Source organism: Cricetulus griseus, chromosome 7 (genome assembly GCF_003668045.3).
Source record: "Cricetulus griseus strain 17A/GY chromosome 7, alternate assembly CriGri-PICRH-1.0, whole genome shotgun sequence".
NCBI lineage: Eukaryota > Metazoa > Chordata > Mammalia > Rodentia > Cricetidae > Cricetulus > Cricetulus griseus.
This window is the reverse complement of record NC_048600.1, coordinates 85,042,842-85,186,511: the sequence shown is the minus strand read 5'-3', so window position 1 is coordinate 85,186,511 and position 143,670 is coordinate 85,042,842. Positions and strand designations below refer to the sequence as shown.

Here is a 143,670-nt window from a genome sequence, read left to right as displayed (position 1 = left end):
TTTGTGCATGGTGATAGATATGGATCTGTCTGCAATCTTCTACATGTCCGAATCCAGTTATGCCAACACCATTTGTTGAAGATGTTTTCATTTTTCCATTGTATAATTTAGCATCTTCATCAAATTCATGTGTTACTAGGTGTGTGGGTTAATATCAGGGTTTTCAATTCAATTCCATTGGTCAACCTGTCTATTTTTGTGCCAATACCAAGCTTTTTCAGGACTATGGCTCTATAATAGAGTTTGAAGTCCAGGATGGTGATGCCTCTGGAAATTCGTTTATTATACAGAGATATTTTGGTTATCCTGGGTTTTTTGTTTTTCCATATCAAGTTGAGTACTGTTCTTTCAAAGTCTGTGGAGAATTGTGTTGGGATTTTGATGGGAATTGCATTGAATCTGTAGATTGCTTTTGGCAAGATTGCCATTTTTACTATGTTGATCCTACCTATCCAAGAGCATGGGAGATCTTTCCATTTTCTGGTATCTTCTTTAATTTCTTTCTTTAAAAAGACTCAAAGTTATTACTAAACAGGTCTTCCACATTTTTAGTTAGCATTACCCTAAGGTATTTTATGTTGTTAGTTGCTATTGTAAAGGTTGATGTTTTTCTGAATTCTTTCTCAGAGCATTTATCATCTGTATATAGCAGGACTACTGTTTTTTTTTGTTGTTGTTGTTAATCTTATATCCTGCCACTTTGCTGAAGGTGTTTATCAGCTATAGGAGTTCCCTGGTCGAGTTTTTTGGGTCACTTATGTAAACTATCATATCATCTGCAAATAGTGGAAGTTTGACTTCTTCCTTTCCAATTTGTATCCCCTTGATCTCATTTAGTTGTCTTATTGCTCTAGCTAGAATTTAAGTACGATATTGAAGAGGTATGGAGAAAGTGGGCAACCTTGTCTTGTTCCTGATTTTAGAGGAATCGCAGTGAGTTTCTCTCCATTTAGTTTGATGTTGGCTGTTGGTTTGTTGTATATTGTTTTTATCATGTTTATGTATGTTCCTGTTATTCCTGATCTTTCCAAGATATTTATCATGAAGGGATGTTGGATTTTGACAAAGGCTTTCTCAGCATTTAGTGAGAAATCATGTGGTTTTTCTTTTACAGTTTGTTTATATGGTGGATTACATTGATGGGTTTTCATATGTTGAACCATCCCTGCATTCCTGGAATGAAGCCAAATTGATCATGGTGGATGATTTCTCTGATTTGTATTTGGATTCGATTTGCCAGTATTTTGTTGAATATTTTTGATGTTCATGAGGGATAATGGTCTATAATTCTCTTTTTTAGTTGTGTCTTTGTGTGGCTAGGGTACCAAGGTAATTATAGCCTAATAAAAAGAGCTTGGCAATGTCCCTTCTGCTGCTACTGGGTGGAACAATTTGAGGAGTACTGGTATTAGCTGTTCTTTGAATTTCTGGTAGAATTCTGCCCTGAAACCATCTGGCCCTGGGCTTTTTTGTGGGGGGGGGGTTGGGAGGCTTTTGATGACTGCTTCTATTTCATTACGGTTTATTGGTCTGTTTCAATTGCTTATCTGTTCTTGATTTAATTTTGGTCAGTTATATCTATCCAGAAAATTGTCCATTTCCTTTAGATTTTCAAACTTTGTGGAGTACAGGTTTTCAAATTATGATCTGATGATTCTCTGGACTTCCTCAGTGTCTATTGTTATGTCCCCCTGTTCATTTCTGATTTTGTTAATTAGCTTGCTCTCTCTCTGCCTTTTGGTTAGTTTGGATAATGGTTTGTCTGTCTTGTTGATTTTCTCAAAGAACCAACTGTTTGTTTCATTGATTCTTTGTAATGTTTTCCTAGTTTCTACTTTATTGATTTCAGTCCTCAGTTTGATTATTTCCTGGTGTCTACTCCTCCAGGGAGAGTTTGCTCCCTTTTGTTCTAGAGCTTTCAGTTGTGTTGTTAATTCTTTAGTGTGACTATTCTCCAGTTTCTTCATGTGGGCACTTAGTGCTATGAACTTTCCTCTTAGCACTGCTTTCAAAGTATCCCATAAGTTGGGGTATGCTGTGTCTTCGTTCTCATTAAATTCTAAGAAGTCTTTAATTTCTTTTTTTATTTCTTCCTTGATCCAGGAATGGTGCATTTGGGCATTATTCAATTTCCGTGAATACGTAGGGTTTCTGCAACTTGTGTTATTTTGAATTCTAACTTTAAAGCATGGTGGTCTGATAAGATTCCAATTTTTTGTATCTGTATAGGTCTGCTACATTGCCAAGTATGTGGCCAATTTTAGAGAAGGTTCCATGTGGTGCTGAGAAGAAGGTATATTCTTTTGTGTTCAGATGGAATGTTCTATAGATGTCTGTTAAGCACAATTGGGTCATAACTTCTATTAGTTCTTTTGTTTCTTTGTTAAGTTTCTGTCTGTTAGTCCTATCTAATGGTGAGAGCAGGATGTTGAAGTCTCCTACTATAAGTGTGTGAGGTTTTATGTGTGATTTGAGCTTTAGTAATGTTTCTCTTACAAAAGTGGGTGCCTTTGTATTTGGGGCATAGATGTTCAGGATTGAGACTTCATCTTGAAGGACTTTTCCTGTGATGAGTATGAAATGCCCTTCATCTCTTTTGATTGATTTTAGTTTGAAGTCTAATTTGTTACATAGTAGGATTGCTACACCAGCTTGTTTCTTGGGCCATTTTATTGGAAAGTCTTTTCCCAACCCTTTACTCTGAGGGAACGTTGGTATTTGACATTGAGATGTGTTTCTTGTATGCAGCAGAAAGATGGATTCTGTCTTTGTATCCATTCTGTTAGCCTGTGTCTTTTTTATAGGCAAGTTAAGACCATTGACATTGAAGGATATTAATGACCATTGATTATTGATTCTTGTTTGTTTTGGATTTGTTGGTGGTAGTGTTTTTCTGTGTGGATTTCCCTCCTTTTTTCTTTAGGTGTTCGGTAAAGTGGGATTGTCTATTGCCTGTGGTTTTTTTAGTGTGGTTATTTTCATTAGGTTGGAGTTTTCCTTCCAGGAATTTCTGTAGGGCTGGATTTGTGGATATGTATTGCTTAAATCTGCATTTGTCATGGAATATTAAGTTTTCTCCATCTATAGTGATTGAAAGCTTTGCTGGATACAGTAGTCTGGGCTGGCATCCACATTCCCTTAGCATTTGTAGAACATCTATCCAGGATCTTCTGGCTTTCAGATAAATCTATTTCCTCTTTCATATCTTCAACACCTGAGATTCTCTCTTCCATCTCTTGTATTCTGCTGGAGATGCTTACATCTGTGGTTCCTGTTTGCTTACCCAGATTTTCCATTTCCAGAATTCTCTTGAGCATCCTGATGGGCCACGGAAGGGTTGCCTATAATGCATCATCCCATCTCTCAGCTTCAGGAGCTTGTTCTGCCTCACTCCGACATCTATGGCATGGGTCCAGCTCTGCATCAGGGTCCCATTCCTCCTTCTGGGCTTCTAAAACCTGGAAATTACCTTTTCATCTCCAAGGTAGGTTCCTCTCTCAATATGACCACAGTGGAAATTCTGGGGAGTGTACACTTTGGGACCAGTAGAGAAAGAGAGATGGGTAGAAATTGAGACAAGGAACAAGCACTTGTCTTCAGAAAGCAGATGGGCAGCTCCTGGAGTAGAAATGGAGACTGCAGACACGCCCTTGCCAGGACTCAAGAAGACCAGTATCCAGAAGGGCCTAGCCACAGTCTAGCAGTAGAAGGCTGGTAAGACCAACCTAGATAATAGAGACTAACCAGTGCTCTGCCTCTTTCAGGAGAAAGATCCCTACAAGTGTCACAGGTGGAACCTTTGGGTCTGTCTTCTCCTGACTCTCTAGAAGACATGTCTATGGAAACTCTAGCGACAGAAGAAGACTTTCATAGCCCTAAAGGGCCTGTGTTTACTGAGGTTATAGGCAAAGATAGGAACCTATACCGGTAAGTGGGGGCCTTCCCATTCCACTCCCTGAAGTGTTACATGCTATCCGGTGCCCACTTTTTATTCTTCTCTTGCTAATCAAGAAGGCAGGAACAAAACTGAGCCACTGGACATGTGTGTTTTCTAATGAAGAGGTTTCTATTGGGACATTCAAGAACTTCTTATCCACCTTCAGCACCATTTTTCCAAGCTCCTTTTAATCACTGTCATTCTTCCTTTTTCATTACTGTTATGAGCAATCTTAACCTTAAATATTTCACCAAATTAAGATAAGACCTAGCCTCCATCAACAGTATACTGTTACCATGTGTAACAAAGCTTATGAGAGTTCTATATACCGCATAGACAAACTCAGTCTGCTTTCAACTTTGCTCAGTCATTTGAAATGTGATTTTGCTGGTGATTCTTTTTTAAATTTTATTTATTATGTATACAACATTCTGCTTCCATGTATATCTGCACACCAGAAGAGGGCACCAGATAACATAAGGGATGGTTGTGAGCCACCATGTGGTTGCTGGGAATTGAACTCAGGACCTCTGGAAGAGCAGTCGGTGCTCTTAACCTCTGAGCCATCTCTCCAGCCCTTGCTGGTGATTATTATAGTTATGATACAAACATGATTTGCTCATTTACTAGATTTGCCCTGTCTTATAAATTTCATTTACACTCTTACAGTTTATATGTTCCTGCTGTACTAATAGGCCTTATGTGCAAAATACCCTATTAATGGCTGGGAAACCTATTATAAATAGTGTGGCCTTGCTCTCCAGGGGTTATAATTATAAAATTAATGTCTAAAATAATAAGAAGAATTTCTTACATGATACTTGGTAATTTATTAAACATTGTCATAGAGATTGTCTCAGTTGGGCAATGATATCATTCATAATTTACACACATGAGCTAACATCTTAGGGTCTTAGTACTTACTATGTAGGGAGTTTTGGGGGAGTCACTTAAGACTCCATGAAGCACTGATTTTGGTTCCAAGGGACTATAATTGGTGATATTGGTATATAGGTGTTATTAGGTTAATGATAACTGAATCATTTAAAATCACAAAATGTGACTAGTTTACCATCATCATGGAAATAGCTAACTACTCCCAAGGAGTTATTAAGCTGTGGCTTTTTATTACATCACTTATTATCACAACTCTGTGAGACAGGTGCTTTATTTGCACATGAGGAAAATAACTCGCTCAAGGATCCACATACAATGCAGAACACCCAACAGTCAAAGCCAAAGCCTTCTTATTGAAGTTGGTGGTGTCCTCTTTTACCATGTCCAGACCCCATATCTCAATGAGTTTGTATATCGTGGTTCCTGCTTCTCTTTCTTTTTTTCCAGAGTTCACTTCCCAGTAGCTGGATATTATCACCATCCTAACATAGGTCTCCACTTTGTGGTGAAAAGGGCATTGACCATTGAGATTGAATTTTGTGCCTGGGGAAAGTTCTGGGGCAGACATGTTCTGGAGCATGGTTGGATGGTGGCAGGACCTCTTTTTGACATCAAAGCTGAGAAAGGATCTGTGGCTGCTGTGTACCTTCCCCACTTTGTGGACCTCCAAGGTAACCAAAGGAAGGATAGAGAGGAGGGTGGTGATGATGAAAAACCCAAGTAGTCATAAAGGATGGTGGGTGATAGGGGTAAGGTTTCACTAGTAAGACAGAGAAGGTCACAGAGGTAGAAACTAAGAAGTTTCCTTTACCCAGTCTTGTCTGACATATTGTTTGTGAAACACGTATCTCCTAGCCTTATAATATTTCTGAGTTTAAGTAAAAGTGACAAAACACTATGACCAAAAGCAAGCTGGGAAGAAAGGGGTTTGTTTGTTTGTTTGTTTGTTTGTTTTTGCCTACGCTTCCACAGCACCGTTCATCATTGAAGGAAATCAGAACAGCAACTCAAACAGGGCAGGATCCTGGAGGTAGGAATTGATACAGAGGCCATGGACGGGTGCAGATTACTGGCTTCTTCCTCATGGCTTGCTCAGCCTACTGCTTATAGAACTCAGGACCACCAGCACAGGGATGAAAACAACCACAGTGAGCTGGGCCCTCCTCCATCAATCACTAATTAAGAAAATGCCTTATAACAGAGTCTTATGGAGGCATTTTCTCAAGGTTTCCTCCATTCACATAACTTTAGCTTGTGTCAAGTTGACACAAGACTAGCCAGCACAACTGACCCCTTGTCACCTTGACACACAAACACATCATTATTAAGTCACACCTTTACTTTCTTATTCATCCCCAAGTTCTCACATTAAAAACATAAATGACTTTAAAATTCCCACAGTCTTTACAAATTCAAACACACTAAAATTTGTCTCCTTAAGGCATCCAATCTCCCGAAAAATCCAAAATCTCTTTTAAAAGTTCAAAGTTTTTTTAGCTGTAGCCTCCTGTAAAAATCAAAATTAAATTAAATACTTTCTCACTTCAAGAGGGAAGAACCAGGGCACAGTCACAATCAGAACAAAGCAAAAAAAAAAAAAAACTACAATAGTGTAAATAATCCAACATCCAGTGTCTGGGATCTTCTCACAATCTTCTGGTCTTCTCCAAAGGGCTTGGTCACTTCTCTGGCTCTGCCCTCTGCAGCACACACAGCTGCACAGCTCATCTTCTAAGGTCAGGCAGGCTCCACTCTACTGCTACTGCTGTTCTTGGTGGTCATCCAATGGTACTAGCACCTCTAAAATACTGGGATCTTCTATTACAACTGGGCTGCACTTTCACCAGTAGCCCCTCCTGGGCTTTCTTCATGGTCCAAAAGCCGCAACTTTTCTTCATGATTCCATCAATCCTGGGGCTTCCACTGCTACCCTGGCTACACCTTCACCAATGGCTTCTCCTGGCCTCTCACAGTGCCAAATCTCAGCTGCTCTCCATGACCTGCAAAATCAGTACCACCTGAGTGACTCTTGCACTATCAAGCATGGCTGCCAACACAAAGCACAACCTTGGCCATATCTGAAACACAGCTTCTGTGCGTTGATTCTCGGGAAACGCTTCCCAGAAGATTTTACCTTAACAGCTAAAGTCCCATCCCCAGCCAACCAGCATTGAGTATTCCAGCAAAGCAAGGTTTCACTTCAGTAGTTTTGATATCTTATTAATCATAGCTGGTTCTTCACTCCCAGATATCCAGGAACACAGATTCTTCACACAAAAGACCAGGAGAATCTTAGCTTCCCTCTGAAAAGTCACGAGCCTGGCCTCCATCATCTGCACTGCTCTCAACACTCTTATTGTCCAAGCTCTTACAAAACAGCCCACTGAGCTCTCAACACTCAATAGTTTTTCTAGGCCAAAGTTCCACAGTCCTTCCATAAAACTCTCCTCCAAACAACATAGGTCTTTCACAGACAGAGAAACAATTTTGGTTTCTATTTGCTAGCAAAATCTAGCCTTAATGGAGATCACCTAGTGAAATCCAGCTCAGATGGGCATTGAGTCTTTGCTATTACCACTTCCATTTTGTGCCCTGCTTTCCCCTATGCAAGGGCATGGCCAATAGAGTACATGTGTTAAGTTCCACTATAGTTCTGTGTGCCTAGCAGTAAATGAACTTGATCTGCCCTCACTGTCCATGAGGATATATTCATGACTAGTAGTAGCTATTTCAGAGCTGTAATTTTGCTACTGTTATGAATCATCATGTAAATATCCATATTTTTGGACAACCTCTGTGAAAGGGTTGTTCAACCCTCAAAGGGGTCGTGACTCACAGGTTGAAAAACCACTGCTCTAAAGATTCTACCACCCCGCATCATCACTCTAGAGTTAGGATTTCAACACGTGAAATATCTGGAGGTCACAATCATTCATGTCAAAAAACTTGGATCTCTAACATATTCTTTGACAGGGGGGCATGTGGATACTTCGTTATTCAAGGTGGCTCACTTTAAAGAGAAAAGGATGACCCTGGAAAAGCCAGCCAAGGTGGAACAACATTATGTAGTCCTGGAAAACCCCAGCTTCTCCCTGATTGGAGTTCTACTGAGAATGATCCCAGCTGCTCAACCTTTCATCCCAATCACCTCCACCACACTGCTTTACCGTTCCTACCATGCTAAGGAAGTCACTGTCCATCTCTACCTCATTCCCAATGACTGCGCCATTCGTAAGGTGATATTGATAACCCAAAGCCTGGGCTAGTGTGGGCTGACAGCAGGAGATGAGCCAGAGCTCCCCAGAGGGATTATCATTTGGACATGAGGCTGTTGTAAGCAGAACTCTCATGTGAATGAGAGCATAGCTGAAGTCTCCTCTGACTGCATTTGCCGTTCTGTGATCTCCATGAAACCTTCTACATCCCCTTTTATAGATTCAGGAAGATGTGAAAGCTCCATGTCTAACCTGCTGCCTTTCTTTCTTCATCTCTGGCAGTGACCCCAATTCCATCATAAATATGGCAAAGGTCAAATGTAAGCCTTTTGTGTGGCTAAACATGGGGAGATAGGATCAGAGGTTGTGTTACTTCCCCATACCCATATTAGCACACTGACTTACCATCTCGACTTATTCAGACCAGATTCCAAGGAGCAAAAATTTGTTAAATTGCCATTCTATATGTTTCTTAGGCCATAGATGATGAAGAAGAGAAATTCCAGTTTGTGAGAATACACAAGCCACCCCCATTGGATTCCCTTTTTTTGGGTTCACGCTACACTGTGTCTGGTTCACAGAATCTGGAAATAACTCCCAAGGTGAGCAGCCAGATGTTCACCCCTCACCTGGATCAGACACTAGACTTTGGGATACCTGTGGGCCAATCTGAGAGCATCCCTATGTACCAGGAAAATTGATATTGAGGAGAAAATGTATAGTATTTGAGACAGGGAGGTAGGATCAAAGAGATGCGGAAGGTTACTTGAAGCCCTGAGATGTGTTTAGCTACAGGGTATCAATGCCATCTAGTTGAAAACAAACAAACAAACAAACTAGGAGCACACCTGAAGCTGGACACACTGGGTTTATTAACAGCTACAACAAAACAGGCACCATGGGGGACTATGGGACATTCTATCTTTGTAAAATGGTGCTAGAAAGTCTTGATTCATGGTTCAACAGAGTTACTATGAATTTGATAAACTCAAAAGGCAAGGACAATTCTATTACTGAGAATCTCAACAAACATCATCTCTAGCAAGATAAAATTAAAGCAAGAAAAAGTTTAATTGCTAAAGAGATAATGGTCACATATTCTAAATAACAGAATCAAAATAAAAAAGAACCTCTTAGTGTTGTTCAGGGTGTTAAAGTAGAATAGAGAAAGACTGGCATTCGAAAAGGAGGTGGACGAAGGAGTAGCTGGTCACTCCATGGGTTTTGTTTATGGGTTTTTGTTTTTATTTTCAGGAGTTTTGTATGCTTTTTGTTTTGTTTTGTTGCTTTTGTCTGAATTGGTTTCGTTTTATTTTGATTTTCTTTTTGATTGAGAGAGATATAGAGAGAGAACATGAAGCTGGATGGGTGGCTGCCACACTAAATCCGGGAGATTCTGTGTGACAAGTCCCACAGACTGAGGCAGTAACTTCAAAAGAAGGAGGTCTCCTGGAAAAGGTTGTGGAACTCTCAGCCAGAGAAAAATATTGAGCTGTGATTCTTATGACAATTTCTGTTTGTTCTTCTATTCCCTTTTTTCCACATTAATGAAGTGTTCCTAAAAGCCTATGCTGACATTAAAAAAATAATAATAAACCATTCCCTGAGATGAGGTCACTTGCCATGACCTCATCTCAGGAAAAACCAGCACATTACAAATCATTCACGTCATTCACATAAGTACAAATAGTAAAAACTTTCCCAACAATAAAATTTCATATGGCTATACAGATGTCATCAAAAGTGGGCTTAAGTGTCTGGTAATGAAAGCTTTAAATAAGGAAGAGTTAAAATAGTTAAAATAGCTCAATACTTCAAAAACTCACAAGAACTAGGTAATAGATGTTAAATAATAATTGACCATAAAATATATTAATTTGATTTAAGAAATATATGGTTAGCCTTGGATGATACTATGTTAGTCAAGGATGGTCCTATGTTTGACTAATCAAGGACAATTTTATGTTTTCATTAACCCTGGATGACTCTGTTTTGGATTTCTGCATCACTGTGCCAAGTCAACTGTGCCACTGCAACAATAATGTCATATGTTTGAGATTGTTTAACAAACATCCCCTGGGATATCTCTATTAAAAAACAAAAAAAAAAAAAAAAACAAAAAAAAACCTTCTTTGAGAACTGCAAAATGCACTCAGATTCACACTGCCTCTGTGTTTGTTTCTGTTTGTCACCGTCAAATCCTTACCCACCTATTCTTCAAGGACCCTCATTCCAGGGACTCCCCTACCTGGCTGGGGTAGTGGGGAGGATCTGGGAGAAGTTAGGGGAAGGGAAAGAATATGACCAAAATATATTGTAAGAAAATGATTTAATAAGAAGAAAGAAAACACGGGGGCTGGAGAGATGGCTCAGAGGTTAAGAGCACTGGCTGCTCTTCCAGAGGTCCTGAGTCAATTCCCAGCAACCACGTAGTGACTCACAACCATCTGTTATGAGATCTGGTGCCCTCTTCTGGTGTGCAGATATACATGGAAGCAGAATGTTGTATACATAATAAATAAATAATTTTTTTTAAAAAAAGAAGAAAACACGAATAAAATAACATGTATTACAAAGAAAAAGAAAAGAAATAAAGATGGAAGGGATGCTGAAGAATCAGATAATTTATTTGTTCTAAGTTCTCTGATACTCCATTTTTTAAGGCAACAAACAACATCTGAAAGAATCCTGATGATCCTGTTTAATGTTGGACCAGCTTCCAATAGGTAGAAGGAAGTTATGTTCATGTTTTGATTTGATGTTTTAGTTTCATTTCTGTTGCTGTTATAAAATATCCTGACAAAAATCTACCAATGGAGAAAAGGGTTTATTTCAGCTCACAACTCCAGGTACCACATATAAGTGACAGGAACTTAAAGCAAGTAGTAACTTCCCCAGACAAGCTCAAAGAAAAATATGTGTGTACACTTTCTTTTTTGCTTATGTTCATCTTAAATATACAAGTCAGGATTCCTGTCTAAGTAATGGTACTGCCCACAGTTGGATGGATCACCATACACCAGATAATTTAATTAAAGCAATCTTCCACAAAAGTGTCCACAGGCCAACCTAATAGAAACAATCATTCCAACCCTCTCTCAAGGTGATTCTAGGTTATGTCAAATTAACAGTTAAAGCTAACCATCACAGTTGACAAAGATGAACCTCAAAATGAGTATTTGGTGTTTTTCTGCAGTATCAGTTGTTAGCAAAAAAGAAGAGTGATGTGATGTGTTTTCAACAAATATGAACCCTTTGCCACTATATTTCAGTAGACATAGTTCAGTAGGCCTGACAGATGCCAAGGCCAAAAAGAAATATCAACGTTTGTAATAGATCTCCAAATATATTTTGGAGACAGAGGAAGAACTTAGTGGAGTGGCTGTTTGGGAGCAAATATGAGGAGTGGCCTAGATTTGGGACCTGAGCATTGAGGAAACATTAGTGCCATTTACTGAGTTTGGGGAGAAAGTGTGGTTGGGAGATAATAAGGAATCAAGAGTTCTGTTTCGGGTTTGAGAGGAGAGGAGCTATGTATAATGATTGATCAGTTGAGTATAGGGTCCATTCAGATAAGAAGGCTTTGCATTAAGATGGGGAGGAAGAGGAAGAAGGATCAGTTCATAATGGAATTAGAAAGATCTGTTTTATAGTGTGTGAGCACCTCTTTTGAAATGAGTTCTAACTCATCTATAGGATGTGTACTAATCCTTCTGAGTCAGGATATATAGTCTGGTGGTGATGATTGAACTTAGTATTTCAGATTATCAGTGTCACTGGAGGATTGAGCAAGACTAAGAAGGTACAAGGGGAAAGACCTCACTTGCACTATGATCAGTAGCTGGTACCTCTGCTTGTCCTTTATCTGTTTGTTTGATTGGTTTTGATACAGAGTCTCATTATGCAGTTCAAGATATCCTGAAACTCACCATGTGATCAGGCTGGCCTCAAACTCATCAAGATGCACCTGCCTTTGCCTCCCAAGTACTGAGAATAAAGGCATGCAGTGCCATGCCCTGAAAATCCTAATTCTTCAGTAGTGTTTCAATGCTGATTCATTGTCCAGGAACTGGAGTTGTGTTATCGGAGCCCTGGAGAAGCACAGCTCTTTTCTGAGATCTACATTGGCCATGTGGATTCAGACATATGGCTCCAATTGAACCACAAGATGAGTGGGAGTCAAGTATGGAAGGCCTTGCTGAAACCAGGTAAGAATAGAACTAGCCTAGAGAATTCAGAGATTGGGTAAAATCATTAATGACTCAGCTTGTACAAAGAAATATTCCAGAGAACTTAAATGGCTTTTCAAGATACCCAATAGCTCTTATGACTCAAATTTAAACCCAAAACACAATGAGTCTAGGGCCATTTTTCCCTTTCCTATTCTCTAGTACCTCCACACTGCCCTGAAATTAACAGATTTTGACAGCCATAAGGCCTTTGGAAAAGGGCCTAATAATGATGTACTGGCTATAAAATAAAGGGACAAAGAATGGTTAATGAGTTAAGTCAGTGTTGGCAACACCAGATGCTCAATCCTGGATCAGTCTATATGTTTTCAGGTAATTAAGAGCAAATTAAATAATATAATTTCAGTCTCTGGCTCAAGCACTCACATGCACACAAAATTCCAACTCTCCCTGCTAATCAGCACTCCAGGAATTACCAGCTCTGCTGTATATGTCTCATACAATGGCCTTGTATTAACTGTAGAAATGTTTTTATTTTTGTATTACTCCAATCTCCCTGCCCCAAATCAGTCTCAATTGTGTCCATTGGCACTCACAGGAATCTATTCTCATTTATTTGGGAAACAATTTGGCTACAGGAAGACCGTGACCACAGCATCCTTTGTATCTCCCATTATTGTGCAAGTTAAACATCTCCAATTCCTTCTTTCATTCCTCTTAAACCTTTGTTTATAAACTCTTGGTTTCTCATGCACCATCTTCAGAAGGTGCTCTAGATTAGGGATATGCCAGAATGAACCAAGGCTGAGCACTCATTATGGAATATAAAGAACATACCCATTCCTCCTTAAAAATGGACCCTAAGTCTCTAGCACCATTAGCTGGCCACTTGTGTCCATCTGCCTGCACTTAGGTCACACTGAACTTAGGATCTACTCAAACACTCAAGTTGTATTCACATAAGCTACATAATCCATGGAGAATTCCCTCTTCTTTTAGCAAGCAATTTTTAAATCTATTCATTCACTGTTGTTGTTCCTACTAAAATGTTCTTGTATTTCCATGTGATGTTATTAGTTTGACCTTGATTCTGATGCCATAGCCAGAACACATATACAGTGTGTGAGTATAAAAGACCAAACAAGGGCAAGGAAGTAGATTTCTACTGAGAATAGGATACCAAATGGTCTAAGTCATTGAATAAGGGATTTGGTTGGTTCTCCACCAAGGATTCAGTTCAGGCCAGGACAGGATAAAAGTAAAGCAATGATAGTGGAGAGAAATTTACATTGTTCGTTTATATGGCCACCATTTGTCAATGATCACAGCCTTTGGGCCTCACTTTCCCCATATACTTAAGGAAGGGGTTTTGCCTAGAACAAGTCTAAGAGCCCCTCCTATCCTTAACACTGGATTTTAAAAGATATTGCCTGAAGTCTGTTCTCAAACACTAAGAATTTCATAAGTGAATGGATATTTCAAGGTGTATGGTGTACATTCAAAACTAGAACTGTTACAGGTACTTCTTCATAAGAGTCAAGCATAGTGACTCATCTCAGCCTATAATCCCAATGCTGGCAAAGTAGAGGTAAGAGGAACATCAATAGTTCAAGGTCATCCTGGATTACATACTGAGTTCCAGGTTAGCCTGGGCTATAGAATGAGATCCTATTTCAAAATAAACAACTTCTTCATTTCCTCTTTCCTTCAGGAGACCTCAGATCTGCACCAAGACTGGATGCCCTAAACCCTGCAGGTCAGTAACCACTGATACAGGCCACAGGAGCTCCTGATAGTTCCAACGTGATCCCTCTGCTGCTGAAGGGGAGGGAAGAGGGAAAAGAGGGCTTTGTCAGTGAAAACCCTATCTCAAGATGGGGATGGAGATGTGTATGTCCAGGATCAGAGTGAAGCCATTCATTGTGGTACATGCTTGTAATACCAGCTCTGGGGCAGAGGACACAGGTAGAGCTCTAGAGATCACTAGTTTGCCAATCTAGGCTCTGTCTCAAAACTTTCAGCACCCTGAAAAATAACACTCCTGATTTTTACATACATGTTCACACACATGTATGTGTACCTGTATCCACATACTCATCCAAACACACATATGTGTGTGCACATACACATGCACACATATACACACACATGAACACATAAAAAAAAGAAATGGAGAATAATAGTAGATAGAGCCTACCCAGGAGCCTTTGATCACCACCAGTCTCACCTTTACTCTTAGATGCCTCCACCTTGCTCCACTTTGTGGACCGTCATCGAGAGCAACTAGTGGCCCGAGTGACATCAGTGGACCCTGTCTTGGATAAGCTGCATGGTCTGGTGCTGAATGAAGAAGAGTATGAGGAGGTGAGGGCTGAGACCACCAAGCCAGATAAGATGCGGAAACTCTTCAGCTTCAGTCGGGCTTGGGATAAGACCTGCAAAGACCAACTCTACCGAGCCCTGAAGGAGACCCATCCTCATCTGATTATGGACCTCTGGGAGGGAATGGAGCATAGACTCCATTGCTGGGGATCCTAATAGTTCGGTAACTGAGGTCTGAGTGCTCACCTCATGTCCTGATTTTGCTTGACCTTTCTTTAGCTTTCAGCTGCTCCATATATAAACAAATTGCTTTCTGAGATGCCTGCCAGCTTGAGATGTATGCATAATGCCTCTACTGTGTATTATATATCTGTGGCCAGGGATGCTTTATAAGCAGCTAGATTTACTCATAATGTATTAGCCACAAAATGGAACATAAAATGGTTACATTAATTCCACATGCATCCTTAGAAAGAAACAAGGTAGAAATTTTGCATATCTTAGAGCTTCCCTAAATAAAAGTAGAGGGTCAGAAGTGAACCTGCTTTGCAGAATTAAAGTAGTAATATGTTTGCCACCCCCATCTTTTGCAAAACAAATTTAGTCACAAATATTTGTTGTATTATACTTAGAGAGTCTTTTAATTACAGAATGACAACTAAACCATAAGATAACATTCTTATTTTTTAATACAGTCATAATCATAGCTGAACTAATCTGCCAAAACAGGTGCAAGTAGCTGTCACCAGGATTGGAGGTAGTGCTACCCATTCTGTCAGAGCTCTGAAATAAATCAGACTGAACAGAGCAGAAAAGCATATATAAACTAGTGACCATGATTGCTGTAACCAGGTGGGGAAATGATTTTAAGTCAGAGGACCAACAAGCCAGAAACAACAACAAAAAGACCAGTGATACCATTTTCTATGTGAAAGCAAAGCAGATTGCCAGAGATCTAGGGAAGGGCCAGTCTCCAGCCCTTGGTCTGTCACTGGGTGGTCTCCCAGCTCTATCTTCCTCTATCTTCTGTCCAGGCAGCTTCAATAACTCACCAGAGAGTCCCAAACTGTAAAATTACTTGACCAGAGTTTTTATATACAATATCACTAGATGTTGGATTTCTGGATAAAATTATAGCTATAAAACATTATCAGCAAAACCATGTGAAAGTAACAATCAAAGTAATCATAATATTTCTATTCCTTGCAAGAGATAGGAACTGAAATGAAGTTACTAAACTTGGAGAGATCTCTGCAGGAAGCATGTGGGAGCTGAGAATTGGTAACCCATTAGGGCAATGGAAACTTCCCAGGAAGTGTATCTCCTTCTTTACTGACCCTTTCGGTGCCAAAGTTAAAGCAGAGTATAGGGACTGGCTGAGGTCTGTGGGAACCACCAAGCAACAACTTCTCTCGCCTGCTGGCAATATAGAATACCAACATTGTCTCTGAGACAGACAGAAATCACTACAGAAAGCCACAACCAATTAAATTGTAGAGTTGTGGCACCCAGATCCAATGGATACATCTATAAAACACTCCAGTGCCTACAGCTCAGGGAACACTGTGGAAAAGAGGGTAAAAAAGACTGTAAGAGCCAAAGGACCAGAGTTTGCTGTGTGAATGTGTTTCTAAGTAATATTAGAAGATATGCCCATAAAGTCTCACCAACATGATTGGCCAAATGTGAGCTAAACAAATACAATACCAGTGGACATGTCAAAGTGGGTGAGGGAAAAACCCATGAGTCCTTAGCCCTATACTGAAAGACCCCCGAAGAGGTACTTTCGTAGAAGGAGACCCGCACCCAGGAATCAGCGAGGCCACGAACTTGGATGCAAAAGCAAGAGGCTTTATTGGAGACGCGGGTACCCGGGGCGACTTAGCTTCTGTGTGGCTAAGCGCGCCGAGCCAAGGGAAAGGGGTCCTTATATAGGGAAAAAGGCGCAAGCTAGGAGCAGGGATTCTATTGGATAATTCTAATGAGGCATTGTACAGAGCTATTCCCATTGGTCAATGTATATGAGGCGCTATACAGGGTTATTCAAATAAGGCAAAGTACAGAGTTATTCAAATGAGGTGAAACATAGAGTCTTTCAAATGAGGTGAAATACAGAATCATTTCTATTGGATGGTTCAAATGAGACACAGAGCCATTCCAGATCAGCATATTCTCAAGGTCTGGTGTCTGGTACAACAGACTCAATTCCCCTCCCCTCTGCGTCCAGATGGCTGACCTTGGGGGCGGAGACCTTGGGACGGAGTGTTTCTCATCGGGCGGGGGCTCAGGGGCAGGCTCCAGGCCGGCTCACTCGGTGTTTGTTCTCGTGCCGACCCACCTGGTGCTCGCCCTCGTGCCGGCCCACCCGGTGCTCGTTCTTGGGCCGGCCCACCTGGTGCTTGTTCTCGTGCTGGGCGTGCGGTGGGAAGGCCGCCGGGGGTGGGGATAGGGGAAGCCGCCGACAGGAGGAAGAGGAGACAAACTTGAGAAAGAAAGGGCTAAGGGGCAGGGGTCTTTCAATACAAAGAATTGTAGGCAATTGACAAAAGCTGGGAGCAGAATAAGTGTTTTTTCCCCCAGGAAAGAGCACACCAGTTGTTTCTCCATCAACAAATGGTCGACCTTGAAAAACTACATACAAATTACATTATACAGACTGAACAGGATATATATATATATATATATATATATATATATATATATATATATATATATATATATATATATATATGCAGTAACAGTCAATGTAAAAAGAGACCATGAATTTGAAAATGAGTGGGAAGCATATGAGATGGTTAAGATGGAGGAAAGGGAAGGGAGAAATATTGTAATTATATTATAATCTCAAAAATAAATATAAATCTAAAAACTTTAACAAGTGACTGTTGATGAAATCAAGGGCTCTCACTCACCTCACCCTCCTGTACCAACGTAAGTCAGAGAAAGTACGCAGGAGGGAAATGAGAATTATACCACTTGGCTCAGTGCAGCTGTGCCAGAAATTTCCTCCAAAAGGTGACAAGCCTTAACTGGTCACAAAGGAATAAAAGGTGCTGATGCAAAACATATCCCATTATAGCTCTGCAGGTCTAAATTGGAATTGCAAGGCACACCTTCCCCAGCAGTGTAAATAAACACTTGAAACATCAAAGGGAGGGAAAGAATTCAAAACTCATAACACCAAGAAGGAAATATCAACCAATGTGTTATCATCTAACCTAGCATGCACTTATTATGTGCTGTTATTTGTTTACTTGCTTGTTTCTTATAGTAAGGGACCAAATATTCAAATTAATAAAAGTTTAAAAACTTAGGCCCTGAAAAGGGAATGTCTTATGATAAAGGAAAATTTAACTCCTTAAATCAGGAGTGTCATGACAGGAGCCTGATCCCCTGCTCTCAGAGAAGGGGAGCTAACTGTCCACCACTCCTGTTAACATTCCTTTGCTAATTGCTGGTCATAAAGATCCCCCAGCCCAGGAGATAACTGACAGACCCTATGACCCTGTAACCCTGCAAGCCCATGCCCTGTCTTATCTCAGTCAAATGTATCTCCCTTAAAATGTGTAGTTACTGACTAACTCTGTACTTTGTAGGACCTTAAGTAACCATGGAAACTCTGTAATTTGTGACCTTCAACCTTATGGGTCTGCCCCTTTAAAAGCTTCTCTTTTTGGCTGGTTGGCATCTCATTTGCCCACCATGCAGTGAGATCCTAACTGGCCAGCTTGAAATAAAAGGAAACATTTTGCTTTTCATCAGAGTGTCAACTCCTTGGGTTAGTCTCTGGGCTCCGAGAACCTGGCACAACAATAGGTGGTTTTGTTGTTGTTGTTGTTGTTGTTGTTGTTGTTGTTGTTGTTATTTTTTTGCTTGTTTGGTTTTTTTTTTTTTTTGCAATTTCAAGACTAGTTTTGGCTTTCTGATCTTCACTCTTACATATAAATTTTGTAATTGTTTTGCCTTCCTTTGTACATTTCTCAATTTGGTGTTAGAATTGCTCTCATGTTTCTCAAGCTATTTTACTGTGAGCACTCTCTAGTATTCTTCATATGTAAAAATCATATGCTTTTCCTTTCATTTTACCATTTGTCCTCTTTCTCTTCCCCTCCTATTTATTCTTCTCAACCATAACCTTCTCAACCATAGGAGGAACAAGCATGGAAGGCCCCAAGAATGCCTAGTATTTCCTCAGTGTGATTCCCAATCACTCTACCCTCCTCCATTGGCTGAGCAGCTCTCAGTTGTCATAAGGACCAGGTAGCCAAGAAGATTCATTAACCACCACAGGAATATCCATATCTCCCCAACATACTGCTAAGTTAATTGAAGAGTTGGGGATAAAAGTCCAATAAATATGATCCATCCCTTTTACCTGCACCATTACCATGGAAAGCATGGCAAGGAATAAGTTTGTAGCATTCAAAGGATTCTGAATCATTTGAAGTATCACCTCCCCTTTTTGTCACACAAATTCTTAAACTGTCCCTAGATGAGAGGATTAGCTACTTTTTGCAAAAGACTCCTTTTTTCTTTATGCCCCTACTATTAACATGGAGTTTCTTATGAAATGCTGAGGCTTCCAACACATTTCCTATCATAATTTATCAGTCTCCTCATTTTCTTTTGCTAAGGGTCTAGGCAACTCAATATGAGTCCAAATATGGGTAATATAAAGTGGACAATTTCTTTCTCGAATTGCCTGTTGTACTTGTACAAATAGCAAAGTCTACTCTAAATTATCGGGAATAAGTTCAACAGTTTCTATATGTAATACAACCCTTTCTACATATTGAGAATCAGTAATTATATTAAGAGGTTATAAAAGCCTAGCAAAATCATCATTACAATAGTACACAACTCTGAGTTTTGAATCAAATCATATGGATTTTGAACAACCTTACTGATGTTTCCTGCTTTATAACCAGACATTCCTAATTTATTTGCATCCATATAAAATGTAAGAGCCCAGAAATAGGAGCCTTTTTACCACACAGGGAAGAAACCATTCGGTTCTTTTTATAAACTTAATCCACTTACTTTTTGAATATTTATTATTTCTCCTGAGAAATTACTACAAGCTCTTTGCCCCAGAAGAGTCTCATTTCCCCTTTTATAATTAATTCAGAAACTTTCTCTATAAAGGTCTTTATTTTTTAACTCTGTTTGTGAGATAAGAAAATCCATTCCAAAGTATTATCCTCCCTCTGCATAATGAATCCAGTGGGGAGATGATTGGAAGGTACAAATACTAAAATACATTCAGTTGTGAGATTCAATTGATCCACGTAGGCATTTTGTAATTTTTGTTCTACTTGTGCTAATTAGCCTAGGCTGTTAACTGTCTTGGACTGCTTAAATCTGAGTCACCTTGCAAGATTTAAAACAAATTTACTCAATTCTGGGATAGAGATTCTAATTGTAGGCTGCAACCAGTTAATATCACCCAATAATTTTTTAAAACCATTAAGAATGTGCAACTGATCTCTCCTAAACTGTATGTATGCTGAATTCTCTGTTTACTCAATTTAAATCCCAAATAGCTAAGAGTATCTTCTCTTGTATTTTTTTTCAGGAGAAATCTGTACTACCCAACAGGTTAAAATTTTATGTACCATATTAAACATTTTTAAGGTATCTGTATCAGAAGCAGCCAATAAAATATCATCCATATAATGATAAGTAATAAACTGAGGAAAGCCAAAAACTAAATCAATAAATATAATAGGCCAATCTTTAGGTAATAAAGAAAAGGTAATGGCATTCCAGGCTGTAAAGATATCATAGGTTGAATTATCTTATTAGTGGCTCTTAGAGCAGTTAATGTTCTCCATTTTCCAGATTTCATTTTTATTACAAATACAGGAGAATTACAAGGGATAGCAGTTTCCTCAATGTGCTTGGCATCTAACTTTTCTTTTGTTTGTTCCTGGGCCCCTGAGATAGGCCCAACATCCAGTTTTCTGAAGATAAAGGACTACCATGCATATCTTTTCTTGATGTACATTCATTAGTCTAATGTTTACCTTTACCACATTTCCTACAAATTCCTGGGTGTTGAGGCTTTCTATTCTGATTATTCTCCAAAGACATATCCTTTTCAGTTATACAATGATAACAATCTTTCCTTAAATGTCCCAATTTCCCACAGTTAAAGCATCTTGTATTCTGAGATTTAAGGCCTTTAGCTATAGCTTGTCCAACTATATTAACATTGTATTCTGTGGATCCAATATCAGCAGGAGCTTTAATCCATTCCTCAAAAAGGGCTCCCTGAGCCTTCAGGGGCTTAAGGCCTTTTGACATTCAGTGTTAGCATTCTCAAAAGTGAAAGGTTCGATTAAAACTTTTCTATCATCTGGATCAGCTATTGCTCTATGTACTGCAAAAGTTAATCTTTGCAAATAAATAAAAAAGTAAGTGCACTTTGTATGTTTTTTCTGAAGGAAATAGATCTTTTTCCCAGCTCCTCGACCTTATCCCAGGCCCTGAAAGCCACTGGATGACACTGCACTACAACAGCATCTTTAAACTATATTTGTCTTTGTAAATTAGCATATTGACCCTCTCCTAATAATTGATCCTTTACAATATCGACTCCTCTGGTCTGATTACAATGTTCCGTAGCTGTTGCTTCCTCTCTCCTCCAAGTAAGTCATTATAATTGATGACTAGCTTCTAGCATGGCTTCCATGAGGTCCTTCCAATCTTGTGGAAAACTCTATTCTCAGTAGCCCAGTTACTTAAAAACCTGTCTTACATAAGGTGATTACATCCCATATGTCACTACTGTTTCCTTTAATCTTTTCAGGTCTGTCATGTCCCTAGGTTTCCAATTAATCTGAACATAACCTTAAGGATATGGACTGTGAGCAGGCATTTGCCTCACAGTAACTGGAAAACACCTGTGGAGGTGTGTCTCTGACCCTAGGCAACCATTCCTCAAATCCATCAGAAGATGGCGCCATAGGTCCATAATTGAACATTTCCCTTTTGGTAATTTTTTTCTTTTTAATTCTTTCTCCTTTCCCCTTGTCCTTCATTCCTTTCTTTTTCTTCCTTCCTCCCTTCCTTCCTTCCTTCCTTTCTTCTTCCCTCCCTCCCTTCTTCCCTCCCTCCCTCCGTGTCTCTGTCTCTGTCTCTGTCTCTGTCTCTCTCTCTTTCTTTTCTTTTTTTTTTTTTTTTTTTTTTTTTTTTTGAAACAAGGTTTTTCAGCATAGCCTTGGCTTTCCTGGAACTAGGTCTGTAGACCAGGATGGCTGGGAATTCACAAAAATCTGCCTGCCTCTGCCTCCTGAGTGCTGGGATTATAGGCGTGTGCCACCACTCCCAGCTCCTTCCCTTTTTATTACCCAGAAGATTTCATTTCTTGTCTTCTTTCTTTCCCTTTTCTTCACTGGGAAGTTTCCTTTTTTTATTTTTTGTCTCCGTATTTTTATTTTTTGTCTCGGTATTTTTATTTTTTTGTCTCAGTATTCTTAAATGTTCAGTTAGTGAAAGGTTCAGGCATTATGCTGGCCTGCCCCAGTTACCTGGCAGAATCCACTCAGGCAATGCCCTGGTCAGCCCAGGGTTCCATGGGAACTAAATCTGCATGCAGGTGTAAAGGACCCCTTTAAAAGACAGACACCTGCCCACTTAGGCTCTCTTACTCTTACACACTCTCTCTTACTTCCTATCTCTCTCTTATCCACTCTCTGTCTCTCCCTCTCATGCTCTCCGTCTCCTGCTCTGTAATAAACTGTATGGTTAATGTGAAAGACCCGCTCGAAATGCCCCTGAGCCCCCTGCCCCGAAGCTGCCGGGGCCTCCCAAGCCTTCACCCGGCAGGGCTCGCGCCCCCGGCCCGCCCCGCCTGGCACCGCGCCTCGGGGCTGGGGCCGAGCAACGAGCACCAGATGGGCAGGCCCGAGAACGAGCACCAGGTAGGCTGGGGCCGAGCAACGAGCACCAGGTGGGCCGGCACGAGGGCGAGCACCAGGTGGGCCGGCACGAGAACGAACACCAAGTGAGCCGGCCTGGAGCCCTGTCCCTGAGCCCCGCCCGATGAGAAACACTCTGTCCCAAGGTCTCCGCCCCCAAGGTCAGCCATCTGGACGCAGAGGGGAGGGGAATTGAGTCTGTTGTACCAGACACCAGACCTTGAGAATATGCTGATCTGGAATGGCTCTGTGTCTTATTTGAACCATCCAATAGAAATGATTCTGTATTTCGCCTCATTTGAAAGACTCTATGTTTCACCTCATTTGAATAACTCTGTACTGCGCCTCATTTGAATAACCCTGTATAGCGCCTCATATACATTGACCAATGGGAATAGCTCTGTACGATGCCTCATTAGAATTATCCAATAGAATCCCTGCTCCTAGCTTGCACCTTTTTCTCTATATAAGGACCCCTTTCCCTTGGCTCGGCGCGCTTAGCCACACAGAAGCTAAGTCGCCCGGGTACCCGTATCTCCAATAAAGCCTCTTGCGGTTTTGCATCCAAGTTCGTGGTCTCGCTGATTCCTGGGTGCGGGTCCCCCTCTACGAAAGTACCTCTTCGGGGGTCTTTCAAATGTACTTTCTATGGTGCGTATTCCATCTTGCGCCTTTCTAATTTCTAAATCTGTTCCATCTGATGAGGGAGAGTCATCTCCTGTGTCTTGGCTTTCCTCACTTTCACTGACCTCCAAAACAGCACATTCTCCTCTGCTGATCAACAATTTCTAGCCCGAATGTCTTTCTTTTTGCTTCCTTGTTCTACGTCAGATCAAGCCTTAAGTGACACTTCACTCTGAAACAGCTCCAGAGCATTTGGAATTAAATTACATAAAGAACAAATTTTTAACGGTATTGGCTCTCCTCTCTGATGCGCTCTCCTCAAAGCTCTCAACACCTGGCACAAGAAAAGACAGAGGATTCAGGACATCTTGGGGACTGGACGAAAGTTCACCCTCAGAGTAAAAGGACTCCAGGATTGGCAGGGTCATGGGAAACTTCAAACCCTCAAACCATATTTTTTTATAGCATGAAGCTGAAGACAGAAATTGGCATAAGGAGTTAATCATCACCTTTGATCACCAACCCACCCTACCAAGAAAGGTATGTCAGCCAGCAATAGCTAGGCTGCCACTGTTTTGTTCCCTGACTTCAATGAGTTCCTCAGTCAACTACTAAAAAGTATGCATTTCTAAACCTTAAATTGTTCCCCAAGATTTTCTACCTCAAAGCCATTAACAAAAACATCTTCACCTAATTTTACAATCAACTACATATCAAAATTCTTTCTAAGGATTTTGGTTGAATCATTAATCTTCTCCAGCAGCAATGCTTGGAAAAAAATCACTATTACTTAAGTACCAGTGACACAGCCCAGTGAGGGGCTGGAAACCTCTGAGAGTTTTCATACAACCCACAGATTATGAGGGATGCAGTGACCTCAAAAACAATAATCAGAGCTATGCTCAATAACAGCATGAGGTCCTCAGGGCTTTGCCTCTCCAAGTCTCATTCAGGCATGGCTTTGCCAATTGCCCAGCCAAGTTCCATGAGTTTCAATCCTGCCTGTTGGTCTTCTCACATGGCCACAAACAAATTTCTATGGTTTTAGGATTTTAGTCTGAAAGAGTGTGTACATTGTGAATCAACCTTAAAATCTGAACATTTTTTAAAAATTTATTTATTAGTTCCAGTTAGGGAACAAACTTGTTTCACATGTAAGTCCCTTCTCCCTCTCCCTCCCTTCACCCCATCCCTCCTCCCCCACCCCCAGCCACCCCCCACCCCATCCACCCACCACTCCCCAGGCAGGGTAGGGCCCTCAACGGGGGCTCTGCAAAGTCCACCAAATCTTCCTGTGCTGGGCCTGGGCCCTTCCCCATGTGTCCAGGGCCAGAGTGCATCCCTTCATGTGAGATGGGCTCTCAAAGTCCCTTCTTGCACCAGGGAAAAATACTATTCCACCACCAGAGGCTCCTTGGAGTGCAGAGGCCTCCTTATTGACATCCATGTTCAGGGGTCTGGATCAGTCTTGTACTGGCCTCCCCGACAGCATCTGGGGTCGATGTGCTCTCACTTATTCAGGCCAATTGTTCCTGTGGGTTTCTCCAACCTGGTACAGACCCTTTCGCTCTTCATTCCTCCCTCTCTTCAACTAAATTCCAGATTTCAGCTCAGTGTATATCTGTGGATGTCTGTCTCTGCTTCCATCAGCCACTGGATGAGGGCTCTAGGATGGCATAAAGAGTAGTCATCAATCTCATTTTAGGGGAAGGGCTTTTAGGTTATCCTCTTCACCCTTGCCTGGATTGTCAGATAGTGTCATCCTTGTAGGTCTCTGGAGATCTCCCTGGTTCCAGATCTCTTCTCAGACCTATAGTGGCTCCCTCTGATATGGTATCTTTCATCCTGCTCTCTCTCCTCTATTCTTCCCCCAACTCAATATTTCTGCCCCTCCATTTCCTCTCCTCTACTCCTCTTCTCTTGCTCTTATTGTAGCATCTCCCTTTCCCCTACCCTCATGCTCCCAATTAGCTCAGGAGTTCATGCCACTTCCATTCCTGGGGACCATTTATCCCTTAGAGTCCTTCATGTTTCCTAGTTTCTTTGGTGAAGAGGATTATAGGCTGGTGGTAATCCTTTGCTCTATGTCTAAAATTCATATAGGAGTGAGTACATACCATGTTTGTCTTTTTGTGACTGGGTTACCTCACTCAGGATGGTTTCTTCTAGTTCCATCCATTTTCCTGTGAATTTCAAGATTCCATTGCTTTTTTCTGCTGAATAGTACTCCATTGTATAAATGTACCACATTTTCTCAATCCATTCTTGAGTTGAGGGGCATCTAGGTTGCTTCCAGGTTCTGGCTATTACAAACAATGCTGCTATGAACATGGTTGAACATATGGCCTTGTTGTATGAACATGCATTATTTGGGGATATACCCAAGAGAGGAATGGCTGTATCTTGAGGTAGACTGATTCCCATTTTTCTGAGCAACCGCCAAACTGATTTCCAGAGTGGTCTTACAAGTTCGCACTCCCACCAGCAATGGAGGAGTGTTCCTTTTTCTCCACATCCTCTCCAGCATAGATTGTCATTGGTATTTTTGATTTTAGCCATTCTGACAGGTGTGAGGTGGTATCTCAGAGTTATTTGGAGTTGCATTTCTCTGATGGCCAAGGATTTTGAGCACTTTCTTAAGTATCTTTCCACCATTTCAGATTCCTCTGTTGAGAATTCTCTATTTAGTTATGCACCCCACTTTTTAATTTCATTGTTTGGTGTTTTGGTGGCTAGCTTCTTGAGCTCCTTATATATTTTGGAAATCAGTCTTCTGTCAGATGTGGGATCGGTGAAGATCTTTTCCCATTATGTGGGTGGTCATTTTGTCCTACTGACTGTTTCCTTTGCCTTGCAGAAGCTTCTCAGTTTCAGGAGGACCCATTTATTAATTGTAGACCTCAATGTCTGTGCTAGTGGCATAATGTTCAGGAAGCAGTCTCCTGTGCCAATTTGTTCAAGGGTAGTTCCCACTTTCTCTTCTAGAAGATTCAGTTTGGCTGGATTTATGCTGAGATCTTTGATCCATTTGCACTTAAGTATTGTGCATGGTGATAGGTATGGATCTATCTGCAATTTTCTGCATGTCTGAATCCAATTGTACCAGCACCATTTGTTGAAGATGCTATCTTTTTTCCATTGTATAGATTTAGCACCTTTGTCAAAAATAAGGTATTCGTAGGTGCATGGTTCAATATCAAGGTTTTCAATTCGATTCCATTGGTCTGTCTGTCTATTTTTGTGCCAATACCAAGCTGTTTTCAGAACTATGGCTCTATAGTAGAGCTTGAAGTCGGGGATGGTGATGCCTCCAGAAGATCCTTTATTGTAAAGAGTTGTTTTGACTATCCTGGGTTTTTTATTTTTCTATATAAAGTTGAGTATTGTTCTTTCACCATCTGTGAAAAACTGTGTTGGGATTTTGATGGGGATTGCATTGAATCTGTAGATTGCTTTTGGCAGGATTGCCATTTTTACTATGTTAATTCTACCTATCCAAGAGCATGGGAGATCTTTCCATTTTCTGGTATCTTCTTTAATTTCTTTCTTTAAAGTCTCAAAGTTCTTATTGTACAGGTCTTTCACTTTTTTGGTTAGTGTTACCCCAAGATATTTTATGTTGCTTGTGGATATTGTGAAAGGTGATGTTTCCCTGATTTCTTTCTCATTGGATTTATCATCTGTATATAGTAGGGCTACTGATTTTTTTGAGTTAATTTTGTATCCTGCTACCTTGCTGAAGGTGTTTATCAGCTGTAGGAGTTCCCTGGTAGAGATTTTCGGGTCACTAATGTAGACTATCATGTCATCTGCAAATAGTGAAAGTTTGACCTCATCCTTTCCAATTTGTGTCCCTTTGATCCCCTTTTCTTGTCTTATTGCTTATAGAGTCTATAAGTCCTGTAACAAAAGAATGTTGTGTCTTCAGCAAGAGGGTCTTTACTCTAGTTCTTGTAGACTACCAAGTGCAACAGCAGCAAGCTTTGTTGTTTTAGAGACTCTGTATCCTTCCTGAGGAGTAACTCTTAGGAAGTACTCCATGTTTGGCATTGGAATTTCTCTTTAAAAACTCATGTTACAGGATGAAAGCACAGTGCATCCATTATTTAATTTAAATTTTGGTTAGCTTACAAAGTGGTGTGTTTCCATTGGATCTATCACACATTGGTTGTTTTGGTTTACTCAAGGCCACCCACTCCTCTCCCCGTCACACAATCTCTATCCTCACTTCAACCTTGTACCACTTAAACCTAACTTAAACAATTTTACAATGCAAGGTTTCTACTCTGTCTGCACCCTTTAAGGCGTTTTAGACTCCACCTCACTTAGATTCATTATACTTTCCTAGCCTCTAGAGACACTCCAAGTAAGTCTCACATGGTCCCATCTTTAGATGAAAAGCTATAGACAATTAATGGTTGCTGAGACAGGCAGACTCAGTCTTCTCCAGATATGAGTACCTCATAAATTATAAAATCCCAAGTGGTCAACATTAGGTACATAACAACACTAAATAGACTTAGCACAATGTGTGTGTGTATGCATGTGAGTATGTGTATGTATGTATGTATGTATGTATGTATGTATGTATGCATAATGTTTGCATTATGTATAGATGTAACAATCACTAAAGAAGATAATGAGACTTTTAGATGGAAGGAGGGGACACAGGAGGAGTTGGCAGGGAGACTAAGAATGGTGGAAATTATGTAAGTATGGTATGGACAGAAAAATTTCAAATTTTAACTTAAAAGAAACTTTAAAAAAACAAACATACTAATCTAAAATTATGGATTATATACATAATATATGACATATGAATCACATATGACAGAAAGGTATAGCAGTTGTCTCTCTGGGCATGATTACCTCACTAAGTAGGATATGTTTCTGTCCATTTTCTGTGGATTTTTATTGTCCTTTTCTTGTTTCTATGTGTACATGTATATTATGCACATGGGTGTGTGCATACTTGAATGCTGGGGCATACATATATGGGGGCTATACTGTGTGTGCTTGTGTGCACTCTAAATTGATATCTGGAATCTTCCTCAGTTGCTCTCATATTCCTTGAAGCAGAGGCTCTCATCCATTCCCAGAGCTTGTCCATAAAGCAAGTCTAGCTAACCACCCTGCTCTGTGGATCCCATGACTCAACTTTCTGAGCAGGGAATAGCAGGAGCCACAATGCAAATGGAGCATGTACAGGCATTCTTGGAATCCAAATCTAGTCCACATGTGGTTTTGTCAAACTCATTAATTTCCTGCCCCAGATGCTTTAAAGTGTGACAAATCTGAAGAGGATTTGGATGTGTGCATTGTAACAGATACATCCTGGGTGGAAGATCATTGACAAGGAAGAGCTGAGCCCTCTCTTGGCACCTGGGGAAGACATGGCCTGAGCCAGGCAGACCTTGGTCACAGATATGAGTGGGCAGCCTACTGCACTCAGGAGATGTTAGATGTTGTCCTACAGAAGACAATGAGAGCAGATCTATAAATCCTGATTTCAGAGACAATTTGGCCCCTGAAGCCAGTCTCTTAAGGGCTAATTCTATGAACAGATGCCACAATCTGTGCTCTCAACAAATTTTCTCCAGAACCTTGTCCAAGGCAGTACAGGCAGTTATGTTGTACTTATGTTGTACTATGTTGTATAAATATCTGAAGTGTGAATGAACATCGTGCAGCATTATTATTATTATTATTATTATTATTATTATTAGACAAATGAAGACTTGAACTAGATTCTTCTACTCTAAGCTCCCATTCTTTGCACTGTACAGTTCAGAATATCCTGATACCCACAGCCAGTATGTTGTACAGCTTAGACAGATGCCTAAATTTATCCAGCTCTTGAAGGGTGGAAGGAAGAGACTAAGGAAAAAAGAATGAAAGAACAACAAGCACTAATGAGTTCACTTAAGCTCCATCTTTCTTCCTTAATTCATGATTTTTTTTCAGAAATATGTCACAATGAAGGAAGAGAGAATCTTTATGACACTGAGTCCTGGAAAATTAAGGATTCCCTGCAGAATTTCACACAACTATTACTTTTACCAAAACCTTGCCCAAGAGGCTGGAAGACCTTGACCAGAAAAAGCTTGCATGAAACTAAAGGAGAAGAGAGAAGATATATTATTGAGATTCAAGACTTATTTAATCCAAACCCAGATACCCAGGAAGAACCTCAGTTAGTTATATTAGAGGGAGCTGCTGGAATTGGGAAGTCAACACTGGCCAGGCAGGTGAGGAGAGCATGGGGGGAAGGCCAGCTCTACAGGGATCGCTTCCAGCATGTCTTCTACCTCAGCTGCAGAGAGCTGGACCAGTGCAAGCAACTGAGTCTGGCTGAACTCATAGCCAAAGACCAGGCAGTGCCCACAGCTCCCATCAGGCAGATCCTATCTCATCCTGAGAAGCTGCTCTTCATCCTGGATGGCATAGATGAGCCAGCGTGGGTCTTGGAAGAGAAGAATCCTGAGCTCTGTCTGCACTGGAGCCAGCCACAGCCAGTGCACACACTACTGGGCAGTTTGCTGGGAAAATCTGTCCTGCCTGGGGCTTCCTTGTTGCTCACAGCTCGGACCACAGATCTGAAGAAGCTCGTTCCTTCTTTCAGGCAACCTTGTTTGGTAGAAGTCCTGGGTTTCTCCAAGTCTGGATGGAAGAAATATATCTATAAATATTTTGCAGAGCAAAGAGATGCCACTACAGTTTTTAGGTTGGTTGAAGCAAACCCAGTGCTCTCAGCACTGTGTCTGGTGCCCTGGGTGTCCTGGCTGGTCTGCACTTGCCTAAAGCAGCAGATGGAGCAGGGGAAAGACCTCTCACTGACCTCACAGACCACCACAACCCTCTGCCTGAAATACCTTTCCCTGACTCTTCCAGGTCTTGCCCTTAGGACATAGCTCAGAAGGCTCTGCTCACTGGCTGCTGAGGGGATCTGCAGAAGAAGGACCCTGTTCAGTGAGAGAGACCTTCAGATCCAAGGGTTAGATAATGATGTCATTACCACTTTCTTGAAGATAGGTGTCCTTCAGAAGCAGCCCAGTTCTCTGTGCTACAGCTTTACCCACTTGTGTCTCCAGGAGTTCTTTGCAGCAATGTCCTACAACTTCTGTTTTAATGAGAACACAAGTGATCATACAGAATTCTACAGTATTGTGCAAACACTGAAGAAAGGCTATGGAAGTCATGACCTTGCGGCACCTACTATGTGCTTTCTATTTGGTCTTTTAAGTGAAAAGGGAATGAGAAAAATGCAGAAGATCTTTGCCTGTAGGTTGCCTTGGGAGACAAAGTTGTACCTGTGGCAGTATATCCTGGAGGAAACCAACACCATCAATTAAATTCTCTGGATTTACTCCATTGTCTGTATGAGATGCAGGATGAGGAGGTCCTGAAAGAAGTGATGCATAATTATTAAGGAACAAGTGTGCATATACCAGTGGATATGGTACACCCAGTGTTCCAGACAGGAGTGAAGTACATGGTGGTCCAGACAGATGTGGACCTCATGGTGGTCACTTTCTGCATTAAGTTCTGCCGCCGTGTGAAGAGACTTCAGCTGAATGCAGGTGGACAACAGAGAAAAATCTCGAAGGCGCACAGGATAGTTCTGTGAGTATCTGTTGATCCCATGAGTACACATGTTCTAAGCATCAGCAGCACTCTTAGCTGGATCCAGGGCATCAGGATACAGGTCATCAGTGACATCTGACTGCTGAATCTGACCATCTTTCTCTACTTGCCTCTGTGTGCCTGACTATGCAAGGGACTATGAGCTTTTAAATCTTCCTAGGCCTCAGTGAGAACACCCACCTGCTCTGATTCAAATCTTCTTATCCTTCACAAGATTCAAATAGCCCATATTCACTGATCCTCTCTCTTAATGTGATTTCTCTCTGTGAACTCTCTCTGCTCATTCAGCTCCTGCAGGCACTTTCCCCTATCTTGCATGACAGTGACCTTGACCTGAGGTCTTCCCAAACATGAGCTCAGGTGGCATATGTATGAGCATCCCTATATTTTCCCTGGCCAAATGACTTCCCTGTATGTGTCAATGAAGGCAGCATGTCTCTGGCACTGAGCTTGAAGTCTTACTAACTTCTCTCCAATCTCAGCAGCAATGTAGACCTCCCCTTCCAAAAGCCCCTACCACTGTGCAGAAGTGGTTGCTTGGTATCAATGTGTCTCTCTACTGTCTAGATGACTCATTAAGAACTGACATTATATCAGGGTCTGCCAATCAATCACAAGAGAAAAAACACAGTTGCTGCCCTGAGGTTTTCAAAACTGGGTGAGGAAACAACCACTCTAATTACATAGGCCATGACTCTTGATATAAGCAGAAACAGACCAGTTATTCAGAATTGCAGACTTTGACACCAATCTGAACACAACAAGAGTTCATGTGGAAAATAAAAAACTTAAAAGTAGCAAAGTGAAGGTTAGAAAACAGGAAAAGGATGAGGAGAGGAGGGGAAAGGTGTCAAAGAGAACAAAAGGGATCAAACTGTGTCACACACATAGAGGAAGTTGTCTCAATGACTCTCATTTTATATCATTAGGATGGACTAATAATAAAAACATACTGGATACAGAAAAGTGAGGCTATACCAATCATCAAAACAAAAATTTATGTCAACCAGAATTCCATTCCTCAGCTTGGACAGCATTAAGAATTGGGGTAGCTGAGCTTGGTCAAGCACACCTGTCTTCCCAAACTCACAAGTGTGAGACAAGGAAGGAAGTCCCAGGCCAGCCTGAGCTACATAATGTGATGTGATTTCAAAATATCAGGGACTAAGGAGAGATTTTTATTATTGACTAATTTTCTTTTTCTGTGATAGAGCACCATGGACAACACAACTTATAGAAGAGTTTATTTTGGCTTATGGTCCAGAGAGATCAGGGTCCATCATGGCAGAGGGAAAGGATGAAACTGGAGCAGCAGCAGCTGAGAGCTCATTCTAGAACCACAGGCAGGAAGCAGAAAGAGTGCGCTGGAAATGGCTCCAGGCCTTGAAATCTTAAATCCTGTCCTCAGCGACTTATTTCCTCCCCCAAAAGCAAACCTCCTAAGCCTTCCCCCTAAGTGCCACCAATTGAGGACCAAGCATTCAAATGCCCATGACTAGGTGACATCTCATTCAAAACACCACACCTAATAAGCCCAAGACCCTAGGTTATACCCACAGCATGAAAGAAAAAATGCAATATGACCTTTAATCTTTTCTCTATGTATTTTAAATGGGAACACTTTGCCGCACAATCTCTGTTATCTTCTATTCACATTCATTTTCTTAATGATTCAAGGCTGTCTCCTCAGGTTACTAAAGGTCTAGTACAATATCTTTCTGAATAGCGTTCTGATATTGCCTCAGGAGAGTACCTTAGTAAATTGAATTATTTCCCTGTTCTTGGCCAGTATAAGTTTTTTCTAAGTGTCTACGGTTATAAAAAATGAGCATTGAAGGGTGTTGCAAGAAGAGTGGTCAGATATGGAACTTCAGAAGAACTCTGAGTATGAACAGAGACAGAGATAAGTTAGGGAAAGAAAAACAACAAACACCAGCATGCTTGAAATGGGCCATGGCCCTAGGAGCTTGGGGGCTACCCCGTGGGAGAGCATGAACCTTTGACTACTAGTGAGAAAGTGAAAGCAGGGAGTTCATCAAGGAGGCCATTTGACAGTAAGCAAACAGGCGTGGAAGCTCCCCAAAGTCAAAAAATCGCAAATGTCAGGTGAGTGGGTTTATATTGCTGTAAAGAGACACCATGACCATAGCAACTCTTTCAAAGCAAACATTTAATTGTAGTGCCTCATTTACAGTACAGAGGCTCAGTCCATTATCAAAATGGTAGGACAAGGCAGTGTGCAGGAAGACATGGTACTGGAGAGGTAGCTGCTACATGTTGCTATGCAGGCAACTAGAAGTTGACTGTCTCACTGGGCATGGCTTGAGCACATATGAGACCTCAAAGCCTGCCTCCCCAGTGACACACTTCTACTCAACAAGACCATATCTACTCAACAAGACTACAGCTAATAATATTGCCATTCCCTTTGGGGGCCATTTTCTTTCAAACTACCACAGTGAGCAACAAGTGTGGGGTTCATAATGGTTCCTCATGTTCTTTGAATAGTACAATTTGAAGTTCCACTTTCAGTCAGTGTTAAAATTAACCATTCATCAAAATCTGCCATTCCTTAGGGGGCTGAGAGAGTAGAGTCATGGTAGAAATCCTGATGCTCTTTCAGAGTGTGTGCATCCTTTCCTAGAATCCGCATCAGCTGGATCACAGCCACCTTTATCTGATGCCCTGCTTCAAGTGTTTCTTCAGGTTTCTGCATGCATAGAGTGCAAACAGACAAGCAGGCATACAAACATACACTGTTTTAGTTAGCACTTTTATTGCTGTGAAGAGACACCATGACCACAGAAACTCTATAAGGAAAACATTTAGTTGAAATGGCTTGCTCTTATACTTTCAGAGAGTCGGTATATTATCATCATGGTGGAAAGCACGGCATTGTGAAGACAGATGTGGTGCTGGTTACATCTTGATGTGCAGGCCACAGGAAGTCCACAGACATCCGGAGCAAAAGAGACCTCCAAGCCAGCCCACATGTTGAAACACTTCCTCTAACAATGCTGAAACCACTCCAACAAAGCCACACCTCCTAATAGTGCCACTCCCTAGGCTATGGGCACCAGTTACATTCGAATTACTACATACACACAGAGTAAAAAGTAAATAAAATGTTTTAAAAACACCATCCTTACCTGGGTGTTGGTGGCACATGCCTTTAATCCCAGCACTCGGAAGACAGAGGCAGGTGGATATCTGTGAGTTCAAGGCCAGCCTGGTCTCCAGAGTGAGTTCCAGGATAGCTTCCAAAACAATACAGAGAAAACCTGTCTCAGAAAACAAACAAGCAAACAAAAAACCACAACAACACTGTCCTTCAAAGTTTACTATTTGTTTTCCTTGGCATTCTTTAGTTTTGTAAAATTAAAAGAAAACATCCTATACTTTCTGTTTCAGTCAGAGTTGGTCATCTCTATTCTCAGTTTTGGGAACTTGTGGTTGTATTTTGAATATGTTACACTGTTTTGTTTATAGTGTTAGGGAACAAACGTTGCACACACCAGACTCAAAGCTACTCCCAACCCCTTGTAGTTTGCAGCTTAGGCTGATTTAAAATTCACTGTCCTCCTGACTTTATGTGCTTGTTTTCTAGCATTAAAGGAATCCCTTACCACGCAGGGCAATATATCTCTCTCTCTCTCTCTCTCTCTCTCTCTCTCTCTCTCTCTCTCTCTCTCTCTCTCTCTCTCGCTCTCTCGCTCTCTCGCTCTCTCTCGCTCTCGCTCTCTCCATCTTTCTCCCCCTTCCTTTCTCTCTCTGTGTGTATCTTACTCTGTCAATTTATCTCTGCCTATCATGATCTGTCTGTATGTATATCTGACTCTTCCTCTATCTATCTATCTATTTTTCTATCTGTCTCTCATAAACAAACACATCAGTAGTATTTATGACCATGCTCAACACCCACCACAGAGTCACTCTCAACTAACTCTCCTGAGCTCTCTTCCCATTTCCCCTTTTCAGTTTTCCTCTATTAGATGCCAGAATTCTGTTCCAAAGGGAATCAGACATATTCATATAAAAATGAAGAGGCTGTCTGAATTATGAGGCTCCTTTATTATATCAGACTATTGCTGGGTACTGTAGATTAAAAAGAAAAGACGTGGGACACCTACACTGAGTCAGAAACAGACACACAAAATGAATACACAGCAGGCTACATTAAGGATGTAGATGAGGAACCCCCCAGAGAAGAGGATCTAGATGTTGGAGCAAAGGCGCATGCAGAAGCTGGTGAGTCCTGAGGATGGCATATGGAAGCCTGATGCTCAGGCAGACAAGAATAAAAATGCTAGTCTGCTGTGTGGGGCTGTGCACCTCAGACCATTCACACGTGAGTCACATCCCTCATACCATCTCTCCCTCTCTCTCTCCTCAGGTCCAGATGGACCCCAATAACTAATGCCACTTGGCAGGTTCTCTTCTCCATGCTTGAATTCACAGAAAGCCTGAAGGAGCTGGACCTAAGTGGAAACCCACTGAGCAACTCTGCACTGCAGAGTCTTTGTAGGACCCTGAGATGCCCTGGATGCCACATAAAGACATTGTGGTGAGTCTGTCCTGGATTGTCCCTGGAAGCAGACATGGATGGCAAGAGAAGAAAGGCAAAAGTCAGGTCTGGGATAAGGCTTATTGTTCATCACATATTCACCAAACCCTTTTGACCATAACCGTGGCAGACTTGATAAACAAATGGATTCTGCTCTTGGGGCTCATGAGAGCTGACATTCATCAAGGAGCCCCATAAGCTATTGGTAACTATAGGCCCATGAGGTCTCTAGGAGAGCAGACTTCCTGAGGAAGTGGCTACAGGAGAACTGAAGAACACAAAGGAAGAGGCTTAATGAAGCAAGAGGGGAGAAAGCTCCAGACCCAGGGAATGGCATCTCCCCATTCCCCCCTGTTCCCTGCCCTTGTAACCAGCCTTCTACTCTGTTTCTATGAACGCCATCTTTACTAATATTACACATGATGAATGAGATCATTCACTATTCTATGGCTAGTGAATGTTACATCAGATGGCTCTTGAAATAGACCAGTGATCTGTCCTGAGCCTTATGGAGCTTTGCAATGGCCAGTGGCCACAGAGCAGTGGTCCCCATGCTGTACTCCACTGCTCCTACTGCTCGACTATTGGAAGCATGGGATTATCCACCCAGACTAGAAAAGGCACTCCAGAGAGATAAGCACTGCTAACACAGAAAGGGAGACCTGAGCTCAGTTCTCAAGAGCAGTGTAGAGAGACACCTGTAGCCAGCCCTTTGGAGGCATGGTTACAGTGTCTCCCTACTTGTCACTAAGGATAATGTGCACCTAGTTAGGGATAGCTTCCTATTGCTTATGATTGGGATTGGAAGGAGGTGTTCAGGCTTAGACACCTCTTTCAGATGACTTTAGGGTTTAGTTAAAATAGATATAGTTAGGATGTGACATAAGCAGATTTTTGTATCTTCTTGTATTTCACCTTTATGATTGTTAATTTTGGATACTTTACACTGTTAAGTTTTAATCCTCTTTTAGACTAAAAGGGGAATTATAGGGAGATACTGTAACCATGCCTCTGAAGGGGTGGCTACAGGTGTGCCCGACCATGACGATCAGGGTGACGTGGTAGGGTTTTAAAGGGACATACAAGGCACTTGGAAGCTCTCTTGCCTTGCTGCTTTGGCACGCTCTGGCTTGCTATTGGTTGTCATTTATCTATTAAAAGTTATCCTAACCTTACGGACTACGCATCAGTTATTAACCAGGATAGCAGTGAGCCCTTGAGAAGCTGATGGTGAGCATCTCCCATGCAGGCTTCTCAACTGTGGCCTCACAGCCAGACACTGTGAGGACCTGACCTCAGTGCTCTGGGCCAGCTCCAGTGACTGAGCTCGACCTGCAGCTGAATGACCTGGGCGACCATGGGGTGAGGCTGCTGTGTGAGGGACTCAGGAATCCTGCCTGCAAACTCAGAATCCTACTGTAAGTGAGGCCATGGAATTCCCTCTGGGGAGGAGACAAGGGAAGGGACGCAGGTGTTTTACTAGATGACAAGACATAACAAAAGGGGACAGATAATGCATGAACAGCCTGACTCCTGACCAGCTGTGCCACTTACACCCGTAGACTTGGGTAAGTGGCTTTCTTCTCTAGAACTCAGTCTCCTCATCTATCAAATGGAATGTCGCAACCACCTCATGGATAGTAATGATACAACATGTACATACGTAAAAACAAAGATGATACCAGGTAGGTAGCTGGGCATTGTACAATCATTTGCATTAGCAAGGCTATTATCCTAACAGACTCCCAGGTTTGCCTTACTCCAGGACAGTGCTTCAAATATTTATTCATTCATGAATACACTATACATGCATTCACATTAGGCCCCTGTGTACCAAACCCTGGTCCAGGCCCTATGGATACAATCAACCACACGTGGCTTTGTCCTGCTGAAGATGTGTGGGAAGAGACAGACATATGTCACCTGTGAGCCGTGACTCAGTATTGCCGAAGGTTGTGGAGTCAACAGTGTGGTGAGAATGCAATGCTGTGAGAGGGCCTACTTTATTGAATGGCCCAGGAGGGCTTCTCCTAGGCCTGATGGAGAAATTGACCTTGGTTGGGCCAACCTGGAGACAGCAGCCCAGGCAAAGGCAGAGTTGGGGAAATCTCTGGAACAGAACGTGGCTGGAGCGTTTTGAGGTCCAAGATATTCACTACAGGAGCTTGATGTGGCCCTCTGTCCAGAATCCCTTTAGGATTATGGCCATGAACTCCAGCCACCGGAAATGCTGATGGCTACTGTGCTGCCCTGTGCCAACAAGAGTACCCTCATCTGTGACAGTTTTCCCTTCGTGGGAGTCTGTTTCCCGTGATTGACCTGTGGAGGGGGTTATAAATGGCCAGCCCTCTTTTCAGATCTGAAAACATCCAAAGTTCCTTATCCTGATCAGCTCTCTCTGCACTGTGACAAAGCCCCACCTAGACTGTACTATGGACACATCTGCCTTTGCTCAGCCTTCTGCTCTTCATCCTTTATCCTGGTTTTGGCTCAAGAATAAGCCTAATAAGGCTGCTCACAGACAGCTCCATCTACAGACAACAGAGTCCAAAATCCTGGACCCGGAGGCCTCATGATCCTGTGGAGGATCCCAGAATAAGCAGCCCCCTCTTGTGCTTGCAGGCTGGACCAAGCCCCTCTCAGTGACCAGGTGATGATGGAGCTCAGGACCCTGGAGAAAGACAATCCAATGCTGCTCATCTCCAGCATATGGTAAGTGGTGGACACAGAATTCCTACTGATAAATCTTGGCCCTATATGGCTGGTTCACATATGAGGGGTGGGAAAAGATTCCTGGGGTGATGGGAAAGACACACAGAGCCAGGAAGAAACCAGAAACAACAGCAACCAAAATAAGGAAGGGCTCTGTGTATTGGGGGATTGTATTTTTTATTTAGAAAAATATAGTCACATATCATACATAAGTTCCACCATCTGAAAAAAAAATAGAAAATGTGAATTAGAAGTACTAGGGGCACACCAAGTGTGACAATGGTAGCCACCAAGAAACCCAAACCATGGGAACAATGAAAGCAGAAACCACACTTAAGAAAGACACAAAAAAGGCTCTTAGAGAGCTTAAACCACTATGGGTATCACTGTCCCAACTCTAGTGTTCAGACACATCCATATACACAGGATTATGTGCATGCCACCCACAGAAACACACACACACACACACACACACACACACACACACACACACACACACACAAAGCCTCAGGACAGGAGAGTTATTTTCCAACTCTAGAGGCTGTGCTGAAGCCCCATGTTATCTCAGATTAGTCAAATTCAGTTCATGACCATGAATTCCTTTTGCCCTCAACTTCCTATCTGTCATGCCACACATGAAACCAAGGGTTCTATAGACATAGGATGGCCACCCATCCATTGATTGAACATTTATACAGGACCCACTGTGCATCATACACTATTTTTGGGTTTGAGGGAACATCAATGAAGAAGGCATTCATGGCCCATCATTTGGTATCTCTACCCACTTTTTATGGTCAGCTACTATGCAGAAAATGGGCTAGAAGAGACCAAATCAGGATCAGGGATACCTGTGAGAGGATGCAGCAGTGGTTCAAAGTAAAGCCTGCTCCATCCTGGGACATGGATGGAGGCTACAGAGGGGAGAGTACAGAACAGAAAGGAGAGAGATTTAGACAGTCCTGTCTAGATGATTAGTATCCAGGGTGAGCGCTTATTAAGTTATTTTGCACAGCTATAACTCAATGCCTGACACTGCACATTAAAAGAATTGAGATTATTTCTTGTAATTCTGATTACAAGGAGGGCCAAAGGCATGGGCCCTGCACCTAGAGAAGCTCTTCTTCCTGTACCATGTGATTGTGAAGCTGGGAAGGGTGAGAGCAAGAAGCCAAGCTGGCTTTAGTGACAAGTCCCATCAGGTCACAGGAATCTACTCCTCTGGTGATGACATTAATACCTTCATGAAGGCAGAGCACTCATGACTTCATTGTGTCTTATTCTGCAGCCTATCAGCACTGTGATATTGGAGATTAACTTTCTAATGAATAAACATTGGGGAACGCATTCAAATTAAAGCAAAGGAGGGGTTGAGATGAACTTGTTCAGGCAGCAATGATGCCCAGAAGGATGGGGGACTTCATAGAGTTCTGTCCCAGGGAAGCATCATGGGATTGAGTTCAAATTCAGATGAGCTGAATTTTATGTGGGGATGTCATGTACACAGCCCTAATTTCCCTAGTTTTTCCTGACACCTGAGGAAAAGAGCATCTTTGTGTGTAGGAATCCAAGTGTGATGGACCCTACTAAGAAAACGGATAGAGAAGAAATGGGTGAGTACCTGACCTCATTCAAGCAGCAGAGACTACAGTTGGGTATGTGAAGGGTTTAGAACCAGAGCATCATGATTGGCAGATGAGTGTAATCTGTGGGAGGAGGTCATCATTTCTTTGTTGTTTAATTTAATTTAATTTTAGAATTAAACCGCATGTAATATATTTACATCATTTTAAGCCATAAGTCTACAATAACAACTCCTGTATCCCACCAACAAACTCTATCTTAAATTCATGACCTGTTCCTAAATATTATTGCTAAATACATGTGATATATATATATATATATATATATATATATATATATATATGTAAATCCTGATGAGTGTGTGTGTGTGTGTAGATCCTGATGAGTTAATTTAGTATTGGATATATATATATATATATATATATATATATATATATATATGTTTCTTGTTGACCACTTGTGACTAGATAACCTCACAGGAGTCTCTTCTCAGGAAGACTGATTTCATTCCTCTTCTACCACCTATTAATTGCCTATAACTCTTCATTTATCAGATCTCCCCCATCGACATTAGCATGTTAACTAGTGCTGTCATTGTGCAGATCTTGCTGAGGCAGAAATATTGTTGAGATTTTATTGGTGCAACATCCCTGTCATATAACAAAGCATTATCTGTAACTGAATTTCTAGAAATAGCCATTATTTTAACCCTCTATCTCTGATATGGAACAGTACAGACTCTCCAATAAGAGCACCACCCCCTGCATGACTTTCCACAACATGAATCCAGTGAGAAAACTGTTTCCTTTTTCCCAGGCTTGTCGGCTGCTGAAACCCCTTTCTCAAGTTTATGGTTTTCATCAGACTCTGTACCATGGTTGCTTGTCTCTTACTGGGAGCTATGCCCTGGGACTCACTTCTCTATCTCTGCTCGTCCATCTTTTGAGTTACGGTCTTGTCTTAACATACTCACTTGAGACATGCTAGGAGAATCAACACTTATGGACTTATTAGAAAGGGGTGGTTAAACATATGAAAATGTGTCAATATAATCCACCATATAAACAAACTGAAAGAAAAAATCACATGGTCATGTCATAGATGCTGAGAAAGCCTTTGACAAAAATCAACAACCTTCATGATAAAAGTGTTGGAGAGATTAGGGATGCAAGGAACATACCCAAATGTAATAAAGGGAATTTACCACAAAGTGACAGCCAACAACAAATTAAGTGGAAGAAGCTCAAAGTGATTCCACTAAAATCAGCAACAAGACAAGGCTGTCCACTTTCTTCATACCTACTTACTATAGTATTCAAAGTTATAGCTAGAGCAATAAGAAAACAAAAGGAGATCAGGCGACACAAACTGGAAAGACGTCAAACTTTCAGTATTTGTAGATGATATGATAGTATACATAAGTAACGACAAGAATTTACCAGGGAACTTATGCAGCCGATAACTACCTTCAGTAATGTGGCAAATTACAAAATTAACTAAAAAAAAGCAGTATCCCTCCTATATACAAATGATTAAGAGGCTGAGAAAGAAATCAGAGAAACACCACACTTTATAATAGCCACAAATAATATTAAAATATCGTGGGGTAACTATAATCAAACAAATGAAAGACATGTATGACAAGAACTTAAAGTTTAAAGAAAGAAATTGAAGAATATATCAGAAAATGGAAAAATCTTCCATGATCTTGAATAGGTAGAATCAACACATCAAAAATGGCAATCTTGCATAAAACAATCGACATATTCAATGCAATTCCCATCAAAATCCCAACATAACTCTTCACAGACCTTGTAAGAACAATACTCAATTTTATATGGAAGAACAAAAGACCCAGAATAGATAAAACAATCCTGTATAATAAAGGAACTTCTGGGGACAACACCATCCCTGACTTCAAGCTCTATTATAGAGCCATAGTAATAAAAACAGCTTGCAATTGACATAAAAGCAGACACATGAACCAATAGAATCAATTAAAGACCCTGATGTTAATCCACACACCTATGAATAACTGATTTTTGACAAAGAAGCCGAAAGTGTACAATGAAACAAGAAATCATCTTCAACAAACAGTGCTGACATAACTGTATATCAACGTGCAGAAGATAGAAAATAGATTCATATCTATCACCATGCACAAAATTCAAGTCCAAGTGGATCAAAGACCTCAACATAAATCCAAGTACACTGAACCTGATAGAAGAGAAACTGGGAGGTAGCCTTGAACACACTGGCACAGAAGACCACTTCCCAAATATAACACCAGCAGCACAGACACTGACAGCAACAATTAATAAATGTGACCTCCTAAACTGAAAAGCTTCTGTAAGGCAAAGGACACAATAAAACAAAATGACAACTTACAAAATAGAAAAAGATCTTCACCAACCACATATCTGACATAGGGCTGATCTCCAAAATATATAAAGAACTCAAAAACTAGATGTCAAAATTTCAAATAATCCAATTATAAAGTGTGTACAGATATAAACAGAGAATTCTCAACAGAAGAATCTCAAATGGCCAAAAGACATTTAAGGAATTGCTTGACATCCTTAGTCATCAGAGATATGCAAATAAAAACAACTCTGAGATGCCATCTTATACCTGTCAGAATGGCTAAGATAAAAAATACCAATGGCAGCCTATGTTGGATAGGATGTAGAGTAAGGGGAACATGCCTCCATTGATGGTGGGAATGCAAACTTATACAACCATTTTCAAAATCAGGATGATAGTTTATCTGAAAATTGGGAATCAATCTACCTCAAGACCCAGCATTACCACTCTTGGGCTTATACCCAAAAGATGCTCAATTGTACCACAAGGACACTTACACAACTATGTTCATAGCAGCATTATTAATAACCAGAACCTGGAAACAATCTAAATGCCCCTCAATTATATAATGAATAAGGAAAATACGTTATATTTTCACCATGGAGTATTAGCTGTAAAAACAATCAACTCATGTAATTTGCAGGCATATTAATGGAAATAGAAAAAAAAATAATTCTGAGTGTGGTAACCCAAAAGCAGAAAGACAAACACATTGTGTATTCATTCATAAATGGATACAAGATGTAAAGCAAAGAATAACCAGACCATAATCCACAGCTCCAGAGAAGCTGGGTAACAAGGAGGTCCCTAAGAGGGAAACATGGATCACCCTGAAAAGGGGAAATAAATGAAATCTACTGAGTAAATTCTGGGCTGGGGCAGTAAAGGTGAGGGGATGGGGGTTAAAAACATGAGGGAACAAGATGATGGTGTTGGTGGAGAGATAGGTGGGAGAGCAAGGAAAGAGATAAAGGGAGCCATTAAGGGGCTAGGAAGAAACCTGATGCTAGGGAAATTCCCAGGAATCCACAAGGATGACCCCAGCTAAGACCCTCATCAATAGTAGAGAGGGTGCCTGAACTGTCCTTCCCTTTTAATCAGATTGATGACTACCCTGTCATCATAGAACCTTCATCCAGTAACTGATGGAAGCAGATGTAGATATCCACAAAGCACCGGGACAAGCTAAGGGAGTCCAGTTGAAGAGAGGGAGGAGGGAATTATATGAGTAAGTGAAGATCAAGATCATGATGGGAAATACACAGAGAAAGCTGACCCAAACTTATGGGAGACCTCGACACTAGACTGACAGCTGAGAAGTCTGCATAGGACCAAACCCAAGCCCTTTGCGTGTGGGCAACAGTTTTGTAAACTGGTCAGTGTGTGGAACCAGGATATATCCCTAGTGCATGAGTTGGCTGCTTGGAACCCATTCTATATGGTGGAATGCCTTGCTCAGCCTTGATGGAGGGAAAGGGGTGGTGCTTAGTCCTGCCTCAACTGAATGTAACATGCTTTGTTGACTCACCATGAGAGGCCTTACCCTTTCTGAGGAGTGGATAAAGGTAAGTTGGGGAGAGGTAGGGAGAGGAGGAGGAGACAAGGGAAGGGGAACTATGGTTGATATGTAAAATGAAGAAATAAAATTTAAAAAAGAAAACACATGAGCTGGTGTGGAAGCAGGTATTATGCTGGGCTGGTGGTCAAAAAGAAGGGTAGAAAGACAAAACTCTATAGATAGAGTAGAGATAGATAGATAGATAGATAGATAGATAGATAGATAGATAGATAGACAGATATGAAAATCATGCCTGTAGTCTGAAGAACAGTGATAAAACCTGCAGATGTACCTCCTGCTAAAGCCTAGACTGGAAAACCTGGAAACAAGTTCAGCCATGGTCCACTACTGAAGAAAGCTAGGGAGACGAGTCTCTTTAGAGAAACGTGCTCACAACTTACACCACTAAAGACTCTCCATCCATCTTCACCTAACTCTCCAGGACACAAGCACACAGAACCATTGGGGACTGAAGATGACTTCTGGGGCCTTACAGGGCCTGTGGCTACTGAGGTGATTGACAAAGAGAGAAACCTGTACCGGTGAGTGAGCTCTGCCTGGAAAACATGACTTTCCCCAGCACACACCTAGTCTCTACCGTGTCTCCTCCTTTCCTCACCAATGCAGGTGTCAAGGCCAGGACTGAAATAAGAAGTTTGGGTTGTTATAAAAATAGGGGTCTTTTTCATGAAATTTTCAAACATTTACAAAACTGGAGAGCACAAGATCTTCCCTGTCCAATTACGCACCTCCAGCAGCCATTCTTCCAAGTTTGTTTCAACTACTCACATTCCTCCCTTGTCATCACTATCACAGTATTCTGAGTGCAGGACATCAGGTGTTTTCACCCACAAACATTTCACTATGCCTGCCCCGTAATTAAGACAGGACCTTGTCTGCCATGACCAGATCACCATTACCATTACCACATCAACAGACCTGACATTAGTCCTTCAAATCATCTATACAGTCTGTGCTTAACTTTCCTCATTACCTGAAATGGGGACTTTCTGCTGGTTATTTTAGTCATGGTGTAAACAGCATCTGTTCGCTCATAGCATTTGGTTTCTCCTGTCTCTTAGATTTCTTTTAAATCCCTATAAACTCAGCACTCCTGCTTCACTACCAACCACTGTGTGCCAAGAACCCACTAGGGTCAAGAACATGAGGATGCCCTGGCCTCCAAGAATTATAGTCCTAAGAATAATATATACACAGTTATTATATAAACAGTCATGGTGTCTTCCATAACCTGTTACCCTCTTCCAACACTGTCAGAGTCACTCTGTCAGCTGGAAAACTGACACTTGAACTTCCTTCAACAGAAACTGATACTTGTCCACCCATCTGTCAAGAAGCCTTGAGAAATTCACTGAAGATCTAGGTACAGCACTTTGTCAGGTCCAACGATTCATCACCTATATTATCAGATGAACTCTTATTTTTGTGAAATATACTTTAAGAATATTAACAGTAAAAACTGAAGATAAACCTCAGTAGTACGGCCCTTGCCTACTCTGCACAAGGTCCTAGCTTGATCCCCAGAAGTACACACACACACACACACACACACACACACACACACACACACACAAACACACCTATTTCATCATCCTCATCATCACAGGCGCTAACTGTTCCAGGTGTGTGGCACCTGTAGGTGTGCTCTGGATCACTCAGTACTCACAGGTCTATGAGATGGTGTTGTCGTTGCCTCCATGTACAGAAGAGAAAACAGATTTGGTGGTTAAGTGACTTAGTCAAGGATCCACATAGACACAGCAGAGGAACCAGAGCTCAGAGCCATCTGGCTAAAGTCTTTGGTGTCTCCATCCCTGGACTGGGGTCTGCACTCAGCAGAGGAGCAGAGCTGGCATTCACTGGTATCGTCCTGTCCTTCTTCTAGAGTTCAGTTTCCTGTGCCTGGTTCCTACCACTGTCCCAACACAGGACTCTGCTTTGTGGTGACATGGGCAGTGTCCATCGATATTGGATTCTGTACCTGGACCCAACACCTGGAAAAGACTCCCTTGAAGCACACTCACATAGTGGCTGGACCTTTGTTTGCCATCAAAGCTGAGCAGGGAGCTGTGGCTGCTGTGTACCTTCCTCACTTTGTAGCTCTTCCAGGTAACCAAGGGAAGCATAAGGAGCAGGGTGGTACTAATGGGAGGACTTGATAGGTCATATAGCAGACTGTAGGATGATGGTGATGAGGGAAGGTCTCATGGCTTCCTTAGTGATACAGAGTGGGCTATAGAGGTGATGCTGAGATGTTTTCTATACCTTCTTGTCTGATGTATATTCTTTGAAGCATGTGTTCCCCAGCATTAGGAATTTATTTCTGTTTTACCTAAAAGAGTTCTGTAAGTGGAAAGTGATGTCTCAGTAGCAATATTGATGTCTCAGTAGCAATATTGACTGCATTTATTAAGATCTTTTTATATACCAAAGCTCTCATGAAATCAGCAGGAAACCAAGAATAAACTGAGCAATGAGAAGAGTTTGTTGAAAATGATGACTAAGAAAACTATAAGGATCATTTGGTACCCCAGGTCTACCAATAGTGTCAGGCATTATACTGCTCTAGGATGAGAAATGACATCACCAGATACCATTGGGATACTTGAGTCAAAAAGAGGAGCTTCTTATGAAAGAGGGAGGGCTCATAAAATGTCCCAGCCTCAGTCATCTGTAAAAATATTTCCAGAAGTTATTTTCACAAATGCGATATTTCCAGAGAAAGATCTCTTAAAGAAAACCATTAGTACACCTCTCTCCATGCTGGTGGGGGCGGTGTTAAGAATTCAAGAGTAGGATATTTTGGACACTCAGGCTGCCTAAAAAGAGGAAAAGCAACAACAGCAAGGAACCAGAGGTTATACAACTGGCTACTGAGACTAACTTCCTCTCCTACTTCAAGGAGAACAGGAAAAAGCCCACCATAGATACCAGAAGTATCCAGCTCACAGGAGATGAAGATGATGTGTGTTCATGGTATAAAGGTGCTGAGCAGCCATAGAGGTGAGACATAACAGCTGAAGAAGTCATGAGAGGTGAAACAGAAACATGGGCTGCTCCAGCAGTTGAAGAACAATGAATAGAAAACAAGTTTAATCCTCTGGGTTAAAGATATTCATATTTAATGCAAGCACACAAGAAGAAGAAAATGAAGATGAAGAAGCCAAGCAGGACTCAGTTGTAAAATCTTACAAAACAAGTAAAATTAATAGTGACATCCACAAACACTCGAGGCCCTGAGCTCCTGACACTGACCCAGGAGCACTGCTCCCCAGATGGTGCCTTCCTAGTTTGTCTAATAAGGCCAACCCTGCAGCTCCACGCAGATTTCCGGGTCTCCCCAACAACACTTGCCCCAGTCACCACTCAAGCTTCTTCCCTGCAGGTCACTGCCTTTCCTGTTTCTCACTCCCACTATCAGATGAGGCAGTTGCCCCAGTGGAATATTTAAAGGAGATTATAATGTTACAGTGCAAGGAAGCAGCAATACATTTAGGAAGGACAGCCACAGGGCCAGATGGTGGCACAGACATGCAATTCCACAATTCAGGAGGCTAAAGCAGAATAAGTATGACTTACATCCACAAATTTGTAGTAGGACCCTTTGTTAAAACCCTAAAATGAGAATAGAAATGAAAGAATTTGGTAAGTCATCTTAAATGCCTCAGTAAAGTTCCAATATTAGCAAAGAAAATCAGGCACCACGTAGTCCCATCAGGTCTTAGGAAGGTAATGAATATCATTTACTCCTGCAAGAAGGGAGTCGGGCAGTTTCAAAGGTCTCTAAAACCTTTAATAATTCCAACAGTTTTAAAATCCATAAAGACCACCACTTATCTGAGATTTAAAGTGATGTCTTCAGTACAAGTTGCCTTTAAATGAATTTCGATCTTCACAAGGTGATCTTAGGAAGAGTGATGCTGATCTCCAACAACTGCAGCTGATTTTTTGAATCAGGGTGAATGTTTACTGTCTTAAATGTCTTCCTACCAAATTAATCTTTCAATTGAACTTCAATCACATTCAGGGCATGTACTCAATGAAAGCAGATTCTTAGGCAAACTGTCACAGGAATGGATCCTTTTACAGTTCCCAATAGAAACCTTGGTACTCTCTGAAACCTCATGAACAGTATTCGTGTCTGACCTCTTTCCACCAGAATGTCCCAATAGTCTTCTCAGCTTTTGTAGTCTGAAGTACCAAACTCTTGCACACTCTAGCCACAAAACACACCCAAATGCCTAAGAACCATATGATTAGGTTTAGTATAGAAATGACCCAACTGTTGGTGCCAATTTTCTAGGCAGTTTCATTTCTTGTAGCTCAACCAAAAATACCTGACCAAAGAAACTTAGAGAAAAGATTTATTTTGCCTCACATTTAAAAGAAATAGTTCATCCTACCCGGAAGTCTGAGAACATGGAGCTTGCAGTGCCTGGTACACTTGTGTCAACAGAGGGAGCAGAGAACAGTGAATGCTTGTGCTCCTGTGACGTTCTCCATATTACACAGTTCTGGAACCTAGTTCTTGGATTTCACAAAGGTAGGTCCTCCAAATCGACATTTCCTGATCACGATAATCTCCTTCTATCATGCCCTAAGGCCTGTAACCAAGGTGATTCTAGATTTTATCAACTCACATTTTATGTTAGCCAGTTCAGGGATCTATCCAGCTTTGTCTTCAGTGAACAAAAGTAGGTACCATCAGGTTGCTTTTATAACATCAAGCTCCAGCCTGAAACAAGCATATTAGTAGACACTGCCAACCCCAAGACACCAAGGCTGGTGATAGCAGCACCTCAGAAAACCTACTCATTCTCCAGTTTCTCAAGAATCCACTCCACTGTGAATGCTCTGCCAGCAGCTACCCAGAGCCACAGCCAAGACTGATCCAGTGAGGGAGTCAGCATGAATGACCTCTAGTAGAAAGTCAGATTCAACTTCCTGGCATGGGAAATCAATACTATGAAAAGGTTTCATTGTTCTGATATGTTCTTACTTAGGATCAATTAATAAAATCATATTTTTAGTTCATAGTTTTTCTCATAAACACCAAAAATTAGTAAAAGCTAAAAGATATCATGACCAAGGAACTTGTAGAAGAAATATTTTATTGGGACTTGCAGAATCAGAGGGTGAGTCCAAGACCATCACTGCATCAAGCATGGTAGAAAGCAGAAAGGCTTGGCACTGGAGCAGCAGCTGAAAGTTTACATGTTTAACTTCAGGGAGTAGAGAGAAAGGAACATGGAAGTAGAAAAGGCTTTTGAAACCTCTAAGTCCATTCCAGTTATACACCTCTTCCAACAAGGTCACACCTCTTACTCCTTCCCAAATTGTCCCACCAACTATGGTGGCCATTTCATTCCACAGTCAATCTAAATCCTGGGATGCTGTTTTTCCAACCAAGGACAGCTAAATGGAAATGCTAAATCTACATTTTTGAAAATTTTCATTCACAGAGGAACAAATGGACATCTTCTTGTTCCATGTGGCCCACTTTCAAGAACATGGGATCATCCTAGAAATTCCAGCCAGGGTGGAGCAGCACTACGCAGTACTGAAAAGCCCAAGCTTCTCCCCAGTGGGAGTTCCAGTGAGAATGATCCCTGCTTTTGGACACTTCATCCCCATCACTTCCATCACACTGATCTACTATCATCTCAATCTCAACGAACTCACCCTTCATCTCTACCTGATCCCCAATGACTGCACAATCTGCAAGGTGACACTGAGAACCCCAATGGTGGGTGGGGCCAGGGTGGGGTGAAGGAAAACTTGAGACAGAATATAAACCCCTTGGAGAGATTCTCCAGTGGTGATGCAGTTCTATACGGAGAACTCTGGTGTTTATGATTCTGCACTCTTCTTGGCCCCTCACAACAGAGCCCCTCTCCACTGCCTTAAATGCCCCTTTATCTCTGCACAGCCTTCTGTGGCCCCTTTCCACCCATCAGAAGGATGGCATTTCTCCACATTCAACATTTAGCCAAACCCCTTCCTCTATGGCAGGGACCCTGAAATGAATATGACAGGGGCCAATAATTCAACAGTGTGTGGCAGAACACAAGGCAGAAGACTGCCGGGTGCTGTCACCTGATCCCACCTCCGACACTGATCCACCACCTCACCTTATTCACCCCAGATAGCTGTTGTAGATCAGAAATCTACCTAATCGCTAACTGCAATGTTCCCTAATCCATTGATGAAGAAGAAATGAAGTTTCAGTTTGTTCGAATAAATAAGCCACCCCCAGTAGACTCTCTTTACATCGGCTCACGCTACATTGTGTCTGCATCCAAGAAGCTGGAAATCATCCCAAAGGTGAGAATCCAGAATTTACTGCTCTTCAGGGTCAGATACCAGGCTTGGGAAACCTGTGGGCTTTGCATCAAACTGAGATTGGGGAGAAAACTATTGGGATTTGGGATGAGTAAGAATACATCCTAGTTAGCTGGAAAACAATCTAAGGGACCACACAGGAATACAGCAGAGCAGGCCTGGGGAATTGAGGGATTGCATTCATATGGCATGGAGAAGGGGTCAGCCTAACGTGGACAGCAAGCCCTGGCTTAAGATTTATGAGCCGACCTTACAGGATGATGTCTCAGTTGTTATGGTTTAAATCAAAAATGCCTCCTACACGTGTAACCGTTTCAACACTTGATCCCTAGTTAATGCTAATATTTGGGGAGTTGTGGCAAGCCATGAGGGTTATATCCATGCCTTGACCCCCACATCTACTAGCTGATTGCTGATCCTCTGGGATATAACAAGCTGTGCCACAAAATGCTGCCACCAAGAATGGAGCCCCAGCTTCTATATGTTCCTCCTAATGAAACTAAACAACAATATAAACCCTTACTTACATTGCTTCCTGTCACATTTTTGTCAGTCATCATGATGAGAGTCCAAATTGAGTCGATTAACATTCTCAGTACCTTCATTGCTACATTCTTTCTATGTCCTCTTCCACAATGTTCCAACCTTCTGAGTAAAGATTGCATTCAAAGGCTGTGGGTTACCTCAGTGCAAAAGATACCTGGTGTTTAATGTGGTTTGCAAGAGCAAGAAAGTATGGGGGTGTGGAAAGCACTGTTCACATGAGTAGAGAGAGGTTTCTCACAATGCCTCTCTATCCCTCTCTCGATCCCCCTCTCTTTCTTCAGGAACTGGAGTTGGGCTACAGGAGCCCCGGGGAATGCCAGCTCTTCTCAGAGATTCACGTTGGCCACATGGGTTCAGGGATTAAGCTGCAAATCAGAGACAAGAAGAATAAGAATCTCATATGGGAAGCCTTATTGAAACCAGGTAAATTTTTTTCAAGTCCATATACTCCAAAGGTTGAAGAAAGGCAATGAGTGGGAAAAGGTGTATTGTCATTAGTTCTTGGTGTCTTGAAATAGATTAGTTATGTGGCTTTTGCTAGATCCCAAACAGGTGGTTAGAGTTAGAGTGAGAGCAAGCTGGGAGAAGAGGGGCAGGAAAATTTGAAGGGAAGGGAAGGGAAGGGAAGGAGAACAGAAGAGGGGGAGGGACAGAAGAGAGGAGGGGGAGAGAAGAGAGGAGGGAAGAGAAGAGAAGAGGGGGAGAAAGAAGAGGCAGGAAGCCCATAAAAGATGCTCCTTATAAGGACAGGCCTCCTGTGACTCTATGCCTCCGATTGTGCGCTCTCATGTGGTTTCCAATAGTGTTCTCAGGACTTAAGCAATTATGAGTGAACAAATTTCTTTCCCACAGTAATAAACTTTGCTTTGTGTCTCTCAGAGCTTCCCTAGGGCCATCTGTGTTCCTGTGTGTTTGAACTACCCAGTAAAAAGGAGTGAGTTTACCAGTGGATACAGATGGAGTGCATACATCCCTTTCTCCCATAATCTATTATTTGCCAATATTTAAGCAGCACTGTCCCTGTGAGCTGCTTCCCCGTGTCTAGCTGACTGATGCACAGACCCTACTTGTGTGCGTCAGGGACACTAAGTGCAGGTGCTATGAGACATGTTATGCTTAGAAGAGACCACTTCACAACCTCTTCTCCATATCTTCACAAACATTCCCGATGTCTTCTGTCCGTACGTTCTTCGAATTTCTCTTCCACAACAATCTTAGAACCTTAAGGTGTGGTGTAAATAACTACTTATAGGGATGAGTACTCAACCATCTCAGTAACCTGCACAGACACAGGTATCTGCATTCACCTCCATCCACAGCAGCGAGAGGCTTCCTGGATAAGGCTGAAAAGATCCTTTGTCTATGGTATAAACATAGATATGAAGACAGGCATTGACACTATGTCCATTTATCTAAGTAGCAATAGTAGCTTCTCTCAAGGGCCTAAGGCATCCAAAGGCCTGGGTTTGTTTGTATTTTCAGTTTAAAATGCTAGGGGTGGATTCTATTTGTGGGTGGCCCAGAAGTGTAATCAGGGAGCTACTGGTTGCTCCCATCACTCTTGTGCCACTATTGCAGCAATGGGACCATCTTTCCTGGCAATTGATGCCTTTTCTTCCTCAGCAGCCTGCTTAACATCATCTATAAAGCATCACACTATAAAGCATCACAATGAAGCTTCAAACTCAGTTCCAGCTTGATTTCTCTAAACCACATATTCAACATTTGTGGTGTCTTTGGCAATAAGTTCTTATTCACTAGCTCTGATGTGGAGCCAAGAAAAATGAAATGCACCTGTATTGTCATGGGAACCTCCAGGGCCTCCCTGCCCAATGGTTCCTATGGAGATACCCCAACCTGGAATTCCGTTTTGTTTTTGAAATTCATTACTTCTAAGACCTCCCATTTCAATCCTGATAGGGTGTCTTGTATTCAACTCTTTTATGATTTTTGTATTGGTATCAATGTGACTTTTAAATACTGTCTTCATTTTCAGTAACCCATCCCATCTGCCCCCCATAGCCTCCATCTCCCACCCCTCTTACTGTTTGACCATTTCTGCTCCAAGTATTCCCTCTCTACCCTCATTTCACCAATAAGCTACTCCCCTCCTTTCCTTCCTAAATCACTGCCCCATTTCTATTTTTCTAGTTTCCAGGGATATACCGACTTCATAGAACTAAAGGCTCCAGAATAGAAACTGCATGTGAGAGATGCTGTGTCTTTCCTTTGGGGTCTGGCTTATCTTCCTATTGTATACTTTACTTTCATAAAGCAATTTACTTCATCCCTGAAAAACTCCAAGGTATATATGAGCCACACTCCATTACTGAATTAACTGTAAAGGGCCATCTAGGATTCTTGCATTTCCCAGATATTGTGAACAGAACTTCGGGAAACATGGCTTTGAAAATGTCTCCATAGTATAATATGTATTTCTTTAGATATATTACCAGGAGTGGTAAGGTTGGTTTATATGGTAGTTCTATTTCTAGTTCTTAAGAAGCCTCCAGATTGCTTTAGACAGAGGCTGCACTAGTTTGCACTCCCAAAGGCAGTGTGTAAGTGTTAGCTGTCTCCACATACACTCCAGCATTCATTATCATTTAAATCGTTCATATTGGACATTCTCAAGGCATGAGAATTGGGATCATATGTAATTTCAAGCTGTATTGACATAATAGCTAAGTATTTCCTACCTTTGTATATTTCCTCCTTTAAGAATCCTGTGGTTACTCCTATGACAAACCTCAAAACTGTGCTGTTTTCTTCTTGTTTATGTTTTCAGTTCCATACATTTTCCTATTACTAATCTGTCAAATTTTAACTGGGAAGTAGTTTCTTCCATTCTTGGCTGCATCTTCACTCAATTAAGTTTCCTTTGATACTCAGAACTTTTCTTTTAGTGTCTTGAGATCCAATTTATCAATTATTAGATCTAATTCCTAGGCTACCAGAGTCTTAGTGACACAATTGTGACTTGTGCTGCTGTGTTGAAATGCTCTCCCTAATCTTCCTCTACAAGTTTCGGGTATTGGGTCCCACATTAAGGTCTTTGATCATTTAGAGTTGACTTTTTAAAGTGAGAGGTAGGCAGTTTAATTTTCCACACAGTGCTATCTAGTTTTTCAGAACCATTTGTTTAACAGGATGTCTTTCCTACAAGGTATATTTTGGGTTCTTTGTCAAAGACCAGGTAGCTGTCTATGGTCGTGTGGACTTTTATCTGGGTTGCTATTATGTTTTATTGATCTGCACATCTTTTTCTGCCAATACCATGCTACTTTTACTATTATGACTATAGCATTGATTTGAAATCAGGTGTGATGAAGCTTTCTACAAAATTGTTTTTGTTCTGAATTACTATGGACATCCTATGTCTCTAGTGGTTCCACATGTATTTCAGCATTTCCCCCACACTATTTGTGAAGACTGTCCCTAGCATGTTGACTGGGACTGCATTGAGGGTATAGTGTGCTTTTAAGAATAAGAATACTAATTCTTACAAACAATGAGCCTCAGGAATGTCCTTTCTTCTTCTAAGGCCCTCCTTAATTACTTCCATATATATGATTTTTCTTAAAGAGTGCTTCCATTTCTGTGGTTAGGTTTTCTGGCCCAAAATTTTAGATTTTTATTTCTTTATTGGCTATTGTAACTCATCAATATTTTCAAGCTGACATGGACAAGAGAAAACCAAATAGTGACATTTCTTTAATGAAATAAGAGAACAGTCTTAGTTCAATGCTCACAATTCTAAAAGAAGCTCCTCTAATCAGTACATCTGGGGATGCCCAGCTCTTGTCATCTGTCAAATAGTTATTGTCCCTGCTTCTGAGCTGCTAGAAACAGTCTAAATATGTGATAAAATAATAGGCTTTGCTCAGCCTTGGCTTGAGTGAGCCACCAGTGGAGAACTGAGCTGCCCCAACATCAGGCCAGGGTTTGAATCTCACTCCAGCACTTGCTCTTCAGACAATCTTGAAAAAATGACTTAACTCATTTGAGTCTGAGATTCCTCACCTGTAAACTGAAGATCAGAATGGGTAACTGATAGGATGATTGGAAAGGTTAAATACTGTTAATACAGATCTCATAGTGTGATTCTTAGCTGATGGGAGCAATGTTGATGTTTTTCTTTATTAAGCCAACATCTTTGTCATGATTATTTAAATTCTGTTCTATGGGACTCATTAATCTGTCCTCCCTCTCCTGTGGAAAAGTATTCAAATACTGGAAGATGATAATCATGCCCCCTCTTGTGTCCCAACTCTTACATCTTGGTTTTAAAATTCATTATACTCAATCACTCTCTTGATGAGATGCTCCAGTTTATCTGCACATCACGATGTGTGAAGATGGAATATCATCCTTCCTTCATACGAATGAATCCAGGGCTTCCAGTACTACAAACTGGGTCCTTGAGATGACTTCCCTAAACTGCTAGAGCACAGTGAATTTGGGGTTTTCTTAAATATTTGGAGCTTATTCATGAGCTGAAATTTATTAACCTCCTTCACTTGAAGCTAAAATTTGCTCATTGTTCATATGCTTAGTCTTGTTTCATCTTGATTCTGCAACAAATCAAGAACATTTGTGGCATGTGAGAGTACAAGGTCAAATGAGAAAAAAAAAGTTTTCTACCCAGGATCAAATGTCAAATGATATAAGCCAGCATGGGACTTGGTTAATTCTCCATAGAGACTTCAATCTAGGATGAAAATGATGCTGAGATCATATGGGAGATTCTTATGTCTTCTCTAGCAATGAGGATACACCTGGTGCCTCAATTCCCTGTGTGAGTAAGGAAATGTTCACCTTCCAGACTATGTTAGAATCTCTGTAGCTCATTTTCAAAATCTCAGGCATGGATGGGAGAGTCACAGAGAGCATTGAGTGTTGGTGACAGGCATCATTACAGTTGCACCATTTCTCTTTTCTTCCAGGGGACCTCAGACCTACACCATCCATGATCGCTGAAGCACTCAAAGGTAACTAACATCTATATGAGGCCAGGCAGGGCCAATAGTATTCTGCTGGTAGATCATCTGATCCTTGACGGAAGGGCAGTGGGAAAGGAGGGAACCTAACTTTGCAGATCTCATCAGGACAGGCAGGAGACATGCATGCCCAGGGCAGAGTTCCTCTCATGCCCCTTGCTGCTTCCCATGGAGACAACAACTCCACACACTTCCAAACTGACCATCCAACCATGAACCCTTCTTCCTGGTTTGGTAGAGTGTCAGACAAATAACAGGCCTCAGGAAAGGCACAGAATTTTTTTCAAATGACTCTCCAGAGCCAGGGTTGCAGATGAAATCCCTGAAAATAAATAAATAAATATATAAATAAATAAATAAATAAATAAATACAAGAAGTGGGCAGTCAGTGTGAGAGCCCATGGAATTGCCTTGCTTTGCTCAGTGCCAGTGTCTTCATCCCTAGATGCTGCTGCCAGGATACATTTTGTGGACCACCATCGGGAGCAGTTGGTAGCCCGAGTGACATCAGTGGACCCTCTTTTGGACAGGCTGTATAATCTGGTGTTGAGTGAAGAGGAGTATGAGGCAGTGCGGGCTGAGGCCACCAACCAAGGCAAGATGCGGAAACTCTTCAGCCTCAGCAGGTCCTGGGACTGGGACAGCAAAGACCAAGTCTACCAAGCTCTGAAGGAAACCCATCCTCACCTGATTATGGACCTCTATGAGAAGTCAGAAGGTGTCCCTGTAAGATCCTGATGTCATAGTGGCTGAGGGGTGAGCACTCAAATATTCCTGGCTCTGCCTGACTTTCCTTTGTCCCTAAATTTCTCTACCTATAACCCACCAGCCATCTGAGTTGCTTTTCTAATAGCACTGTTTAGGGGACACCTCTTAGGGACCCAGATTTCTCCCCTAGCCTTACCCAGCCAGATTTTAGGTGAGATGAGCATCTCAATAAACTTTCAGTGGAGCCAGCAAGTTTATTCAGGCCTTGTCCAACCTTTACTTATGGCCTGAGTGGCCCAGCTTATGCCCACATGATCCACCACGGTACAAGCAGGACTGGGGAGAATGAAATGGAGATAACAAGAAAATACTTTCCCTGGGAACTGATTATCTTATGAATAGGAAAGGAAAGGAGCTCCTCAAACTTTTCCACCCTCAGTGTGGGTTTTCTTTGTTGATTCTAATTACACTTTCAGGTCTTAATCAGTTTTATTCATTTTCTTACCTTTGTGTTTTTTTGGATTTTTTAAAGTGATTTATTTGTTCATTTCTTCACACCATTTTATGTTTTCCTGTATTTCTTTAAGGGATTTATTAATTTCCTCTTTGAGGCTGCCCGTTATTTTTATACAGGATTTTTATTGTGCTTTAACTCTGTTGAAATATTCGGGGCCTACTGTGATAGGATAGCTGGGCTCTCTAGTGGAGACATATTTACCTGGCTGTTATTGATTGTGGTTTTTTTTTGAGACTGGGTTTCTCTGTGTAGCTTTGGAGCCTATCCTGGCACTCGCTCTGGAGACCAGGCTGGCCTCAAACTCACAGAGATCCGCCTGCCTCTGTGCCTCCCATGTGCTGGGATTAAAGGCATGCACCACCAACACTCAGCTTATTGATTGTGTTTTTATGGTGACATCTAATCATCCACAACTGGAATGATTATAAGTCTAGTTGTATAGGCAAAAGATAACCGTACATGGGACATGGGTATTGTTGGTTAACTTTATTGAGGGGAAATCACATACATGAGAAACTGAAAGCCCACGTTAGCGCTCCAAGCATCCAGTCTCAGCAGCTCTCCAAGACCCAACCAGAACCCAAAGAGAGGAGGAGCACCCCTCTCCTCAGGCCTTTATCCCACCAGCCCAGTATGCACCAGCAGCCACGCCAAAATGGGTGTGGTTACTGAGACAGGTACATAGAGATCTTTCCCTACATAGGTACTGTTGTCTGGATTTGTTTTTGTTTTGGTATGTGTTTTGCTCCTTGGTTTCTGTGTCTTCTCTAGATTTTGCCAGACTGTGATGGCTGTTTGTTGCCTGGTAGGAAATTTTATGGCCCTGATATGGTTTGGCTAATGTCACTTCCCAGTAAAATGTATTTCTGATCAATGGGAGTTGACACGTAGGAATGTAGATAGGCTGATAGTCTGAGGGAGTTCACAGAAGGGAGGAGATCAGAGTATTCAACAGGATCTGCTATTAGTTTCCTTGAAACAAGGGGAGGGACAGAGGACAAAGGTCACCCCAGAGGTCTGCTCTAGCACTGGGGGTGAAACTGATGAACTGGATCTAGGAGAACTGAAGGCCACTACAAAGAACAGAGGAAAAAGGAAAATCTATAGACAGGCCACCTGCTTCCCTGGCAGAATTGTGTGATATTGTGGAGTGCCTATTGGAATTGGGAGGCTGGGATAAAGCAACAAGTGGGGAAAGGAGACTTGGGGCGGGGGTCTGTGGGATCCACAGGAGATGTAGGCAGAGGGGGAAGGAAGCCTGCAGCAGGTCTTCTGTTGCAGAGACAGGGATGAGACTAGGAAATTGGGTTTGAAGGAGAGGAGGGAGTGTTGAAGGTCTTCAGTTAGCTTTCCTGTTTCCCTGGCTGCTCAGCTGGTGTGTTCACAGGGAATGAATGCTGCTGGTTAAGGCTGGGAGACTGGGATGAGGTGGTGGGAAGAAGGTTGGAGGGGAGGATCTTTGAGATATGAAGGCAATGGGATCAGGGGGGAAATGGAGACCACAGCCAGTGCTCTGCTAGACTTGGGGATGAGGCTGGAGTACTGGAACCCAGGAAGAAGGGAAGTCGATCTGCAGTCAGTCTAGCACAAAGGAATATGCTTTCTTCTCTACACCTCATGGAATTTTTCTAATAGTGGCCATGACACTCAGACACAAAGTAAGTCTCTACAGATACAAGAAAATTGTAGTAACTCCCTCCATCCTGTCAGACCACCATGGATTAAAGCTGGATATCAACAACAAGAAAGTTTACTAATTCATGGAAACTGAGCCACTCTTTTCTGAATAAAAAAAAAATGAGTCAACACAGAAATAAATTAAAGACTTTCTAGAACTCAATGAAAATGAAAATGAATACACAATATACCCAAACCTAAGGAATGCAATATAATCAGTCCTAAGAGGCAAATTCATAATGCTAAGTGCCTACATAAAAATAAATATAAGAGACATCTAATACTAGCAACTTCACAACTCACCTGAAAATTCTACAACAGAAAAAAACATAATCATACTCAAGAGGAGTAAGTGCCAAAAAATAATCATACTCATGGCTGAAATGAATAAAATAGAAACAAAGATAAAAACACAAAGAATCGATGAAACAAAGAGTTAGCTCTTTAAGAAACCAACAAGATTGACAAACCCTCATCCAAACTAGCTAAAAAGCTGAAAGAGTGGATATCCAAATTAGTAAACTCAAAAATGAAAAGGACATTACAACAGACAAGACCAAGGAAATCTAGAGAATCATAATGACATACTTGACATTCAAGGAAGATTTAATACCATACAACTCAAATTATTCCCTAATTTATTTTATTAGGCCACAGTTACCATGATACCTAACCTACCAAGACTCAACAAAGGAAGAGAATTACAGACTAATTTCTTTTATGAACATAGATGCAAAAATACATTTAAAATACTTGCAAATCAAATCCAAGAACACAACAAAGAACTTATCAGTGATGATCAAGTAGGCTTCATTGGAGAGTTGCAAGGATGGTTCAATATATGAAAATAAATAAAAGCTATTCACCATATAAACAAACAAAAAGATAAAAAAAATATGGTCATGCCATTATAGCAGAAAAGGCCTCTGGCAAAATCCAACACCCCTTCATGATAAAATTTCTGGAAACATTAGGGACACAAAGAACATACCCAATCATAACAAAGACAGTTTACAGCAAGCCCACAACCAACATCAACTGCTGAGAGCTGCCATGGGAGTATACAGCAGGTGACAATTAGTGTTCAGCAGATCGACCCATCAGAGGCATAACTCCCTGGTGGGGAGCCCACCTGGCAAGGACATGGGGACACTGGCTGTGGAACCAGTTGCTCCAGTCTGTAATTTCTCTCATGAGTCACTTTATTGCTTCCCTAAGAACTTCATTTCTTCCCTAATAACATCTGCTTGTGTGTTTATCTTGTGAAAATATTCCATCTACTGGTCATAAATATAGCTGTGGATAGTCAGAAGGATAATTTCTACTATCAGTATAATTTTTAAGAATAGAAATAATATTAGGGAGCCGGGCACGCTCCTCGGAGCCAAGCGGAGCCGTCCTTGGGGCGCATCTGTCAGGCAGACTGAGGGAGGCTGATGGTGTCTCCGTGGCTGGTTCCTAAAGAGATTCTCAGGAAGCTCCTGGCCTAAGGGACTCTCAGGCAGGGAGGTGGCTGCAGTACTAGCAGACTCTCCCAGACCAAGGATTAAGCCACAGGGCCTCACCTTGCTCAGGTGGGCGTTTCCCCTGAGGCATTCCTCGCTTGTCACCTGCCACCAGGGCATCTGCTCCTCAATGAGTCAGCACCCTGGGCTTCCTGACAGCAGAGTCAGCACCCTGGGCTTCCTGACAGCAGGACTGCACAGCCAGGGAAGGACGCTGGCGGGCAGAGGCCTCCATCCCCGCCTCAGCCGCACCCAGTAGCAGAAAGAGAATGAAAGAAGTAGATAACCTTGACAGTATAAAAGAAGAATGGATTTTGTCAAAGGCTTTTTTGGCATCTACTGAGATGATCATGTGGTACTTTTTTCTCAGTCTGTTTATATGGTGGATTACATTGATGGATTTTCGAATGTTGAACCATCCTTGCATCACTGGGATTAAGCCTACTTGATCATGGTGGATGAGTTCTCTGATGTGTTCTTGGATTCAAATTGCCAGTATTTTATTGAGGTTTTTTTGCATCAAAGTTCGTGAGGGATATTGGTCTGTAGTTCTCTTTCTTAGTTGTGTCTTTGTGTGGCTTGGGTACCAAGGTTATTGAAGCCTCGTAAAAAGAGTTTGGCAATAACCCTTCTGCTTCTATTGTGTGGAATACTTTGAGGAGCACCCCCTCATGATAAAGGTCTTGGAGAGATCAGAGATAACAGGAATACACCTTAACCTAATAAAAGCAATATACACAAGCCAACAGCCAACATCAAATTAAATGGAGAGAAACTCAATGCAATTCCTCAAAAATCGGGGACAAGGCTGTCCACTATCTCCATACCTCTTCAATATTGTACTTGAAGTTCTAGCTAGAGCAATAAGACAACAAAGGAGATCAAGGGAATACAAATAGGAAAGGAAGAAGTCAAACTCTCACTATTTGCAGATGATATGATAGTCTACATAAGTGACCTGAAAATCTCTACCAGGGAACTCCTACAGCTGATAAACACCTTCAGCAAAGTGGCAGGATACAGGATTAACTCAAAGAAAATCATTAGCCCTACTATATACAGATGATACAATCATGGAGAAAGAAATCAGAGAAACATCACCTTTTACCATTGTCACAAACAACATAAAATACATTGGGGTAACGCTAACCAAAACAGTGAAAGACCTGTACCGTAAGAATTTTGAGTCTTTAAAGAAAGAAATTAAAGAAGATACCAGAAAATGGAAGGTACTCCCATGTTCTTGGATAGGTAGGATCAACATAGTAAAAATGGCAAACTTGCCAAAAGCAATCTATAGATTCAATGCAATCCCCATCAAAATCCCAGTGCAATTCTTCACAGACCTTGGAAGAACAATTCTCAACTTCATGTGGAAAAACAAAAAACTCAGGATAGCCAAAACAACCCTGTACAAAAAAGGAACTTCCAGAGGCATCACCATCCCTGACTTCAAGCTCTATTACAAAGCTATAGTCCTGAAAACAGCTTGGTATTGGCACAAAAATAGACAGGTAGACCAATGGAATGGAAATGAAAACCCTGATATTAACCCACACATCTATGAGCACCTAATTTTTGACAAAGAAGCTAAATTTATACAATGAATTAAAGAAAGCATATTCAACAAATGGTGCTGGCATAACTGACATGTAGAAGACTGCCAATAGATCCATGTCTATCGCCATGCACAAAACTTAAGTTCAAATGGATCGGAGACCTCAACATAAATACAGCCACACTGAACCTATTTGAAGACAAAGTGGGAAATATCCTTGAATTAATTGGTACAGGAGACTGCTTCCTGAACATAACACTAGTAGCACAGACACTGAGATCAACAATTGATAAATGGGACCTCCTGAAATTGAGAAGTGTAGGGGACACTGTAAGCCATGCCTGCTAGAAGCTACAGGTGTGCCTGACCAGGCTTGTCAGGGCATGGTCAAGGTGATTTCAGGGTGACACGGGATAGGGTTTAAAGCAGCAGACAAGGCACACAGGGCCCCCTCTCTCTAGCCCCCCTGTCCTTGCTGCCTCTGGCACACTCTGGCTTGTGTTTGGCTGGCATTTATATAATCAAAGGTATCTTACCTCACAGATTACGTATCTTCCCTTAATAGAGAAGCTTCTGTAAGGCAAAGGACACAGTTAGCAAGACAAAACGTCAGCCCACAGACTGGGAAACTCCACATCTGACAGAGGGCTAATTTCCAAAATATGCAAAGAACTCAAGAAGCTAGTCTCCAAAACACCAAACAATCCAGTTTAAAAGTGGGGTACAGAACTAAATAGACAATTCTCAATAGAGGAATCTAAAATGACTGTAAGACACTTGAGAAAGTGCTCAACATCCTTAGCCATCAGGGAAATGCAAATCAAAACAACTCTGGGATACAGTCTTACTCCTATCAGAATGGCTAAAATAAAAAACACCAATGATAGTTTATGCTGGAGAGGATGTGGAGAAAGGGGAACACTCCTCCACTGCTGGTGGGAGTGCCAACTTGTACAGCCACTTTGGAAATCAGTATGACTGTAGAAAATGGGAGTGAGTCTACCACAAGATCCAGCAATTCCACTCCTAGGCATATACCTAAAAGAAGCACATTCATATAACAAGGACATTTGTTCAACAATGTTCATAGCAGCATTATTTGTAATAGCCAGAAACTGGAAGCAGCCTAGATGCCCCTCAACTGAAGAATTGACAGAGAAAATCTGGTACATTTACACCATGGAGTACTACTCAGCAGAAAAATAACAATGGAATCTTGAAAATCGCAGGCAAATGGATGGAACTAAAAGAAACCATTCTGAGTGAGGTAACCTAATCACAAAAAAGACAAACAGGTTATGTACTCACTCATATATGAATCTTAGATATAGAGCAAAGGATTACTAGCCCACAATCCACACTGCCAGAGAAGCTAGCAAACAAGGGGAACCCTAAGAAAGACATACATGGAGAAGGGGAAAGGGACAAGATCTCCTGAGCAAATTGGGAAGCATGGTGGGAGGAGAGAGGGAGCTAGAAGAATGACAAGGGGAGAAAAAGAGGGATAAGGAGGGCATGAGGGAGCAGAAAGGTTAAGTCAGGGGAAGAATAGAAGAAAACAAGATAAGAGATACCATAATAGAGGGAGACATTATAGGTTTAAAGAGAAATCAGGCACTAAGGAAATGTCTGGAGAACAACAAAGATGACACCAACTAACAATCTAAGCAACAGAGGAGAGGCTACCTTAAATGCCCTCCCATGATAATGAGATTGATGACTGACTTATATGCCATCCTAGAGCCTTCATCCAGCAGCTGGTGGAAGTAGAAGCAGACACCTACAACTAATCACTGAACTAAACTGCAATCCAGTTGCAGCGAAGGAAGAGTGATGAGCAAAGGGGTCCAGACCAGGCTGGTGAAACTCACAGAAATAGTTGACCTGAACAACAGGGAGTTCGTGGTCCCAAGACTGATAGCTGGGAACCTAGCACAGGAATGATCCAGACTCCAGGAACCTAGGTGTCAGTGAGGAGACCTTGGAAATCTATGGGGCCTCCTGCAGTAGATCAGTACTTATCCCTAGCATAGGTGTGGACTTTGGGAGCCCATTCCACATAGAGGGACACTCCCTGAGCCAAGACACACCGGGGGGCATGGGGCTATGGAAGACTCTCAAGACCCCCTATGGAAGGCTTCACCCTCACTGGGGAGCAGAAAGGGTATGTGATAGGTAGGGTTTCAGTAGGGGAGGTGGTAGGGGAGAAGGGGAGGGAGAGGGAACTGGGATTGACATGTAAAACAATCTTGTTTCTAATTCAAATAAAAAAATGGAAAACACACACACACACACACACACACACACACACACACACACACACAAAGAAGAATGGGTTTTTGAAACAGGACCTCCTGACAAACAATCCCTCAATGATAATCAACAAAGGGACTGTGAATATTTTGTTGACATTCTTTTTGAAGATGCAGTGAAGGTTGGGGCCAAATGCTTGTCCCCCACTGAACAGAAGAAACAGGTAAATGTAAATATAAAATTGTGGAAAAATGGATTCACAGTCAATGATGACTTTAGAAGTTACTCTGATGGTGCAATTAAGCAGTTTCTGAACTCCATCAAAAAGGGGGAATTACCTTCAAAATTACGAGGAATTTTTGATAAAGAAGAGGTGAATGTTAAAGTTAAAAAATGAAGTATGTATGTCTACAAAACCTGTATTCCAGCCCTTCTCAGGACAGGGTCACAGACTAGGAAGTGCTACACTAAAAATAATTTCTAAAGCAATGAGTATTGAAGTTGAAAATAAAAGTACTTTGTCTGCTGTTCCACTGAACAACTTGGAGCCCATCTCCAGGATCCAGATCTGGCAGGCCAATGGGGAAAGGATTGTCCAAAGATTTAATGTTTCTCACAGGGTGAGCCACATCAAAGGCTTCATTGAAAAATACCAAGGATTTCAGAGAAGTGCCCCTGCCGTTTGCCCTGGCAATGGCTTTTCCTTTCCTCAGACTTCTGGATGAGACACTCAAATTGGAAGAAGCAGATTTGCAGATGCTGTGATCATTCAGAGACTCCAGATAACTCCAAGCCTTTTAGAAAACTCTGAGTGTTGATTTTTGAGAGACTGGGAAATGATGGTTGAAAGTGGACATGCAGAAGTGGGAGACAGAAGTCAGTTTGACTGAGCTTGAGGTTTGAGTGCTACTTAATTCCTCACGAGGGGGGTTAAATAATCACAAGTTAGAGAATAATGTATGGCTGGAAACCACAGTTAATGCACATTTCTCAAAGGCCACTCAGAAAAAAAGTGTTTTTAAATACTAGTTAACCAATATATATTAAATAGCTGTATCATTAATCTTAATGTGGTCTAAAGTACCAAAGTGTCCACAGCATTAGCATTGAAACATTATTTCCAAACAGCAGATATTAATATAAATGTTAGCTATCTCAGTTTTAAATAGCAACACTTAAAATATTGTATATGACTTGTTAAAAGCATCAATGTAATTAGTATGTTGCCTAAGCCTTCTCAGATTTCACTCGGTGATGGCAAGAGATATTCAACTATTAATCTGGCAATAGTATACAAGATGTATAATGTTTTAGGAATAAAACTGTGTAGCTTAGTACAATGTCAGTATTGGGTGCCTACATGTTTATCTATACTTTTATATGTAATTGTATGGGCTGGGGATGTAGTTCAATAGTAGAGTGTTTGCCAAGCATTTATGAGACCCTAGGTTCAATCAGTCCCCAGCCAATATATATTTTTTAAATCCTTTTTTAAAAGGATACATATTTATTTAATGTATATAAAGATAATATATTAAAACGAAGAAAGGGAGTACCAAATTCAAGAGAAAAAATATATAGTTCATACAGTGGACTTGAGGGCAGGGAAACATTAATATATACAAAGCATATAAAAAAAGCATACATAGCAACCCCTTCAAGGGGGGATTTGCTCCACACCCAGCCCCCAGGGCCAGGGGCACCAGTTCAAAGGACAGAGAGAGGAGGCCTTGAGACAGTTGCAGATATAGTTTCAAGCTCAACAGCTTGTCTACCATAGTGCAGGCATAGCGTAGCCAGCTATCCAGTTCCTTGCAGCAGCCATATTCCTCCAGAAGGCTTAGGCAGTTTGTACAGAAGTCTTTCTTGTCGATATAGGTCACTGCTGCCATTGGAGGCACATGATAAGTTTGGTGTGGTTCTGAAAGAAATTAATCTGTACAGTGCTATTATTGAGGTGCGGAATGATGGCCCTGCGTGTGCAGTGCCATGTTTGCAGATACACTGGCCGGCTCATCATTTCCCCCGGGGTGTGATGCTGGCCCCTGCCTTCAGCAGGTGTTCACTCATATAATGGGCAGAAATACTTGAGGAGAGTGATCTTCTTCAAGGAGTTAGGGTGGGAGTTCATGGTGAGGTACATCTCTGTGCCATCACACTGTTTACTGTAGGCTGTCACCATCATTGTAGAGGATGAGGCATGTTGAGTCATTGAGGAGCACTGCCATACTGAAAACAAAGAATTCTCCAAAAACCACAATTCATTCTCTTCCAAATTTCTCCCCCAAAACTAGGAACTTATTTTTAGCTAGTATTTGTAATTAGCCATTTGTTTGCCACCTCTCAACTAGAATATATTTTGTCATATTATAAATTTGTGAATTTTTCTATATTTCTCATGTATCTACCCCCCCAAAAAAACAAAAAATTATAAATAACATGAGGATATTTTACATTACTCACACTGACATAAGATTCTCAGTCACAAAGACAGACTTATACCCAGACAGCTAACTTTAGACTTCAGAGAAAATTCAAAACAAGATGGTTGGCCCTGGAGACAAATACATGGGGCCATTTTCCCAGGTGTGTAGAAGGAGATTTTCTCATCTAGTCTGGTGTGGTGATATATTATTTATGATTTATTAAGGCTTGCCTGAGGATTCAGAAAGCAAAATCAGTGACAAGCTGTAGAGGTCAGGAGGTGTTGGCACACACCTTTAATCCCAGGACTCAAGAGATAAAGGCAGACAGATCTCTGTTAGTTCCAGGCCACCCAGGGATACAGTCTAAAGAGAAACAATGTCTTGAAAAAACTGTAGGGAAAAACCTTAATTAAGAGGTATAGGTTTTCAAAGTATGACCTGATGATTCTCTGGATTTCCCAAGTGTATGTTGTTATGTCCCCTTTTTCATTTCCGATTTTGTTAATTTGCATGTTCTCTCTCTGCCTTTTGGATAGGTTGGATAAAGATTTGTTTATCTTGTTGATTTTCTCAAAGAACCAACTCTTTGTTTCCTTGATTCTTTATATTGTTTTCTTTGTTTCTACTTTATTGATTTCAGCTCTCAATTTGATTATTTCCTGGAATTGACTCCTCCTGGGTGAGTTTGCTTCTTTTTGTTCTAGAGCTTTCAGGTGTTCTGTTAATTCTCTAGTGTGGCTATTCTCCAGTTTCTTCATGTGGGCACTTAGTACTATGAACTTTCCTCTTAGAACTGCTTTCAGTGTGTTGCATAGGTTTGGGTATGTTGTACCTTCATTTTCATTGAATTCTAAGTAGTCTTTGGTTTCTTTCTTTCTTTCTTCCTTTACCCAGGAGTGATGCAATTGAGCATTGTTCCATTTCCATGAGTTTGTGGGGTTTCTGCAATTTGTGTGGTTGTTGAATTCTAATTTTAAGCCATGGTGGTCCGATAAGATACAGGGGGTTATTCCAATTTTTTGGTATCTGTTTTGGTTTGCTTTATTGCTGAGTATGTGGTCCATTTTAGAGAAGGTTCCTGTGGTGCTGAGAAGGTATATTCTTTTGTGTTTGGGTGGAATAGTCTATAGATGTCTGTTAAACCCAATTGGGTCATAACTTCTGTTATTTCTTTTGTTTCTTTTTAAAGTTTCTGTCTGGTAGTCCTGTCCAATGGTGAGAGTGGGGTGTTGAAGTCTCCCACTATAAATTTTATAAATTAACCCATTTCTATTAATCTGAATATCATCCTGTGGCCTTGGCTTACTGGTGACACCCTGGCATATTGTCCCTTGGAAGCTCTATGGTATCTTTTCAATCCCCATCTACTACCTCTCTCTGTCCTTGTTCAGATTTCCCTTTAGCTTTTCTCTGTTAAGCCACTGGCTGAAACAGCTTTATTCATCAACCAATAAGAGAAACACAGACCCACAGCATACAGAAGGACCCCCAACACTGAAGGTGCTGTTTAATGCTCATTCAAAGTCAGATTTGAAGCAACCTTACACATAACTCCATGCAGCAATGGACCTTTCTGCAGGTACTCCCCAACCTAAAGGTTCAGCCAATTGTTTACTGTCTGGGAACCCCCATCAAATTTGAGCTATGTGCAAGGCCTTGGTAGCTCACTGGCAAGTCATTATGACAGTCCTAGCCCAAGAGAAACTATGTAATTAGGTCAGGCCCTAAAAATGTAACATATAATTGTCCAGAATTTTGTCTGTGGGAGAAGCATAGGGCAATGATGTAGGGAAGCAGAGAGCAGAGATAGCAGAGTAGGAATGTTGAGGCTGAGGCAGCAGAGCAGGAATAGAGGTGTTGAGAGAAGAGTGCAGTGGAAGAGAGAACTGTGAGAGATAAAGAAGAAAAAGTATAAGAGAAGTATGAGAGAATGAATGAATGAGAGTGAGTGAATGAAGAATGAATGAATGATACAGAAATATGTGTGTGAGTGTGAGACAGAGAGCTATGTGAAGGAGCAGCTGCTACATAGACACGCTGTGCCCAGGAATTGTGTAAAGTGACAGATGATGAGAGGAGAGTAAATGAGATATTTAGCTGTGGCTGTGTGGAGGTGAGGAGAATGAAGTGGTGGAGAAAAGAGATGTAGAAGAGAAATGTGTGTAAAAGAAGGATGTGTAGCCATGTGAAAAGAGATGGAACTGAATATGGAAATAGGTAAACCAGCAGGAGAGAGATGTGTGCATGTAAATAGATTTTCAAGAAAAAGAGAAAAGTTGAAGAGAAATTTAATTGATATCAGAGCTGTAAATAAAGCAACTCAACCTTGGGGTCTTTATAACCTGGAATTCCTTTATCATCTTTATTGCCTAAAGATTAGCCAATTAGCTATTGATTTACAAGACTGTTTTTTCACTATCCCTTTATAAGAACAAGTTAGAAATTTGCTTTTATACTGCCTACTTATGAATAAAGTAGGAATGACTTAGTATAAAGCAGGAAACATGTAAAATAATTCAAAGTCCATGTTTCAGTCCAAAAATCAGAGTTATATGCCATTCTAATGCTTTTACTAGACTTTAATGAACCCCTGAATATAATTACTCATTCTCAATATTCAGAATGGTTTGCATTCCATATAAAACCGGCTGAACTAATTCTTGATAATTCAGAATTAATTTTGCTATTCATGCAACCACAAAAAACAATCCTGGGCAGAATTTATCCAATATATATCGCTCACATTCGATCTCATACTGGATTACCTGGGCTAGTAGCAAAAGGAAAGGAAGACATTGATTAATTAGTAATAGAAAATGTGTTGGAGGCTTCAGAATTTTATTGAAAGCATCATGTTAAAAATAATGGCTTAAACTTTTTCCCATTACCTGACAACAGTCTTTTAAAAAATGATAAAAAAAAACTGCCCTACTTGTTCTCTGTATAATCAAGTACATTTACCTGCAAAATGTAATCCTTAAAATACACACAGGAGCCGAGTGGGTGGTGCACGCCTTTAATCTCAGCACTCGGGAGGCAGAGGCAGACGGATCTCTGTGAGGTCGAGACCAGCCTGGTCTACAAGAGCTAGTTCCAGGACAGCCTCTAAAGCCACAGGGAAACCCTGTCTCGAAAAACAAAACAAAACAAAAAAAGACACACACACACATACACACACACACACACACACAAAGAAATTTGACAAATGGATGTATTTCACTTAAGAGAATTTGAAAAATTAAATCATAGTCATCATACCATTGATACACACTCTGGGTTCAATGGGCATGTGCTCTGAATTCTACAAAAGCCAATTCTATAATCACACTTTTAATAGAGGCAATGTCTGTAATGGACATACCGATACAAATTAAAGCTAAAAATGCCTCTGTTCATGTTTCTAGTAAAATAAAACAATGTATTTGCACAGTATAACATAAAACACATTGCAGGGCTACTGTGCAATCCTACAGGACCAGCAGTTGTTGAAAATCTAGCTGCACTCTAAAAGACATGCTTTTTAAACAGAAGGCTGATGTGAGGATTCCCCAGGATAACTTGGATAATGTTTTAACAACTTCAAATTTTTATTTTTGGGGGTTTTTTGTTTTTGGTTTTGGTTTTTTAAGTTTGGGATATGACCTTTATTGAGCTTATCCATCAGAGTGGAAATAATGTCTGTACAAAACCAAATGTTTGTTACTATAACTTCTGCATCACAATTAAAATCCAAACAGTTTTTTTAAAAACAGTCACCTCAATCAAAACCCACTACTTCAAAATTAATAGCTTATTTGAAGCCACAGTAACACTTAAATATGGTTAAGACTCGAATGCAGAAATTTTGTTGGCTGGAAGGCTAATTAAGCCTCCAACTTGCTCAAATAGAATTACAAAAAGGCAAAATTGTGTTTTTCATAGAGATACAGTCCACTGGAATCACCGACACTGGACAGCTATAAAGGATTTTTAGAATCCTGAGATAATAAGGAATCCAGGCATCCTTACACAGTCTTCTGTTGTCCTTTCTTCCCAATCAGAGATTTGTGGATGTGTGGGTTGACACCACCACCAGCAATTGTAGCCTTGATCAGAGAGTTCAATTTTTCATCCCCACGAATAGCAAGTTGCAAGTGATGAGGGGTAATAATATGCTTTACCTTTAAGTCTTTTGATGCATTTCCTGCCAACTCTAGTACCTCTGCTGTGAGGTACTCCAGGATGGCTGCTCTATACACAGCTGCGGTGGCGCCCACACGTCCATGGCTGGTTGTCCTAGATTTCAGGTGTTGATGAACACGGCCCACAGAAAACTGCAAGCCGGCTCAATGCAAGCTGGAAACCGCCTTTGTCTTGGCCTTTGCGGAGTCCTTTCCAACCTTACCTCCAGGACGCTAAGGTGCCGAAGATCGCGAAGAAGAGAGGAGGCCAGGCAGACACACAGCGAGATCCCAGTGCCCACTCCTCCATCGTTCCACGATTCCAACCTCCTAACTTCAAAACTTTTAAATGCTGTTGAAGCAGGGACAACGCTGCTGAAAAGCATTGGATTGCAGGTGTTGGGGGTGGGGAACCTGCTGAATTATGTCAGCCTGTGAATTAGAAACAATTGTCAATCCCAGTTCCCTCTCCCTCCCCTCCTCCCTACCAGCCCCCCCCCCCAACTAAAACCCTACCTATCACATATCCTTTCTGCTCCCCAGGGAGGGTGAGGCCTTCCATAGGGGGTCATCAGAATCTATCATATCCTTTGGGATAGGGCCTAGGCCCACCCCTGTGTGTCTTGGTTCAGGGAGTATCCCTCTGTGTGGATGGGCTCCCAAAGTCCACACCAATGCTAGGGATAAATACTGAACTTATCTACAGGATTTTCACACATTTTATATGCTTCGTGCATTTGCTTTTAAAGGACAAGAAATTAATGCTACTAGTTCCATAAATCTGCCGTTTTGTGAGATGTGGGTTACCAACAAGGAATCTGACTGGGTACACTGACAACAGTGTAAGAGTGAGAAACCTCAGGTGCTTATGAATATCTCCCAGTGAGACGTCATTGATTGGAGCCCTGATAGCTTCTCTCAGGGAAAATATTCTCACTCAGAATTGAGATGGCAATGGTTTAATTCAAATGGAACTATGGAAATTAGTTCTACTGTTAATGAACAGATTTGACAGCATGGAGTTGGAATCCAAGTCAGGTTCTTTTTTGAAATTTGGCAAGAAAGTTCAGATTAATTTATGGAAATCAGCAAGAGCCTTAAGCCCTCTTCAAGCATGGGAAGGAAACTTAAAAATTAAGGATGATATGTATACTTTGTTACTTAGATTAAAGTAGAGTCAACACTTGGTAGCATTACCTTATTTGTTACTGAAAGGGTCTGTACAGTACCCTAATAACTCTAGTATAAGTTGTGAACAATGAACTCTTCATACATGTGCTAATTCTAGTATGTCTTTGATGTTGCCTCTGAAAGTTTACACATTCTTAGAGCTGGTGAAGCTGTGGAGGCCACAGCAAAACTCTCCTGTGATGATTCTAATACAGGTGCCTGATAAAAGAATATTAACAAGTGCTTGTTAGATAATTGGACTAATTATTGCTCTGGTTATGGGAGCTGGACAGGTGCTTCATGAAGAAATTCAAACTGCTGAGTTTGTTAGCAACTGGCATAACCATTCTACCGAACTCTGGACTCGACAGGATAAAAGAGATGCTGAGATAGTTAATGATATAACTGATTTCAAACAACCTGCAATACTAATGAGAGTGCAATTAGAAATGTTGATGGAACAGATAAAATGTGATTGGACATCCTATTTTATTATACCTTTAAAGTTCAATAACAGCAAGTAGGTCTGGTAAAAGGTTAAGATGCATTTGATGTGTCATCCTAATTCTTCTCGAATGATTTATGATTTACAGCAAGAAATTAAGGAAATCTTTTCAAAAATGTTTACTGATATGACAGGAATAGATTTTATGGAAAGCATTTCAGATACCTTAGCCTCTTTTAATCTTGCATATAAAAATAAATTTATTGTCCTACCGATTGTATCCTTGTTCTAACAATGATAGCTTTATTGGCTTTATAATGCAGTTTGTCAGGACAGGAAAGATGGTTCAGTGGTTAAGAGCACTGGCAGCTCTTCTAGAGGTCCTGACTTCAATTCCTAGCAACCACAAGGTGGTTCACAACCATCTGTAATGAGATCTACTGCCCTCTTCTGGTCCTGCAGGCATCCGTGCAGGCAGAACACTGTATATATAATATATAAATATATAAATCTTTTAAAAATTATATTTTGACCTATTTGCTTCATATTGTGAAACAACACAGTAGAGAAAAGGCTGTGTTTACCATAAGGATACACATTCTTCAATATGATTCATTGTAGCTTAAACAAAGTGAGAGATGTAGCATCTCAAAATTAAAAAATAAAATTGAGACTAGGAAGAAACAAGACATCTCTCCTGGCTCCCACTAAATGGCTCAGCAGGTGAAGGCACTGGTCTACAGCAATTTTGTCTGAACTGATATCTCCATCATAGAGGGAAACTTGTTAAGACATAGGATATGTCATAGTTTGGCTTCTGTTGCTGTGACAAACACTTGGGGAAGGAAAGGTTAGCTTCACCCTACACTGTCCTTCCTGAGGAAACAGTGCTGCAGCAGAGGTAATGGAGGAATGCTGCTTAATGACTCAACTTCTTGCTTGCTCAGTAGACATTTGTACTTGGCACAGGACCACCTGGCCTGGGTTGGCACCACCCATAATAGGTGTGGCCCTTCAGTATCAATCATGTTTTCCCAGGAAGAAATTCACAGGGCAAGGGAAAGAAAACTAGCCCACTCCAGCATGTCTGACAGGCCTTGCCCTTCTCCCCTATGCCCTCTGCCTTGATAAAAACTGTTTCATTGTATTCCTGAAGCCCCTGGTTTCCATTCCCTTATCTGGCCAATACTTCCTCTTGATGCTGACTGCCAATGGCCAGCTAAGAAAATACTGAAACCCAGAAATCAAAGCCCCCTTTGGCTCACCTAATTAACATGCCAAATTAAAATTAATTACCTCTTCCTAACAGGGGTTTTCCTTTATAAACTGTCATGTTCCTATGTGCCACATCTGTCTCCTCTCTATCCAGAGACAGTCCTCTGTCTTCAGGCACAAATACCCTGACTCCTTTCCCTTGTTCCCTTCCCCTTCTCCCTCTTCATCTATCTCCTGTTTTGCCCCTTATCTTTGTGCTCTATCCATCTGGGGCAAATAAATCTCCTTTGTGCTGAGAACTTGATATAAGAATTTTAGGTCAGGGCATGCCTTTAATCCCAGCACTCGGGAGGCAGAGGCAGGAGGATCTCTGTGAGTTCAAGGCCAACCTAGTCTCCAGAGCCAGTGCCATGATAGGCTCCAAAGCTACACAGAGAAATCCTGTCTCAAAAAACCAAAAAGAAAAAAAGAAAACTAAGAATTTTGTCTTTGGGGTCCTGAGTCTATATTTTCCCTTTCAACAGGCACCTACCATCAATCCTGATGTCCTGAATCCAACTGCAGGGTTACATATGGTAGAAAGATAGAAGACAATCCTAAATGTTACCTTATGACTAGCACATATTCCATGTCATGTTTTTACATAATACATACAACCAAATATATATATATATATATATATATATATATATATATATATCACAAGAACATACCATATACATACCACACACAAACAGTACACACACCTGACATATATACACACATATACACCATAAGCACACACCACACATGCAGATGCACACACCATACATATGCACATACCACACACAAACACAAATAAATAAATGTTAATATTAAAGAAATAACCACCTCTCAGAGTCTGTGAGTGTGAGCACCTTGGTGTATAACAATCAACAATCACTCTTCATCCTGTCTTCCAAGAGTTTCCATTCTCTTTGTAGATGGAAGTGACAGAAACAAATCAAGTTTGAGGTGTTGGATGGTAACAGGTGGCAAGCAGAAAAATAAAGGAAGGTAAATCTGGAAGGACAGTATTTCAGAAAAGGGCTAGCAAGCTTCTACCTACCTAGAAGAAAGTCTTTCCAAAAGAGTGGCAAAGCTAGTGTAAAGCAAGTTCCTGGGGTGTCCAAGGAATAGAATGCTAGAGCGGATAACCCACAGCAGAGTGAGCGAGGAAGTGAAGTGGCTTCTATGCCAGAAAAGGGCAGGGTAGATGGAGTAGGTCAGGTAGAGCTGTGTGACAGACTGACAGGCAGTAGTATTTCCCTCAGAGTGAGGTGGAAATATAAGAAGGTTTCCGCTAAGAGGTCACTTAAACTCTTTTACATATTAGATATGTGATTCTGGCTTCAAGACTGAGAAGAGACCATGAAGCATGAGTAGGGAGAGTTGGGAAAGTAGAGGAGAGACCCAGGATGCTGGCTGGACCAGCAGTCTCCTTGGGTAGAGTGAAAAGTGTAAGATTACAGACTTGTTAAAAAGCCAGTGGATAAAGCACTGGCTCTGCAAGCATGAGGACATATGCTGTGACCCACAGCATCCTCACAAATCCCTGCTGGGTGTGGCTAAGGCTTGTAATCCCAGAGCTCAGGAGTGAGAAACAGAGAGTACCCCCAGCTTGATGACTAGCTAGACTAGCCAAATCCATAAGCTCCCAGGCCCACAAATATGCACACACGTGACTCCACACACACACACACACACACACACACACACACCACACACTGACAAAAAAAAATGATGTTGGTGGGAATCACAAACCAGTTTTGTGGTTTAGGGGAGTCCAGGAGTGAGAAAAGATGCAGGGTTTGGGACCTGAGAGCCACTTTCTGAAATGAAGACCCTGTGGGCTGGGCAGGCTACAGGGAGGAGAGAGACTGCAGAGATCCACAAATCTGGGAGATCCAGGAGCTACTGCTGAACTTGGACCTGTTGGCAAACCTGGGAGGCACCACTTTAGTAGATAAGAGAAGTGAGGCTCAAACATGAGTCCTGACTCAGGAGGCAGGGCCTCTGCATGCATGGAGGAAGCTCTCAAGCCTGACTCTTCCAGCCTGGGTTACCTGCAGACTTCATAGCAGGAAATGAGCTGGATAGTTTAACTGCCACTCCCAGAGCTCAGAAGAAGAGCATCTGTGCAGACTCTTGATTCCTGGCTTCCTGGAGGAGCCAAAGTCTTTCACTTTCACAGATGATTTCTAGCTGAGGAGCTTTGGCCAGGGACCCTAACGTCAGTGAACCCCTCGGAAGAGCAGGGTGAGTAGTGGGACCAACAGAGTCCACCAAACCTTTTGAGTTGTGGAAAAAATAAGTGCTGGCCTGACTACAAGATGCCATACAGTGGCAGACATGGGGAACATCTCCTGAGAGCCAGGACTCAGGCTCCAGCCCCTGCTTGGAGAGTCTGCAGCCAGCTCTGGTTGGGTGGGAGGTTGCTGATTCACCTGCATGCTTCATGTGCCTGCTCCTGTCATAGCCTATCCTGCACCCTTCTCTCTCCTGTCTGACCTGAAGCTGCAGGAATAAGGTTCATGAATGGAGAGGTGTTAAATGGGAAGACTGGGGATGAGAAATAAAGAAGACAAAAGCAGCAGCTGAGAACAGTAAGTCTTGCATGAGCTGATTACTTAGGCCAAGCATGTTTATTGGGAAGTACAGCATCATATATGCTATTTGAGGGCAGTGGGGGACAGCAGAGACCCAAGTCAGACAATGTGCAAAGAGAACACAGGATCCCTCAGACACAGCTGCCTTAGGACTGATAACCACAGCCTAGGGGAAAGAGCCAGGACCCCCGAAGCTAGTGCTTAAATTCCTCCCGAGACACTAGCTCCAGTGTCAGACGGGCTCATCAAGACAATTCCTGCAAAAAGACACAGAACTTTAATGCTCCATCTGGCCTCTCATTGTGGCCTCTGGGAAAGTCTTGGGTACACTTAACCCCACACACTTGTCCCTTTGGCTCTTTGGTTTCTCTGAGTAATTTGTCCTTCACTTAGTTGTCTCTGGATTGGTCCCTGTGTGGTAACCAATGATAGGAGACTTCTAAAGATTCCTTCACAGGGCCTAGCCTGAACTTAAACTGGGCTCTTGAATCACACTCTGTGCTGCCTCTCCCCACTGTCTCGCTCTGTCACAGTGATGGCTGAAGGACTGATATCCTCAGAGTGGGACATTAGAGAAGGAGGAAGACGAGGAACGTGGAATAGGGAGTGTCCTGCAAAATTCCACCCTGCATCCTCCATGCCTGTCTTCCTATCCTCTTATGCTCCTATCCCTGTAATCCCAACACCATTCCCACCATCCCCAACCCTTCCCCCTTGATTAGCATCCTCTAATCCTCCCAGCTGTCCTGCTCCATGTCCTGTATTCTTCCATCCCTTGCTTTCCCATCCCTACATTTCCCCACCCTCCATTCCCCAGATGTCCACCTTCCCACTCCTCTTCTCCATCACTTTCCACAGCTATGCCTGAGACAAGTCTTTGCTGCTGTGGTTCTCAAAGTTAAAGAGACATAGGTCTCCTGTCTGCTGCTAGTGGTGGGAACTGTGCTCTCCTCTAGGAACAGTGCTGCTACTGCACCAACAAACCCAAGCTGGTTGAGAGGGCCAAAGACTTAACTAAGGCCCAGACAATGATTCAGTGACAGGAATCTTCCTAAGGACGGGCTTTTGTTCCCTCCACTCTGTCTCCCCCGCTTTATCATTCCATTCCTCTTTACCTTATATGCCATTTTTACTCTGTCCTTTAAAAATTTCACACAAGTTGCTCCTGGATGAAATCATGGTCATCACTATGAGGACAATGGCTACCCTGATTAGGGTCTGACTGGGTCCCCTGTCTTCAGTCTCATCTTACTCATTACAAACCCTGTCTATTAGGTGTTTTTAAAGGTTTTTCCAGGAGTGAATGACAGCAGTAACATGATCCACTACAGCAAATCAAGTTAGAACTGTTTTCCTGGATAATGAAGTCACCTAGCATATGCCCCATTAAACCCTAGGGACAGAGCCTAGACCCACCTCCATCATCCCCCTCCTGCAGGAAGTAGACAATGAGAGGATACACTCCCCTTATTATTGGTGCTCAGGGTCAGATAAATGACCTTAATGACCAAAAAGAAGACACTTTAGACAAGCTGAGTGCTTGTCTAAAGCACTCAGAATAATGACAAGCACACCTGCCTGAGAGAAAGCCAGCACAGTAAAGAACATCTGCTGACATCATTCACAAAACTATAAAGAATACATCCACTGATAAACCTTCCTCCCAGAATTCCCTCTTCTGCCCTGTGAAGTCCAAGACCCTGCACATGGACACACAGCCTCCATCCCCAGGAGAGACCTGAGTCCTTTAGGTGTTCTGAACACAGGACAATCTGTCCCTATAGACGTTGCTCTGCCCTTTCTTTATTTCCAACTCTCCTCCATCAATTCTGATCAAACACCATTGCCCAGAGCAGAAATGGCTGACACAGACAAAAATTCACTGGCCTCCTGTTTGGAGCAACAACAGAAGGGAGAAGTGAAGCAGGACCAGTGTGGCCTACACAGCCAAGCATCATCTGGGGACTCTGTCACCATGGAAGAAGCTCAGTCCAAGAAGGTGGGTGACACTAAGGGAGCTCTGTATGAGTGTCAGCAGGTCTTGGACCCCAACCATTTCATGAAGAAGCCGTTGGACCTGATGCTGCAGAGGATCAAGGCCAAGGAAGAAAAGGACTTGAAGCTAAGTAAGTACACCAAAGCCCCAGCCCACCACTACTGTGACCCCTTCATCACCTCTGAACCCTCCTGCCAGGGTTTCCATGGACATGTTATCCTCTTATCAAAAAGATTCACAGGCCTTGGAGAGTCTGGACCCAGGAGGCATGCAGAAACCCCTAATTGAATCTTAGCACCCCACCCTCTTTTACAAGAGTGCATCCTCAGGCTCTGGGAATGAGCACTCTGAAGGTACAGTAGTGGGGTGTGGCTGGCAGTCAGAATGGCTCTAAGAGGGGTGAACACCTGGTTCAAGCCAACTCCCAAAAGAAGAGCTTGGTGACACTTAAGGCACAAGCCCAGGCCTTAGAGCTGTGGAGAGGCAGACTCCAGTCATGGCTCAACCACATTGGACAAGTCACTTGAGCGCCCAGCCTCCTTGTTCCATATGGGAAACAGAAGGAGGGTAAAAAATCATTTTCTTGGGCTGTAGGAGTAAAGTGATAATCCACAAAAATATTAAACATTATAATATTCAACAAAACTTCAGGTGTTCTAAATGCAAGCCCATGTAATTTCTGCTGCTGTCATTAAAGTTTGCAACACAGTGGGACAGAAGCTCCAAGCCCCATATGAGGGAGCTGAGGCTCACAGAGAAGACTAGAGACTCCCACTGAGGACTAGTGCAAAGACAGGACAGATGTGTGAGATCCATGGTCCCAGAGCAGGACCGTTTCTCAGCAGGGACTCTGAGAGTATCATTCTTTCCATGTGACTGTGAAGAAGGCTGTAAGTGTGAGCAGAGAGAACCCCAGGCTTGCTCCCCTGACTCCTACTTCTGTCTTTCTGACAACCACCCAACTGTTTTTTCCCACAGCCCATTATTCTTCATTTCAGGCTATCGTTGGGGGGTGGAGAACTTAACATAAAATTCCTTGGCCAGAGCATCTCACCAGAACTACTGGGCTTACACCTTGAATATCAAGTCACTCACAGATTGAAAGAAAAAAACTTGTTAAATAGGAACTTGAGCAGTCTGTATGCAGAAATAAATATTTGCTAAAATTAGAGGTGTGAAAGGAACTTAGAGTTCACTTAGGTAGTGGTTCTTCACAACATACAGGTTCCCACCTGGATAGGGACCTGAATAAGGGACTTAAATAAAAGCAGAGAAGCCATGGTGGAAGGCTAAGAGTCACAGACACGAAATGTTCCCTCTGGGCTATGCAATGCTGAGGTTGCATTTGACACAAGGAGAAACTGGAAACCATGAATGTCAGCCCAACTGGCACCCAGAGTTCATCTCCAAATATGAGTGGGCACTGAAGATGCAAGGGTGGTCATGGAGGTCCTGGAGATCCAAGAAGGTTTCTTTACCTGAGATGGACCATGAGAAGAGGGTAGGCCCCTGCCTCAGCTTGAGTCATTTTCTTCTACTGACTTCCCTTATTTCATCTCACTTACCCAGGCCACACCTGTAGACAGATTTTTTTTTGCCCTTGAAATCACAAAAAAGACACAGAGACTTATTATTAATTATAAAATCTCAGCCTATAACTTAGGCTTGACCTACTAGGTCTTATACCTTAAATTAACACATTTATATTAATCTATGTTTTGCCTCATGGCTTTTTACCTCTTTTCCATCACGCACCTACTATTTGGTTCCTGTGTCCTCTGGCATCTCTCCTGCACCTAGATTCATGTCTTCTTCCTCTCTGCCCTGAAGTCCCACTTAACCTTTTCCAGCCAAGGTACTGGTCATTCAGCTCTTTATTAAACCAATCAGAAAACACCTTGTCAAAACCACATCATCACAATATACAAAAATATTATACCCAACACACACCCTTGCCTCTTCCTCTTCTTAGGCAAGAAAGAATTCACCTCTCTCCAGTGTACAAGGCCTAGAGAGATAGGTTAACTTGTCCATGCTCATGACACATAGACAGATGCAGGGCTGGGATCTAGAACACTCAGTCCATGGGAAATCAGAGACACTTCTTTCAACCTGCTACTAAAATGTGAAAGTCCTGCTTAATCCTTGTCTTCAACTTCAAAGTTAATTCTTTTACCCCACATTAATCTATTAAAATCTTGACTATAGAATCAAAGTCCATTGCCTTTGATGGTCACACTGATTTTACTTACTGTGTGACAGGAATAAAGCCATTTATCTAAGGACATTATAAAAGGGATGACATATGTCTCACACAACTTCCCCACTGTTTCATTCAAAACAATTCCACACCAACCTGAACTTCCATGATTACATTTCATTGTGATTCAAAACTATGTTTTAAAGACTCTCACTTTCCTCCCAAGGATGCCACTTACTAACCATCAGTAATTACTTGAAATGTGTGATTCAGCCTCCCATGACATTTGTCAGAATCTCTGTTATATGTTTTTGTTTTTTATTTGTTTTTTCTGTTTGGCTCTTTGGTGGGCCTGCCACCAAGTTCCCAAATAAATCCAGAGTCTTATTCTGACTTATGAAAGCATGACCTTAACATGGCTTGTGTCCAGCCAACTTTTCTTAACTTAAACCATCCCCTCTAGCTATTCTCTGGGAGTATACCTTTCTATATACCTTACTTTGCTAACTTCTCCACAGATTGCTGTACAGCTGAATGGCAACCCCAGTGAATCCCACTGAGTCCTCCTCATGTTCATGTCTCTCTCACTACAGAGATTCCTCCCATGCTACCGCCAGTTTCTTTCCCTCTCTCCCCAAAAAGGTTCCACCTATGCTATCAACAGTTTCCTTCTCTCATTTCTTTTCCTCACTATTCCCAGCCTCCAAGTTGTTCTATTGAAACAATTCCACTCCATCCAGAACGTCCATGCTGAAATTTCATTGTGTATAAAAACAGTGTTTTAAATATTCTCACCTTCCTTCCAAGGATGCTACTTAATAACTGACAGCTGTTGTTTGAAATATGTACTTGAGTCCTCAAGAACTTTCTCAGAATTGTTATCTGATGGACACTATGTTCACCTTGAAATTTTAGCTTAAACACCAAAAAAAATCATAAGGCTTCAAAATAAGATTGCTGACTGGTACTGGAAATATTTTTACAAACCTTGAATATGGGAAATTAATGCAGGAAGAAACTGAGGTAGAGGCAATTTTGAACTACACATAAGATGCTACCTATCCCTGTTGAACAGACAGTCAAGAGACCCACCTGAGGGAGCTGAGACTCAGAGAGGAATGGAGATTCACATATAGAACTAGAGTAGACCAGCAAAGGTGTGTGAACATCATGGCCCCAGTGAAGCAGATGTAAGAACATCATTTTCACTATGAGATTGTGGAGAAGGGTATAAGGATAAGCAGGTAAGACTCCAACATTGTTACCCTGACTCCTACTGCTGTTTCTCTGACAATAATACAACCACTGTCTCTTCCCATAGGTCATTCTTCATCATTTCCTTATTCAACAAGCACACCCTATATAGATTCCCCTGTCTATCAAGGCCCCTCCCAAGAACTGAGTCCAAGTCATAGACTTTGGACACATATTCTGACTTTCCATAAGAAGCTTATTAATAGGAAACGTGAGGAGCCTGGATTCAAAAACAAAGGTAAGCTGAGCTAAGAGTTTTGGGTGGGACATCTAGTCCACGTAGGTGATGTTTCTTCACAGGTGACCCTCCCCTGTGTGTGACCTGGGATAGGCAACTAACCAGGAAGCTCAGAGGAGCCGTGGGGGAATGCTAAGAGTCACTGACTAGGAATGCTTGCTTTGGGCTCTGCAGTGCTGAAGGTGCATTTGATATAGGGGAAACCTGGAACACATGGTGTCAGCAGTGAGCCTAGCCCAACTGACACCAGAGTTCAGCTCATAATATTAATGTGGTTTAAAATCCCAGGGTTCATGTGGTCCCTGAAGTTCCAAAAAGGTCTCTTCTCTTCAGATGGTTCCTGAGTAAAGGGTAGGCTCCTGCCTCAGCTTCATACAGTTTCTCCTGCTGACTTCCTTGCTCAGCATACACAGACCACACCCTGACTCTTCCTCCTCTCAGGCATCAAAGTAGTGACCTCTCTCCATTGCACAGGGTCTAAGGAAAGGAGTTAACTTCTCCTAGCTCACAACACTAGAGACAGAAGCAGGACTGGAATCTAGTTCCATGGGAGCCTGGGAAATTAGTTCTTCCTCATTCAACCCTTGCTGCTCTGTGAAAACCCTACATCCTCATGGGTCTTCTCGCTCCCTTCAGTGCCCAGTCTACCTATCAAACATTACACTGTAGGAGCCTGAGATCAAGAACAACCTGAACTGCATGATGTATCTCATTAAAATTTATTAAGCCAAGGATATCAGTTAATTATCATATTAGTGTGACAAAACCAATTTAAAATATAAAGGGGTTATTTTCCACTGATTGATAATTTAGTCATTTATGGCTGAAATTCAATACCTACAAGAGACTGAGACAGCTGTCCCATTGTGTTTAATTGTGAAACAAAAAGAGATTAATGCTGTTTCTCAGCTCACTCTTTCTTTATATTTGTCCAGGACTCCAGCCCTTGGCATGGTGCCACCTATAATTAGGGTGGGCCTTCCCACCTCACTTACCCTAACCTATCCCTCACAATCCTCCCAGGGACATTTCTGCTAGGCACTTTGTTTCTGTGACATTGACAATGCTAGCCATCATGCCATCTCACAGGATCATAGAGAGAGTTCAAAATGTAAGTGTCTGAAGCAAAGTGGGTGTTGGGGAAGTATTGTTTGCTTCCTGTCATTTCTCACTGAGAGAGACCCACTCACACCTTCACCATACTTTTACAGCCACACACATAGACCTTGAGTTTCCAAGCCAAGAGTTCCCCAATCTTCCAACATCAGTTGGGATGTCTGAGGGCTGGAAACCCCCTCCCAACCCACAGCACAGCCATCAGGAAGCTCCTGGGATGAGGTGGTCTCCAGATGAAAGTCTATTCTCACTGCTCAGGTGACATGAGCTTCTTTTTTTTAATTTAGAGTATGTTTTATTAGTTTTTGTAATCAAACCCATGTAGATAAGACCTTACATAGTTAATACAGTGTGTTACCTCTGTATAAATGGAAAAAATTAAGTTCAACATTTCTAGACCAATATTTCTGTTAATTTCTGTACAATGCCAACTCACCATGGTTAACTGGGATACTTTTTTTTCCAAAGTTGACAGCACAGCTAAAGCTTCCAAAAATTCAAATTATGTATGTATATACATATATTTATATTTATATAAAAAGACCAATAATAGCAGTATGTTGTGCATCAATAGCAGCAACAGCTTATCCAGGTTCTTCAGTCATTTGAACAAAATTGTAGAGACATCCAGCACACTCCATTTAAAAAACAACAACAAAAAAAAGTAAAAAACAAAATCCCAGAAAACAACACAGTTCTGTTATTCTTGTGGTACCTGGCACCATTTTTTTTAAATGCTTCTCAATCATCATCTGGATGGAAACCATTCTGAGCAACATCATTAAAAACAGCTCTGGTAAAGCACGGTCACTACTATGTATCATAAAGCAGGTCCACATATGAGTGAGTACATATCATGTTTGTCTTTTTGTGATTGGATTACCTTGCTCAAAATGGTTTCTTTGAGTTCCATCCATTTTCTGATTCCATTGTTTTTTTCAGCTGAGTAGTACTCCATTGTGTAAATGTACCACAATTTCTCTATCCATTCTTCGGTTGAGGGGCATCTAGGCTGCTTCAAGTTCCTGGCTATTACAAATAATGCTGCTATGAATATGGTAGAACAGATGTCCTTATTGTATGAATGTGACATAAACTTCTTAAGATGAAGCAAAAATACAGTCCCCTAACGTAAAGTGCCAGCATAGCACCCTGGCTGTGGGGAGCCCTACAGATCCTGCCCTGTTGAGCTCAGCACTGCTTCCAGGAGGCCCTTGGAATTATGGGCAATCTCTTCTCCAGCACAAGAACACAGTTGGCTTTCTGGAAAATGGCAGAAAGTAAAATCCATTAGCACAGGACCCCTCATCACTCAATTCCTATTGGTCACAGGGTCATCAGGTGTTTGCTGAGCACCCAATCATGTCAGCCCCCTGTACCAAGGGCTTCACTGGAATCTCACTTGTACTTAAATCCCACAGACACTTCAGAGAGGGAGACTGCTACTGTGCCACTTTGGGGACAAGAAGAACAAGGCTTAGAGAAGTGAAGATGTTCAGTAGAACTATATTCAGCCTTCATTGTCACAATTCACACACTTCACACCTCTGTCTCCCTCTCTCTAACATTAGGGAAATGATAGCAGTCACGCTAAGCCAGTGAAGTACAGGCTGTGAGTGTCAAGGGTGTGATCTTGAGCAATACTGCCTCTCTGCCATAGAAGATGCCACCTTTGCAAGCTGAGCTACACTCAAAAAAAAAACATTCTTTCTACTGCCAGCTTGCAGTAAGCTTGTAGAATACAGGACCTTAAAATATGACCCAGGCTTAAAGTACATCAACTGACTTAATCAGTCTCAACATTCCCCATTCTGAACAGAAAGAGAGAAAAATAGGAAGAACTTGAGGCATCTAACAGGAACATTGAAATTCAATAACATCTGTGAATTACAATAACCTTAGGAATGGAAATAGCAAGTATGAAACTATGAGGACTAAAGAGTTGCTGTAACTATGCAGCTCATTGGAGTAGAGGATCCTGGCAGGCAGGGTGATGGGAAAATGGGTTCTGCATTAGCTGTTATCAACAGCAGAGAAAGAACAATTGAAGAGAAAGGTACTTTTCATTCATTCTAATTCCCAATAGTGTGTCTTATCTCAGAACTTAAATAATGTAACATCCAACAACAGCTTCAGAGTAAATGCTCAGTCCACATGGCATGCTTTGTGACATATCAAGAGAAAAGGTGGGAAACTCTGAGTAAAGGGCATGATGGCTAATTCTGTAGGATTTGTGGGTCTCTGTCACACCTGTACAGCTCTGCTGACACAGACTCAAAGACAGAACAGCAAATGGCCAAGCTCTGATCCAACTGTGCTCCATCCTGAGATTTTGGACATTACTATTTGTTTTATTTTGGTGTTTTGCTGTGGCTAAAATGCCATGCTATTTCTTTCACTGTTTTGATAGCATCCAGAGACGGGCTCCGTGGCATTTTGGTATATATGCCTCAGCAACAATTGTTCTTATTTTTCCCTTGCTATCTGTTCTCTGCTCCCTCTCTTCCGGCCTCTTCCTCCCCAGATGGCCTCCCTCTTTTCATGACACACATGCTCTGTTAGACTTTCTTATTACCTCACCTCCCTTCAGATTTCCTCCTTTCCTTCATGGTCAGTACTCTGACACTAAACACTAAGTTTTGAATGCCATATACTTTCCTGACATGAAATGTTCTTCTGATTTTATCTGACTGCTTACATGCATAACTATTGTTTCTATTATTTTTAGCTTACAAAAACATGTGGCCAGCTGAGGTTGGCAAACATTGGTCAAATAGAGCCAGGCATCTCTCTGTATCTCTCTCTCTCTCTCTCTCTCCCTCTCTCTCTCTCTCTCTCTCTGTGTGTGTGTGTGTGTATCTCTGTATCTCTCTCTCATCTCTCTCTTCTCTCTCTCTCTCTCCTCTCTCTGTGTGTGTGTGTGTGTGTGTGTGGTGTGTGTGTGTGTGTGTGTGTGTGTTCCAGGTTGCCTTCTATTTTTCTCTTCTAAGAGGTTCAGTGTGACTCTATTTGGTGTTCTGTAGGCTTCTTGTACTTTCATAGGCATGTCTTTCTCTAGGTTGGGAAAGCTTTCTTCTATAATTTTGTTGAATATCATTTCTGAGCCTTTGAGCTGAGTTTCTTCATCTTATTCTATACTTATTATTCTTAGGTTTGGCCTTTTCATGGTGTCCCATATTTCCTGAATATTTTGTGGTAGGGGTTTGTTGGACTTAAGATTTTCTTTGGTGGATGAATTTATTTCTCCTAGTGTATCTTCAACACCTAAGATTCTCTCTTCCATCTCTTGTTTTCTGTTGGTTATGCTTGCATCTGTAGTTCCTGATCATTACCCAGCTTTTCTATTTCCAACATTTGTTCATTCTGTGTTTTCTTTATTGTCTTTATTTCAGCTTTCAAGCCTTGAACTATTTAAATTGTTTCCTTCACTTGTTTGGTTGTTTTTCCTTGGCTTTCCTTGCTTCTATAAGAGATTTGTTTATTTCTTGCAAATTTTGTTTGTCTTTTCCTCCATTTCTTGCATTTTTCCTCCATTTCTTTAAGGGATTTTCTCATTTACTCTTTAAGGGTCTCTATCATCTTCATAAAGTTGTTTTTAAGGTCATTCTCTTCTGCTTTATCTGTGTTGAGATGTTCAGGTCTTGCTGGTGTAGAGTCCCTAGATTCTGGTGGCATCATATTAGTCTTTCTGTTATTGAATGTGTTCTTATAATGTTGTCTTGCCATCCCATCTTCCAGTAGGTGCAGGTGGGGTCTCTCCCTCTCCTGGTGAGTGTAGACAGGGCTAAGACTGCAATGTTGGCAGACTCTGGATTGTTTGGCCTGCCAAGGCTGGTCTACTATGCACACAGTCTCTGGGTCAGGAAACTCCAAGCAGGGTGAGAGGAAGGTGGACTGAATAAAGGCCCAAACTTACCTTTGTGTGGGTGGGTGGGTGTGGGTGGAACTAAGACTGAAAAAGAAATTTTAAATGAAGAAAAGGAGTGGGAATAGTGGGCAACCATGTCTCATTCGCGATTTTAAATGGATTACTTTGAGGTCTTTCTGAATTTAGGAAAGTGTTACTTTTGTGTTTATTGTAAAGAGTATTCATTATGTTGAAGTATAGGTCTCCTGATCCTATTCTCTCTACAACTTTTCTCATGAAAGAATTCTTTGTTTTTCTCAAAAGTTTTTTCTGCATCTACTGAGATATCATGTAATTTCTTCTTTAGGCCCATTTATATGAGTTATCATCTTGATTAGTTTACATATTGTCTTAGGGTTTCTACTACTGTGAAGAGACACTATAAAGAAAAAATTTAATTGGGGCTGACTTACAGTTTCAGAGGTTTAGTCCATTATCATCATGGTGGGACATGCCGGTGTGCAGTCAGACATGAGGAAAATGAGTTGAGAGTTCTACGTCTTGATCTGCAGGCAGTAGAAGGAGTCTAGGTTCACATGGACATAGCTTGAGCAAAAGAGACCTTAAAACCCCCCTTCACAGTAACACACTTCCTCCAAGAATACCACTCCTACTCCAGCAAAGGCACACCTCCTAATTGTGCCATCCCCAATGTTGACCATTTTCTTTCCAATAACCATATATGTTTGTTAAGAATTTTTTCATCTATGTTCATTAGGGAAATAGGCATGTAGTTTTTGAGAGGTTTTCATTTGTCTGGTGTGTGTGTGTGTTTATCTGGTTTTCATTTTAGAGTTGTAATGGCTTCTTAGAAGGATTTTGAAGTACTCCTATTTCTGGGGGGATGATTTTTTGTTTGTTTGCTTGCTTTTAAATAACTTTAGAAGGGTTATTTTAGATCTTATTTGAGAATTTTGTAGAATTTTGCTGTAAATCCATCTCTTAATTCCTGATTTTAGTCAGAAGGCTTTTTATAACTGTCTCAATCTCCTTATTTGCTATTTGTCTGGGGATTTGGATGAATCCAGAATTTTATGCATTTCTTTTATTTTTCCCAACTAAATTCTGAATTTTTTAGTGTTTGTTATAATGTTTTCTTTTTCATTTCTGATTCTATACTTTTGGATCCTCTCTCTTTTCTGCTTTTGGTTAGCTGGGCCAAGTGTCTATCCAGCTTCTTTATTGTATCAAAGAACCAGCTCTTGGATTCATCGAGTCTATGTATTGTTTTCCTTGTTTCTATTTCATTAACTTCTGCCTGTTCTTTTATTATTTCTTGACATCTACTGGATTTGGGGTTGGTTTGCTCCTGTTTTTCAAACTCTTAAGCCTCCTCATTAAGTCATATATCTGTGTTATTTCTCATATGTAATGTAGGTACTTAAACCTATAAATTTCCCATATAGGACTGCTTTTAACTCATCCCAGAGGTTATCTAATATTTTGGTGTTTTGTTTTCATTTTCATTTACTTACAAAATTTTTCTTATTTCTTTCTTATTTTTTCCTTATTGTATTCATTGTTCAGTAATGAGTAGTTTAATCGCTATGAGTTTATATATTTACTACAGATTTATTTTCTATTGATTTTAAGTTTTATTTCATTATTGTCAGACAGTATTTCAACTTTTCTGAATTGGTTGCGATTTGCTTGTGTCCCAGGATGTGGTTTATTTTAGAGAAACTTCCTTGGGCTGCTGACTAGGAAATATATTCTTCTTTGCTGTTTTGGTGGAATATTCTGTAGATGTCTGACAAGTACATTTGTTGTACAATGTCATTTAATTGGGATGTTTCTCTGTTAATTTTTTAGTCCAATGAGCTGTGTGTTAGAAAAGTGGAATATGAATGTCCTGATATTCTTAGGTTGATGTTAGTCTGCATTTTCATTGCAGTACTACTCATTTTACAAAATTGGGTGAACCACAGTTTGGTGCACATATTTTTAGGATTGTAATGTCTTCTTGCCTAATTATTCCCTTGATTAGAGTGTCCTATTTATCTCTCTTGATTCCTTTCAGCCTAAAGTTTATTTTGTCAGGTACTAAGACAGCAGCATCTGCTCACTTCCTGGTCCCATTTGCTAGGAATAGTTTCCATCCTTTCTCTTAAGGTGCTGCCTTTCTTTAAAACCAAGATGAGTAATTAAAGGCACCCAGAAAGACAGATTTCTTTTCCTAATCCATCAAGCTGTCCTTTTATTAGAGAACAGATGCCATTAGTACTATTGATGTTACTACATGAAGGCAAGGATATAATTATTTCACTAGACCCAAGATAAATGATAAATGGGTGTGTATGGGGAACAATTACACAGAAAAATACAAGCAGGAGTGTTTCTCTGCCCTTCCTACTGGATCAGCTGACCCACCAGAAAGGACCACTCAAAGAAAAGGCATTCCTCAAGCTTCCTACTTTCCCCTTCCATCAGCCTGAGACCACATACAAGGTGATATGGCCCTGTTTCAAGTTCACTGCAAGACTGCTACATTATACTTTCTTATGAATGTTTGGTCTTAGCTTGGCTTATTTCTTGCAAGGTTTTCTTAAATTAACCCATCCATCTTTTGCCTCTGGGCTTTTACCTTTTTCTATTTTTGTGTATTTTCTTTCTTTCTTAGCCTGTTTCTGGCTGTGTAGTTGGGTGGCTGGCCCCTTGAGTCCTCTGCCTTCTCTTACTCCTCAATCTTTTAATTCCAGATTTCTCCTCCTGTTTATTCTTTCTGCCTGCCTTTCCTACCTATCCTTTTCCTGCCTTGCTATTGGCCATAAACAATCAAAACAAACATAAGGAATCTTAAAATAATATTCCACAGCGACTGTAACATATCTGTGGCTGTGTGCCACATAACTGGGCTATAAGGTTCCAGGTGGAGAAGGGTCTGTGATCTAGAGAGTCCCAAAGGAAGGAAGAGGTACTAGGAAAAGGTCATGGTCCCTGGGAAGCAACTGCAGGCCTAGCAGTATTGGGAGGGCAGTGCTCCAGAGAGTACAGTCGACTCTGACTCTCTCTCTCTCTCTCTCTCTCTCTCTCTCTCTCTCTCTCTCTCTCTCTCCCTCTCCCTCTCTCTGCATGTCTCTGTCTCTGTCTCTCTCTCCCCCCCTCTCTCTCCCACACCAGGATAAGTTAATATGTTCATTGTGGTCCCCAGTGCCAGTGGAGAGAGAGGGCCAGAAAATCAGCATCCCTGGCAAGCAGCTGTGGAGTGAGCAGAGTGGAGGGATGCTGTGGCTGGGAGTACAGGTCTAGAATACTTTTATTTATTTGTTTGTAATGTTTGTAATGTTGATAATATTCACTCCAAAATCCATTCTACTCATTTCCCCAGACACCCTCCCAACTACTAGCTCCCATTTTCATGTCCTTTCTGTTTTTGTTTTGATGTTGTCATTGTTGATTTGTTTGGTTTTTCCTGTTGTTCTTAAAACCTCTGAATCCAATTAGTGCTGCCTGATAGAATAATGGCTGACTTTGTTGGGTTGTGCAAGTCATGCACAAGCAGCTATATCTGTAGTGAGTGTATGAGCACAACTGTCATGTAACATCAAGAAAAACACATATTACAGCACTCTTTCCTGTCCTACGGCTCATTCATTCTTACTGTCACATGTTTTGCAATGTTCCCAGAGACTTCATGAACCCACATAGATATCCCACCTAGAGCCAAGCACACAACAGACACTTAATAAGGATTTTGACTATGAGTCTCTACATTAATTGTGGCCCACTGCAGAGAGAAGCTTCTCTGACCAAGATTGAATGTAGAGGGAAATCCAACATAGCATTGAAGCTGGCTTCAATTACAGAATGTTAGCACATGGGCATTGAACTGCCTTTTGTGGCTGTTATCTTCTGAAATATCTACCTTCAGTTTGAAGTGTTTGAATCTTGCCTGATGTCTTCCTAAAGAGTTCAAAGTCTCTGCAAAACTTGGTTAGAGCGCTAGGAAACCCAAGATATGATATGACTGAGAATTGCTTTGGACTGTTTCCTTAGGGGAGCTTCAGACAAGAGGTTTTGGTATGACAAAATTGACTTGCTAAAGTGTAAATTGCATAACAACTTTTTTTTTTAAAAAAAAAAAAAGGTCTTGAATGGTAGTCAATACACCATATGCTGACCCACCCTCCTGCAACTTCTAAGACAAAATTCACCCTTGAGTGACATTATTTCTTCCACAGACCTGAATAAAACCAAATGCCTACAGTTTAGAGAAACATTAATCTATGGGTATAAGCATAAACATTCAGAAGGCAGTTTAACAATATACCCATGTAGCCAAATAGCAATAGGTCTTTCCCTAGGACTTATAACCTCCTGAGTTTGGGTTTTAGACCAAGTTTACAGGTGTTAATACACTCCTGTGAAATTCAAATATAATCAGGAATAACTCAAATCTAATAAGAAGGCAGATGGTTACCCTATGACTTATATGTCATTATTGTAACTGTGAGCTCGTCTCATTTGGCAGGTCAATATTGCCGAATTTAGGGTCACCATCAGGTAATATCATTGATGGTTTTCTTCCCCAGTGTCCACATAGCACCTGCTAGTCTGTGAAAGTTACCCAGTATGGAAGAAGTTTCATACCTGTTCCATCTTGGAGTCTCTAAGTCCTGGAAGAAAAATATGTGGTGTCTTCAGCAAGAGGGTCTTTACTGTAGTTCTGGTAGACAGTGCGACTGCAATGGGCTTTGCTGTTTTTGAGTCTCTGCATTCTCCCTGATGAGTAACTCTTAGGAGGTACTCCATGTTTGGCACTGGAATTTCTCTTTAATAACTCATGTCACTGGAGGAAAGCACAGTGCATCCATTACTCAGTAGCCTACATTTATCTAATTTATATTTTAGTTAGCTTACAAAGTGGTGTGTTTCCATAGGATCTATCACACATTGTTAGTTGTGATTTGCCCAAGGCCACCCAATCTTCTCCCCTGTCACACAATATCTATCCTCACTTCAACCTTGCACCACTTAAACCTAACTTAAACAATTTTACAATGCTTCCACTCTATCTGCACCCCTTAAGGCCTTTTAGACTCCCCCTCACTTGGATTCATTATAGTTTCCTAACCTCTACAGACACTCCAAATAAGTCTCACATGGTCCCATCTCTAGATGAAAAGCTGTAGGCAATTAATGGTTGCAGAGAGAGGGAGACTCAGTCTTCTCCAGAGATGAGTCCCTCGTAGGTTATCTAGCCCCAAGTGGTCAACATTAAATATGTAACAGCAACACTAAATAGACTCGGCACAGTGTGTGTGTGTGTGTGTGTGTGTGTGTGTGTGTGTGTGTGTGCATGTATATATGTATGTTTGTATATATTATGTATGGATATAATGATCATTAAAGAAGAAAATGTTTGAAATGGAAGAGGGGACACAGGAGGAGTTGGAAGGGAGACTAAGAATGGTGGAAATGATGTAAATATGGTATGGAGAGAAAATTCTCAAATTTAACCTAAAAAATCTTTTTTAAAAATAACAAATTAAACATACTAGTCAAAATCAATGGATTATATACATAATATATGATCATATGGCATATGATCCACTTATGACAGCAAAATATAGCATCTGTCTCTCTGGGCATGATTACCTCAGTAAGTAGAATATGTTCCATTTCTGTCCATTTTCTGTGGAATTTTATTGGCCTTTTCATCTTTCTATGTGTACATGTTTGATATGCATACATATATGTGTGCATCTTTGCATGTTGGAACATACATATATAGGGGCTATACTGTGTGTGCTTGTGTGCACTCTAAATTGATATCTGGAATCTTCCTTAGCTGCTCTCAGACATTCATTGAGGCTCAGAGTCTCATCCATTCCCAGAGCTTGTCCATAAAGCAAGTAGCTAACCACCCTGCTCTGTGGATCCCCTGACTCAACTTTCTGAGCATGGAATAGCAGGGGCCACAATGCAAATGCAGCATGTACAGGCGTTCTTGGCATCCAAATCTAGTCCACGTGCTTTTTTGTCAAACTCATTAACTTGCTGCCCCAGGTGCTCTACAGTGTGACAAATCTGAAGAGGATTTAGATGTGTGCATGGTAATAGTTACATCCCAGCTGGAAGACCTTGGACAGCACACCTTAGGAAGAGCTGAGCCCTCTCTTGACACCTTGGGAAGAAATGGCCTGAGCCAGGCAGACCTTGGTCACAGATATGAGTGGGCAGCCTACGGCACTCGGGAGATGTTAGATGTTGTCCTACAGAAGACAATGAGAGCAGATCTATAGATCCTGATTTCAGAGACAATTTGGCCCCTGAAGCCAGTCTCTTAAGGGCTAATTTTATGAACAGATGCCATACTCTGTGCTCTCACCAAATTTTCTCCAGCACCTTGGCCAAGGGAGTACAGGCAGCTATGTTGTACTTTTGGCAACTGGCAGGTGCTGAGGGATGAACTTCCATTCTCGTCCGTGGGGCATCTGTTTTATTCTGAGCTACTTCCAAAGAAGACGATGAGATGAGGTTTGTATTCAGATACAAAACTGGAGAGAAGACTCCTCAGAGGCACTGATTGAAGGAAGAGGGAGTAAGTCAGGTAGGAAGCCAGCAAAGTGTGCTGTGGTGTATGGTGGAGTAGGTTATATCAAGAGCAAATGTGTTAGTTTGCTTTCCATTGCCAGGACAGGAAATAGAGACTGGAAAACTTTTGTTAGTCTTGTTTGTTTGACTGACTGATTGTAGCCTAGGGTGTTTCCAAACTCAGAATATGGAAAAGCTGACCCTGAGCTTCTTGTTCTTCTGTTCCTCTCTTCTGAGTAATGAATTACAGAACTATAGGACCATTCTTAGTATGTTTTTCTGTGGTTGGTTAGTTGGTTAGATTTTTTGTGTGTTTTTAAAGCTTATATGTTTAATTATAGTTCTGGAGTATGGAAGTCCAAGATTAAAGACTATAACTGCTCTAATTAAGAAAAAAGTATTCAGGCAAGCAGGTTCCTTCAGGAGAAAAAGGGAACCCTTTCCAACAACAGCTAGCCCATTGCTAAAAGAAAAGTATTGATCAATTAATAAGAGGCCTTTCCTCATGACATCAAACACCCACGCTAGACCATTTTCCCCAAACTGCTACACTAGCAAATGACTTTCAACATGAGTTTCAGTGGACACTAAAGACATCCAGACAGTAGCCACTAACAAGTATTGTTGTTACTGATGACATCTGGAAGACAGTAAAAAATATGCCTGGGGTTGCCAGGCTTGAGGACAGGGGACTAACTCTATGTCTTGAAACATGACCTCTAAGGCATCCCAAAACCATCCCTTCAGGCCCAGAATCTCAGGACTTACAGAATGGTGTTATCGGGACTGCAATGGTGGAGACCAATGGAATCTGTCAGGAGCAGACAGTGACTCCACTGTAATCTCCCCTAGTACTCCAAGACCTCCATGACTACAGCCCTCAAATTACAGATGGAAAAGCTCAGCGATTCTAGCTGATCATCCTGTAGACTTCATGAGGACAGAATTGCATTTGTGAACTCACCCTTTATTCTCAATCCAAAGAGCTGCTCTGGCACAGAGTAAGACATCTATAAATATCTGAAGTGTGAATTAGACAAGTGAAGACTTGAAGTAGATTCTTCTACTCTAAGCTCACATTCATTGCATTGAGACCCCCTCAGCCAGTATGTTGGACAGCTTAGACAGATGCCTAAATTCATCCAGCTGTTGAAGGGTAGAAAGAAGAGAGGAAGGAAGTAAAGAATGAAAGAAAAACAACAAGCACTAATGAGTTCACTTAAACTCCATCTTTCTTCCCTAATTTATGATTTTTTTCAGAAATATGTCACAATGAAGGAAGAGAGAATCTGTATAACACTGAGTCCTGGAAAATGGAGGATTCCCTGCAGAATTTCACACAACTATTACTTTTACCAAAACCTTGCCCAGGAGGCTGGAAGACCTTGAACAGAAAAAGCTTGCATGAAACTAAAGGAGAAGAGAGAAGATATCTGATTGAGATTCAAGACTTATTTAACCCAAACCAAGATACTCAGGAAGAGCCTCAATTAGTTATATTAGAGGGAGCTGCTGGAATTGGGAAGTCAACACTGGCCAGGCAGGTGAGGAGAGCATGGGGGGAAGGCCAGCTCTACAGGGATCGCTTCCAGCATGTCTTCTACTTCAACTGCAGAGAGCTGGCCCAGTACAAGCAGCTGAGTCTGGCTGAACTCATAGCCAAAGACCAGGCTGTGTCCTCAGCTCCCATCAGGCAGATCCTATCTCATCCTGAGAAGCTGCTCTTTATCCTGGATAGCATAGATGAGCCAGTATGGCGTTTGAAAGAGAAGAATCCCGAATTATGTCTACATTGGAGCCAACAACAGCAAGTGCACACACTGCTGGGCAGTTTGCTGGGGAAATCTGTCCTGCCTGGGGCTTCCTTGTTGCTCACAGCTCGGACCACAGATCTGAAGAAGCTCGTTCCTTCTTTCAGGCAGCCTTGTTTGGTAGAAGTCCTGGGTTTCTCCAAGTCTGGACGGAAGAAATATATCTACAAATATTTTGCAGAGAAAAAACAAGCCTCTACAGTTTTTAGATTGGTTAAAGCAAACCCAATGCTGTCAACACTGTGTGTGGTACCCTGGTTGTCCTGGTTGGTCTGCACTTGCCTGAAACAGATGATGAAACAGGGAAGAGACCTCTCACTGACCTCACAGACCACCACAACCCTATTTCTGAAATACCTTTCCCTCACTTTTCCAGGTCTTGCCCTTGAGACACATCTCAAAAGGCTCTGCTCACTGGCTGCAGAGGGGATCTGGAGAAGAAGGACCCTGTTTAGTGAGATAGAACTTCAGATCCAAGGGTTAGATAATGATGTCATTACCACTTTCTTAAAGATGGGTATCCTTCAGAAGCAGCCCAGTTCTCTATGCTACAGCTTTACCCACTTGTGTCTCCAGGAGTTCTTTGCAGCAATGTCCTGCATCTTGTGTTTTAATAAGATAAGTGGTCATACAGAATTCTACAGTATTGTGCAAACACTGAAGAAACGCTATGGAAGTCATGACCTGTTTGAAGCACCCACTATGCGCTTTCTATTTGGTCTTTTAAGTGAAAAGGGAATGAGAAAATTGCAGAAGATCTTTGCCTGTAGGTTGTCTTGGGAGACAAGGTTGTACCTGCGAGGGTATATCCTGGAGGAAACCCAACACCATCAATCATATTCTCTGGGTTTACTCCATTGTCTGTATGAGATGCAGGATAAAGATTTCGTGGCAGAAGTGATGAACAATTTTCAAGAAACAAGGGTGCATACCCCAGTGGATTCGGGGCACCCAGTGTTCCAGACAGGAGTGAAGTACATGGTGGTCCAGACAGATGTGGACCTCATGGTGGTCACTTTCTGCATTAAGTTCTGCCACCATATGAAGAGGCTTCAGATGAATGCAGGTGGACAGCAGAGAAAAATCTCGAAGGCGCACAGGATAGTTCTGTGAGTATCTGTGGATCCCATGTTCTCAGCACCAGCAGCACTCTTAGCTGGATCCAGGGCAGCAGGGTACAGGTCATCAGTGACATCTAACTGCTGGATCTGACCATCTTTCTCTACTTGCCTGTGTGTACCTGACTATGCAAGGGACCATGAGCTTTTATATCTTCCTAGGCCTGGGTGAGGACACCACCTGCTCTTCTGATTCAAATCTTCTTCATCCTTCACAAGATTCAAATAGCCCACATTCACTGATCCTCTCTCTTAATGTGATTTCTTTCTGTGATCTCTCTCTGCTCATTCAGCTCCTGCAGGCACTTTCCCCTATCTGCATGACAATGACCTCGGCCCTGAGGTCTTCCCACCATCAGCTCAGGTGGCATATGTATGAGCATCCCTATATTTTCCCTGGCCAGATCACTTCCTTGTATGTGTCAATGAAGGCAGCATGTCTCTGGCACTGAGCTTGAAGTCTTACTAACTTCTCTCCAATCTCAGCAGCAATGTAGACTTCCCCTTCCAGGGGCCCCCAGCACTGTGCAGAAGTGGTTATTCGGTATCAATATGTGTCTCTCTCCACTCTGGATGACTCATTAAGGACTGATTTTGTATCAGGCTCTGCCAATCAATCACAAGAGGAGAAACACAGTTCCTGCCCTGAGAATTTCAAAACTGGGAGAAAAAACAGCCACTCTAATTACATAGGCCATGACTCTTTAAATAAGCAGGAATACACCAGTTACCTGGAGTTTTTTACATTGACACTGATCTGAACACAGTAAGAGCCCATGTGGAAAATAAATAACTTAAAAGTAGCAGAGTGAAGGTTATAGAACAGGAAGAGGATGAGGAGAGGAGGGGAAAGGCGTCAAAGAGAACAAAAGGGATCAAACTGTGTCACACACATAGAGGAAGTTGTCTCAATGACTCTCATTTTATATCATTAGGATGGACTAACAATAAAAACATACTGAATATAGAAAAGTGAGGCTATACCAATCATCAAAACAAAAATTTATGTCAGCCAGAATACCATTCCTCAGAGAGGACAACAATAAGAATTGGGGTAGGTGATCATTCATACCTGTCTTCCCAAACTCCAAAATCTGAGACAAGGAAGGAAGTCCCAGGCCAGCCTGGACAACATAGTGTGACACTGTCTCAAAATATCAGGGAGTAAGGAAAGATTATTATTATTAGCATGACTAATTTTCTTTTGCTGTGATAGAACACCATGGACAACACAAGTTATAGAAGAGTTTAATTTGGCTTCTGGTCCAGAGAGATCAGGGTCCATCATGGCAGAGGGAAAGGATGTGACTGGAGCAGCAGCTGAGAGTTCATTCTAGAACCACAGGCAGGAAGCAGAAAGAGTGCACTGGAAATGGCTCCAGGCCTTGAAATCTTAAATCCTGTCCTCAGCGACTTATTTCCTCCCCCAAAAGCAAACCTTCTAAGCCTTCCCCCTAAGTGCCACCAATTGAGGACCAAGCATTCAAATGCCCATGACTAGGTGACATCTCATTCAAAACACCACACCTAATAATCCCAAGACCCTAGTTTATGCCCACAGCATGAAAGAAAAAATGCAATATGACCTTTAATCTTTTCTCTATGTACTTTAAATGGGAGCACTGAGCCGCACAATCTCTATCATCTTCTATTCACATTCATTTTCTTAATGATTCAAGGCTGTCTCCTCAGGTTAACTAAAGATCTAGTACAATATCATTCTGAATAGCCTTCTGATATTGCCTCAGGAGAGTACCTTATTAAATTGAATCATTTTCCTTTCTTGGCCAGTATAAATTTTTTCTAAGTGTCTATGGTTATAAAAAGTGAGCTTTGAAAGGTCTTGTAAGAAGAGTGGTCTGATCCGGAACTTCAGAAGAACTTTGAGTATGAATAGAGACAGAGACAGGTTAGGGAAAGAGAAACAAGGAACAACAGCATGCTTGCAATGGACAGTCATCTTAGGAGCTTCAGGGCAAACCCATAGGAGAGCATGAGGCTTTGACTGCTAGTGAGAAAGTGAAGGCAGGGAGCTCAGCAAGGAGGCCATTTGACAGTAAGCAAACAGGCGTGGAAGCTCCCCAAAGTCAAAAATTGAAAATGTCAGGTGAGTGTCTTAGTTGGGATTTCTATTGCTGTAAAGAGACACCATGACCATAGCAACTCTTTCAAAGCAAACATTTAATTGAGCCTCATTTACAGTAAAGAGGCTCAGTCCATTATCATAATGGTAGGACATGGCAGTGTGTAGGAAGACATGGTACTGGAGAGGTAGCTGCTACATGTTGATATGCAGGCAACTAGAAGTTGACTGTCTCACTGGGCATGGCTTGAGCACCTATGAGACCTCAAAGCCTGCCTCCACAGTGACACACTTCTACTCAACAAGACCATATCTACTCAACAAGACTACAGCTAATAATATTGCCATTCCCTTTGGGGGCCATTTTCTTTCAAACTACCATAGTGAGCAACATGGGCGGTTCATAATGGTTCCTCATGTTCTTTGAATAGTACATTCTTAAGTTCCACTTTCAGTCAGTGTTAAAACTAGCCATGCATCAAATCCATCATTCCTTGAGGACTGAGAGAAAGTAGAAATCCTGATCCTCTTTCAGAGTATGTGCATCCTTTCCTAGAATCTGATTCAGCTGGATCACAACACCTTTATCTGATGCCCTGCTTCAAGTGTCTTCAGGTTTCTTCATGCATAGAGTGCACAAACAGACAAGCAGGCATACAAAATACACTGTTTTAGTTAGCACTTTTATTGCTGTGAAGAGACACCTGGACCACAGAAACACTTTAAGGAAAACATTTAGTTGATATGGCTTGCTTTAATACATTCAGAGGTTCAGTACATTACCATCATGGTGGAGAGCACAGCATTGTGCAGGCAGATATGGTGCTGGTTACATCTTAATGAGTAGGCCACCAGAAGTCGACAGACATCCCGAGCAAAAGTGACACACTTCATTTAACAATGCTGAAACCACTCCAACAAAGCCATGCCTCCTAATAGTACCACTCCCTCTGAGATTATGTGTGCCAATTACATTCAAACTACCACATACACATGAAGTAAAAATTAAATAAAGTGTTTTAAACACACTATCTTTCGCTGGGTGTGGTGGCGCACGCCGTTACTCCCAGCACTCCAGAGGGAGGCAGAGGCAGGTGTATATCTGTGAGTTCAAGGCCAGTTGGTCTACAGAGCGAGTTCCAGGACAGCCTCCAAAACAATACAGAGAAACCCTGTCTCTGGGAAAAAAAAAAAAAAAACCTACCATCCTTCAAAGTTTAGTATTTGTTTTTCTTGGCATTCTTTAGTTTTGTAACATTAAATGAAAATGTCGTATACTTTCTGTTTCAGTCAAAGTTGGTCATCTCTAATCTCAGTTTTGAAAATTGTGGTTGTATTTTGAGTTTGTTACACTGTTTTGTTTTGTTTTTACAGTGATAGGGTTCAAACACTGCACATACCAGACTCAAAGCTACTCCCAACACCTTACCTTGTACTTTTCAGCTTAGGCCGATTTAAAATTCACTGTTCTCCTGCTTTTATATGCTTGGTTTCTGCCATTAAAGGAATGCTTTACCACACAGGGTGATATATTCTCTCTCTCTCTCTCTCTCTCTCTCTCTCTCTCTCTCTCTCTCTCTCTCTCTCGGTTTCTTTCTCGCCCTTTCTCCCTCTGTCTCTCTCTCTCCCTTCCTTTCTGTGTATGTGTCTGTCTTACTCTGTCAATTTATCTCTGCCTATCATGATCTATCAGTATGTACATCTGTCTCTCCCTCTATCTATCTATCTACCTATTTTTCTGTCTATCTATCATGAACCAACACATTAGTAGTATTTATGGCAATGCTCAACACCCACCACAGAGTCACTCTCAACCAACTCTCCTGAGCTCTCTTCCCATCACTCCTTTTCAGTTTCCCTTTATTAGATGCAGAATTCTGTTCCAAAGGGAATCAGATATATTCATATAAAAATGAAGAGGCTGTCTAAATTATCAGGGTTCTTTTATTATATCAGACTATTGTTGGGTACTGTAGATTAAAAAGAAAAGATGTGGGACACCTAGACTGAGTCAGAAACAGACTCACAAAATGAACACATAGCATGCTAGATGTATGTAGATTAGGAACTACCCAAAGGAGAGGATCCAGATGTTGGAGCAAAAAGCACATGCAAAAGCAGGTGAATCCTGTATTAAATATGTAAGGTCTTAAAAAAAGAAGGGATTTTGAGAGCCCATCCCTTGTGAAGGGATGCTCTCTTGACCTGGACACATGAGGTAGGGCCTAGGCCTTGCCCTGGATGATGTGGTAGACTTTGCAGAGCCCCTTTTGAGGGCCTTACCCTGCATGGGGAGTGGAAGGGGGATGGCTAGAGGCAGGTGGGATGTTGGGGGGAGGGGAGGGAGAGGGAAAAGAGATTAACATCTGAAGCAAGCTTGTTCCTAATTTGAACTAATAAAATAAAATAAAATAAAAAAATTTAAAAAGCTGGTGAATCCTGGGGATGGCATATGGAAGCCTGATGCTCAGGCAGACAAGAATAAGAATCCTAGTCTACTGTGTGGGGCTGTGCAACTCAGACCATTCACACGTGAGTCACATCCCTCATACCATCTCTCCCTCTCTCTCTCCTCAGGTCCAGATGGACCCCGATGACTAATGCCAGTTGGCAGGTTCTCTTCTCCATGATTGAATTCACAGGAAGCCTGAAGGAGCTGGACCTAAGTGGAAACCCACTGAGCAACTCTGCACTGCAGAGTCTTTGTAGGACCCTGAGATGCCCTGGATGCCACATAAAGACATTGTGGTGAGTCTGGCCTGGGTTGTCCTTGGAAGCAGACATGGATGGCAAGAGAAGAAAGGCAAAAAGTCAGGTCGGGGGTAAGGCTTATTGTTCATCACATATTCACCAAACCCTTTTGACCATAATCATGACAGACTTGATAAACAAATGGATTCTGCTATTGGGGCTCATGAGAGCTGACATTCGTCAAGGAGCCCCACTAGCTATTGGTAACCACAGTCCCATGAGGTCTCTAGTACAGCAGACTTCTTGAGGAAGTGGCTACAGGAGAACTGAAGAACACAGAGGAAGAGGCTAAATGAAGCAGGAGGGGAGAAAGCTCCAGTTCCAGAGAATGGCATCTCCCCGTTTCCCCCTGCTCTCTACCCTTGTAAATACCTTCTACTCTGTTTCTATGGACTCCGTCTTTACTAATCTTACACATGATGAGTGAAATCATTCCCTATTCTATGACTAGTGAAAGTCACTTGGGATGGCTCTTGAAAGAGACCAGTGATCTGTCCTGAGCCTCATGGAGCTCTGCCATGGCTAGTGGCCACAGAACAGTGGTCCCCAAGCTGTATTCCACTGCTCCTACTGCTCATCTGTGGGAAGCATGGAATTATCCACCCAGACTAGAAAAGGCACTCCAGAGAGCTGAGCACTGCTAATGCAGCATACCAGGGCTCACAAAGGGAGACCTGAGCTCAGTTCCCAAGAGCAGTGAGCTCTGGAGAAGCTGATGGTGAGCATCTTCCATGCAGGCTTCTCAACTGTGGCCTCACATCCAGACACTGTGAGGACCTGACCTCAGTGCTCAAGGCCAGCTCCAGCCTGACTGAGCTCGACCTGCAGCTGAATGACCTGGGGGACCATGGAGTGAGGCTGCTGTGTGAGGGGTTCAGGAATCCTGCCTGCAAACTCAGAATCCTGCTGTAAGTAAGGCCCAGGAATCCCCTCTGGGGACGAAGCAAGGGAAGGGACACAGGTGTGTTACTAGATGACAAGACATAGAAAGGGGGGGCAGATAGTGCATAGTCAGTCTGGCTACTGACCAGCTGTGCCATTTACACCCTGGACTTGGGAAAGCCCCTGTATTCTTTAAAACTTGGTTTCCTCATTTGTCAAATGGAATGTCACAGTTACCTGGTAGATTATTGACATAAAACAACATATGTAAAAACAAAGATAATACCAGGTAGGTGGTTGGGCACTGTGTATTATTAAGGCTATTATTCTAATAGACTCAATGCTCCAATAATTTTTATTCATGAATCCATGCATGCATTCACATAAGGCCCCTGTGTGCCAAGCCCTGGTCCAGGCGCTAGGGATATAATCACAACACACATGGTTCTGTCCTCCTGAAGTTGTGTATGAAAAGACAGACATAGGACACCTGTGAGCCTGATTCAGTATTGACAATCTCTACTGAAGGCTGAGGAGTCGACAGTATGGTGAGAATGCAATGCTGTGAGAGGGCCTGCTTTATTGAATAGCCCAGGGGGCTTCTCCAAGGTCTGATAGATAAATAGGACTTTGTTGGGCCAATCTGAAGACAGCAGCCCAGGAATAGGCAGAGCGGGAAAAGCTCCGGAACAGACAAGGGCTGGGGCCTTGGAGGTCCAAGAGATTCCCTACAGGAGCTTGATGTGGCCCTCTGTCCAGAATCCCTTTAGGATTATGGCCATGAACTCCAGCCACTGGAAATGCTGATGGCTACTGTGCTGCCCTGTGCCAACAAGAATACCCTCATCTGTGATCGATTTTCCTTCCTTGGGACTGACCTGTGGGGAGGGGTATAAAGGGCCAGCCCTCATTACAGGTCTGAAAACTTCCAAAGTTCCTTATCCTAACTACAGATCTCCCTGCACACTGACAATGAGACTATGCCACTGACACGTCTCCCTCTGGTCGGCCTGCTGCTCTCCATCCTTTATCCTGGTTTTGGCCAGGATAAGAATAAGCCTTAATAAGGCTTCTTACTGGCTCCATCTACAGACAACAGAGTCCAGAATCCTGGACCCCGAGGCCTCATGGTCCTGTGGTGGATCCCAGAATAAGCAGCCCCATCTTGTGTTGCAGGCTAGACCAGGCCCCTCTCAGTGACCAGGTGATGATGGAGCTCAGGGCCCTGGAGGCAGAGAATCCACAGCTGCTCATCTCCAGCATATGGTAAGTTGTGGACACAGAATTCCTACTGAGAAATTTAGGCCCTATATGTCTGGTCCACAGATGAGGGGTGGGAAAAGATTCCTGGGGTGATGGGAAAGACACACAGAGCCAGAAACAACAGCAACCAAAATGAGGAAAGGCTCTGTGTAATGTGGGATTTTTCATTTAGAAAAAAATAAAGTCATATATCATACCTACATAAGTTCTTCCATCTGAAAAAAATAGAAAAGATGAATTAGAAGTACTCTGGGCACACAAAGTGTGACAATGGTAGCCACCAAGAAACCCAAACCATGGGAACAATGAAAGCAGAAACCACAGTTAAGAAAGATACACACATAAAATTCTCTTAGAGAACATAAATCACTATGGGTATCACTGTCCCAACTGTAGTGTTCAGACACATCCATATACACAGGATTATGTGCATGCCACACACAGAAACACACACACACACACACACACACACACACACACACACACACACACACACACACACACACAAAGCCTCAGGACAGGAGAGTTATTTTCCAACTCTAGAGGCTGTGCTGAAGCCCTGTGTTATCTTAAGTTATTCAATACCAGTTCATGACAATGAATTCCTTCTGCCTCCACTTCCTAGCTGTCATGCCCACATGTGAAACTAAGGGTTCTATAGACATAGGATGGTCATCCATCCATTGACTGAACATTTGTACAGGACCCACTGTGCATCATACACTATTTTGGCATCTGAGGGAACATCAATGAACAAGGCATTCATGGCCCATCATTTGGTATTTCTACCCACTTTTTATGGTCATCTACTATGCAGAAAATGGATCTACTGCATCTACTATGCAGAAGAGACCAAATCAGGATCAGGGATAGCTGAGAGAGGATACAGCAGTGGTTCAAAGTAAAGCCTGCTCCATCCTGGGACATAGGTAGAGTCTGCAGAGGGGGAGAGTACAGAACAGAAAGAAGAGAGATTTAGGCGGTCCTGTCTAGATGATTAATATTCAAAGTGAGCACTTATTAAGTAATTTTGCACAGCTCTGACTCAACGCTTAACACTGGACACTAAAAGAATTGAGATTATTTCTTGCAATTCTAATTATAAGGAGGGACAAAGGCATGGGCCCTGCATCTAGAGAAGCCCTTCTTCCTGTTCCATCTGATTGTGAAGCTGGGAAGGGTGAGAGTGAAAGACCAAGCTGGCTTTAGTGACAAGTCCTGTCAGGTCACAGGAATCTACTCCTCTGGTGATGACATTTACACCTTCATGAAGGCAGAGCACTCATGACTTCATCGTGTCTTATCCTATCAGCACTGTGACATTGGAAATTAACTTTCTAATGAATAAACATTGGGGAACACATTCAAGTTAAAGCAAAGGAGGGGTTGAGATGAACTTGTTCAGGCAGCAATGATGCCCAGAAGGATGGGGGACTTCATAGAGTTCTGTCCCAGGGAAGCAGCATGGGACTGAGTTCAAATTCAGATGAGCTGGATTTTATGTGGGGATGTCATGTACTCAGCCCTAATTTCCCTGACATCTGAGAAAAAGAGCATCTTTGTGTATAGGAATCCACGTGTGATGGACCCCACTAAGAAGCTGGATGGAGAAGAAATGGGTGATTACCTGACCTCATTCAAGCAGCAGAGACTACAGTTGGGTATGTGAAGGGTTCCGAACCAGAGCATCATGATTACAGATGAGAGGAATCTGTGGGAGGAGGTCATCATTTCCTTGATTTTTAATTTAATTTAATTTTAGAATTAAAGGACAAGTAATATATTTATATCATTTTAAGCTATAAATCTACCCACTCTAACAACTCCCATATTCTGCCAACAAACTCTATCTTAAATTCATGGCCTGTTCCTAAATATTATAGCTAAATACATGTGTAGTTCATATGTATACATACATATATACAAATACAACCTGATGAGTTAATTTAGTAATATATATATATATATATATATATATATATATATATATATATGTTTCATGTTGACCACTTGGGACTGGGTAACCTAATAGGAAACTCTTCTCAGGAAGACTGATTTCATTCCTCTTCTACCAACTATTAATTGCCTATAACTCTTCATTTACCAGATCTCTCCCATCCACATTAGCATGTTAACCAGTGCTGTCATTTTGCAGACCTTGCTGAGGCAGAAATATTGTTGAGATTTTATTGGTGCAGCCTCCCTGTCATATAGAAAAGCATTATCTGTAACTGAATTTCTAGAAATAGTCATCAGTTCTAACCCTCTGTCTCTGCCATGGAACAGTACAGACCCTCCAATAAGAGCATCACCCCCTGCAAGACTTTCCACAATTTGAACACTGCTTCCTTTGTTCCCAGGCTTGCAGGCTGCTGATACCCCTTTCTCAAGTCTGTGGTTTTCATCAGGCTCTGTACCAAGGTTCCTTGTCTCACTCTGGGGAGCTATGCCCTGGAACTCACTTCTCTATCTCTTCTCATTTATCTTTTGAGTTACATTCTGGTCTTAACATACTCACTTGAGACATGCTAGGAGAATCAACACTTATGCATTAGTTAAAAAAGGGATGCTTAAACTTATGAAAATTTGTCAATGTAATCCACCATATAAACAAACTGAAAGAAAAAAATCACATGATCATGTCAAAGATGCTGAAAAAGACTTCGACACAAATCAACACCATTCATGATAAAGGTCTTAGAAAGATTAGGGATGCACAGAACATACCCAAAAGTAATAAAGGGAATTCACAGCAAACTGACAGCCAACAACAAAATAAATGGAGGGAAGCTCAAAGTGATTCCAATAAAATCAGTAACAAGACAAGGCTATCTACTCTCTTCATACCTACTTAATATAGTATTCAAAGTTATAGCAAGAGCAATAAGAAAACAAAGGGGGATCAAGGCAATACACAGGAAAGAAGTCAAACTTTCACTATTTGCAGATGTTATGATAGTATACATAAGTCACCACAAGAATTCTACCAGGGAACTTGTACAACTGATAAATACCTTCAGTAATGTGGCAGGATACAAAATTAACTCAAAAAAGTAGGAACCCTCCTATATACAAATGGTAAAGGGGCTGAGAAAGAAATCAGAGGAACACAACAGTTTACAATAGCCATAAATAATATTAAAATATCTTGGGGTAACTCTAACCAAACAAATGAAAGACCTGTATGACAAGAACTTAAGGTTTGAAGAAAGAAATTGAAGAATATATCAGAAAATGGAAAAAATCTCCCATGCTCTTGAATAGGTAGGATCAACACAATAAAAAATGGCAATCTTGCAAAAAGCAATCGACAGATTTAATGCAAACCCCATCAAAATCCCAACACAATTCTTCACAGACCTTGTAAGAACAATACTTAATTTCATATGGAAAAACAAAAGGCCCAGGATAGCTAAAACAATCTTGTACAATAAAGGAATTTTTGGAGACATCACCATGCTCACTTCAAGCTCTACTACAGAGCCATAGTAATAAACACAGCTTGGCATTGACATGAAAGCAGACACATGGACCATTAGAATCGATTAAAGACCCTGATGTCAATCCACATACCTATGAATACCTGATTTTTGACAAAGAAGCCAAAAGTGTACAATAAAAAAAGAAAACATCTTCAACAAATGGTGCTGGCAAAACTGGATATCAATGTGTAGAAGATAGAAAATAGATTAATATCTATCACCATGCACAAAATTCAAGTCCAAGTGGATCAAAGACCTCAACATAAATCCAAGTGCACTGAACCTGGTAGAAGAGAAAGTGGGAGGTAGCCTTGAACACATTTCCTAAACATAACACCAGCAGCACAGACACTGAGAGCAACAAGTAATAAATGTGACCTCCTAAAACTGAAAAGCTTCTGTAAGGCAAAGGACACAATAAACAAAATGACAACTTACAGAATGGGAAAGATCTTTACCAACCCCATATCTGACAGAGGGCTGATCTCCAAAATATATAAAAATTCAAGAAACTAGATGTCAAATATAAAATAATCCAGTTATATAGTATGTACAGATATAAACAGAGAATTCTCAACAGAAGAATCTCAAATGGCCAAAAGACATTTAAAGAATTGCTTGACATCCTTAGTCACCAGGGAAATACAAATCAAAACAACTCTGAGATGCCATCTTATACCTGTCAGAATGGCTAAGATAAAAAACACCAATGGCAGCCTATGTTGGATAGGATGTAGAGTAAGGGGAACACTCCTCCATTGCTGGTGGGAATGCAAGCTTACACAACCATTTTCAAAATCAGTATGATGGTTTATCTGAAAATTGGGAATCAATCTACCTCAAGACCCACCATTACCACTCTTAGGCTTATACCCAAAGGGTGCTCAATCGTACCACAAGGACACTTGCACAACTATGTTCATAGCAGCATTATTCTTAATTACCAGAACCTGGAAATAGCCTAAATGCCCCTCAACCAAAGAATGAATAAAGAAAAAGTGTTACATTTTCACCACGGAGTAATAGTCAGCTGTAAAAAACAATCACCTCGTGAAATTTGCAGGTAAATTAATGGAAATAGAAAAAATTCATTCTGAGTGTGTTAACCCAGATGCAGAAAGAAAAACACAGTATGTATTCACTCATAAATGGATACAAGAGGAACTCAGCAGGCGGGATCCAGCACACTCAGAGACTGCCAATGCCCTGGTAACAGTCCCACCTCCATCCACCAGTCCAGTTAGGCCAGGGACTGCTTTCAGTTCGGGTTCCCCTGCTCTGCTAGGGGACACCTGATGCCTGGAGTCTGCTCATGGGATCCGAACTCGGCTAGTGGGTTCCAGCACACCCAGAGACAGCCAAGGTCTGGTAACAGTCCCACCTCCATCCACAATAAGAGGACAGACATCAGAGAACTTGAACTGTTTGCATCTACCAGAAGGAAACATTGGTCTCATACCCACAAGGAGAGGAAGAGACTCCTGCTACATCCACCAGAAGATAGGATGGAAAGAAGACAGTATAAAAGCACATTCAACAACAGAAAACCAATATGACACCACCAGAGACTGGGAACCATATACCAGCAAGACCTGAATATCACAATGCAGATGAAGCAGAAGAGAATGACCTTAAAACATCATCATGAAAATGATAGAGGGCCTCAAAGAGGATATGAGAAAATAAAGAAATGGAAGAAGCCAGTTTGTCGTTGCTGCTCAGAGTCACCTGATGCAAGCAACCTGCGAGCCGGACCAGTTCGGCGCAAGATTCTGAACTCCGAACACCCAGAAGCAGCCCGGTCTCCATCTGCCAGTCCAGGTAGGCCAGGAACTGTTACTGGTTCCAGTATATTGTCCCTGCTCAGAATCACCAGAGGCAAGCTACCTGCATGCCAGACCAGTTCGGCGGCAGTTCCGAACACTGAACACCCATAGGCAGCCCGCCTCCATCCACTGGCCCAGGACCCTGCACGCCCGAACACTGCCAACACCTAGGGAAGAGTGACACCTCCATTCACGAGAAGAGGACCGACATCAGAGTATTGGATCTGTTTGCATCTACCAGAAGGGAACATTGGTCCCACACCCACCAGGAGAAGAAGAAACACTTGCTACAGCCACCAGAAGAAAGGATGAGAAGAGGACAAGGTAAAAGTACATCCAACAACAGAAAACCCAAAAGGACACCACCGGAGACTAGGAACCATACACCAGTAAGACCTCAACATCACGATGCAGATGAACCAGAAGAGAATGACCTTAAAAACATCTTCAGGAAAATGATAGAGGATCTCAAAGAGGACATGAAAAAATCCCTTAAAGAAATGGAAGAAAAAAACTAACCAAAAAGATACAAGGTATCAATCTTCAAGTCAATCAATATCAATCTCTTAAGGAAAGAGTTCAAGAACTAAAAACTGAAATAGAGACAATGAAGAAAGCACAATCTGAGGGAATGCTGGAAATAGAAAAGCTGGGTAAACGATCAGGAACTACAGATGTAAGCATAACCAACAGAATACAAGAGATGGAAGAGAGAATCTCAGGGGTTGAAGACACACTAGCGGAAATAAACTCATCAACCAAAGAAAGTCTTAAGTCCAACAAATCCCTATCAGAAAATATCCAGGAACTATGGGATACTGTGAAAAGACCAAAACTAAGAATAATAGGTATAGAAGAAGGAGAAGAAATCCAACTCAAAGGCCCACAAAACATATTCAACAAAAATCATAGAAGAAAACTTTCCCAACTACAGAAAGACATACCAATGAAAATACAAGAAGCCTACAGAACACCAAATAGACTGAACCAAAAAAAGTCACCTCACCACATAATAATTCAAAACACCAAGCATACACAACAAAGAGAAAATATTAAGAGCAGCAAAGGAAAAAGGTCAAGTAACACATAAAGGCAAACTTATCAGAATCACACCTGACTTTTCCTTGGAAACTCTGAAAGCCAGAAGATCCTGGATCGATATTCTACCTACACTAAGAGACCATGGATGCCAGTCCAGACTACTATACCCAGCAAAGCTTTCAATAGATGGAGAAAACAAGATATTCCATGACAAAAGCAGATTCAAACCATACATATCCACCAATACAGCCCTACAGAAAGTATTGGAAGGAAAACTCCAACCCAGGGAAGTTAACTACAACTAGAAATAGATAATCCCAATTTACCAACAGCCAAAAGGAAAAAGGGACAGAAACCCACACATAATCTCATCACCATCACCAAAGCAAATACAAACAAGAATGAACAGTAATCAATGGTCATCAATATCCATCAACATTAATGGTCTCAACTCCCCTATAAAAAGACACAGATTAGCAGAATGGATAAGAAGACAGAATCCTTCCTTCTGCTGCATACAAGAAACTCACCTCAACCTCAAAGACAGATGGTACCTAAGAATTAAGGGTTGGGGAAAGATCTTCCAATCAAATGGACCCAAGAAACAAGCAGGAGTAGCTATCCTAATATCCAATAAATTGGTCTTTAAACTAAAATCAGTCAAAAGAGATGAAGAAAGTCACTTCCTACTTATCAGAGGAGAAATCCATCAGGATGAAGTCTCAATTCTGAATATTTATGCCCCAAATACAAAGGCATCCACATTTGTAAAAGAAACATTACTAAAACTCAAATCACACATAAAACCACACACACTTATAGTGGGAGATTTCAACGCCCCACTCTCACCACTGGACAGAAATGCCAGACAGAAACTTAACAAAGAAACAAAAGATCTAATAGAAGTTATGGCACAATTGGACTTAACAGATATCTATAGAATATTCCAACCAAATACAAAACAATTTACCTTCTTCTCAGCACCACATGGAACATTCTCTAAAATCGACCACATACTTGGCAATATAGCAAACCTCAACAGGTACAAAAAACTTGAAAGAATCCCCTGTGTCTTATCAGACCACCATGCTTTAAAATTAGAATTCAACAACAACAAGAACTACAGAAAACCTACAAACTCATGGAAATTAAGTAAAGCCCAATTGCACAATTCATTGGTCCAGGAAAAAATAAAAAAAGAAATTAAAGATTTCCTAGAATTCAATGAGAATGCGGACACAACATACCCAAACCTATGGGATACTTTGAAAGCAGTGCTAAGAGGAAAGTTCATAGCGCTAAATGCCCACGTGAAGAAACAGGAGAATAATCACACTTGAGAATTAACAGCACAACTGAACGCTCTAGAACACAAAGAATCAAATACACCCTGGAGGAGCAGACACCAGGAAATAATCAAATTGAGGGCTGAAATAATAAAATGGAAACTAGAATAATACAAAGAATCAATATAACAAAAAGTTGTTCTTCGAGAAAATCAACAAGATAGCCAAACTTTTATCCAAACTTACCAAACAACAAAGAGTGAACATGCAAATTAATAAAATCAGGAGTGAAAAGGGCGACATAACAACAGACAAAGAGGAAATCCAGAGAATCATCACGTCATATTTTGAAAACCTATATTCCTCAAAATTTGAAAATCTAAGGGAAATGGACAATTTTCTGGACAGATTTCACTTTCCAAAATTAAATCAAGAACAGATAAGCAACTTAAATAGACCTATAACTTCTAATGAAATTGAAGCAGTCATTAGAAGTCTCCCAAACAAAAAAAGCCCAGAGCCAGATGACTTCAGTGCAGAATTCTACCAGAAATTCAAAGTACAGCTAATACCAATTCTCGTGAAAGTATTCCACACAATAGAAGCAGAAGGGTCATTACCAAACTCTTTTTATGAGGCCACAATAACCTTGATACCCAAGCCACACAAAGACACAACTAAGAAAGAGAACTACAGACCAATATCCCTCATGAACATTGATGCAAAAATTCTCAATAAAATATTGGCAAATCGAATCCAAGAACACATCAGAGATATCATCCATCCAGATCAAGTAGGCTTCATCCCAGGGATGCAAGGATGGTTCAACATACAAAAATCCATCAATGTAATCCACCATGTAAACATACTGAGGAAAAAAATCACATGATCATCTCACTAGATGCCGAGAAAAGCCTTTGACAAAATCCAACATCCCTTCATGATAAAGGTCCTGGAGAAATCAGGGATAACAGGAACATACCTCAACATATTAAAGCAATATACACCAAGCCAACAGCCAACATCAAATTAAATGGTGAGAAACTCAATGCAATTCCTCTAAAATCAGGAGCAAGGCAAGGCTGTACACTCTCTCCATACCTCTTCAATATTGTCCTTGAAGTTCTAGCTAGAGCAATAAGACAACAAAAAGAGATTAAGGGAATACAAATTGGAAAGGAAGAAGTCAAACTCTCACTATTTGCAGATAATATGATAGTCTACATAAGTGACCCGAAAAACTCAACAAGGGAACTCCTACAGCTGATAAACACCTTCAGCAAAGTGGAAGGATACAAGATTAACTCAAAAAAATCTGTACCCCTACTATATACGGATGATACATTGGTGGAGAAACAAATCAGAGCAGCATTACCCTTTACAATTGCCACAAACAACATAAAATACTTTGGAGTAACACTAACCAAAAAAGTGAAAGACCTGTACTGTAAGAATTTTGAGTCTCTAAAGAAAGAAAATAAAGAAGATACCAGAAAACGGAAAGATCTCCCATGATCATGGATAGGCAGGATCAATATAGTAAAAATAGCAATCTTACCAAAAGCAATCTACAGATTCAATGCAATCCCCATCAAAATCCAAACACACTTCTTCACAGACCTTGAAAGAACAATTCTCAACTTTATATGGAGAAACAAAAGACCCAGGATAGCCAAAACAACCCTGTACAATAGAGGTACATCTTCAGGCATCACTATCCCTGACTTCAAGCTCTATTACAGAGCTATAGTCCTGAAAACAGCTTGGTATTGGCACAAAAATAGACAGGGAGACCAATGGAATTGAATTGAAAACCCTGATGTTAACCCACACACCTATGAACACCTGATTTTTTTCAAATAATCCAAATATATACTCTGGAACAAAGAGAACATCTTCAACAAATGGTGCTGGCATAACTGGATGCAAACATGTAGAAGACTACAGATAGACCCAAGCCTTTTGCCCTGCACAAAACTTAAGTCAAAATGGATCAAAGACCTCAACATAAACCCAGCCACACTGCACCTACTAGAAGATGAAGTGGGAAATACCCTTGAATTAATCAGTACAGGAGACTGCTTCCTGAATATTACACCAGTAGCACAGACACTGAGATCAACAATTAATAAATGGGACCTACTGAAACTAAGAGGCTTCTGTAAGGCCAAGGACATAGTCAGCAAGACAAAACGTCAGCCCACAGACTGGGAAAAGATATTCACCAACCCCACATCTGGCAGATGGCTGATCTCCAAAATATACAAAGAACTCAAGAAGCTAGTCTCCAAAACACCAAACAATCCAATTAAAAAATGGGGTACAGAACTACATAGACAATTCTCAATAGAGGAATCTAAAATGGCTGAAAGACACATGAGAAAATGTTCAACATCCTTAGCCATCAGGGAAATGCAAATCAAAACAACACTGAGATACCATCTTACTCCTGTCAGAATGGCTAAAATAAAAAACATAAATGGCAGTTTATGCTGGAGAGGATGTGGAGAAAGGGGAACACTCCTCCACTGCTGGTGGGAGTGCCAACTTGTACAGCCACTTTGGAAATCAGTATGGTGACTCCTCAGGAAAAATGGGAATGAGTCTCCCACAAGAATCAGCAATTCCACTCCTAGGCATATACCCAAAAGAAGCACATTCATATAACAAGGACACATGTTCAACCATGTTCATAGCAGCATTATTTGTAATAGTCAGAAACTGGAAGCAGCCTAGATGCCCCTCAACTGAAGAATGGATAGAGAAATTGTGGTACATTTACACAATGGAGTACTACTCAGCTGAAAAAAAACAATGCAATCTTGAAATTTGCAGGAAAATGGATGGAACTGGAAGAAACCATTCTGAGCGAGGTAACCCAATCACAAAAAAAAGACAAACATGATATGTACTCACTCATATGTGGACCTGCTTTATGATACATAGAAGTGACCGTGCTTTATCAGAGCTGTTTTTAATGATGTTGCTCAGAATGGTTTCCTCCCAGATGATGATTGAGAAGCTAATTTAAAAAAAAAAAATGGTGCCAAGTACCACAAGAGTAAGAGAATTGTGCTATTTTCTGGGATTTTGTTTTTTACTTTTTTGTTGTTTGTTTGTTTGTTTTTTGTTATTGTTTCTTGTTTTTTTTAAATGGAGTGTGATGATGTCTCTACAATTTTGTTCAAATGACTACAGAACCTGGAAAAGCTGTTGCTACTTTTGATGCATAACATATTGCCATTACTGTTCTTTTTATATAAATACATATATATGCTAATTGAAACTCAATTATGTGATGAATCCAAGATGTTTTAGTGAGTGCTCACCTGTGCATGCAAATTTGATTTCATCTTAGTAAGTGGTAAAGTTATATGCTTGCCAAAAAACAAAATAAGTGACACTCTGGAAGACAAATGTCACACAATTTCAATTTTATATGTAGCCTAGAAATGATGAATTTATGGGAACAGAGAGCAGAATTGTGGCTATTAGGCTTCAATGTGGGACTTTTAACAATGGGGAAACGATTGGTTTAAGGATATAAAACAGTTGGACAAGAGGCATGGTCTCTGTGATGCCTTGAGGTCTACTGAGAGCATGATAAATATGGTTGATAACAATATGCTATATTTTAAAAGTTGTGAGATAGTATACTTGAAGTGTTCTCAAAACAAAAATGATGAATATGTGTGATATAACATGTTAATTGGTTTAATTTAGCCATTCCATTGTGAACATACTATATTATGTATCATAATTGTGCATGACTTTATTTATGAGCTAAATAAATGAATGGAAAAAAGAAATGGAAGAAAAAACAAACCACAAAATACAAGATATCAACTAATCTTTCAAGGAAACACTTCAAGACCTACAAACTGAAATAGAGAAAATAAAGAAAGCACAATCTGAGGAAATGCTGGAAATAGAAAAGCTGGGTAAACAATCAGAAACTACAGATGCAAGCATAACCAACAGAATAGAAGAGATGGAAGAGAGAATCTCAGGAGTTGAAGATACACTAGTAGAAATAGACTCATCAAGCAAAGAAAATCTTAAGTCCAACAAATCCCTAACACAAAATATCCAGGAATTATGGGGTACCATGAAAAGACCAAACCTAAGAATATTAGGTATAGAAGAAGGTGAAGAAATCCAACTCAAAGGTGCACAAAACATATTCAACGAAATCTTAGAAGAAAAGTTTCCCAACCTAAAAAAAGACATGCCAATGAAAGTACAAGAAGCCTACAGAACACCAAATAGACTGAACCAAAAAAGGCCTCCTCGCCACATAATAATCAAAACCCAAAACATACAGAATAAAGAGAAAATATTAAGAGCAGCAAAGGAAAAAGGTCAAGTATCAGAATTACACCTGACTTTTCCATGGAAACTCTGAAAGCCAGAATGTCCTGGATAGATATTATACCTACACTAAGAGACCACAGATGCCAGCCTAGACTACTATACCCAGCAAAGCTTTCAATCAATATAGATGGAGAAAACAAGATATTCAATGACAAAAACAGATTCAAACAATACATGTCCAACAATCAAGCACTACAGAAAGTTCTGGAAGGAAAACTGCAACCCAAGGAACTTTACTACAACCAGAAAAATATAGGCAATATATAATCCCACTTACCAACAGCCTAAAGAAAAAAGGGATGAAAACCCACACATATTTCACCACCACCACCAAATCCAAAGCAAACAAGAATGAACAATCAATGGTCACTAATATCCCTCAATATTAATGGTCTTAACTCGCCCATAAAAAGACACAGGTTAGCAGAATGGATTAAAAGACAGAATCCATCCTTCTGCTGCATACAAGAAAAACACCTCAGCTTCAAGGAAAAATGGTACCTAAGAATTAAAGATTGGGAAAAGATTTTCCAGTGTAATGGACCCAAGAAACAAGTGGGGGTAGCAATCCTAAATATCCAACAAATTGGACTTTAAACTAAAATCAATCAAAAGAGATGAAGTAGGTCACTTCCTGCTCATCACAAGAGAAATTCATCAGGATGAAGTCTCAATTCTGAACATTTATGCCCCAAATACAAAGGCATCCAGGTTCATAAAAGAAACATTACTGAAACTCAAATCACACATAAACCCACACACACTTACGGTGGGAGACTTCAACACCCCACTCTCATAACTGGACAAGAACACCAGACAGAAACTTAAAAAGGAAACAAAGGAACTAATAGAAGTTATGGCCCAATTGGGCTTAACAGACTTCTATAGAACATTCCATCCAAATACAAAAGAATATACCTTCTTCTCAACACCACATGGAACATTCTCTAAAATTGACCACATACTTGGCAACATAGCAAACCTCAACAGGTAAAAAAAAATTAAAATAACCCCCAGTATCTTATCAGACCACCATGCTTTAAGGTTAGAATTCAATAACAACACAAATTTCAGAACACCTACAAATTCATGGAAATTAAGTAAAGCCCAATTGCACAATCCCTGGGTCTAGGAAGAAATTTAAAACAAAAGAAATTAAAGATTTCCTAGAATTCAATAAGAAGGTTGACACAACATATCCAAACTTATGGGACACTTTGAAAGCAGTGCTAAGAGGAAAGTTCATAGCGCTAAGTGCCCACATGAAGAAACAGGAGAATAATCACACTAGAGAATTAACAGCACAACTGAAAGCTTTAGAACACAAAGAAGCAAATACATCCCAGAGGAGTAGATGCCAGGAAGAAATCAAATTGAGGGCTGAAAACAATAAAGTGGAAACTAGGAGAACAAAACAAAGTATCAATGAAACAAAGAGATAGTTCTTTTAGAAGATCAACAAGATAGACAAATCTTTATCCAAACTTGCCAAAAGGCAGAGAGTGAACATGCAAATTAATAAAATCAGGAATGAAAAGGGTGACATAACAACAGACACAGAGGAAATTCAGAGAATCATCAGGTCATATGTCGAAAACCTATATTCTTCAAAATTAGAAAATCTAAAGGAAATGGACAATTTGGGGGACAGATTTCATTTACGAAAATTAAATCAAGATAAGCAACTTAAATAGACCTATAAGCCCTAATGAAATAGAAGCAGTCATCAAAAGTCTCCCAACCAAAAAAAGCCCAGGGCCAGATGGCTTCAGTGCAGAATTCTACCTGAATTTCAAGCAACAGTTAACACCAATTCTCCTCAAAATACTCCACACAATAGAAGCAGAAGGTTCATTGCCAAACTCTTTTTACAAGGCTTCAATAATGGTGATACCCAAGCCACACAAAGACACAACTAACAAAGAGAATTACAGACCAATATGCCTCATGAACATTGATGCAAAAATAACAATAAAATTCTGCAAACCAAATTCGAGAACATATCAAAGAAATCAACCACCATGATCAAGTAGGCTTCATGCCAGGAATGCAAGGATGGTTCAACATACGAAAATCAATCAGTGTAATCCACCATGTAAACAGACTGAGGAAGAAAAACCACATGATCATGTCACCAGATGCCAAAAAAGCCTTTGACAAAATCCAACACCTCTTCATGATAAAGATCTTGGAAAGATCAGGGATAACAGGAACATACCTTAACATAATAAAAGCAATATACACCAAGCCAACAGCCAACATCAAATTAAATGGAGAGAAACTCAATGTAATTCCTCTAAAATCGGGGACAAGACAAGGCTGTCCACTCTCTCCATACGTCTTCAATATTGTCCTTGAAGTTCTAGCTAGAGCAATAAGACAACAAAAAGAGATCAAGGGGTCACAAAGCAGAAAGGAACATGTCAAACTTTAACTATTTGCAGATGGTGATGCTCTGCATGAGTGACCCAAAAAACACTACCAGGGAACTCCTACAGCTGATAAACACCTTCAACAAAGTGACAGGATACAAGATTAAATAAAAAAATCTGTAGCACTACTATATACAGATGATACTTTTGAGAAAAAGATATCAGAGAAACAGCACCTTTTACAATTGCCACGAACAACATAAAATACCTTGGGGTAACACTAAACAAAATGGTGAAAGACCTGTACCATAAAAATTTTGAGTCTCTAAAGAAAGAAATTAAAGAAGATACTAGAAAAATGGAAGGATCTCCCATGTTCTTGGATAGGTAGGATCAACATAGTAAAAATGGCAATCTTGCCAAAAGCAATCTACAGATTCAATGCAATCCCCATCAAAATCCCAACACAATTCTTTACAGACCTTGAAAGAACAATTCTCAACTTTATATGGAAAATCAAAAGACCTAGGATAGCCAAAACAACCCTGTACAATAAAGGAACTTCTGGAGGCATCACTATCCCTGACTTCAAGCTCTATTACAGAGTTATAGTCCTGAAAACAGCTTGGTATTGGCACAAAAATAGACAAGAGACCAATGGAATAGAGTTGAAAACACCGATATTAACCCACACACCTACGAATACTTGATTTTTGACAAAGAAGCTAAATTTATACAATGGAATAAAGAAAGAATCTTCAACAAATGGTACTGCCAAAAAAGTATAAGACTGCAGATAGATCCATGTCTATCGCCATGCACAAAACTTAAGTCCAAATGGATCAAAGACCTCAACATACATCCAGCCACACTGAACCTATTAGAAGAGAAAGTAGGAAACACCTTTGAACTAATTGGTACAGGAGACCACTTCATGAACATAACACCAGTAGCACAGACACTGAGATCAACAATTGATAAATGGGAACTCCTGAAACTGAGAAGCTTCTGTAAGGCTATGGAAACAGTCAGTAAAACAAAAAGACAGCTGACAGACTGGGAAAAGGTATTCACCAACCCCACATCTGACAGAGGGTTGATTTCTGAAATATACAAAGTCAAGAAGCTAGTCTCCAAAACACCAAAGAATCCAATAAAAAAGTGGGGTACAGAACTACATAGACAATTCTCAATAGAGGAATCTAAAATGGCTGAAAGGCACATAAGAAAGAGTTCAACATCCTTAGCCATCAGGGAAATGCAAATCAAAACAACTCTGAGATACCATCTTACTCCTGTCAGAATGGCTAAAATAAAAAACACCAATGACAGTTTATGCTGGAGAGGATGTGGGGAAAGGATCACACTCCTCCACTGCTGGTGGGAGTGCCAACTTGTACATCCACTTTGGAAATCAATATGGCGACTCCTCAAGAAAATGGGAATCAGTCTACCACAAGATCCAGCAATCCCATTCTTAGGCTTATACCCAAAAGAAGCACATTCATACAACAAGGGCATCTGTTCAACAATGTTCATAGCAGCACTATGAAGTAGAAGCAGATACCCACAACTAATCACTGAACTGAACTGGAATTCAGTTGCAGAGAAGAACAAGTGATGAGCAAAGGGGTCCAGACCAGGCTGGTGAAACCCATAGAAACAGCTGACGTGAACAATGTGCAGCCCTTGGTCCCCAGAATGATAGATGGGACAGCAGCATGGGACTGATCCAGACCCCAGGAAAAGGGTCTCAGTGATGAGACCTCAGAAATCCACAGGACCTCCTGTAGTAATTCCGTTCTTATCCCTAGCATAGGTGTGGACTTTGGGAGCCCAATCCACATACCGGTATACTCCCTGAACCAAGACACACGTGGGTGGGCATAGGCCCTAAACCAAATGATATGATAGACTCTGATGACCCCTATGGAAGGCCTCACCCTACCTGGGGAGCAGAAAGGATATGTGATAGGTAGGGTTTTAGTTGAGAGGGTGGTAAGTTAGGAGAGGAAGGAGAGGGAAGTGGGACTGACATGTAAAACAATCTTGTTTCTAATTCAAATAAAAAATAAATGAAGGAAGAAAAAAGAGAACCCTGATAAATAAATAAATAAATAAATAAATAAATAAATAAATAAATAAATGGATAACAGATATAAAGCAAAGAATAACTAGACCAAAATCCACAGCTCCAGAGAAGTTGGATAACAAGGAGGTCCCTAAGAGGGAAGCATGCATCACCCTGGAAAGGGAGAATAAATGAGATCTACTGGGTAAATTCTGGGCTGGGGGCAGTATAGGTGAGGGGATGGGGGTTGAAAACATGAGGGAACAAGATGATGGTGTTGGAGGAGAGATAGGTGGGAGAGAAAGGATATAGATATCCCGATAAAGGGAGCCATTAAGGGGCTAGGAAGAAACCTGATGCTAGGGAAATTCCCAGGAATCCACAAGGATGACCCCAGCTAAGACCCCATCAATAGTAGAGAGGGTGCCTGAACTGTCCTTCCCTTTTAATCAGATTGATGACTACCCTGTCATCATAGAACCTTCATCCAGTAACTGATGGAAGCAGATGTAGATATCCACAAAGCACCGGGACAAGCTAAGGGAGTCCAGTTGAAGAGAGGGAGGAGGGAATTATATGAGTAAGTGAAGATCAAGATCATGATGGGAAATACACAGAGAAAGCTGACTCAAACTTATGGGAGACCTCGGGCACTAGACTGACAGCTGAGAAGTCTGCATAGGACCAAACCCAGGCCCTTTGCATGTGGGCAACAGCTTTGTAAACTGGTCAGCGTGTGGAACCAGGATATATCCCTAGTGCATGAGCTGGTTGTTTGGAGCCCATTCTATATGGTGGCATGCCTTGCTCAGCCTTGATGGAGGGAAAGGGGTGGTGCTTAGTCCTGCCTCAACTGAATGTAACATGCTTTGTTGACTCACCATGAGAGACCTTACCCTTTCTGAGGAGTGGATAAAGGTAAGTTGGGCAGAAGTAGGGAGAGGGGGAGGAGACAAGGGAAGGGGAACTGTGGTTGATATGTAAAATGAAGAAATAAAATTTAAAAAAGAAAACACATGAGCTGGTGTGGAAGCAGGTATTATGCTGGGCTGGTGGTCAAAAAGAAGGGTAGAAAGACAAAACTCTATAGATAGAGTAGAGATAGATAGATAGGTAGATAGATAGATAGATAGATAGATAGATAGATAGATATGAAAATCATGCCTGTAGTCTGAGGAACAGTGATAAAACCTGCAGATGTAATTCCTGCTAAAGCCTAGACTGGAAAACCTGGAAACAAGTTCAGCCATGGTCCACTACTGAAGAAAGCTAGGGAGACGAGTCTCTTTAGAGCAATGTGCTCACAACTTACACCACAAAAGACTTTCCATCCATCTTCTCCTAACTCTTCAGGACACAAGCACACAGAACCATTGGGAACTGAAGATGACTTCTGGGGCCCTACAGGGCCTGTGGTTACTGAGGTGGTTGACAGAGAGAGAAACCTGTACCGGTGAGTGAGCTCTGCCTGGATAACATGACTTTCCCCAGCACACACCTAGTCTCTACAGTGTCTCCTCAATTCCTCACCAATACAGGTGTCAAGGCCACAACTGGAATAAGAAGTTTGGGTTGTTATAAAAATAGGGGTCTTTTTCATGAAATTTTCAAACATTTACAAAACTAGAGAGCACAAGAACTTCCCTGTCCAGTTATGCACCTCCAGCAACATTCATCCAAGTTTGTTTAAACTACTCACATTCCTCCCTTGTCATCACTGTCACAGTATTCTAAGTGCAGGACATTAGGTGTTTTTACCCACAAACATTTCACTATGCCTGCCCCGTAATTAAGACAGGACCTTGTCTGCCATGACCAGATCACCATTACCACATCAATAGACCTGACATTAGTCCTTCAAACCATCTAATCAGTCTGCTTAACTTTCCTCATTACCTGAAGTGAGGACTTTCTGCTGATTATGTTAGTCATGGTGTAAACAGCATCTGTTCGCTCATTGCATTTGGTTTCTCCTGTCTCTTAGATTTCTTTTAAATCCCTATAAACTCAGCACTCCTGCTTCACTACCAACCACTGTGTGCTAAGAACCCACTAGGGTCAAGAACATGAGGATGCCCTGGCCTCCAAGAATTATAGTCCTAAGAATAATATATACACAGTGATTATATACATAGTCATGGTGTCTTCCATAACCTGTTACCCTCTTCCACACTGTCAGAGTCACTCTGTCAGCTGGAAAACTGCCACTTGAACTTCCTTCAACAGAAACTTATACTTGTCCACACATCTGTCAAGAAGCCTTGAGAAATTCACTGAAGATCTTGGTACAGCATTTTTTGTCAGGTCCAAGGATTCATCACTCATATTATCAGATGAACTCTGATTTTGTTAAATATACTTTAAGAATATTAACAGTAAAAACTGAAGATGAACCTAAGTAGTAGTGCCCTTGCTTACTCTGCACAAGGACCTAGCTTGATCCCCAGAAGTTCACACACACACACACACACACACACACACACACACACACACACACACACCTATATCATCACCCTAGTCATCATCACAGGAGCTGACTGTTCCAGGTGTGTGGCACCTGTAGGTGTGCTCTGGATCACTCAGTACTCACAGGTATATGAGATGGTGTTGTCGTTGCCTCCAACACAACAGATGGGGAAAGAGATTTGGTGGTTAAGTGACTTAGTCAATGATCCACATAGACACAGCAGAGGAACCAGAGCTCAGAGTCATCTGGCTAAAGTCTTTGGTGTCTCCATCCCTGGACTGAGTCTGCACTCAGCAGACGAGCAGAGCTGGCTTTCACTGGTATGTTCCTGTCCTTCTTCTAGAGTTCAGTTTCCTGTGCCTGGTTCCTACCACTGTCCCAACACAGGACTCTGCTTTGTGGTGACAAGGGCAGTGTCCATCGATATTGGATTCTGTACCTGGACCCAACACCTGGAAAAGACTCCCTTGAAGCACACTCACATAGTGGCTGGACCTTTGTTTGCCATCAAAGCTGAGCAGGGAGCTGTGGCTGCTGTGTACCTTCCTCACTTTGTAGCTCTTCCAGGTAATCAAGGGAAGCATAAGGAGCAGGGTGGTACTATTGGGAGGACTTGATAGGTCACATAGCAGACTATAGGATGATGGTGATGAGGGAAGGTCTCATGGCTTCCTTAGTGATACAGAGTGGGCTATAGAGGTGATACTGAGATGTTTTCTATACCTTCTTGTCTGATGTAAATTCTTTGAAGTATGTGTTCCCCAGCATTAGGAATTTATTTCTGTTTTACCTAAAAGAGTTCTGTAAGTGGAAAGTGATGTCTCAGTAGCAATATTAAGTGCATTTATTAAGATCTTTTTATACACCAAAGCTCTCTTGAAATCAGCAGGAAACCAAGAATAAACTGAGCAATGAGAAGAGTTTGTTGAAAATGATGACTAAGAAAACTGTAAGGATCATTTGGTACCCAAGGTCTACCAATACTGTCAGGCATTATACTGCTCTAGGATGAGAAATGACGTCATCAGATACCATTGGGATACTGGAGTCAAAAAGAAGAGCTTCTTAAGAAAGAGGGAGGGATCATAAAATGTTCCAGCCTCAGTCATCTATAAAAATACTTCCAGTAGTTATTTTAACAAATACGATGTTTCCAGAGAAAGATCTCTTAAAGAAAACCATTAGTACACCTCTCTCCATGCTGGTGGGGGCGGTGTTAAGAATTCAAGAGTAGGATATTCTGAACACTCAGGCTGCCTAAAAAGAGGAAAAGCAACAACAGCAAGGAACCAGGGGTTGTACAACTGGCGACTGAGACTGACTTCCTCTCCTACTTCAAGGAGAACAGGAAAAAGCCCACCATAGATACCAGAAGAATCCAGCTCATAGGAGATGAAGATGATGTGTGTTCATGGTATAAAGGTGCAGAGCAGCCATAGAGGTGAGACCTAAAAGCTGAAGAAGTCATGTGAGGTGAAACAGAAACATGGGCTGCTCCAGCAGTTAAAGAACAATGAATAGAAAACAAGTTTAATCCTCTGGGTTAAAGATATTCATATTTAATGCAAGCACACAAGAAGAAGAAAATGAAGATGAAGAAGCCAAGCAGGACTCAGTTGTAAAATCTTACAAAACAAGTAAAATTAATAGTGACATCCACAAACACTCGAGGCCCTGAGCTCCTGACACTGACCCAGGAGCACTGCTCCCCAGATGGTGCCTTCCTAGTTTGTCTAATAAGGTCACCCAGCAGCTCCACGCAGATTTCCAGGTCTCCCCAACAACACTTGCCCCAGTCACCACTCAAGCTTCTTCCCTGCAGGTCACTGCCTTTCCTGTTTCTCACTCCCACTATCAGATCAGGCAGTTGCCCCAGTGGAATATTTAAAGGAGATTATAATGTTACAGTGCTAGAAAGCAGCAATACATTTAGGAAGGACAGCCACAGGGCCAGGTGGTGGCACAGACATGCAATTCCACAATTCAGGAGGCTAAAGCAGAATAAGTATGACTTATATCCACAAATTTGTAGTAGGACCCTTTGTTAAAACCCTAAAATGAGAATAGAAATGAAAGAATTTGGTAAGTCGTCTTAAATGCCTCAGTAAAGTTCCAATATTAGCAAAGAAAATCAGGCACCACATAGTCCCATCAGGTCTTAGGAAGGTAATGAATATCATTTACTCCTGCAAGAAGGGAGTCAGGCAGTTTCAAAGGTCTCTAAAACCTTTAGTAATTCCAACAGTTTTAAAATCCATAAAGACCACCACTTATCTGAGATTTAAAGTAATGTCTTCACTACAAGCTGCCTTTAAATGAATTTCAATCTTCACAAGGTGATCTTTGGAAGAGTGATGCTGATCTCCAACAATTGCAGCTGATTTTTTGAATCAGGGTGAATGTTTACTGTCTTAAATGTCTTCCTACCAAATTAATCTTTCAATTGAACTTCACTCACATTCAGGGCATGTACTCAATGAAAGCAGATTCTTAGGCAAACTGTCACAGGAATGGATCCTTTTACAGTTCCCAATAGAAACCTTGGTACTCTCTGAAACCTCATGAACAGTATTCGTGTCTGACCTCTTTACACCAGAATGTCCCAATAGTCTTCTCAGCTTTTGTAGTCTGAAGTAAAAACTCTTGCAGACTCTAGCCACAAAACACACCCAAATGCCTAAGAACCATATGATTAGGTTTAGTATAGAAATGACCCAACTGCTAGTGCCAATTTTCTAGCCAGTTTCATGTCTTGTAGCTCAACCAAAAATATCTGACCAAAGAAACTTAGAGAAAAGATTTATTTTGCCTCACATTTAAAAGAAATAGTTCATCCTACCCAGTCTGAGAACATGGAGCTTGCAGTGCCTGGTACACTTGTGTCAACAGAGGGAGCAGAGAACAGTGAATGCTTGTGCTCCTGTGACGTTCTCCATATTACACAGTTCTGGAACCTAGTTCTTGGATTTCACAAAAGTAGGCCCTCCAAATCAACATTTCCTGATCAAGATAATCTCCTTCTATCATGCCCTAAGGCCTGTAACCAAGGTGATTCTAGATTTTATCAACTCACATTTTATGTTAACCAATTCAGGGATCTATCCAGCAATGTCTTCAGTGAACAAAAGTAGGTACCATCAGGTTGCTTTTATAACATCAAGCTCCAGCCTGAAACAAGCATATTAGTAGACACTGCCAACCCCAAGACACCAAGGCTAGAGATAGCAGCACCTCAGAGAACCTACTCATTCTCCAGTTTCTCAAGAATCCACTCCACTGTGAATGCTCTGCCAGCAGCTACCCAGGGCCACAGCCAAGACTGATCCAGTGAGGGAGTCAGCATGAATGACCTCTAGTAGAAAGTCAGATTCAACTTCCTGGCATGGGGAATCAATACTATGAAAAGGTTTCATTGTTCTGATATGTTCTTACTTAGGATCAATTAATAAAACCATATTTTTAGTTCATAGTTTTTCTCATAAACATCAAAAATTAGTAAAAGCTAAAAGATATCATGACCAAGGAACTTGTAGAAGAAATATTTTATTGGGACTTGCAGAATCAGAGGGTGAGTCCAAGACCATCACTGCATCAAACATGGTAGAAAGCTGGAAGGCTTGGCACTGGAGCAGCAGCTGAAAGTTTACATATTTATCTTCAGGGAGGAGAGAGAAAGGAACATGGAAGTAGAAAAGGCTTTTGAAACCTCTAAGTCCATCCCAGTAACACACCTCCTCCAACAAGGTCACACCTCTTACTCCTTCCCAAATTGTCGCACCAACTATGGTGGCCATTTCATTCCACAGTCAATCTAAATCCTGGGATGCTGTTTTTCCAACCAAGCACCGCTCAATGGAAATGATAAATCTACATTTTTGAAAATTTTTATTCACAGAGGAACAAATGGACATCTTCTTGTTCCGTGTGGCCCACTTTCAAGAACATGGGATCATCCTAGAAATTCCAGCCAGGGTGGAGCAGCACTACGCAGTACTGAAAATCCCAAGCTTCTCCCCAGTGGGAATTCTAGTGAGAATGATCCCTGCTTTTGGACACTTCATCCCCATCACTTCCATCACACTGATCTACTATCATCTCAATCTCAACGAACTCACCCTTCATCTCTACCTGATCCCCAATGACTGCACCATCCGGAAGGTGACACTGAGAACCCCAATGGTGGGTGGGGCCAGGGTGGGGTGACGGAAAAATTGAGACACAGAATATAAACACCTTGGAGAGATTCTCCGCTGGTGATGCAGTTCTATACGGAGAACTCTGGTGTTTATGATTCTGCACTCTTCTTGGCCCCTTACAACAGAGCCTCTCTCCACTGCCTTAAATGCCCCTTTATCTCTGCACAGCCTTCTGTGGCCCCTTTCCACCCATCAGAAGGATGGCAATTCTCCACATTCAACATTTAGCCAAACCCCTTCCTCTATGGCAGGGACCCTGAAATGAATATGACAGGGGCCAATAATTGAACAGTGTGTGGCAGAACACAAGGCAGAAGACTGCCGGGTGATGTCACCTGATCCCACCTCCGACACTGATCCACCACCTCACCTTATTCACCCCAGATAGCTGTTGTAGATCAGAAATCTACCTAATCGCTATCTGCAATGTTCCCTAGGCTATTGATGAAGAAGAAATGAAGTTTCAGTTTGTTCGAATAAATAAGCCACCCCCAGTAGACTCTCTTTACATCGGCTCACGCTACATTGTGTCTGCATCCAAGAAGCTGGAAATCATCCCAAAGGTAAGAATCCAGATATTTACTGCTCTTCAGGGTCAGATACCAGGCTTGGGAAACCTGTGGGCTTTGCATCAACTGAGATTGGGGAGAAAACTATTGGGATTTGGGATGAGTAAGAATACATCCTAGTTAGCTGGAAAACAATCTAAGGGACCACACAGGAATACAGCAGAGCAGGCCTGGGGAATTGAGGGATTGCATTCATATGGCATGGAGAAGGGGTCAGCCTAACGTGGACAGCAAGCCCTGGCTTAAGATGTATGAGCCGACTTTTCAGGATGACATCTCAGTTGTTATGGTTTAAATCAAAAATGCCTCCTACAGGTGTAACCGTTTCAACACTTGATCCCTAGTTAATGCTAATATTTGGGGAGTTGTGGCAAGCCATGAGGGTTATATCCATGCCTTGACCCCCACATCTACTAGCTGATTGCTGATCCTCTGGGATATAACAAGCTGTGCCACAAAATGCTGCCACCAAGAATGGAGCCCCAGCTTCTATATGTTCCTCCTAATGAAACTAAACAACAATATAAACCCTTACTTATGTTGCTTCCTGTCACATTTTTGTCAGAGTCATCAGGAAAGAAACATCATGATGAGAGTCCAAATTGAGTCGATTAACATTCTCAGTATCTTCATTGCTACATTCTTTCTATGTCCTCTTCACAATGTTCCAACCTTCTGAGTAAAGATTGCATTCAAAGGCTGTGGGTTACATCAGTGCAAAAGATACCTGGTGTTTAATGTGGTTTGCAAGAGCAAGAAAGTATGGGGGAGTGGAAATCACTGTTCACATGAGAGGAGAGAGGTTTCTCACAATGCCTCTCTATCCCTCTCTCGTTCCCCCTCTCTCTCTTCAGGAACTGGAGTTGTGCTACAGGAGCCCCGGGGAATGCCAGCTCTTCTCAGAGATTCACGTTGGCCACATGGGTTCAGGGATTAAGCTGCAAATCAGAGACAAGAAGAATAAGAATCTCATATGGGAAGCCTTGTTGAAACCAGGTAAATTTTTTCAAGTCCAGATACTCCAAAGGTTGAAGAAAGGCAATGAGTAGGGAGAGGTGTATTGTCAATAGTTCTTGGTGTCTTGAAATGATTAGTTATGTGGCTTTTACTAGATCCCAAACAGGTGGTTAGAGTTAGAGTGAGAACAAGCTGGGAGAAGAGGAGAAGGAAAATTTGAAGGGAAGGAAAGGGAAGGAAAGGAGAACAGAAGAGGGGGAGGGGCAGGGAAGAGGGGGGAGAGAAGAGAGGAGGGGGAGAAAGAAGAGGCAGGAAGCCCATAAAAGATGCTCCTTATAGGACAGGCCACCTGTGACTCTATGCCTCCGATTGTGCGCTCTCATGTGGTTTCCAATAGTGTTCTCGGGACTCAAGCATGATGAGTGAACAAATTTCTTTCCCACAGTAATAAACTTTGCTTTGTGTCTCTCAGAGCTTAACTAGGGCCATCTGTGTTCCTGTGTGTTTGAACTACCCAGCAAAAAGGAATGAGTTTACCAGTGGATACAGATGGAGTGCATACATCCCTTTCTCCCATAATCTATTATTTGCCAATATTTAAGCAGCATTGTCCCTGTGAGCTGCTTCCCCGTATCTAGCTGACTGATGCGCAGACCCTACTTGTGTGCGTCAGGGACCCTAAGTGCAGGTGCTATGAGACATGTTATGCTTAGAAGAGACCACTTCACAACCTCTTCTCCATATCTTCACAAACCTTCCCAATGTCTTCTGTCCGTACGTTCTTCGAATTTCTCTTCCACAACAATCTTAGAACCTTAAGGTGTGGTGTAAATAACTACTTATAGGGATGAGTACTCAACCATCTCAGGAACCTGCACAGACACAGGTGTCTGCATTCACCTCCATCCACAGCAGCGAGAGGCTTCCTGGATAAGGCTTAAAAGATCCTTTGTCTATGGTATAAACATAGATATGTAGATGGGCATTGACACTATGTCCATTTATCTAAGTAGCAATAGTAGCCTCTCTCAAGGGCCTAAGGCATCCAAAGGCCTGGGTTTGTTTGTATTTTCAGTTTAAAATGCTAGGGGTGGATTCTATTTGTGGGTTGCCTAGAAGTGTAATCAGGGAGCTACTGGTTGCTCCCATCACTCTTGTGCCACTATTGCAGCAATGGGACCATCTTTCCTGGCAATTGATGCCTTTTCTTCTTCAGCAGCCTGCTTAACATCATCTATAAAGCATCACACTATAAAGCATCACAATGAAGTTTCAAACTCAGTTCCAGCTTGATTTCTCTAAACCACATAGTCAACATTTGTAGTGTCTTTGGCAATAAGTTCTTATTCACTAGCTCTGATGTGGAGCCAAGAAAAATGAAATGCACCTGTATTGTCATGGGAACCTCCAGGGCCTCCCTGCCCAATGGTTCCTATGGAGATACCCCAACCTGGAATTCCGTTTTGTTTTTGAAACTCATTACTTCTAAGACCTCCCATTTCAATCCTGATAGGGTGTCTTGTATTCAACTCTTTTATGATTTTTGTATTGGTGTCAATGTGACTTTTAAATACTGTCTTCATTTTCAGTAACCCATCCCATCTGCCCCCCATAGCCTCCATCTCCCACCCCTCTTACTGTTTGACCATTTCTGCTCCAAGTATTCCCTCTCTACCCTCATTTCACCAATAAGCTACTCCCCTCCTTTCCTTCCTAAATCACTGCCCCATTTCTATTTTTCTAGTTTCCAGGGATATACCGACTTCATAGAACTAAAGGCTCCAGAATAGAAACTGCATGTGAGAGATGCTGTGTCTTTCCTTTGGGGTCTGGCTTATCTTCCTATTGTATACTTTACTTTCATAAAGCCATTTACTTCACCCCTGAAAAACTCCAAGGTATATATGAGCCACACTCCATTACTGAATTAACTGTAAAGGGCCATCTAGGATTCTTGCATTTCCCAGATATTGTGAACAGAACTTCAGGAAACATGGCTTTGAAAATGTCTCCATAGTAGAATATGTATTTCTTTAGATATATTACCAGGAGTAGTAAGGTTGGTTTATATGGTAGTTCTACTTCTAGTTCTTAAGAAGCCTCCAGATTGCTTTAGACAGAGGCTGCACTAGTTTGCACTCCCACAGGCAGTGTGTAAGTGTTAGCTATCTCCACATACACTCCAGCATTCATTATCATTTAAATCCTTAATATTGGACATTCTCACGGCATGAGAATGGGAATCATATGTAATTTCAAGCTGTATTGACATAATAGCTAAGTGTTTCCTACCTTTGTGTATTTCCTCCTTTAAGAATCCTGTTGTTATTCCTATGACAAACCTCAAAACTGTGCTGTTTTCTTCTTGTTTATGTTTTCAGTTCCATACATTTTCCTGTTACTAATCTGTCAAATTTTAACTGGGAAGTAGTTTCTTCCATTCTTGGCTGCATCTTCACTCAATTAAGTTTCCTTTGATACTCAGAACTTCTCTTTTAGTGTCTTGAGATCCAATTTATCAATTATTAGATCTAATTCCTAGGCTACCAGAGTCTTAGTCACACAATTGTGACTTGTGCTGCTGTGTTGAAATGCTCTCCCTAATCTTCCTCTACAAGTTTCAGGGTATTAAGGTCTTTGATCATTTAGAGTTGACTTTTTAAAGTGAGAGGTAGGCATATAGTTTAATTCTTCCACACAGTGCTATCTAGTTTTTCATTTGTTTAACAGGCTGTCTTTCCTGTTCTTTGTCAAAGACCAGGTAGCTGTCTATGGTCGTGTGGACTTTTATCTGGGTTGCTATTATATTTTATTGATCTGCACATCTTTTTCTGCCAATACCATACTACTTTTACTATTATGACTATAGCATTGATTTGAAATCAGGTGTGATGAAGCTTTCTACAAAATTGTTTTTGTTCAGAATTACCATGGACATCCTATGTCTCTAGTGGTTCCACATGTATTTCAGCATTTCCCCAACACTATTTGTGAAGACTGTCCCTAACATGTTAACTGGGACTGCATTGAGGGTATAGTGGGCTTTTAAGAATAAGAATACTAATTCTTACAAACAATGAGCCTCAGGAATGTCCTTTCATCTTCTAAGGCCCTCCTTAATTACTTCCATATATATGATTTTTCTTAAAGAGTGTTTCCATTTCTGTGGTTAGGTTTTCTGTCCCAAAATTTTGGATTTTTATTTCTTTATTGGCTATTGTAACTCATCAATATTTTCAAGCTGACATGGACAAGAGAAAACCAAATAGTGACATTTCTTTAATGAAATAAGAGAACAGTCTTAGTTCAATGCTCACAATTCTAAAACCAAGCTCCTCTAATCAGTACATCTGGGGATGCCCAGCTCTTGTCATCTGTCAAATAGTTATTGTCCCTGCTTCTGAGCTGCTAGAAACAGTCTAAATATGTGATAAAATAATAGGCTTTGCTCAGCCTTGGCTTGGGTGAGCCACCGGTGGAGAACTGAGCTGCCCCAACATCAGGCCAGGGTTTGAATCTCACTCCAGCACTTGCTCTTCAGACAATCTTGAAAAAATGACTTAACTCATTTGAGTCTGAGCTTCCTCACCTGTAAACTGAAGATCAGAATGGGTAACTGATAGGATGATTGGAAAGGTTAAATACTGTTAATACAGATCTCATAGTGTGATCCTTAGCTGATGGGAGCAATGTTGATGTTATTCTTTATTAAGCCAACATCTTTGTCATGATTTTTTAAATTCTGTTCTATGGGACTCATTAAGCTCTCCTCCCTCTCCTGTGGAAAAGTATTCAAATACTGGAAGATGATAATCATGCCCCCTCTTGTGTCCCAACTCTTACATCTTGGTTTTAAAATTCATTATACTCAATCACTTTCTTGATGAGATGCTCCAGTTTATCTGCACATCACGATGTGTCAAGATGGAATATCATCCTTCCTTCATACGAATGGAACCAGGGCTTCCAGTACTACAAACTGGGTCCTTGAGATGAATTCCCTAAACTGCTAGAGCACAGTGAATTTGGGGTTTTCTTAAATATTTGGAGCTTATTCATGAGCTGAAATTTATTAACCTCCTTCACTTGAAGCTAAAATTTGCTCATTGTTCATATGCTTAGTCTTGTTTCATCTTGATTCTGCAACAAATCAAGAACATTTGTGGCATGTGAGAGTACAAGGTCAAATGAGAAAAAAAAAAAAAGTTTTCTACCCAGGATCAAATGTCAAATGATATAAGCCAGCATGGGACTTGGTTAATTCTCCATAGAGACTTCAATCTAGGATGAAAATGATGCTGAGATCATATGGGAGAAAGAGCTATTGCTGATTCTTATGTCTTCTCTAGCAATGAGGATACACCTGGTGCCTCAATTCCCTGTGTGAGTAAGGAAATGTTCACCTTCCAGACTATGTTAGAATCTCTGTAGCTCATTTTCAAAATCTCAGGCATGGATGGGAGAGTCACAGAGAGCATTGAGTGTTGGTGACAGGCATCATTACAGTTGCACCATTTCTCTTTTCTTCCAGGTGACCTCAGACCTGCACCATACATGATCGCTGAAGCACTCAAAGGTAACTAACATCTATATGAGGCCAGGCAGGCCAATAGTATTCTGCTGGTAGATCATCTGATCCTTGAGGGAAGGGCAGTGGGAAAGGAGGGAACCTAACTTTGCAGATCTCATCAGGACAGGCAGGAGACATGCATGGCCAGGGCAGAGTTCCTCTCATGCCCCTTGCTGCTTCCCATGGAGACAACAACTCCACACACTTCCAAACTGACCACCCAACCATGAACCCTTCTTCCTGGTTTGGTAGAGTGTCAGACAAATAACAGGCCTCAGGAAAGGCACAGAATTATTTTCAAATGACTCTCCAGAGCCAGGGTTGCAGATGAAGTTCCTGAAAATAAAATAAATAAATAAATAAATGAATAAATAAATAAATAAAACAAGAAGTGGGCAGTCAGTGTGAGAGCCCATGGAATTGCCTTGCTTTGCTCAGTGCCAGTGTCTTCACCCCTAGATGCTGCTGCCAGGATACATTTTGTGGACAACCATCGGGAGCAGTTGGTAGCCCGAGTGACATCAGTGGACCCTCTTTTGGACAGGCTGTATAATCTGGTGTTGAGTGAAGAGGAGTATGAGGCAGTGCGGGCTGAGGCCACCAACCAAGGCAAGATGCGGAAACTCTTCAGCCTCAGCAGGTCCTGGGACTGGGACAGCAAAGACCAAGTCTACCAAGCTCTGAAGGAAACCCATCCTCACCTGATTATGGACCTCTATGAGAAGTCAGGAGGTGTCCCTGTAAGATCCTGATGTCATAGTGGCTGAGGGGTGAGCACTCAAATATTCCTGGCTCTGCCTGACTTTCCTTTGTCCCTAAATTTCTCTACCTATAACCCACCAGCCATCTGAGTTGCTTTTCTAATAGCACTGTTTAGGGGACACCTCTTAGGGACCCAGATTTCTCCCCTAGCCTTACCCAGCCAGATTTTAGGTGAGATGAGCATCTCAATAAACTTTCAGTGGAGCCAGCAAGTTTATTCAGGCCTTGTCCAACCTTTACTTATGGCCTGAGTGGCCCAGCTTATGCCCACGTGATCCACCATGGTACAAGCAGGACTGGGGAGAATGGAATGGAGATAACAAGAAAATACTTTCCCTGGGAACTGATTATCTTATGAATAGGAAAGGAAAGGAGCTTCTCAAACTTTTCTACCCTCTGTGTGGGTTTTCTTTGTTGATTCTAATTATACTTTCAGGTCTTAAACAGTTTTATTCATTTTCTTACCTTTGTGGTTTTTTTGGATTTTTAAAAGTGATTTATTTGTTCATTTCTTCACACCATTTGTGTTTTCCTGTATTTCTTTAAGGGATTTATTAATTTCCTCTTTGAGGATGCCCATTATTTTTATACAGGATTTTTATTGTGCTTTAACTCTGTTGAAATATTCGGGGCCTACTCTGGTAGGATAGCGGGGCTCTCTCTAGTGGAGACATATTTACCTGGCTGTTATTGATTGTGTTTTTTTTTTTTTTTTTTGAGACAGGGTTTCTCTGTGTAGCTTTGGAGCCTATCCTGGCACTTGCTCTGGAGACCAGGCTGGCCTCAAACTCACAGGGATCCACCTGCCTCTGTGCCACCCATGTGCTGGGATTAAAGGCGTGAGACACCAATGCTCGGCTTATTGATTGTGTTTTTATGGTGGCATCTAATCATCCACAACTGGAATGATTATAAGCCTAGTTGTATAGGCAAAAGATAACCGTACACGGGACATGGGTATTGTTGGTTAACTCTATTGAGGGGAAATCACATACATGAGAAACTGATAGCCCAGGTTAGCGCTCCAAGGATCCAGTCTCAGCAGCTCTCCAAGACCCAACCAGAACCCAAAGAGAGGAGGAGCACCCCTCTCCTCAGGCCTTTATCCCACCAGCCCAGTATGCACCAGCAGCCACGCCAAAATGGGTGTGGTTACTGAGACAGGTACATAGAGATCTTTCCCTACATAGGTACTGTTGTCTGGATTTGTTTTTGTTTTGGTATGTGTTTTGCTCCTTGGTTTCTGTGTCTTCTCTAGATTTTGCCAGACTGTGATGGCTGTTTGTTGCCTGGTAGGAAATTTTATGGCCCTGATATGGTTTGGCCAATGGCACTTCCCAGTAAAATTTATTTCTGATCAATGGGAGCTGACACTTAGGAATGTAGATAGGCTGATAATCTGAGGGAGTTCACAGAAGGGAGGAGATCAGAGTATTCAACAGGATCTGCTAATTTAGTTTCCTTGAAACGAAGGGAGGGACAGAGAAAAAAGGTCACCCCAGAAGGTCTGCTCTAGCACTGGGGGTGAAACTGATGAACTGGATCTAGGAGAACTGAAGGCCACTACAAAGAACAGAGGAAAAAGGAAAATCTATAGACAGGCAACCTGCTTCCCTGGCAGAATTAGCCTGTGTGATATCGTGGGGTGCCTATTGGAATTGGGGGGCTGGGATAAAGCAACAAGTGGGGAAAGGAGACTTGGGGCTGGGGTCTGTGGGATCCACAGGAGATGTAGGCAGAGGGGGATGGAAGCCTGCAGCAGGTCTTCTGTTGCAGAGACAGGGATGAGACTAGGAAATTGGGTTTGAAGGAGAGGAGGGAGTGTTGAAGGTCTTCAGTTAGCTTTCCTGTTTCCCTGGCTGCTCAGCTGGTGTGTTCACAGGGAATGAATGCCTGCTGGTTAAGGCTGGGAGACTGGGATGAGGTGGTGGGAAGAAGGTTGGAGGGGAGGATCTTTGAGATATGAAGGCAATGGGATCAGAGGGGAAATGGAGACCACAGCCAGTGCTCTGCTAAAGACTTGGGGATGAGGCTGGAGTACTGGGACCCAGGGAGAAGGGAAGTCGATCTGCAGTCAGTCTAGCACAAAGGAATATGCTTTCTTCTCTACACCTCATGGAATTTTTCCAATAGTAACCATGACACTCAGACACAAAGTAAGTCTCTACAGATACAAGAAAATTGTCGTAACTCCACCCCATCCTATCAGACCACCATGGATTAAATCTGGATAACAACAACAATAGAAAGTTTACTAATTCATGGAAACTGAACAACTCTTTTCTGAATAAAAAAATGGGTCAACACAGAAATAAATTAAAGACTTTCTAGAACTCAATGAAAATGAATATGAATACACAATATACCCAAACATAGGGAACCCAATGAAATCAGTTCCAAGAGGCAAGTTCATAATGCTAAGTGCCTACATAAAAAATAAATGAGACATCTAATACTAGCAACTTCACAACTCACCCTAAAGCTCTAGAATAGAAAAAAAACATAATCATACTCAAGAGGAGTAAGTGGCAAAAAATAATCAAACTCATGGCTGAAATGAATAAAATAGAAACAAAGATAAAGATACAAAGAATCAATGAAACAAAGAGTTGGTTCTTTAAGAAACCAACAAGATTGACAAACCCTTATGCCAAATAGCTACAAAGCTGAAAGATTGGATATCCAAATTAATAAACTCAAAAATGAAAAGGACATTACAATAGACAAGACCAAGGAAATCTAGAGAATCATAATGACATACTTCATTCAAGGAAGATTTAATACCATACAACTCAAATTATTCCCCAATTCATTTTATTAGGCCACAGTTACCATGATACCTAAACTACAAAAAGACCCAACAAAGGAGGAGAATTACAAACCAATTTCCCTTATGAACATAGATGCAAAATTACATTTAAAATACTTGCAAATTAAATCCAAGAACACAACAAAAAATTTATCAGTTATGATCAAGTAGGTTTCATTCAAGTGTTGCAGGGATTGTCCAATATATGAAAATAAATAACAGCAATTCACCATATAAACAAACTAAAATTTAAAAAACATATGGTCATCTCATTATAGCAGAAAAGGCCTCTGGCAAAATCCAATACCCCTTCATGAAAAAATTTATGGAGACATTAGGGATACAAAGAACATACCCAATCATAACAAAGGCAGTTTACAGTAAGCCCACAACCAACATCAGCTGCTGAGAGCTGCCATGGGAGTATACAGCAGGTGACAATTAGTTTTCAGCAGATCGACCCATATGAGGCAAAATTCCCTTGTGGGGAGCCCACCTGGCAAGGAAGTGGGGAACCAGTTGCTCCTGTCTGTAATTTCTCTCATGAGTCACTTTATTACTTCCCTAAGAATTTCATTTCTTCCTTACTAACATCTCTGGGTGTCTTCCCACTGCTTGTGTGTTTATCTTGTGAAAATATTACATCAGTTGGTCACAAATATAGCTGTGGATACTAAGAAGGATAATTTCTACTATCTGTATAATTTGTAAGAATAGAAATAATATTAGGATATTTTACATTACTCACACAGACATGAGAGTCTCAGTCACAAAGACAGACTTAGACCCAGACAGCTAACTTTAGACTTCAGAGAAAATTCAAAACAAGATGGTTGGCCCTGGAGACAAATACATGAGGTCATTTTCCCAGATGTGTAAAGGGAGATTTTCTCATCTAGTCTGGTGTGGTGATATATTATTTATGATTTATTAAGGCTTGCCTGAGGATTCAGAAAGCAAAATCAGCTACAAGCTATAGAGGTCAGGAGGTGTTGGCACACACCTTTAATCCCAGTACTCAAGAGATAAAGGCAGACAGATCTCTGTTAGTTCAAGGCCATCCAAGGATACAGTCTAAAAGAGAAACAATGTCTCGAAAAATCTGTAGGGAGAAACCCTATTGAAGAGGTATAGGTTTTCAAATTATGACCTGATGATTCTCTGGATTTCCCCAGTGTCTGTTGTTATGTCCCTTTTTCATTTCCGATTTTGTTAATTTGCATGTTCTCTCTCTGCCTGTTGGTTAGGTTGGCTAAAGTTTTGTCTGTCTTGTTGATATTCCTAAAGAACCAACTTTTTGTTTCTTGATTCTTTATATTGTTTTCTTTGTTTCTACTTTATTGATTTCAGCTCTCAATTTGATTATTTCCTGGAATTGACTCCTCCTGGGTGAGTTTGCTTCTTTTTGTTCTAGAGCTTTCAGGTGTTCTGTTTATTCTCTAGTGTGGCTATTCTCCAGTTTCTTCATGTGGGCACTTAGTGCTATGAACTTTCCTCTTAGAACTGCTTTCAGTGTGTTCCATAGGTTTGGGTATGTTATACCTTCATTTTCATTGAATTCTAAGTAGTCTTTGGTTTCTTTCTTTCTTTCTTCCTTTACCCAGGAGTGATGCAATTGAGCATTGTTCCATTTCCATGAGTTTGTGGGGTTTCTGCAATTTGTGTTGTTGTTGAATTCTAATTTTAAGCCATGGTGGTCCGATAAGATACAGGGGGTTATTCCAATTTTTTTTGCATCTGTTTTGGTTTGCTTTATTGCTGAGTATGTGGTCCATTTTAGAGAAGGTTCCATGTGGTGCTGATAAGAAGGTATATTCTTTTGTGTTTGGGTGGAATGGTCTATAGATCTCTGTTAAAACCAATTGGGTCATAACTTCTGTATTTCTTTTGTTTCTTTTTTTTAAGTTTCTGTCTGGTAGTCCTGTCCAATGGTGAGAGTGGGGTGTTGAAGTCTCCCACTATAAATTTTATAAACTAACCCATTTCTATTAATCTGCATATCATCCTGTGACCTTGGCTTACTGGTGATGCCATGTCATCTTGACCCTAGGAACTCTATGGTATCTTTTCAATCCCCATCTACTACCTCTCTCTATCCTTGTTCAGATTTCCCTCTAGCTTTACACTGTTAAGCCACTAGCTGAAACAGCTTTATTCATCAACCAATAAGAGAAACACAGACCCACAGCATACAGAAGGACCCCCAACATTGAAGGTGCTGTTTAATGCTCATTCAAAGTCAGATATGAAGCAACTTTACACATAACTCCATGCAGCAATGGACCTTTCTGCAGGTACTTCCCAACCTCAAGGTCCAGCCAATTGTTTACTGTCTAGGAACCCCCATCAAATTTGAGCTATGTGCAAGGCCTTGGCAAGTCATTATGGACAGTCCTAGCCCAAGAGAAACTATGTAATTAGGTCAGGCCCTAAAAATTTAACATATAATTGTCCAGAATTTTGTCTGTGGGAGAAGCATAGGGCAATGATGTAGGGAAGCAGAGAGCAGAGATAGCAGAGTAGGAGTGTTGAGGCTGAGGCAGCAGAGCAGGAGTAGAGGTGTTGAGAGAAGGCTGCAGTGGGAGAGAGAACTGTGAGAGATAAAGAAAAAAAGTATGAGAAAAGTGTGAGAGAATGAATGAATGAGAGTGAGTGAATGAAGAATGAATGAATGATACAGAAATATGTGTGTGAGTGTGAGACAGAGAGCTATGTGAAGGAGCGGCTGCTACATAGACACGCTGTGCCCAGGAATTGTGTAAAGTGACAGATGATGAGAGGATAGTGAATGAGATATATAGCTGTGGCTGTGTGGAGGTGAGGAGAATGAAGTGGTGGAGAAAAGAGATGTAGAAGACAAATGTGTGTAAAAGAAGGATGTGTAGCCATGTGAAAAGAGATGGAACTGAATATGGAAATATGTAACTGAGTAACTGAGCAGGAGAGAGATGTGTGTATGCAAGAGAGATTGTCAAGAAAAGTTGAAGTAAAGAGGAGGTTACCATCAGCAAAGTGTGTGTATGTTCCTTTTTTCTTGGGTTGCCAGATGAAAGCATGTGTTTCCTTATTTACCCCTCAGATAGAAAATTCTAGCACCTGCCACATTCATGGATTTTCTTATTTACCCTGGTGCTGACTGGGGGCTGGCCCTCCCAAAGTCAGTAACAATCAACTTAAATGGAGAGAAATTCAAAGCAATTACATTAAAATTAAGAAAAGGACGAAACTATCCTCTCCATACTTAGTCAATGTGAAGTCTTAGCTTGAGCAATTAGACAACTGAATGATATCAAGGGGATATAAATTGGAAAGAAAAAAATGCAAAATACCTTTATTTGCACTGGCTATGATAGTATACATAAATGACCCAAACAATTACACCAGGTATCTAATACAGCTGATAAACACTGTCATCAATGTAGGTATATACAAACTTAACTCACAAAAATCAGTAACCCTCTTATATGCTAATGACAAATGCACTGAGAAACAAATCAGGGAAACAAGACCTTAGCCTCAAATAATATAAAATATCTTGAGGTAACTTTCCTCAAACAAGGGGAAGATATGTATGATAAAATCTTCAAGTCTTTGCAGAAAGAAATTGAAGAAGATATCAGAAGATGGAAAGATCTCCCATGTCTATAGATTGGTAGGATTAACATAATAAAAATGTTATCCTACCAAAATCAATCCACACCAAAATTCCAACATAATTTGTTACAGACATGAAAGGACAATTCTCAACTTGGAAATGCAAAAAAAATCCAAGATAGTTAAAATAATCCTGAACAATAAAAGAATTACTTTGAGGTCTGGCCATTCTAGATTTCAGGTTGTACTAGAGAGCTACAGTAATAAAACCAGCATGGTATTGTCATAAAAGCAGACAAGTTAATAATTGGAATCAAATTAAAGACTGAAACATAAATCCACCCACATACGAACATCTAATTTCTTTACACACTGAAAAATGACAGCATCATCACCAAATGATGCTTGTCAAACTGGATGTCTACATGGAGAAGAATGCTAAAATATACATGCTTATCACTCTGCACAAAATTCAAGTCTAAAGAGATCAAAGACCTCAACATTAAACCAGATACACTTAATCTGATAGAAAAGAAAATGGAGAATAACCTTGAACACATTGGAATAGGAGACAACTTTCTGAACAGAATACCAATAGAGCAGACACTAAGATCAGCAATTAATAGATGGGACCTCAAGAAATTGAAAATCTTCTGTAAGGCAAAGGATACTGTCAATCAGACAAAGTGACAACCTACAGAATGAAAAGAAATTTTTACCAATGACACATCTTATAGAAGACTTATATACAAAATGTATAAAGAACTCAAGAAAGTAGATATAAAAAATCAATTAGTCAAATTAAAAACTGGGCTACAGTAGAGATTAGTGCCTTAACATGGTGGAAAGCATGGAGTCCTGCCCAAGGTATCATGCAGGCCCTTGACAGATGAGGAAATATGGAATGGAGAAATGGAAGAGAAAGATAGGCAGAGTGGTCCAGGCACTGTGGAGAGAAGTGGCATTGAAGATGGTAAGGCAGTTAAGAACAGGCTGATGTGAATGGCCTAAGGCCATGTAATGTCCAGGCCCTGATGCTGCTGAGGGACATGACGAGGTCCATGGCCATGACTCAGCCAGGATCTGTGTTGATGTCCTTGGCCCATGTTACCACCAAAGGCAGTGAAGAAGCCTGTGGTCTGAGCTGCCACCTCTGGCCATGTTAATGCCTGAGGACATTGGGCCACCAAGACCATACTGATCTGAGTGGCCTGCAATGCCATCCAAGGCCGTAGTGTCCTCTGGGCAGAGCTGAGGCCAAGGGTCTTGTCTGTGTCTCTGTTGCATCCACAGCCAGGGTCTGTGATGGGGAATATACTGTGTATGTTTATCTTATTGATTGTTAAATAAAATATGAGACAGCAAGTAGACGGGACTAGGAGTCAAAGAGGATTCTGGGAAATGTAGTTGAGAAGTGCTGATCTAGGCAGGAAGTGACATAGCAAGGAGACTCATATTTAAGCGAAGGAGAAACAGGAAGGGGCCCCTTTTTCCCGTTCGCCTCCTCCAGCAGCAAGATGTGAGCCACCAGCAAGGAGGGACACCAATAAGGTGTCCGATAAGATAAGTTTTATAAAATATATAGATTTATGATAGTTAAGAATGAGTTAGCAGATGAGAAGTCCTAGTCATTGGCCAAGCAGCTTTGAACCTAATACAAGTTTCTGTGTATTCATTTGGGCCTAACTCGGGCAGGCAGCTGGCATAAGCTCACACGTGGCGGTGGGGCTCAGGCGGCTTTTGGCGGAAAGATTTATCGTAACAGGTCTGTGTTGATGTCCATGTCCCATCTTATCACTGTGGACCATATGGATGCCCAAGGTCTGCTCTGCCACCTGAATTTTGTGCTGGTCTGAAATGGTGCTCAGTTGGTCCCACCCTTAGCTAGTTCTGGAAGAAGTGGCCTCACCCGTCTCCAGCCACCCCAGAAGTAGAGCTGGCTCCATTCCGAAATGGCCCTGAGAGACCTGGATTAACCCCTTGCCACCCCTAGGAAAGCTGGCCCTGGCTCTAATGGCACCTTGATGGCTTACTTGCAGGAGAGCTGGCCCTGTTGGTCTGAACACAGGAGAACTAGCCTCACCCATCAATGGCCCTGAAAGAGCTGGGTCTTAACTGCAGTCACAGAAGGAGAGAGCTGGCTCCAGGTGGTGTGGGCTCCAAAGAACTGACCCTTATAGCAAGGGTACAGGAAAGCTAGCTCCACACCTCCCTGGAAACCATGGCATCTTACCAAAAGATATATAACTCTAACAAAACATGAAAACATATTTTTAAATTAATGAGATAGATGTAGTTGGTTATTTTGGGATAAGGAAATCTTCAGTGTCTCTCAGAGTTGAGATATTTTGTATCCATTATGCTTTACACAGATGTGCAGTGCACATTCAAGAAGCTGGTAGAAATTCTGTCCTAATCCCAAGCCAAAATTCACTTGGCAGCTCTTTATGTAACTCAAGTCAGCATATCAAAATACAAACTATAAAACCAAATGTTCTCACATAATACAATGCAAAGACATGCTAATTTGATGCTTCCATGCTAAAGAATATCAATAGTAAAATATTTAAATTTTTGTAAACCAAAATGAAGCTATCATGTTTCTATAAAAGCAACAGATCTTGTATATACAGGGAAAATGCTATAATCACAGCAAACAATAGCCTATACTCTGAGCCAAGGTATTTCAGTAGCATCATAGGGGTTGTGGGGTGTGCCAACTCATGCAGCACAAAGTATTTAGGCTGTGTGCTCAGAATCACAGATGTGAGGAAGTCACCTGATGCAACATGTTACACACTGTAGAAACACCCCAGATTCAGTGCACATTTGAATTAAGTGTGGTCATTGCATATTACAAATTTTGCAACTGCTACAGTTACATCATTTCATATAGAAATTGTATTCACAGCTTAAGAAACTAATGTACACTGTGGCAGTGGTGACACATGCCTTTAATCCAGTACTCAAGAAGTACGGGTAGGTGGATCTCTGTGAGTTCAAGACCAGCTTGGACTATAAATGAGTTCTAGGACAGCCAAGACTGTTACACAGAGAAGTCCTGTCTCAAAAAACAAAAAGAAGAAGAAGAAGGAGGAGGAGGAGGAGGAGGAAGAGGAAGAGACAGAGACAGAGACAGACACAGAGCTGGATGCCTGGATGGTCACACTAAGGTTCTCCAAAATGTTGGGGATCCATCTTCAGCATATAGGAATATCATATCTGATAGACTTTTCTGTAAAGAAGGATATTCTGAAGAACTGTCCTGCCTTGTCTTGGCAAGGTTTGCAGTCACTCTTTCTGGTATCCTGTTTGTCCAATTTGGACAGCATACTTTCAGCAGTTGAGACAAAGGCACTTTTTTGCCCAGTGTCTTACCTTTGCCAAACAGAAAGTAAACTCTATGTGGGTTTCTTTGATACCCATTATCTTCTTGTAGTTTCTTTGATACTCATCATCTTTTCTGAAGTGGATTGGTGCCACCAGGAGCAGACATGTGTCATTATCATAAAAAACTATGTTATTAAAACATTTTAAATGCCATATTCTGTAGATCTCTGAAGTGTTTGAAGATGACCTCTTTCTAAAATATATCTGTTTGACCTTGAAAACATATCTAATGAGACTACAAGTCCAATTGTAATAATTGACTAATTACTAACGTACATTCCTTTATTATCCTATATAGTTGATAAAAATAACTTTCAAGGACTAAAAATTTGCATTACATTGTTAAATGAGCTGTATAGGCACAATACCTTGAACAAGATTAGAAATGTATGGACAGGAGAGTCATCTCAGGCAAGCAACCTGCCAGACCCAGTTCGGTGGCGGCGGGTTTCGAACAACGAACACCCAGAGGCAGCCCAGCCTCCTTCTGCCGGCCCAGGTAGGCCAGGAACTGTTTCCAGTTCTGGTACGTCGTCACTGCTCAGAGCCATCTGACACAAGTGACCATATGGAGTTCGGCAGCGGGATCAAACACCCCGAGGCCTAGTGACAGCTCTGCCTCCAACTAGGCATGCCTGGACATTGCCGACACCCTGGTAACAGTGACACCTCCATCCAAGAGAATTGAACCGACATCAGAGTATTGGATCTGTTTGCATCTACCAGAAGGGAACTGTGGTACCACACCCACCAGGAGAACAAGAAACACTTGCTACAGCCACCAGAAGAAAGGATGAGAAAAGGACAAGGTAAAAGCATATCCAACAGCAGAAAACCCAAAATGACACCACCGGAGACTAGGAACCATACACCAGTAAGAACTCAACATCACGATGCAGATGAACCAGAAGAGAATGACCTTAAAAACATCTTCAGGAAAATGATAGAGGACCTCGAAGAGGACATGAGAAAATCCCTTAAAAAATTGAAGACAAAACAAACCAAAAAATTCCAGAAACAGTTCAAGACCTAAAAAGCGAAATAG

The 143,670-nt window shown here is 41.3% G+C and overlaps 1 protein-coding gene and 3 pseudogenes across 1 annotated transcript; 3 read left to right on the top strand and 1 right to left on the bottom strand.

Annotated features, from left to right (window-relative positions):
- The first annotated feature begins 3,832 nt into the window (after nt 1–3,832).
- LOC100758714 lies at nt 3,833–56,180 on the top strand (annotated as a pseudogene).
- A 3,938-nt stretch (nt 56,181–60,118) lies between these two features.
- On the top strand, nt 60,119–64,471 carry LOC100774257 (annotated as a pseudogene).
- A 5,619-nt stretch (nt 64,472–70,090) lies between these two features.
- LOC100758422 lies at nt 70,091–75,547 on the bottom strand (annotated as a pseudogene).
- Nucleotides 75,548–77,561: 2,014 nt separating this feature from the next.
- Nucleotides 77,562–132,822, top strand: LOC100758136 (NACHT, LRR and PYD domains-containing protein 1a). The gene is made up of 13 exons (XM_035448127.1): nt 77,562–77,829; nt 94,230–95,871; nt 100,541–100,711; nt 101,452–101,622; nt 102,773–102,862; nt 104,429–104,520; nt 120,665–120,764; nt 122,122–122,345; nt 125,674–125,936; nt 126,412–126,537; nt 127,398–127,539; nt 132,032–132,076; nt 132,530–132,822. The coding sequence occupies exons 1-13, from the start codon at nt 77,562–77,564 to the stop codon at nt 132,820–132,822; spliced, it is 3,627 nt and encodes a 1,208-aa protein (XP_035304018.1).
- The last annotated feature ends 10,848 nt before the right edge of the window (nt 132,823–143,670 follow it).

Excerpts from the sequence above, each read along its gene's own strand:
- LOC100758136 (XM_035448127.1), top strand. The coding sequence starts at position 77,562 with ATGGCTGACACAGACAAAAATTCACTGGCCTCCTGTTTGGAGCAACAA. Across the intron at positions 77,830-94,229 it reads AGAAAAGGACTTGAAGCTAA|GAAGAGAGAATCTGTATAAC; the intron begins GTAAGTACACCA and ends GTCACAATGAAG. Across the intron at positions 127,540-132,031 it reads GGAAGCCTTGTTGAAACCAG|GTGACCTCAGACCTGCACCA; the intron begins GTAAATTTTTTC and ends CTTTTCTTCCAG.